Source organism: Mustela erminea, chromosome 11, assembly GCF_009829155.1.
Source record: "Mustela erminea isolate mMusErm1 chromosome 11, mMusErm1.Pri, whole genome shotgun sequence".
NCBI classification, from domain to species: Eukaryota; Metazoa; Chordata; class Mammalia; order Carnivora; family Mustelidae; genus Mustela; species Mustela erminea.
In genome coordinates, this window is record NC_045624.1 from 48,481,886 (window position 1) to 48,618,884 (window position 136,999).

Here is a 136,999-nt window from a genome sequence, read left to right on the forward strand (position 1 = left end):
ATCTACATATAGATAGACTATATATATGTGTGTGTGTTGGTGGAACCAGGAACCTTAGGACGCAGACATTTTGAGATGAGGTTAATTTTATCTTTATGTCAGAGGAAAGTAATTGTGAGTCAAAAAACCGCATTTAGCATTTTATGGGAAAAAATATCGGTTGGTTAGAAACCTGGCTGACGGAAACCTCCCCAACCTGAAGACTTAGAGCTTCTTTATAGGTGGAGAATTATAGAATCTCTAAAGCTGTCTCAGAATCAGCATGGTCTTGCAAACGTACATATGGAATGGGATTGTGAAGTGCAATCCAGGTTTGCTGTCCTGAAAGTGGATTTTCACTCTACTTGTGGAAACAAATGAAAATAATTCTTCAGATCAAGCTCCCCACATCGTGTGCCCCAGCACTCACTCCCTTTCTAAATGAGCTGCCATCGAGCCAAAGTAACCGCTTTCTCCCCCAAATGTTTAAAGTGGTGGAAAATCTCCCTGAAAACTGGATCATACTGTGTGTTTGCGGAACAGCTCCAAAGGGGACTCTTTTGTTGACGGGGGATATTTTTCTTTAGATGTAAGAAATATTCTGAGCCTCAGGCCTAGGAAGGAGGCCAGCAGCAGCTCTGCAGCCGGAATACCGCCCCTTCCACAATCCATCGCAGGAACTCTGGGTAAAGTAGTAGTTTTCTTTTTTCTTTCTTTTTTTTTTTTTTCTCTCTTCGGTTTTTGAACCTAATGACAGAAGATATGTCAGGGTTTGTGTTTTTGTCTTTCCCTGTTCTGAAAGGGTTGTTAATGATGTCCGTCTTACCTCACTCCCCTCTTCTTTAAAATTCCCATGGATGTACCCTATAACCTGAAGCAAACATGGATTATGGTGGCTCCCTAATGCCCAAATAGCAATTAGCCTAAACCTTTAGAAAAGAAGACATCCAGGAGGATTCCACATAAGAATAATGACATGGGACACCAGGATAGTGTTGTGGAATAGCTGATTCAAAATTTATTTTTTCCTAAAAGGGAAACCTTTTCTGAACGACACATTGTAAATATGGAAATAGCATTTTCATCTATTAAATTTGCAAAGATTTTTAATCCTGTAATGGCCTACCATTTGAAAAATTGTAAACGTGGAACTTAAAAAAAAAAAAACACCTTTCCCATATGCTCTTAATTCTGTCAAATTTATTAAGGTATTTGAAGTGGATGATTGTAAAATGTCACTTTGCATTTAACTACTATTTATACCTGATGCAGAACTGAAGCCATCCGTTTAAATTGTTTAAAAAAAAAAAAAACAGAGAAGCAGTAATTTTTTAAAGAATGGGGAAGGAAAATTATTCTTTTTTTTAAAAATTCAACCTAATTGAAGTGTTTTCTTAAAAATTCACGAGGCAGTGAAATTCAGCTGGGGTGATACGTATGTGTGCGGGTAATGAATGACACAGATTTCACCGTATAATGTGCGTGCAGATCACACCCTGCTGCGTGTGTTTGGAGGGTTCGGTGAAGATGGGGCGTCTCGCTCCCTCTCTACGAATTCCCGAGTTTTGAAGCGGACACGAACGCTGTCCCGGACTGCTAAAGCCCAGACCTGGTGGGTTCAGAGGCGCCCTTCCGGATTTGCGGACCTCTAAGCGAAAGACGCTAGGGGCTCCCTGATTTATGCGCATTCCTTTAAAGTTGATCGAATGCATGTCAGCAGCCCAAGACCTGGAGAATCAGAGAAATGTGCAGCGAGTAGCCCACATCCCATTTTTCATAAGCAGTGATGTAACTAGCGTTCTCCAAGCGGCCTGGGGAGATTTATGCCTAGGTTTTAGGACCCGCCGGCAATAATGAAGTTTTCAGCTGCTAGGCCGCCGGGCAAATAAGAGCCGGCCTCGTTCTTGATGAAAACACCCACTTTCTGAGGGGCTGCTGCAACCGTCGCACGTCCACCCCGCGCCGCCGAATGCCTGCGAGGTGTTCGCTCTTTTTAATCTGATTTTTGAAGGGAAGAGACAAGACGCTGGCACGGGAAAATCCCTCCACGGAAGCCGCTAAGGCCTTGTCACGGCCGATGTCCCTTCTCCCCGGCTCCGTTGCGCCGCGGAAGGCGCGACCCAGCCGGCAGAACGCATTCCGGCCGCCTCTCCCGGACGCTCGAGCCTTCGCGGGCGGCGGGGCGCGGCGCGGGGCTCGCGCGCGTGCGGGGCGGTGGAGCCGCCGGAGAGGCGCCGCCGCAAGTCGCGCCCCAGGGCAGAGGCGACGCTCAAAATCCTCCCGGCTTCTAAATGAACCCTCTCCTCAAAATGGAGGCTCAAACCCGAACAGAGCCGGCCTTGCGCCGCAGGCTCGTGTGTGCGAGGAGGCGCGCAGGGGCGCGTCCGGCCGAGGTCAAGGCGCCCGACCCGCAGGCCCGCGCCAGGCGGACCCCGGAGGGCCCGGCCGGGCACCCGCGCCGGGGAGTCGCCCCGCAGCTGCAGGCTGACGTCACGGGCGCCCGAGAGCGGGCCTTCGCGGGCCTCTCGAGGCGTTATTTGATGAGAACAAGCCGATTCAAGCGAGTGTTTTGTGCGGGTGCCCGCTTCTCCGCCCCGCCCCGCCCTCCCCGAGAGAATAATCGGGTATTTAATCTCTCCCGGTCTTAATTCTTGGCAGCGTGGAAGGTGGTTTGCACGGGAAATAAAACTTGACAGGAGCATTTTCTCTAAAAGGGGTTCTGAGACGGGCTGAAAAGAAACCGTGTTTTTCTCTACCAAATACTTCCGCTTCCTAAACCCCGGGCCGAGGGGTGGGGTGACATCCGAGGGAGCCGAGAGCGAGCTGGGCGCGCAGGACCACGCGGTGGACCCGAATCCGGGCGCTCCGGGCAGCCCCGAGTCTCCGCCTGGGCCTGGGCCGGGAAGCAGCCTCGGGCCTCGCTGCGCCCAGCGCCTCTGCGGCTCGGCCCTGCCGTAGGCCCGGCGCTGCCAGCAACCCGCCCCCAAGACCCCGCTCCCGGGAAGCTGGCACCGGCGGGGGCCCGGCTGGCACCCAAAGTAGTACCCTGGCATGGGTTAAGGGCGGCTGGGGTCAAAAGAGAGAAGGAGGCTCTAGGGAGGGCCTCGGACCGCTTGGCTTTAGCTCTGAGCCTTTTAGCCCAGGGGAGTTGGGAACCAGAGCTCGCAAAAGGAGGTGGTGAGCGCGCTGCTGGGGGCTTTGTCTCGGCTGCAGGTCTGCAGATACTGCACGAAATGGAGGGGGCCGGGGGGGTGAACGGCGCAGCATGCGTGGGTTGTTCGGGCTGCTATTGGGTGGGAGAAGCTGGAGACAGCAGAATCCCCCCTCCCGGCAGCTCAGAGAGGGCCCTCCCCTCGCACCACAAAGGTCAAGTCCTCGGCACCATGGCCGCCTCCACGGTCAGGGCCGCGGCAGACGCGGAAAGGCACAGGACCCACACTTGGCCGGCTGCAAGCAGGTTCTGACAGCCCGGGCTCTTGGACTGGAGGCTGGGTTCTTTTCCTGGCTTCCCACTCCGTCGCTCCCAGGCCGACTGAAAAGGAGTTCCCGAAGCCAGGGTTGGCCCAGGCTATGTCCCCATCGAGTCCTGGAAGAGCGAGTCCAGGAGACTTCGGAGCCGGTGGAGGTGTAACCCCAGCGAGAGGCAGCGCCAGCAAGCTCAGGAGAGCGGATGTGGCTGGATCCAAGTTCTGGGCTCCGGCAGAAACACGGGACCCGCAGGGCCTGTGGGCCAGCAGGGCCTGGAATAGGATAGCGGTGCAAGGACCCTGCTGGGAACCTCTCTTAAGGTCCTTGAGTCCAGGTCGCTCCTTCAAGTGCAGGCTGATGCTTTGTGCACTTTGATGCTCTTCTTCTCCTGCCTAAAATCTGGGCCAAGAAGTGAGGTGCATTCTGCTAAAGGTAAAAATCCCTGACTCCAGGGTCCCCTTAAACCCACTGGCTGTGTTCTGGCCGGGTGGGAGCCCCTGCCCTCTGCCCACAGCTTGCCTGTAGCAGGTCCCACATCAGGCCCAGTGATAAACAGATAGCTTATGCGGGATCTGCCCTGAGTTTATTGTTCCAGGTGAATCAAACCCTGCAAAGGATTTCATCTTTTTTTCACAGAAGACAGAAAAGCTGGGCTTTAACCCAGCCACACGGATGGAGCAGGGCCTTGAGGGGACACTAGCTGGAGGAATTGTGCATGGATATGTACCATCACAGAACTGTCTGGAAAGGCATGTAGGGGAGACCCCTAGGGCAGGGATGCACCCGGCTTGGGCTCACTCTTCAAGTCTGGAATGTGAGCCAGGGATTGCCTCCCTCCGGGTAGAAGCAGAGGAGCCTGGGGAGCTGCCCGAGGAGACAGCTGGAGCTTGGGGCATGGAGGCTTCTTGTGAGGCACAGCTGAGGGCCAGGGCTGCCTTCTGGTTGGGCCGCCCTCTTTTGTCCTCTTTATTACAGATACCCTTGGCTGCAGAAACCCGTTTGGGCCGAAATTTCAAGGAGAATGGAAAGCAGACACTGAGAGCCAGTGCTTTGTCCTTCAAAGTTTCCCCTACTTCGTTTGTTCCCATTTGATAAGGGAGGGGCGGTTTTTTTAAATATATATATATAATGAATCTACTAGAAATAAAAATAGCTCTTCTCAAAGGAAGTAACTCTCTCCCATCAGTTTGGGACCTACTAAACTAAATATAACCAGATCGCTTGCATGTCTGAAACCCTCAACTGAGCCCTATGCCCCACTCTTCCGTGGTCAGGGGGAGGACATGGACTTCTTCAGATGTTTAGGGGCCTTGGAGAATTGAATCTGTGAATCAGATGAGAACCAACCATAAGGTCAAGTTCAAGGCATTACCTGTTCCTGTGCTATAGGGAAGAATAAAGGAGCTGGTAGACAGGAGGGTGCTTCACCAAGCCAAGAGGACAATAAGTTAACCACTGCCTCCACCTAGTATTAAAGAGAGGGTCTTCTCATATCTCATCGTAGCCTCTGTGCCATCTCTGGACAGTGCCTGGAAATGTGATAGATCGGCCATGATCTGCTAGTAGACTGTTTCCTGAGAACAAATACTGGGAGATGTCTTGGACTTTCACGAGCAGCCCATTACCCAGAACCACCATGGAGGAAGACACACCTCCAGACACCGCCCATCTGGACGGAGACAGCTCCCAAACAGAAGCCTGGCCTCCATCCCTACAAAAGACTCAGTGGCTGTTTTACCCTGGGCCACCAGTTGCCTTTTGCACCTGTGTGCAATATGGTCACTGGGGTTGAAACAGTCTTCTGCGGCGCTTTCTAGAAATAGGTGTGACATTTAGGGACCAAGGTAGCTAGGGGCTCCAACAAGAAAAGGCAAAAGAAAAAAAAAATGGGGCCCTAAGTGATCCACAGATAAATGACTGTAGATCTTTCCAAGCGAGTTTTGGTTTGTCCAGTGAGCCTGATCCCTCCGAGGCTGGCTGCCATCCAGAAGCTAGGTCCCAAGAAGAGAAGGAGGGCGTACTGGAGAATGAGAAAAAGGACATGGTAGAGCCTTGGAATGTAGTGTTCAGAAGAGTGAGGTAAGAGATCTAGTTCAGATCCCTGGAGGAGGTCTAAACTGGCCGGTGGCAGGGGTGGGATGGAATGGGTGGGTCAGGACCCTAACAGTCCTCTTTGTCTGTGCTTGAGTACTGGGTGCCATCCAGTGTCACCTCCATTGTTGCTCAGCCTAGGAGGGGTATCAGAAAAGGCAGGATGCTGCAGAAGGGGGGACTCTGCTGGAAAGAGGAGGATGGGGAGACAGGTGAGCAGGAGCTGCCAGGAGACAGGATCAGCTAAGGAGGGAATGCGGTGAGCTGGCAACCCGGGGTTGGCCCTCACACTATTGACTACAAGCAGACCAGTCAAGGGGCTGCAAGGGCAGGTATTGGGGACCTCGGGTTCTCAGATTTGGGGGTTAACGGGCCAGTCCCAGCACCCAAGCTGGCACCTAGGAGAAAAGAGGGCAACCCAGCAGCAGTGCCACTTGGGGTTGGGAACCCCAGAGTCTGGAGTTGCTCCCTGCTCACTGCTCTGTTCCCTCTTGGAGTGAGCAGGTGTTAAGCTGCCTATCAAGTGACAGTCCTTTCAGCTCTGGCCCCTCGAATGACTGGGCTGGAAACGCCCCCAGCATGACAACCCCCCAGTGAAAAAGGCTCATGGTGCCCTGGTGTGCACTGACCACACCACGGCTACCCAGCCTGGGCTCTGCCAGCAGGCACCCTTCGGCTACAAAAACAAGTGGAGGCAGCAGTGCTGGGCAGAGGCACCTGGACACAATTTATTCCAGTATCTTGCCTGGGAAGGTGGGTGGAGCGCAGGACACAGGAATCATCCCCACCAGGGCGCACTCAGCCCCAGCAAGGAGAATCCAGGAGGTACTGCCGAACCTCTCAAACCCCCCCTCCTCCTATTTCGGGCCAAATCAAACGGAGCCTTGCAAAGGCTTGGTCTGCTTTGCTGAGCAAATCGCCTCGTTAGCTGTTTCCGCTTGACAAGGCTGGCGCGGGCGCGAGCCTTCTCCTCTCCGGGTGGCCATCTCCAAATGCTGCTTGGGGAGCGAAAGGGCCCGGCCCTGCGAGGGCTGCCTAGACCTTGAAGTTTGGAAAAACAACAAGAAGAGATTGAAAAGGCTCCCTCCCTTCTCCGCAGACACACACGCACCGTCAGGCCGCCGCCACTTCCTGCCTTTGTTTTTCTTCCTCCAAAACATTTTTGGCCTTTTGCATTAGCTGCCGTGGGGTTTTGGGTTGAGGATAAAAGGAAATACATGCTGAAGACTGTTTTCTGGAGATGGCCTCGCGCTGTGGAGCTCCTGAGAAAGAACAGTTCACGGACAACCAGCCGCCAGGGCCAATGTCATAGCCTTGCCCACCCGATCTCCTCAAGAAATGCAACTCGGACTTGGCTTTCCAGGGTGGGCTTAGCACCCGTCAGGTCTTCCCCTGAGCCGGGTGGGCTCCCTCCGGCTGTTGGGTCTCCTGCAAAGTGGAAGAGTCGGTTAGGCTCAGAGCAAAGTCAAAAGTGAGGAGCTGCACCTCTACGTCCCCGGCTTCCCCAGATTTGGTCTGATTCTCAGATCTGCGACACCACCCCCCCAACTACCCACCCACTACCCCATGCAAACATTCACTCTGCCAGGATGTTCCAGGCAAGAGGGGCAGGAGCGGGCAAAGCTGGGAACAGTGCAAAGACTTGGGGATCCGAGCCCCCACTCCTGTCTTTGCTGGGGAAGTAAAAGCATTCGACACTCCGGGCATTTCTCTTCTCCTGGCATCAAAAAAGCCTTTCTCTTCTTCCATCCTCACTGCAGCACCCCCACATGCCTTCTACCAGGCTGCGTGTCCCCCTGGCACCCCGCTTTGGTACAGCCTTCTGAACTGCCCGGCGGACCGCATTGAGAGAGCCTTCCTCCACCCTAGCCTTTTGTCGGAAATTTGCCTTTGTCTCCTGCAGACACCCATGGGATCCAGATCTGCTGGCACCCTCTCCACTTAGCTCTCAAGGACCTGGGAGGCATTGATCATGCAGAACAGCATATATCCCCATACTGACCTTTCTGCCAGGAACCCCTCTTCCTGGGACCAAGGGGGAAAACGATCTAATTAGGAGAGTGGCTGCGTGCCGCCGGGGGAGGCGGCCTGGCGTCCCCCGCTGGCGGGCCACCGCAGCCGGTCTGCTCAGCCACAAGCTGAAGTTGACTGCCAAAACTGCTATAAAACCCCAGGTCTGTCTAGAACTGTTTTCGGTTCTCCTAGACGCCCCCGGGTTCAATTATAGTCTTAAAAGCCCTAATACAAGTGCAAGAATTTGTTTGCCTTCACCCAGGGGCGGGGCAAGCCCCGAAATGGTGGCGCCTTTGTTATGGCAAAGTCACTGAAACCCCTCAAGCATTCCTTTTGTTCGAGGGTCGGGGTGGCGGGGACTGGGTGGGCTGCTGGGAGATAGTTTGGGAAAGCCAAAATCAAGCCAGGGAACAGCTCAGATAGTACTGTACACAAACCTCTCCTTCTCCCTTGTATATTCTGTCTCCAAGAAAGAGATGCTGTGGAGAAATAAATATTTTGCCTTGTTGGTCACTGCTGGAAATCGAAGTTTTTTCGCTGCAGGGCAATCCCGTAACTGTGATTCCCAGCTTTAGGAGGTCGCAGGCTGCCCTTCCCCAGCAACCTTCCTTCCCACCAGACCTTCTCACTCACACTGCTGCTGCCCTCTGTAGAAGCCACAGTGGACAAATATGTCCAGCTGAAGATGCACAAATAATTTCAAATTCAACTCTCGGGGATTCAAGGGGATGAAAGTTCTTGCAGCAAATCCTGAATAAAGAGTTCATTAAACCAATGTGCCCGAGTAGTTTGATTTGTGATAAGCAACCCTTGTAAAGGAAGGGGGTAGAAGCCACATAAACATTAATACTAATAAATTAGTTTACTCCACTGCAGAGTAATTACTTGATATTATTGATATTTACAGCGGGTATTCACATGCAACGGTGGGCCATCATTTGGAGAAAATACATAATGAGAATAGTTCTTTTCCAGTGCAATACATGATTAGATTTGTTATTGAGTCAGTTACAGTCAGCTCAGCAATAAATAAATAAATCAATGTTGACACTTAAATACCAAAGATCTTAGAGTTTATACTCTAAATCTCCCCAAGATATATAAATACCTTCGGCTATTTCCTGGATGGGGAAAGGGAAAAGGTTATCCTTTTTCATTTTTCGACTTTCCTTCAGTGACATCCAGCTCCTTCCAAGAAGATAGGTGTGGGAAGGCTTCTGGGCCCCTCCCAGTCCCCAGTCCTGCTTGGTTGCTCTATGCCCTCTTCTTTCACTTCTCCCAAACGACGATCATTCAATCCTGCAGGATGGCAAGCATTTTTCACCATCTTAATGTTTTTTTTCTTTCTTTTTCCCAAGAAAGCTAGACTCCTACTAGCAGTCATGACCCCTGTCTCTGTCTTTGGCTCAAACCTAGCCTTTTCAGGGTGTTCTTGTCACCCACCTTGCCGGGAGTTTGGGAAGCATGGTTCTTTTCTTTAGCATTGTGTTCCTTCTGTGGGATGAGAGGCAGAAAAGGCGCCGAGCCTTCTCAGTTTCTGCTTGCACATCTCTGGCTCTCATGCTTTGCAAGGAAGGAGAGGAGGCGTGTTACCCCTTTCTCAGCCACAGCTCCCTGGCCCTAGCCTCCTTCCTCCTCACTGCCCCCACTCTCCTTCAGCTCTGCAGCTCCGCCGGCAGCCTGGTGGGCCCCCGGAAGGTGCAGCATGCCCAGGAAAAATCTCCTCGGATATCAGCGCCTCTAAGCAGCCCAAGGCTCGCCTCCACTGCACGGTTTCCCGAGTCCTCAGCTCCAGAAGACCAGGCAGGCGGGCGGACCGTGCACAGTGGCGCAGCCCCCAGGCCTCTGGCTCCGCCGAGCGACTCCGAACCCACGGCAGGCAGCGAGGAGGAAGAGGTTTCTTCAAGGGCAAGGGGTGAAGTGAGGAGGTCGGCAGGGAGGATGAAGTGGAGGTGGATCCCGGGTAAGACGAAGGCCCTTCCGGGACCTGCAGATGCCTGACAAACCGCGGGGGGAAGTCGCCCTGGTGGTTGGCGGTTTAGGGACGGAAGGCACTAAAGCGCTTCGGAAGTGACCATGAATGCGAGCGTGTAATCAAGTCACCGTGCAAATCGGGCAAGCCACGAGGCAGGCACATCCACGGCTGCGAACCCTGGCCCCGGAGGGGTCCGGCCGGAGTCCGAGACAGAGGTGGTTCCCAGAGCGAGCTTGTGGGAGGGGGAGAGCGAAGGAGGTGCGCACGCGAGCCTCCAGGAGAATAGATTCCAGGACCGCGCACGGGCCACGCAGCGACGAGCTCCCACCCGGCCACCCCCAGCCTGGGGCATCCCTCACCCGGGGAGTGATGGGTGGCAGGAGTTGAGCTCTCTCACCGCCCTCGGCGCACTTGAGGGCCAGCGCCGTGCAGCTGAGCACAGGCGAGCGGCATGGGGCGCACCTCAGCCTCGCCGCGCGCCGGGAGGCCCCCCAGCCAACATGAGTTACACCGGCGATTACGTGCTTTCGGTGAGAACACCGAGTGACGATCTGTTGCTTCCCCTGAGGTGGCTACAAAGAAAGGAAGCCGGGGAGGGAGGGGGGTGGAAAAAGGAAAGGGGAAAAAAAAAAAAAAAAAAAAAAAAAAAGGCCCGGACCAGCTCTCAGCTTGTCAATTTCAACATCGGGTCACATGACCAGCACCTCCCTGCTAAGGATGGGGATAGATTTCCACGTCAGCTTACGTCTCCAAATTTCTACTTCACGGATCCGCTTCAAAGAGGCAGCTGCAGTGGAGAATCATGTTAAGCTCGGCTACTGCGGAGAGCCCAAGGTAGCCCAATGATGGATTTTGATGAGCGTGGTCCCTGCTCCTCTAACATGTATTTGCCAAGTTGTACTTACTACGTCTCGGGTCCAGATTTCTCCAGCCTCCCTTCTTTTCTGCCCCAGACCCCGTCTTCGCGCCCAATGACATACTCCTACTCTTCCAACCTGCCCCAGGTCCAACCCGTGCGCGAAGTGACCTTCAGAGAGTACGCCATTGAGCCCGCCACTAAATGGCACCCCCGCGGCAATCTGGCTCACTGCTACTCCGCGGAGGAGCTGGTGCACAGAGACTGCCTGCAGGCGCCCAGCGCGGCCGGCGTGCCTGGCGACGTGCTGGCCAAGAGCTCCGCCAACGTCTACCACCACCCCACCCCCGCCGTCTCGTCCAATTTCTATAGCACCGTGGGCAGGAACGGCGTCCTGCCGCAGGCTTTCGACCAGTTTTTCGAGACGGCCTACGGCACCCCGGAAAACCTCGCCTCCTCCGACTACCCCGGGGACAAGAACGCCGAGAAGGGACCCCCAGCGGCCGCAGCGACCTCCGCGGCGGCGGCGGCGGCGGCAGCGGCAGCGGCCACGGGCACGGGCACGCCGGCAACTTCAAGTTCGGACGGCGGCGGCGGCGGCGGCGGCGGCTGCCGGGAGGCGGCGGCGGCGGCGGCGGAGGAGAAGGAGCGGCGGCGGCGCCCCGAGAGCAGCAGCAGCCCCGAGTCGTCTTCCGGCCACACTGAGGACAAGGCCGGCGGCTCCAGTACGTATAAAGGCAGCGCCCCGCGCTTTATGAAAGGGGAGTTGGAAATCTAGCGCAGCACCGCTGTTAAATTTTTATATGCTGTTTTATAAGCATATAAGGTTTATGAAGGGCCTTTAGGTTTCCCCCAACAAAACTTTGTTATAAAAGGCGGGATCACGTGGCGAGTGCTGAAATTGGCCGTGAAATACCCACCGGCCAAGGCATGCCTGGAAAAAAAAAAATCCAAAAAAAAAAAAAAACCTCACACACACACACACACACAACTCCCTTTTTCCCTTTTTTCCCTTCTGGGTCCCAAGCCCAGCAGCTCGACCCCGCTCGGGGCCAGCTCGGGCTGGGGAGCCGGAGGTGGGCGCCTGTAAATTCCCCCTGCAAGGGCTCCGGGAGCCTTTGATAGCGAGGTAATCCGGAGATTTTTATAAAAGCCATGTGTTGCGCCGGGACGCCAGTCCCGGCCGGGATTCAAAGGCATCGCTGTTTAACGATGGCGCTAGGAGCGTGTTTAACAGATAAAATAGCCCGCTTAGCTCGAGCAATATATTAAAAGAAACAAATTAAGCCAAAGTTGGCCTTTTTATCCAAAGGAAGCCATTTTCCTCTGGCGCGGTGGCAATTACGTGCCGCCTTCTGTCCCACTGCATGTTACTCACAGTTGTTATTCAATCTGTCAAAAGCGGGGTTTTTTTTCCTCTCCGTCCTGTGATGTTTTATTGAAAAGGGGAGCAAGTCGAGCCTGCCCGCAGCTTTAGGAAACCCCTCTTCCCTCCACGGTATCTAAAACAGCACCCCTGCCCTGCCGGGGACCAGGATGGTTGTGTGGCCTTGGTGCTCAGGGAAGGCCCATGGTAGGGGGCTTCCGTTGCCACCTCCTCACCTCACGGAAGCCAGGAGGCTGGTCAAGGAGGCAGGAGCTGGTGGCCTGGACTCAGGCTGACAAAGACCCAGCAGCGGCCTAGGATGCTAGAGGAGGGCCGAGTCCCCGTCGCAGCCAGGAAAGACTTGGGCTGGGGTCGACTTTACTGCCTCGGTACCCGGCCGCCCAGGTGCTGGAAGGTGAAATGTCCGCTGGCGGCTGTTTGTTTAGTCTGGCCGGGCTGGAGGCAGCCGGCGACCCCCTCTGGGCCGCTTTGAAAGCGGCTTCTGGGGCACCAACCCGCCTGTTGCTGTAAGAAGCCTTCCTTTCTGCTCTGGGGGCAGCGTGAGCAGCTTCCCTGGGGGCCTATCTAGGGAGCTGGCTTTTATCTGGGGCTGAGTCTCCGCCTGCAGCCAGTCCCCAGCTGGCAGTAGGAACCTGAAGGCAGGGGACTGAGGAGAACTTGATGGGGCTAGAACAGGGCCTCCAGTCCCAGGGGCCAGCCCTTTCCCTCCACTCAGGGTTATAGGATGGATTGCAGCCCCCACACCTGGCTCACTCCCCACTTCTTTCTCCCTCCACAGGTGGCCAACGCACCAGGAAAAAGCGCTGCCCCTACACCAAGTACCAGATCCGGGAGCTGGAGCGGGAGTTCTTCTTCAGCGTCTACATCAACAAAGAGAAGCGCCTGCAGCTGTCCCGTATGCTCAACCTCACCGACCGTCAAGTCAAAATCTGGTTTCAGAACAGGAGAATGAAGGAAAAAAAAATTAACAGAGACCGTTTACAGTACTATTCGGCCAACCCGCTCCTCTAAGGCTCCAGCCAGCTGGAATTGGGTGGGGGGCTTCATACATGGGAGATTATATGCAGATTTTGCCCTTGACAAGGTCAAGGCACGTGGTGACTTTTGAAGAAGAGAGATGTGCAAAATAGGGGAGGCTGCATGGAGACAGCCTCTAAGAAGGCGGCCCCGGGACTCTCTTGGGCATCTGTGGTTAAGATTCCTAAAAGAAATTGGATTTGGAGAGTTGTTCATCAACTAGAATGAATGGTTTGGGACCCCTGGCGGTTCATTCTTGGAGACTGTGGAGCTTTGGACTGGGTGTGGTCTCCATCAGGACTGGGCCTCCTGCCAAGCGCCCTGGAGATCGACCTGGGCCCAGGACCCTCCACATGGAGCCTGCCCACCCCCAGGACTCCTGCGTCAAGAAGCTATTCAATCTTGAAACCCCGTTCAGCTTGGGGACAGGAGCAGGAGGAAGGGGGGAGGATTCCTAGATGTCTGGAGTGGGGCTGCTTTCCAAAGCCAGTGTGAAAGATGGCTGGACTGAGAGGTGGCTATGAGGTGGGAGAGGTCTGCTGATCCTGGAGGGGGGAAAAAAATCGATTCCAGGTGGTATTAGCAGTTCTCCACCCCTTGTAGCCACTCACCGCACTGTCTGAGGCCTGAGCTTCTAGAAGTTGCCTCCTGCAGCCCACCTAGTTTTTCCTACCACTGAGGGTCTTCTTCCTGGATTGCCACTCAGGCCTAAAGCCTGGCCGCAGAGCAGACCTTTCCCGAGGTGGAAGACATCAAAAAGCTAAGAGGTTGCACCCAGGCCGCTGGCCCCAAGATCTCTGCAGGAAATGCCTGTGGAGTGCGGCAGCCTGGGAAAGCCTCTGCGACACTTAACTGAAGCTTGGATTTGCTCAGCGGAACAGTGGGCATGGCCAGCGGTCCCCAGCTACGAGGGGTTTGAGTCCCCCAAACACCCAGTCTGGCACCGCACTCTGCCCTTCGCGCCCCAGAACTGAGCTTGGAAGCTTCCAGCAACCTTCCAAGAGCTCAAGAGCGTTTGGAATTATTTTAAAAAATAAATATTATATTATATTATATATATTTCCCTGCAGGAACCAAAGCGAATTTTAAAAGATGCAACGTAGAGAGGGAAAAAGATGATGAAGAGAATATTTAAAGGCTCTGTTTACAGTGTTCCACGGTTAAACTCACTCACTGCTAAAAAAAAAAAAAAATATTTGAATGTACGCTTCATACAGGGATGGTGTTCAAAAGACTTGTAAATAAAAGAACCATAACCTATTTTGTTTGAATACTTTTTAAATTTTGCCATTAGTTGATTTCCTTGGGGTATTGGAGGGGTGGGAAGGGTGTTAGGAATGATCTTTTTAATTTCTTGCAATGTTTGGAAAGCATTAGGAGGATGCTCTGAAGTAGTTTGGCCCTCCAGGGTCTGGGGACCTCAGCCGAGAAAGCCAGGCACCCTCCCATTCAATCTCCTCTGCCTCCCTGTTTTAAGAAGTGTCTGGTGGCTCTGTTTGTAACAGGACTGTTGGCCTGTCCTCCGTTCTCACCCACCACGTACGTCGCAGCATGTATCAGACAACAGGGCACAAGGAAAATAAAGACTGGAAACTTGAGTACTGGGTTCTGGTGTGACATTCCTCTTCCTGTTTGCCTTTTACTGCCAAATGTCGGCCCCCCCACCCCCTCCCACCCCGCAAAAGGGGCAACTTACCAGGCCTCTGAGGAGGTGGGGAGATAACTTAGGGTTTTAACTCCACTAGAAGCCAAGTTTGGGAAGACAAGATGACTGGCCAGGTCCTTTGGGGAAGTGGGGGTCCCATGAAGGGGGTATCTCAGGACCTGGAATTGCGGGTTTCATTTTTCAGGCTGGACAGAGGCCTGGGAGAAAGCCCTGGCTTGGGGTGGTCAATGAGCTTGATCCCAGGCTGGGCTTACTCACCTCAGGTTTAGGAGGTCTAAAGTGGAACCATTCTAGGGTGCCCTGGGGATCCCCGTAGGAAGACAGAGACCAGTCTGGGTACAAAGAGCAGACTCTCAGGAGCTTCTATGGACACTTTGTCCCAAGCTCCCAGCTGAGGCTGCCTTTTCCCTTTAGGGAAAGAAAGATGCCGGTTTACTCTTTGTTTCCTGCCTTTGAACTTCTGCCTTAAATTTGGACATCACCCATAACCTTGAGGGGCAGGGCGGAAAGGCCAGAGCCTTTTGTTGCTCACCCCCCACCTCCACTCCCACCCTCTCCCTAGCCACCCAGGCAGGGCCAGAGCTGCAGAGAAGATCGAATTTGGAGAGAGGCCCCAGACCCCAGACCTGCTTTGTTTATTTGTTTGTGTGTTTGTCTAACTGGCGCGACTGGGGAAATTGAGCTCAAAGGGGAATGGGACAGACCCCCTAGATGAATGTCTAGGTTGATGAACAGACACACCGAGGTGAACAACGACTCTCCTGGGGGGCAGGGAGGGGTGGGCAGGGAAACCCAGGATTTAAGCAAAAGACTTCCTTTGGGACGGTTAAAGATTAACAGAAGTCTTGCAAGTTGCTAGAGAGAGTCTAGCCAGGGGACTGTTCGCCGGCGGGCGGCGAGCGGGCGCGGGTTTGATTTCTGAGCCCTATAAAAGCCCATCCTCCGATGGCTGTGACAATGTGGTCGTAAACCCGTCCGGGGCCGGCCAATTTGCATATTTGGAATGCGCCGCTATAAACCCGGCTGGGGTTTTGCAGCAATTTCTTAGATGTAAAAATGAGATCTCTTTAGCAGCGGGCTGGGCACATTCTTTCCCTCCGTCTATGCCTAGAGCCTGCTTCCCTCTCCCGGCTCAGGGCCGAAGTTCGGGCCGGGCCTAGTCGCTCAGCCGCCACGAGATGGCGCACGTCCGATCAATGTCAAAGCCGCCAGGGAGCCGGGAACCCCTGCGCGATTCTTGGCCTTTGTTCGTTTCTGATACTAAGAGCAGCACGTTACATTATTTCACTTGTCCCGTTTCCCTTAGTATCAAAATAAGGGGGGGGGGAGGCTCACCTTCAAGAAGTAATTGGTGTTGTACTTTAAAGCAACGTGCCTTCTGTAGGCCTCACAGGCACCGCGCCGCCGAGAAGCCCGCTGTCCCTTGGCAGTGATTTCGGAAATGTGTCAAGGTAAGAGGCCACAAGTTTAGCAATTTCAGTCTGGCTGAGTCGGGAGTGGGGAGGTGGCCGATGTCAGAGCAGGACTGGGCAAAGTGGCTGGGCTTGTGTGCTCCGGGTGACGCTACAGGCACTCAGCCGACCCCCCTTCCTGCCGTAGCTCCCTAAGGTTGGAAAACAGGGGGAGGCCTAAGTGGAAAAGTTGAGGATTTTAGACCCATGCGCCAGCAATTCACCCAGAGCGATCTTTCAGTTTTGTAGAAATATTCAGAATGGGATGAGTCAGGCATGGGGGGCATTCAAGCGAAAGGGTTCTGGATGTGTTGGGATGGGGGTTGTGGTGGCAACAAAAAGAGAGAGAGAGAGAGAAGGGGAGACAGTGAGAGCGATGGCGGGACTGGGGAAAACAAAGTTTCTACTCTAAACAATGAGGTGGTCAGCAACCGTGGTCGCGGAGGCGGGCATATTCCCTGGGGCAGACATCCGGGAGGTCTCTAGTTTTCTACTAGGTGCGGTCTCTAGGTCTGCCCAGCAGCCTGGGAAAAACCTTTGTTCTGAAAAAGGCCAATTCAAGAAAGTCTCATATGATTTCTGAGGCTTCCAGGGAAAATCCACTTGCTTATTTGGAATTTATGGCTATAAACCTGGCTGGGGTTTTACAGCGATTTCTTAGATGTAAATATGAGATATTTTGCAAATATGCAAAAAATTGTATTGGTGTATACCTATACATTTTCAAAAGCTAGCACTGAGGATAAACTCTGATCATAATTTCTCCATCAGGGTTGTCACAAAACAAGTTTTAAATACTCATTTGACTTAACATTTCAGAGGCTAGATCCAAATTTCCTCTTTTCTTATATTTAACTTTTTATTCCAATGTTTTCATTAGCTTCTTGAAATTGCTGTTTTCATAAATGTATAGTGCGTGGGTGACTGGGGGGAGGGAATCGCAGAGAAAATAGGTGCTGCTTGAGTGTGTGTGTGTGTAAATCTTGCTATCAAAAGTCGCTAGTCTTTGTTGAGCATGGGCTCCCAAACTCTGCCAAAATAAGAGAACCACAGGAACCCCACCGAGTGCGCACCCGCACCGTGCTTTCTGCAGCCTGAGCCTTCCCTAAAATCCCAGAACCTCTTCTAGTTTCAAGGCCAGAGGCAGTTTATTATAGAGAAAATTAAGGATATTGTAATTTAGGGAGTGTGTGAAAAGGCCCCAACACTCCCCCATCAGGAGAAAAGGGCCAGTTTAGTGGTTGGATTTAGAGAAAAATTTAGAGCGGGTTGTTAGGGATAGATTGCACCTGATTAATTCAAAACAGACACATCAGATTTCCTTGGAAATATGGACATTCTTAAAGATGAATAAGAAAAGAATGTCATGGCTTTCAAAAAAATGTCTCGCCATACAGTAAATGTGAGAATCAGAGAAGTCCAGAATTCTTGTTAAAGGGGATATGTGAAAATAGCGTTTGTTTTTCTTCTGTGGGGCCACAGCCCAACTCTACACCCGGTGGGAAAATTCTGAGCCTGGAAAGTCCTGAGAACGACTTCCAAATACAAACCATTTACTGGCTATCCCCATCTCAGTACCTAGTATTTTTAAAAAGAGGTGGGGGTTTGGGGTAGTAACAGTTTGTTATTCTGGGTCGTTTGCAAGGGCCTACTCCGAAGGAGGAATCCACTATCGGGGAAATGCAACGGTGAGCCTCGTCAAAGGGCTCATTCCACTGGCCTGGTGTTTACTTCGGCTCATAGCCACAGGGAGGGGGAACCGTTATTAACCCAGGTAGAAATCGACATACTTACTCCTAAATAAAACGTGGGGGCTGCACATAATGGCTATACAGGCCTGGCTGAAGGAAGAAGGCACCGAGAGAGTTTTAGGTCAAAAGCATCCTGAGGAGGACAGAGAAATTCAGCAGCTGGGAGGCAGGGCGAAAGGGAGAGAGGGAAAGAAGGCAAATGGGCTGAAGGGAAGACAGTATCCAGGAGCAGATCCATGCTGCAACTGAATCGCTTTTCTTAATCTCTGGGGATGGGGAACCTCAGGAAAGCCCTGGCGATCGATAAACCGAATATTCTATTGAGGAAGTTAACACCTCGGTGTTACAGTCTGAGGAGTACGGAGCCTTGGGGAGCGGTCGGGGATGCTGGGAGCTCCAAGACTCGTTGAAAAGGCAGCGGAATCTAACTCGAGCTTCGGCTGCGCGGATATCTTCTCCACCCAACCAGCCGGCCAGTCTGCATCCCAGGCAGGACCGCAGGCGGAGGGTTCGCCAGCCCTGGTGGGGGTGGGGCGGCGGTCCTGGGCCAGAGACGAATTCTCACACGGGCCTACACACTCCTCATCATCTTCCTCTTTTTTTTTTTTTTAAATCAAGAAACAACACAAACTCAACATCCCATTTGGTTTATTACAAGGGGAAAAAAGAGGTTGGAGAAAAACATTCAGCTTTCCCAAAGGTCAGTGAAGACCCAAGTGCCAATGCCATGGTCTGAGAGGCAGCAGCGGACTTCCACCTCCTCTAAGTCCTCAGCCAACGGGGCCTTCTTAAAGCAGATGCAGTACCAAACTGGCTTTTGTCACCTTGGTTGGCACCTGCATGCTTTTGGATCCCATCCTGCCTAGAAGCCCATTTGGTCCCCCTACAGGGCCTTGACCCAGCTGAGCCTGAGCTGCCTACAGCCCGGCACCCGGCTTGTCTTACCAGTCAAACTGACAGGGTTGCTGAATTCCTGAGAGTCCTGGAACATTCTGGAGGGCCCAAGGAGAAGGCTGTGAGGGGTCTGTGAACTCCTTGAAAATGACGGGTCAAATTGGGGGAATGCCCAGATGTGCATTTTTCACAGGGTAAGAATCAGAGCTTGGCCTTAGCTTTTCCAAGTGGGGAAAAGTTAACTTTCAATAAGAAAGATAGGTTTAGATCACTGACTTTCATTTTATTTTCTTAGCCTCTGCCATCTCAAGCATTCTCTCCTATGGCCACTGTCCCTTCCTCTCCCAACCTACAGCCTTGGGAAGCCGTTTCTGTTTTTAGTGTGGAGAGAAACCAAATCCTGTCTCAAAGAGTCTGCCGGGACTCATTCTTCTCAAGGACCCCCCTCCCATGTTTGGGACTTACTTCACCCTCTGCAGAGCTTTCATGATTGACATGGACAAGTGCTTTGGGGCAAAGCCCCCCTTCTCAGGCAGCCCTCGGTTCTCTGGCATTTCCCAGTAGCACTGCTGAGTGCAACAGTCCCAATGCGTTTCACCCTCCGGGAGAGCTGGACAAGGACCAAGTCTATCCAGACAGGGGTCCGAGGTTTCCCTGCTCTGAAGCTTTTGCCTATTCAAGTTTCTTGGCCTCTGGGCCTAGCCAGGTTAGAATTTGCCTTGGCGTTGTTCACTAGAAGGAGGTGGGGATTGAAAAGTTCCCCACTTCTAGTGGGGATTCACTAGAAGGAGGTTCCGCATCTCTCCATCTCTCTGTACAGACTTGATTCGGCTGCCGCTGCTTCTGCAGCCTCAAGATCTTGTAGGATTGGAGAGAACTGGTTCTCAGAGTCTCTGCCCTTCTCTCCCCCCCTTTTTTCCCTCTCCCTCAGCCCTTCTCTCCTTCTGTCTCTCTCCATCTCCCTCCTCTCTACCTCCATGCCCCGTCCCGTCCCGTGGAGCCTGTCGCAGTGAGGCACAGACCAGCTGGGTGGAAGTGGGGGGAGTGCAGCGCAAGCCTTGCCGCGGGGCGCCGGGAGGAGCAGCCACAGCAGGCAGAAACCGCAACCGCTTGCATCTTCAGAAGCCAGGGTCAGGGCTCTTCCGCCAGCTCTCCCGAGTACTCTCTCTGGGTCTTCTCAGGCTTGGCTTCCTTCTCAGACTGGGTTCACCATGGGAGGAACAAGGCCAGGTGCCCGGCAAATCACCCGGGATGCGAGGGTCTTTCCCCGCTGTAGGCAGAGGCCTGAGCAGTCTGCTTCCTGGGATCCCGGGCATTCAGCAACCCCAGTCAAGGCCTCTGCAGGGGCTGGAGCTGGTGCAGCGGCAGGCAGGCCTGGGGCGTCCTGGAGAGCTGTGGTGCACAGCCCTGGGGCAAGGCAGCGACCTCCTGGGCTCCACTGGATCCGGCCGGAAAAGGTCGCATTTCCTGAGATAGGTCTGAGGCCCACACGGGGGCTAGCGCCCTGAGCCAGCAGTTTCCAGTTGACTAAGAGCATGTCCCTACGGCCAGGGTAGAAGGAGGCTCTGGTGTTTGCTGCGCAAAGGGTCTGGCCTCGGAACGCTGCTATAACTGGGCCACGAGCCCAGCCCGGCCTTGCCCGGAATGGATTTCCTCACCGCCGGCCTCGTTAAAATGCGCACACCGTGGGAGAGAGGGCTGCCCCAGACACGGGTTTGGAGGGGAGGGGGGAAGAGGGGAGGGGACCGAGAGGCAGGAGTGTGGTGACACTGGTTCTTGTCATAACCTCCTAGTGCATGCGAATGCCAAGGTTAAAGGGAGAGCTTGAGGCAGAGGTGTCCATCCATGGCCCCCTTCTCCAAGTTTCCCCCTCCAGGTCTTCAGGTCTCTGGTCAAACCAAAGACCCTGAAGAGCGATGTGTCCTTCACTTCCCTGAAACGGGGTATGAGCTGGGAAGCAACCTGGGGATGGGGCTGTGGGGTGCCTGGATCTGACTCTGACCTCTGAATAGGGTGGGGGGAGTCTTTAGCTAAGGTTACCGGTTGCTTCCACCACCACCCCCCAATCCCTTTCAGCTCACCAGGATCCACCGACAGGAGCTGCAGAAAAAGCAAGCCAGGTGAGCACACCAGAAGCCAAGATCCCAACTGGATCAATGACTGGCTGAGGAAGAGTAGAGGGCTGAGAAGCCAGGGCGTTACATTTGGGGGAAATTTCTATGTGGGGCGTAAGAAAGAAGTGGCAATAGCCAGTTTCCACTGCGCGCTGGATCTCAGACACTCTAAAAGGTCTTGGTGGCCTTAGGGCCTGGTCTGTCACTTTTGGGAGACAGTTCCAGGTCCCGAGCTGAAAGGGAAGAGCCTGAGGTCCCAGCAGGTCCTCTTAGTGGTTAGAGTGCCTGGGGGGCTAGTGGCTGATTCTGAAACAAGAATGGGGAGCACCCAAGGCAGACCGGGGTGCACACCATAAACACCGCACTTGTTAACTGCGCGGGGCCCTAGGGCCCTTCAAACAGACCCCGCAGGAGAGCTCACGTCCGAGCGTGGGCGGGGCTAGCCCAGGGGCCAGGCCCCCCACTAGCCACGTTGGGGCAGCCCCCACAGCTCCTGGCCTTTGGGCCGAGGTATCGGGTGTGCGTCTCCCGGCCCATCAATACAGATTACATATTTATATCAATCGTGGGCTCAGAGGGCGCCCTCGGAGAGCAGCCCCGCGACTACGAAACCAAACTGGGAGTGGTCGCGCGGAAACTCTGGCTCAGGATTGGCTGTGGGCACCCGCCGCGGTGCGGGGGGATTGCTAATCGTATTCAGCATGTTTTGCACAAGAAATGTCAGCCAGAAAGGGCTATCTGCTCCCTTCGCCAAATTATCCCACAACAATGTCATGCTCGGAGAGCCCCGCCGCGAACTCTTTTTTGGTCGACTCGCTCATCAGCTCGGGCAGAGGCGAGGCTGGCGGTGGTGGCAGCGGCGCGGGGGGCGGTGGCGGCGGCGGCTACTACGCCCACGGCGGGGTCTACCTGCCGCCAGCCACCGACCTGCCCTACGGGCTGCAGAGCTGCGGGCTCTTCCCGGCTCTGGGAGGCAAGCGCAATGAGGCGGCGTCGCCGGGCGGCGGCGGCGGTAGCGGGGGCCTGGGTCCCGGGGCGCACGGCTACGCGCCCGCGCCTATAGACCTGTGGCTGGATGCGCCCCGGTCCTGCCGGATGGAGCCACCCGAGGGGCCGCCGCCGCCGCCACCACCTCCCCAGCAGCAGCCACCGCCCCCGCCGCAACCACCCCAACCCCCGCCGCAGGCCACCTCGTGCTCTTTCGCGCAGAACATCAAAGAGGAGAGCTCCTACTGCCTCTACGACTCGGCGGACAAATGCCCCAAAGGCTCCACCGCCACGGCCGAGCTGGCCCCCTTCCCGCGGGGCCCGCCGCCCGACGGCTGCGTCCTGAGCACCTCCAGCGGGGTGCCAGTGCCCGGCTACTTCCGCCTCTCCCAGGCCTATGGCACGGCCAAGGGTTACGGCAGCAGCGGCGGCGCGCAACAGCTCGGCGCCGGCCCGTTCCCCGCTCAACCCCCCGGGCGCGGCTTCGACCCGCCACCCGCGCTCGCCTCCGGTTCAGCGGATGCAGCCCGGAAAGAGCGAGCCCTCGATTCGCCGCCGCCCCCTACGCTGACTTGCGGCGGCGGCGGGGGCTCACAGGGCGACGAGGAGGCGCACGCGTCGTCCTCGGCCGCAGAGGAGCTCTCCCCAGCCCCTTCCGAGAACAGCAAAGCCTCGCCCGAGAAGGACTCCCTGGGTAAGCAGGGCGCGCCGAAGGGCCGCAGTCAGGCGGGCAGACAGGCAGACCCACAGAAGGGAAAGAGCAGAGAGCCAGGAGTCCGCGCAGCGCCGGCCGGCCGGCCTTGGCCCAAGCTGCAGGCAGGCTGACCTTGTGAACTTGCTTTTTAATATTTGGGCGTGGGGACGCAGTAAAAATTCATGTCCGGCTTAGCGCCCCACACCAAGACGTCCGCCACTCTGGTCTCAGCTCACCCCATTGGGAGCGAGGGCATGGACGAGCAGCCCCTCTCTTGCGCTTGCCCTTCTCCGTGGCCCAGAGCACCCTAAGCCGTAGTCTGGGCCCAGCCTGCGAGGCGCGGCCCACGCGGGGGGAGGGGGAGGGAGGAAAGTGGCTCGCCCGCAGATAGCGCGGATGTTTGTAAGGCATCCAAAATAAGCAGCCGCCAGCACCAATAAATAAGCCCATTAACCGGCGAAGTTCGAGTTTACGATCCCCCATGCTTTTTTCAAAGTTGCTGGAGGGGCGGGAATCCTCCTTGAGGGGAGAAGAAAAGGCAAATCCGGCCCGGTCGCCGGGGCCCTGAAGCTTAGAGTCAGAGAGGGGCCATTTCGCTTCCCCTGGAACTCCGAATCGCCCAGACTGCACGTCTCTGACTCCTGGAAAGACGTGACGGACGGCCCTTGACCTCGAATCAGTTTTTCGTCCCTTCCCCATGTCCCAACTCTGTCCTTGTTCCTCTCTTCATTGGGCCTTCGGCAATCAGGGTACGGGAATGGGACAGCTCCACGCTGCCCGCCTCCCTTCCAAGTAAGCACCCATGCCCCCAGGCTGGGGGCTGCAGGAAATGCTTGTCTGCCTTGGGGCGAGAAGCACTGAAAGGCGTTAAGTTCAAGATATAAAGCCTGCTCTCCCAGGCCGTTCAGTCTGCGAGCACCGGATAGCTTTGTGCTAAAACAGGTGTTTGGGAAAAAGTGGAAGAAAATGTAAACTGGGAGGATAGGTGCAGATTGGAGGCCCTCTCCACTTTGCACACACCCTTTGGAGGCACTGCTCTTCCTGAGCAAGCTAAAAGAGGGGTGTGTGTGTGTGCATGTGTGTGTGCAAAACTCTCTCTGTGTGACTTAGGGCATCCCTCTTATCACAGAGAAGTCCCAGATTCACCCCTGCGCACAGCCTGGCGAGACCCCGATGTAACCTTCCCTTCGTTATTCTCTTAAACGCTAGGCAATTCCAAAGGCGAAAACGCAGCCAACTGGCTCACGGCAAAGAGCGGCAGGAAGAAGCGCTGCCCCTATACCAAGCACCAGACGCTGGAGCTGGAGAAGGAGTTTCTGTTCAACATGTACCTTACTCGAGAGCGGCGCCTAGAGATCAGCCGCAGCGTCCACCTCACGGACAGACAAGTTAAAATCTGGTTTCAGAATCGCAGGATGAAACTGAAGAAAATGAACCGAGAAAACCGGATCCGGGAGCTCACAGCCAATTTTAATTTTTCCTGATGAAGCTCCAGGCAACGCCGATTTTTCCCGCTGCCAGAGAGCCGTTTTCCTCCCTCTGTCTTCGGCCTCTGCCCAGGAACTCGCACCTGTGCCGGAGTCCCACTCCTCCCTCCCACACTCGCCATCTCGATGGCCGTCACATCTGTGCAGGGCTGGTTTGTTCTGACTTTTTGTTTCTTTGTCTGTTTGCTTGTGCTGGTTTACTTGTTTTCTGGGGGAAAAAGCCATATCGTGCTGCATTTCTATAGAGAGAAATATTATCCTCAAGTGTTGAGTGGTGACTGGGCTGGTTTGCTGTCTCGGGGTTCATCTGCTGGAAATGGCTCCTGTCCTCCCGGTGGAGCTGGTTTCCTGCGGGGGCGGGCAAACCTAGCCGGAAGGCCGAGGTCCCATTGTAGGCGCTGAGGTGTCTGGCCTGAGGTCAATGGTGCAAGGAGCCGCCACCGGGCTTGCCTGCCTGGAGTGCTGGGCTGTGTTTAATCAGGGGACATAGGCCCCTGGGTTTCTTTTTTCTTTCTTTCTCTCTTCCTTGGCAAAAAGAAGGGCTTGCAAGCATGGACATGCAGGCTGGCAAAAGGGCTTGGCTTTGGCTGATTAGAAAATTGAGAGTCATAAGGAGTAATCTTTCCTTCCTCTGTAAGATATCCCAGCTTTAAAAGGGAGGGGGAAAAAAAAAAAAAGAATAACCAAGAGAAGGAAACTTCTCTTCCAGTTTGTGCAAGGTCTTGCATTGTGGGACTAAATTATTTCACTTACCTCGGAATTTTCATATCCTTCTGGCTGTAGATAAATAATCTAATATAGTTTTGTTTATGCGTGCAGATTTAGTGGGGTTTTTTTTTTTTTGGTCATTAAATAATTGTTACCACTGGTAACACGACAAGCACACCACAATTCTCCCTATCTTGTGGAGAGTTTTCTTTCTCATTTTCTTTTTTCTTCTTCCTCTTTTATATTTTCCTTCCTAAAATTCACAGAATCCGAAGAGCGCTGGGCAAGCGGAATAGACTAGAGAAGGGAGACATTGTTTGGGTTTCCTTTATACTGTGAAGTTACATGCATAAAAGGGTCAAACCTGTAGGTGCAGAAAAAGAAAAATTATAAATACAAATCTGTATAAATGTCTATTATTATGAAAAATTGCCAATCTTGTTTTATGCAAATGCATTCTATCGTTATTATAAATGTTAGTTCTAGCTCTATTTACTTCTAATCTTAAATCAGAATAAATTAATATTGTAATGCTGCTGTGCGTGGAAAAAAGACGATGTTTATGTTCTTATAGAAGAATAAAAGCTGTGGAATGAAGCTTTTTAAATTTTACTTCTTTTTTTTTTACTTCTTATCTTCACCTTCCACTTTATCCCGTTCACCACTTTTACAACAGGAGGACTAGCCCGCGCCCCCTGCAATTACTTTAGGCATCTATTTAAATATTACCTAGACGGTCGTAATTTGTCTGGACCCTATAGCCCTGGTGCCGTAAGGTTTGTCGGCTTTTGTTCAGTTTTATGACTTGCTAGTATATCTGGATTGTGGCTGTCTTGGACCAGTGGTTTCAGTTGAGAGGGGAGCTGCATAGACAGAGGAAGCCAAACAGGATTTCTTTCGGGAGCCCCAGGGAGGCTCGCAGACGCCGGTTGTTTTGCGGGTCCCCTGGTCTTAGATGACCCCCAGCCTAGGAATCCGGGGAGCAGGCTGGGCCCAGAGCGCGTCACTAGCGTCCGCGGCAGCAGTTAGGTAGACTGCTGCGGGCTGCAAGACCCCCTCCCCCAGCACGGCCTCCCCCACCTGGTCACCCTCCGCGGGGCCACGCGTTTCCTGCTCGCGGGAGGTGGGGGGGAGGGCGACGGCAGGGGGAGGGGGCGCGGGAGCGCGCGCCCCGGCTGGCTGGCTGGCTGGGAGGGAGAGAGGGGGAGAGCGAGCCGCGGGGAGTGAGCGCCGGAGGCCGAGACCAGACTGGGAGCCGGGCTCGGGGCCGTCCCTGGCGCTTTCGAGTCGCTCAGGGTCGCCGCCGCTTGGCGCCGGCTCGCCGAGAAGCGGGATTTGGGAAACCAGCACGCACACTGCTTCCTCTCCTTTCTTCTCGCTTTTCCCTCTCCTTCCATTTTCCTCTCTCTCCTTTACCTTCTTTCCCCCCTCTCTCCCAGGTTTACCTTACCGGGGCCGGTGGCTTCTCCCGCCTCGATGCCTTAGCGGCAGCGGGGAACACACACTGGCAGCGCGGGCGCAGGTTGGCAAGGGGCCGGGCCGGGCGCGATCGCAGGGTTCTCCCTTGGCTGCGGCGGTGGCGGCGGCGGCGGCGGCGGCGGCGGCGGGCGAGGCAGCCCCGCGCTGGCAGCACCAGAACTGGTCGGTGATTTAGGTAGTTTCCTGTTGTTGGGATCCACCTTTCTCTCGACAGCACGACACTGCCTTCATTACTTCAGTTGAAATCGTCTCCAGGTACCTGTGCGCGCGGGGGCCGGGCCGGGCGGGGCATCCGGGCCCTGGTCGTGCCAGGCCTGCGGTGGCAACCTCGGCTTTTCCCGCGCAGGAGCCTCGTCCCTGCCTCCTTCTCAGCGCTTTGCCAAGCTGTTGGCCGCAATCCCCATCCCCACCTGGCCTCGAGCAGGTACGATCAGGTTAGCTGCTCCTCGGCGGACGCCAGGGGCGTGGTAGGAATTCTGGGCCCGGAGCCATTCAAGGTCAGGGGCACGCGTTCCCATTCTGGGCCTCCCCCGACTCCAGGCCATTCTCCTGCAAGGCTGGGACACAACCAGCCCTAATCCAGGGTAGAAGATCAGGGAAGATCCCCTTGAGAGACTCAGGCTAAACTAGGAGGGACAGGCTGGAAAGGGGCTGGGATCCTGGCCTTGTCACTTACCCTTCTCTCTGTAAGCCGCCCTCTGCTCTCAGGAGTCGCCTTTGACTCTGCTTCCTTCTTTTCTTCCCTCCGTTCTTCCTCTTTCTTCTTTTTCTTTATCCTTACCTTTACTTCTTCCTTCTTTCTTTCCTTCCGTTCATTTGTCTTTCATCTTGGGTCTCTCTGTGCCCAGTTTTCTATCTCCACTTCCTGTCCTCCTATCTCTTCCTCCGGGAGGGACCCAGGGCTGGCTTGGGAGAGCCTGGGACGGGGTTCTTATTTATTTATTTATTTTTTCTGCGTGCTCAAGTTGTGGTCGGAATCTGCCAAGGAAGGGCTCGCGTGGCACAGCTGTCGGGGGCTGTGGATCTGGGCCTGGTGTGCCGCTGCAGACAAGGCCTCGGTTATGATCACGACCGGATGGCGGCGGCCTTGCGTTCTTACTCCGCGGGTCGGCAACCAGAGCTTATGAGATCCGATTAGGGGGCCTTCGCGCCGTTTTTGTGTGCCCACACAGAGGGCAAGGAGGCCTTTGCTGGCCTCACTGGGCACCTGAGGCTGGGACCTGGGCTGAGGCCCAGCCAGGCTCTATATAGAGCCTGGCCACGCAGGGAATCCCGCCTAGAAGCTTCCTCCGCTTTCCTCCGGCCTGCTGGTCCCAACTCTGGCTTTAACCGCGGGGCAGGGGAGCAGCGCTAGGGCAAAGAACGGTTGCTTGTTTGCCCGTAGCCTCTATCAGGTTCAGAGTCTGTTAGAAATGGCATCCTTGTGCCAATGGGTACTGGAGAAAGGGACCCTTCCAGCTCCAGTCTGTTTCAAATATAATAGGGGGAAAGAATCTTAAATTCCACAACCATTGTATTACAAACTTGAGCCCTCATTCCAAGTTGTAGTCCGCTGTTGGAAGCCAGAAGAACCATTCTTGCTACCAAACTGAAAACAACTTTCATCCCTCCCTGCCTCCCAAACACACACACACACACACACACACACACAGACACACACACACGCAGAGCCTTCAGACTCATGCCCACCAAGCTGGGCTTCCCTTCCCAGCTCTGTCTCCAGCCCTGGAACTGTTTCCATCGCTCTGCCTGCGGTCCTGTTATCTGAAAGGCCAGCACACGGCTCTCCCCTCAACTCCTCTGAGCCATTTTCCAGACCAGAGAACTGGATTTATTTTGGAGGCCAAGGTTTTAGAACTCTCAGGCAAAAGGGGCAGTTTGTAATTACATCTATTTTTTTTAATATACACACACAGTCCCTTTCATTTCCAAAATAAAATCTGATTCAAAAGCTTGACTCCTTTCTCCCCAAATCTTTGGGCAGAAAAGGGGTCCAGTTAGGTTTTCCTGATTTTTCTCCGCTCTTAGGCACCAGTAAGGCCTGCTTAACATTCAGGGCCTGCTAATTATGTAGTGTCTGTCCTATTCTGGAGGGCTAAGGTTATTTAAACAGCCTTTTCATTCAAAAAGAAAAAAATACTAATACTAATTCAAGGCTTCTCTGAGCAAAAAAGTTGAATTGCAAATAGGCCAGTCCAGCCTGTTCTCAGACAATTACAATGAAGAGCCAGGTCTCCTCCTGAGTTAGTACTTCTTAATGAAAATCTCAGAGGCACCGCGAACTGCCCAATATTTGGGACACAGCCGGGATGCGATGGGGGTGGGGATAAGGCAGAGGAATTTACTGGGAAAGGAAAATATTATGGGGGAGGAGGCTAAGGCGACCAGGACCAGCCACGTCGGGAGTTCACTGTGTCGGCCACTTCCCTCTTCCGGCGAGAGCGGATAAAGGGGAACCCGGCTGGTCTCCGCCAGGCTTCGCAGCCTCGCTCTCGGGGAGAGCCCGGCACTTGAGGGTCCCCGTCAGGGATAGGGATGTATCAGGGTTTGGGGGTGGATTTCTGGAACTGTTGGCTAGGATGAAGCCAGAAAAAGAGATGGACGCTTCCTCGCCGCCCGCCCTCGCCGCCAGGGAAGTGGGCTAATGAGAAACACACTCTTGCAGGCACAGTGTTCACACGTGAATTTAATTACCCCGTTTTTAGGAGTCGCTGCTTTCCGTTCGGATTTGGGGTGGGTTTTTTTCTTCCAACAGTGGCCGCGAGGCCTTTTCATTTAACCCTGGAAGACTCGAAAAGGGGTAAGAAATACCTTCCTCCATGTGGCCAAGCCAAGGAATAGGATTAAAGTCAAAGCCCCGTGCCCTGTGCCCCTCCCGGTTTTAATTTCTAGCCCTGGACTTGAGCGGCGGTCGCGAGCTTTGGGCCTTGTAACCTTGTTGAGCTATCCGGCCTGGTGAAAACCGAGGCGGGGCCCAGGGCGGTGGCCGGAAAGAAAGGAAGGAAGGAGCCCTGAAGAACTCATACTGGGCCCCGAGGCCAGAGGCTCTTGGCGCGGGCCTCCCAGCCCCTGGAGCCGCGCGCGGTCTCTTCCGCGGGACTCCCTTCTGGCGAGCCGATCTCGCCTTCCACGGAGGCTGCCTCGTGTTTTTTTTTTTTTTTTCCGCAGCTCGGGTTTGGGGAGCGCGACAAAGCTCACCGAGCTCAGCGTGAGGGCCTCCGAGGTCGGGGCACGGCGCTGGGTGGCCTGCTGCATTCTCCTGGGTGTCGCGATTCCTGGCTGAGGACCGTAGGGCTGTAGGGCTGGGGCGGGGGGGCGCGTGTGCGGGGGGTCGGAACCGAACCTGCGGCACAACCAGGCCCTCAAGCCTCTCGACTCAGGGACAGCCGGCTGCTCCTCGGTGGGGCGCTCGCTGGAGGTGCAGCGGCAACGCTGGGAGCCAGCTTCCCGGACTCCCTGGGATCCAAAGCGGGCAGATCTCGGGGCCCCACAATAGGCGGTGCCCTCTGGGAAGCCTGTCCGTGCCCAGCGCGCTCGGACAGGGGCCGGTGGTGGCTCCCTTTGGGACGGATGCTGCGTTGAATTTGACTTTTTCCCGGCCGGCCCGGGGGTAAACTCGCATCTCCGGGGACGACAGGAATTATTTACAGGGAGCTCGCCAACCCAACCCAACGGTCTAATTTAACCTTTCCCAGTCCTCGTAAATTTTTACAGCCGGGAACCACGGCGAAGCAAACGAATCTGTTGGTCGTTCCCGACTTCCCACCAGCCTGTGTGGCTTCTGAAACAATCACTCCTTATGAAATATCATAAATATAGATTTAAATACAGTAGAGCGAGAATGCGATTTGGCTGCTTTTTTATGGCTTCAATTATTGTCTAATTTTATGTGAGGGGCTCCACCGGCCGCACTCGCACGCGGGACCCGCGCCTCGCTGATGGCGTGATTAATTGTGATATAAAATAGTCCGCTTAAGAAGTGTGTGTCTGGTGGCGGCGGTGGGAGGGGAGGGAGTCCAGAGGCAAGGCCAGATTTGATCTTTTAATCTTCGTTGGCCACAATTAAAGCAAACCCGATCGTGGAGCGCCGCGATCCCTTTGCATAAAAACATATGGCTTTTGCTATAAAAATTATGACTGCAAAACACCGGGCCATTAATAGCGTGCGGAGTGATTTACGCGTTATTGTTCTGCCGGGCGGGCACGTGACGCGCGCGGCCAATGGGGGCGCGGGCGCCGGCAACTTATTAGGTGACTGTACTTCCCCCCCTGGTGCCACCAAGTTGTTACATGAAATCTGCAGTTTCATAATTTCCGCGGGTCGGGCCGACCGGCCAGGCACCGGGCACAGCGATGGCCACCACCGGGGCCCTGGGCAACTACTACGTGGACTCGTTCCTGCTGGGCGCCGAGGCCGCGGACGAGCTGGGCGCGGGCCGCTACGCGCCGGGGGCCCTGGGTCAGCCTCCCCGGCAGGCCACCGCGCTGGCGGAACACCCCGACTTCAGCCCGTGCAGCTTCCAGTCCAAGGCGGCGGTGTTCGGCGCCTCGTGGAACCCGGTGCACGCGGCGGGCGCCAACGCGGTGCCCGCCGCGGTGTATCACCACCATCACCACCCTTACGTGCACCCCCAGGCGCCCGTGGCGGCGGCGGCCCCGGACGGCAGGTACATGCGCTCCTGGCTGGAGCCCACGCCCGGCGCGCTCTCCTTCGCGGGCTTGCCCTCCAGCCGGCCTTACGGCATTAAACCTGAACCACTGTCCGCCAGAAGGGGTGACTGTCCCACGCTTGACACTCACACTTTGTCCCTGACTGACTATGCTTGTGGTTCTCCTCCAGTTGATAGAGAAAAACAGCCCAGTGAAGGCGCCTTCTCCGAAAACAATGCTGAGAATGAGAGCGGCGGAGACAAGCCCCCCATCGATCCCAGTAAGTGTCTCCTCCCTTCAGACCGGCCGCCGCCTCCACGCCGGCCACCAGGATCTGCCAGCCCTTCAGCTTTCTCTTGAGCCTGCTTCGCCTGCGCTGCGAGCCTCTTGAGCAGGGGCCGGGAACCAGAAGTTGCTGTTTAGGATGCCTCGGATGGGGCCCCAATTCCAGAGAGCAGTGACAAGCTGGCTGCCGGGTTCAGGGGGAGGGGAGGCGGCTGCTGCCGAGAGAGAGGGGGCGGGGCAGGCGCTGCCGGCCAAGCCAAGACCAGCCGCCCCTCTCCCTGGCTGTCCGGTACCAGGACAGCAGTACTTTGGGCCGTTCTTCGAAAGCAGCTCGGCAGAGAGAATCTTTTGTGCGGCTAGACTGTCCTGGAGCCTGGAGCGGCGGCAGCAACTGCAGCCTAGACATTGAAGAAGACGGCCGATCCCCTCCACTTCTTGCCTTCAGCCAGTGGCGGCGTATATCCTGCCCAAGATGAGGCTGTAGGCGACCTGGCCACGGCGGTCCCCATGCCAGATTATTCACATAAACTGGAGAAGTGATCAACATCCTTGGGGTGCCTAGGGGCGCCATGCCGGCTACCCGGCTCTGATGGCCTTCCAGGGAGTCAAAGAAGGAAAGGGGAAAGTAGAAGGAAAGGTGGGGAAGGGAGGATACAGAGAGAGAGAGAGTGTGTGTGTTAGTGCGGGGGAGAAGAGAGTATTAACGTTACAGGAACACAGGGCAGCGTGCTGTCCCCCTGCCTGGCAAGAAGAGGATCTATTTCTAAATTTCCATCCTTGTACAGTGTACAGAGAGTGGAAAGAAAGAGAGGAAAAGGACAGGAGGACAGAGGAGAGAGGAGGGTCTCATAAAGGGAGGGGAAAGCCGAGGTTTTACTGCGTGCAATTGTAAGTGACCGTTCCGTTCCTCCGTCTGTCTGCCACGATTCCATTGTGTACGGGTTCTACAGCCTTTCCCTCACCGATTCAGCAGCGTCCTGCACTTTGGCCGAAGACCCTAGGAGGTTCCCCAGCCCCCAGTGGAGGGGGGACGTAGGTGCTTCTCCTCTTTCTAAATCCCCTGTCTGTCTCCTTCACAGGCAACCCGGCAGCCAACTGGCTCCACGCGCGCTCCACGAGGAAGAAGCGCTGCCCCTACACCAAGCATCAAACCCTGGAGCTGGAGAAGGAGTTTCTGTTCAACATGTACCTCACCAGGGACCGCAGGTACGAGGTGGCCCGGCTGCTCAACCTCACCGAGCGGCAGGTCAAGATCTGGTTCCAGAACCGCAGGATGAAAATGAAGAAAATCAACAAGGACCGGGCAAAAGATGAGTGATTCAACTGAGTTCATTTAGAAAAGAGAGAGCGAGCTAGGGAGAAAGAGAAAGGACTGCCTGATCCCTCTCCCGCCCCTATTCGACCCCAGCGTCCACCACCCCAACCATCCCGCACAAAGCGGCTCTAAACTCCAGGCCTCATCTCCCCCTGGCAAGCCGGGCTAAGGCTGGCTTCCCCCCGCCCCCCAGCCTGCCGCTTTGATGGAGGAGGTATTGTAAGCTTTCCATTTTCTGTAAGACGGAAACAAACAAAAAAATGGTGTGTGTGGGGGGGACATTTTCGCTGATGCCTGTGTGTGCTAGCTTGTATATATTTTTTAGAAAAAATCTACCTGTTCCTGACTTCAAAGAAACAAACAACAACAACAACAAAAAAAATACTACCTTTTTATAATGCACAACTGTTGATGGCGGGCTGTATAGTTTTTAGTCTGTGTAGTTAATTTAATTTGCTCTTTGTGCGGCAGAGCGATCTGCCCAGATACTTGAACACTGTGTTTTATTGTGGTAATTATGTTTTGTGACTCAAACTTCTGTGCTGGGTGATGCACCCGTTGTGATTGTGAGCGCTTAGAATTCAATTTCAACTCAGGTTGTTGCTAGGGGAGAAAAATAGTTGCGTAGAGTATAGCTCTGTATGAAACATGTCTTCTGTATGCCTAGGCTGTTCACCTTGGTTTGTAAACGAGCTGTAAGGATTTCCCAGTGAAATAAAATTTTAAAAGAAAGAAAGTGTTCTCCAGGATGCATAAATTCATGGTTTCCTCCTCTTTGGAAATGTGGGCATTTTCGTCTCTACCCGTTCTATAAACCTGTCTTGTTCATTGTATCTATAATCCATATATTAAAGAAAAAAGTAATCAGACAAGCTTGAATATTGTTTTTGCACCGGATGAACATTGAGGAAATTCGGAGCTATACATATGTGCAGAAGGTTACTACCTATGGTTTACATTTAATTTTAATCGGGGGAAAAATGAATGCTTATTGTAATGGAGGTAATTTTATTGATAATAAATTATACACTATGAAACCGCCACTGGGCTACTGTAGATTTGTATCCTTGATGAATCTGGGGTTTCCATCCGGCTGGACATACACTGTATATTTTGCAATAGTTACCTCAAGGCCTACTGACCAAATGTTGTGTTGAGATGATATTTAACTTTTTGGCAAATAAAATATATTGATTCTTTTCTATTTATTGCGGGTCAGCTCTTTGCACCTTTTTCTCTGGGATAGGGGAGCGTGGGTAGTGTCTCTGGGTGGGGGCCGGGCCTGGGGGGAGGAGGCAGAATCTTGATTTCTCCGTTTCACCGCCGGCGGGCTCTCGGATCGCGGACCAGCGGCAGCCAGCCGCGCTCCCACTCCCGCCGGCTGCCTGGCGGCGCAAGCAACGGAGCCAGGCTGGGCAACGAGGGGCGGCGAGGCCTCGCTCCCGGCTTTGACCTGTCCCATTTGCGGGGAGGCCGAGAGGCCTCCGAGGAGCCGCGCTGGGGTCTCAGGTCCCGCTGGCCAGTAGCAGCGAAAGGCCACCCTTTCATCTTGGCGCCCAGAGATATTTCCCGAAGCCGGGTCCATTGAGATCCTCGAGGCCTTCCCCTGGCATGGGGCGGGGAGTGTGAGGGCAGGAGCGACGGGGAGTCGAAGGACCAGCTTCCCGAGGAGTCTCCAAGGAGGGAAACGAGCCCTGCTGCCCCGACGCGGCCGCCAGGAAGGACATCTGGGGACTCTCACGGGACTGAAGTCTTGCGCCCCCGCACCTCAGCGTCCTGTCAGGACCCAGGAGATTCTGGGTTCTGTACCGCACTCCCCTCCTGAACACCCCTCCTGGCAGAGGCAGGGCCTAGGCAGCCGGCGAGCTGGAAGCGCCATAAAAGCAAATGAGGGCTGTTGCCGTTTATGGGGTGTAAAGGGCTGCGGGGGGAACGGCCACAACTTCGGAGGCCCAAGCGCCTTATAGATGTGGCCAGAGGGTTCAGCCTAATCTCCCCCCTTTTCTTTTCTCGCTCGCCACGCCCTCCCCCCACCACCCCGAGACTGCTGGAAAGTTACCTGAGTTCCGATGCCTAAAGGGGGAACCAGGACGCCCGGGGATGGGTCTTCCCCTTACCCCCACCCCCACCCCCATCCCGCCGCCAGGTTGGGACGCCCTCTGTTGTTGCAGACAGAAGGAACTTCAAAGAATGGGCAGTAAGGGTGTGCCATAAAGGCCGGGTCTGCGAACTGTCTGGAATTCGGCCCTTAATGAGTTTACAACTGTCCAGCCCCAATTAAGATTTTCCACCAAAGCCCTTTCATTTGTTTGCTCTGTCTGCACCGATAAAGCGGCTGCGGAAACAACTCTTTTATGGGCACTGCGCTCTCGGCAGCGTAGATTCCGGGCTCCACGCACACCCCCCAGGGACGCGACTCTGGCCCAGCTTTGGGAGCGGGGCGCGGGGCCAGCCCGGGCGGCTGACGAAGTTCAGGGAGCGGGGGGCTGCAGTGCAGAGATTCTGCCAGCAGATGGCAGTATGGCTCCACGCAAGTGGCGCCCAGGCCGCCATCTCCCGCCGCCGCAACCCTGGGAAGTTCCTAAGATGTCGACTTGACGCTAGCCTTTCTCGAATGGGAGCCCCAGATTTGAATGAACTGCGGTCGTATATTTTCTTTGCTGCTCAGGCCGGGCCGGAAACCTCGCTGGGAAACAAGCAAGCGGTGGTGCTCGCCCGACCTGCATCGCTCCCGCCCGCTTTCCTCTCCCCGGTTCCGGAGGCCTAGCGCTGCGTGGTTGCAGCCGTCCGGCGGCTGCGGGGCTGTAGCTCCAGGCGCGGGCGTGACTCTAGGGTCACCGTTCCCAGGCCGCGACAAGCCTTGGGGCAGCGCGACGCTCGGAGAACTCGGCTGACCAGCGGACAAACAAGGACTAAGGCCTACAGCCCCGGGACTTGGTGACCCCCCGGAGGGGGTGCAGAGGGCGCCTACGTTGGTCAAGGGTCCTGCGGCAGACGGGGGAGGGGGTGCTCCCTAACGCTGCGCCCCGGTACGGGGCCGGTAAGCCAGCACCCGCAGGGGAGCCAGGACCCCGGGACCCGGCCGCCTCGAATAAGCGGCAATAAAACAAGGTGGTGGAAAATCGGGGGCAAAGGCATTCTTGGTGACTTTCTAGTGTGGGTTTGGCGGCTGAATTGCCCGGGATGGGGAAATCCCTGGGGGCTCACCAGGGGCTGCTTTGATTGTTCTAAAAGAAATACAACGTTTAAAATAATTATGATAACATCCTAGCTCCAGGACAGGAATTCACGTCGTGAACGCTTTCCTTGCTTTCTCTCGCCACCGAATTTCCTTGGCAGTGGAGCTGCTCAGGCTGCTCTGGTTTCCCGTGTTCAGGAGGAGGGAGGGGACCCCAATCTAGGCCCAGCCTATCCTGGACCCTGGGCGGGGAACACGCCCCGGAACCTTCTAGGAGGCGGCCACGAGTGTGGGTGCGAGGATCAACCCCTGGTGCAGAATGGTTTCACAGGGAAAACGCAAAACAAACAGAACCCATCGAAGCACCCCGGAGCCCTGTGAACACGCCATGCGGTGTATTTATTTGGGTTGTAATAGTCTCTGCCAAGCCCACAAAATGTTTACAACCTGCGTCTCCGCGCTGTACACGCTGTAAAACTGGGGACTGGATTTTGGTTGACAGATCTCCTGAGTGTTTTCCCTTCTTACCCTCTCTCTCTCTTCCTCCCTCCCTCCCTTTCCTTTCCTTTCCTCCCTCTTTCTCCGTTTATATACACAGGTTGGTGTTGCAGACACACGTCTTCATTATATATCCCTATATAACACAATATTTCACAGCGTCTGATTGTAAGAAAGGTTTTAGAGCTTCCCCTAGAGCCGCCCTGGTCATGCATCCAAGCTGCAGATAGAAAGCTCAATTTATGTAACTATGAGTAAATGGCGAAGGAGCGGATCGGTGGCAGCCGCTTCTCTCCACCGATTTCGGAGGCTTCAGGTAGGTGCCGGCTGGCTGGGATCTCAGGCCTCACGGACTGCCACACCGGGCCTCCCTTGCCCTTGGCCGGTCGATGGCTGGGGAGGTGGTTCTCCTGACTCGGCTGCCTGGGAAGCGCTTCTCCGTTAGCTGCGCAGACAACCCCCGCCCCGCCTCAGCCCTAGCTCCTTTGCACTCGTCAGGCACGGATGTGTCCCTGCGTCGCGACCGGGGACCGCTCAGTGACTGAAGAACCGAGCGCAGCCCGTGCGAGGGGCGCGGCTAGAAACGTTTAGAGAAGCTAATCGCCAGCGGCCAGACTGGAAACAGGCTCCCTTCGCTTTCCCAGGGCTGGGCTTGTCTTCTTATCTGGGTTTAAATATTGAACCCTATTTGGTAACAAGAAGCAAGGGAAACACATTGTGCTTGGTAGGTAGGAATCCCGCTCCGGGAGAGCGGTGAGAAAAATGTCTTTATGTAAAGACAGCTCGGCTGGTTAGAAACCCTCCTGCACATGCCTGCTCCAGGCTGATCATCAATGAGCATTTCTATGAATATTATCACATATAACCCAGTGCATTTGTGTCTTTTCAGCCAAACAGGTAGGAAACCAATGGCTTGAGAACACACGATTAAGGAGGCCTTACTGAAAGCCTGGCTCTGTCTGGCCTTTTCGTTTTAAAACCCCGCCACCGAAGGCAGGAGGAAACACAGAAGCCCAGAAACGAACGAAAGGATTCGGCACCCGCGGGACTCAGCCCAGTTGTCTGTCTTGGGCCTAGAAAGGCTGAGGCCTTGCCGGCAGTATCCGGACTCTCTCTGGCCCAAGCGAAGGGGCAGCGCGCCCCGCTAGAACCGTTTGGACCTGCGCCGGACAAAACCCAAGCAGGGATGAGCCTGTGGCTTGGGGTCCCAGCCTCAGTGTTCCTTCCCGCGCTCCCGGAACCCTGTCTCCCACTTGGTCTGGGTCATCTCACTTCAGGGCAGGTTTTACTTAAAACGCCATCGCCGTCGGCCGCTCCAGCCGCCGGAGTCTAGACAGACGGCGGCGGCGGCGGCGGGGCCGGGTCTTTCTCTTTGCATCTTGCTCTGTGTCACCCGGGGAACAATTTATTGGTCTAAAGCTGTCTAATTCCGCCTCTTTGATCTCCTGGCTTTCTTGCTTGCTTCGTCTTCCTTTAACTTTTTTAGGTTTTTATATCCTGCCCGAAAGCGATGCTATTTGGAATATTTAATTTTTCTTCCCTACCCGTGTTACAGCCTCCATTCCCCAACTGAGACACGCTATCATCTTGATCCTGCATAAAGAGCATCCCAGGTTATTGCCCCCCCACACAGCCCCTGTGTCCCCAGGGGAAACCAGCAGGCGCCCACCTGCCGGGACAGCCCCCCATCTCTCCACCCACACCCATGGGCAGTCCACTTGGCAGGAACTGGGGCTCCGTTGCATCCGGGTCTGAACCTTCTTGCTGCCTTTTGTGCTCCTGGGACCCCCTGAGAGGGTGCAGTGAGCAGGGGGCGGCCTGGACTTTCTGAAAGTGATGGGAAGTGCTTTGTACACAGGGAACCAAACTCTATAATTTACAGGAGAATTTCCGGGGCAATTCCATTGTGAGGTCGGGTTTATGGTGTGCAATCGAGCTGAGCAGTAAAAGGCATACTGACCTGGCGGATGGGCTTCCAGGGAGGCCTGAGCAGTTTATGAGGCCTTTAGGGGAAGGGTTTGCCCCACCACACTCCAACAAGCAGTGGGCAGCATGGGCTCCGGCTGGTCCAACCCTGCGTAGGGGTTGGAGGCTTGGAAAGGTAAGGTCCAGGCGCTGGGGGCCTAAATGGGAAGGAGGGAAATTATTGTGTTCTGCTGTGAGCCAGCCTTGGATATGTGAAGCCGCTAGAACTGGGTGGTCTTACTAGAGGGGGTCCCCCTATTTGTTTTGGGGGTCTCCAAAAAGAAATGGAGATTCATAGTGGGCTGAAGCCGCCAGGCACCTGGGGTTTCTCTCCTCTCAAACTGGCTCTACCATATGTATTGCTTGCTCCCAAGCACTCAAGACCATGAGGAGCTGGCAGAGGCCCATGGGTGGCCCCGGTAAAGGCTTCCAGAAAAGTCCCAGCACTAGGGGTACCTGGAAGGGTGTAGGGCCTGAGGTTCCTCCAGCCTTGGAGGAAAGAGACTTGGTTCCCCTTGAGCGAGGGGAAACCAGAGGTTGCCAGGAGGAACAAAAGAGTGTCCAGCTATTTCTTAGGCTGCCAGAGGCCAGCCAGGTGCCCAGGAGCGAATGCATAGAGCCTGCCAGGACAGCGGTGTCCAGGAGGCAGGAGGGGAACCCCACGTTAATAAATCTGTTGGCAAATGAGGCTCATTAATAGATAAATATTTCACTGCTTCCTTTAAGGCGGATAAACAGTGTGCCTCCGATTAAGGAAAGGAAGCTGGGAGACGTTGACTTTATTCGAACCACATGGTTCCAGTTTGCGGTGGCGTTCTCGCTGCAGCTGGAAGTGACGCTGCGCCGGCCCCATCTGGATCATAGTCCAACTGGGCCTATTGCCCAGTGGACGTGGCGGAGGGTGGGGCGTGCGGGGGGTACAAGCGGGCAAAGAACCGATTTGCCCGAAGCTGAGACTTGCCCATGGACTGCCGTGGGTCGGGCGGGTGCGCAGAGTGTAGAGACCCTCCCTAGGCTGGGTCAGTAGACAGGACAGGGTTCGGGAGGCCTGCAGGCTTGCTCCAGAGTTCGGTAATAGGCTAAAGGAGGCTGTGCCCGGCCGCCCCGCGCAGCCTCTGCAGGCCAGGCGTCCACGCTGCGGTGAGCTGAGCGCTCGCGCGGAGCCTCGGGGTCCTTTTCCCGCGGGACGCGTCAGGCCAGCCCGGCGCGGGCAGATTCGTTGGCCACATATTTGAGCCTCTTCCCCTTCCATTCTAGGCTGCCGCGGGCCCCGCGGAGCAAGACCACCTGTGAGGGCTGCTGAGATTGGCGGAGGCGGTCATGTGGGCGGTCACGTGCTGCGGCGAGCTCCGTCCAAAAGAAAATGGGGTTTGGTGTAAATCTGGGGGTGTAATGTTATCATATATCACGCTACCTCGTAAAACCGACACTGAAAGCTGCCGGACAACAAATCACAGGTCAAAATTATGAGTTCTTCGTATTATGTGAATGCGCTTTTTAGCAAATATACGGCGGGGGCTTCTCTGTTCCAAAATGCCGAGCCGACTTCTTGCTCCTTTGCGCCCAACTCGCAGAGAAGCGGCTACGGGGCGGGCGCCGGCGCCTTCGCTTCCACCGTACCGGGCTTGTACAATGTCAACAGCCCCCTCTATCAGAGCCCCTTCGCGTCCGGGTACGGCCTGGGTGCCGACGCCTACGGCAACCTGCCCTGCGCCTCCTACGACCAAAACATCCCCGGGCTCTGCGGTGACCTCGCCAAAGGCGCTTGCGACAAGGCGGACGAAGGCGCGCTGCACGGCCCGGCGGAGGCCAATTTCCGCATCTACCCCTGGATGCGGTCTTCAGGTAGGCGAGGCAGCTAGGCTGGCGGGGTGGGTAGGCGAGCGGGCGGACGGGCAGCGGGGAGCGCCCGGCTGGGGAGCGCGGAGCGCGGAGAGAGGCGACTGCGAGCCGACGGCCCCGTGACTCCTGGCGGCGCTGCCTTTCTGGTTTTAATTAGAGTCAAGGCGCCATAGCGTGGAGAGCCCGTAGCATTGTATGTAAATGAGGCTCATAAAACTTTTTATGACCCAATTAATGGGTTAGATCCTCGTAAATTTATTTAACTCCATTTGCCTTGGAATTTTAACATTTTGTTCGCTATTCTGACTTTCTCCCTCTTTCTCTCTCCCTTTCTTCTCTCGCTCCCTCCTCCTTTTCCTTTCGGCCTGGCTTTTCTTTTTCAAAAGCAGGGAGAGCCAAACCCTTCATCAGGGCCCCTCTTACGCCCCTGTGCCAGGGGCCAGTTAAAGGAGGGGTGGGGAACGAGAGCGGGGGCAGGGGGTCGGAGTGCCCCTGGAAGGTCCGGCTATGGGGGCGCGGTCTGCTAGGAAGGAAAGGCGCCCCTGGAGTGCGGACCGCCCGAGGGTCACCCACTTGCCTAGCAAGGGGCGGGGGAAGCGGCCCAGCTCGCCTTTGAATGGCAAAAGCGCAGCGTCTCCCACTTGCCCACACTCTATATTTACAATTTCCCTTTGTCAGGGGGAAGCAGGACATTGTGGAAGCCTAGCCGGCTGGAAAGGACGGTTGTAAAGTTGGGATTCTGCGCCTTTCCTCCTCACAGAGCTGCCTGCGCTCTGGCACCGCAGTTGGGGTCTTCCGCTAACACTCCTGCTCCTCCCCCAGCCCCTTTCGGGGGGCGCGGGTGGAGGGGGGACGCGCGCCCGGGTCAGCGCTGGGAGAAAGGTGCGGGCTCTGGGACGGCGGCCTGGCTAATGCGCTGTCCTGTGTCTCTGTTGGTTTATCTGTCCATGTGTCCATGTGTCCTGTCTGCTCCCAGGGCCCGACAGGAAGCGGGGCCGCCAGACCTATACGCGCTACCAGACGCTGGAGCTGGAGAAGGAGTTCCACTTCAACCGCTACCTGACGCGGCGCCGCCGCATCGAGATCGCCCACGCGCTCTGCCTCACCGAGCGCCAGATCAAGATCTGGTTCCAGAACCGCCGCATGAAATGGAAGAAAGAGCATAAAGATGAGGGTCCGGCCACCGCAGCCCCTGAGGGCGCCGTGCCCGCCGCCGCCGCCGCCACCGCCGCCGCCGCCGCCGCCACCGACAAGGCCGACGATGAGGACGAAGACGAAGAAGATGACGACGAAGAGGAGGAGGAATGAGGGGCCAAGTCGGGGCCCTGGCTGCACCAGACAGTCGAGAAAAGCGTCTTTAGAGACTCATTGATTTTATTTACAAAAGTGGAAAAAATAAAAAGAAAACGTAAAAAAAAAAAAAAAAAAAAACAGTCCCCAACCTGCACCCATCTGCCCCACGACCCACTCCAGCTCCCATCTTTTCTGGACCGAGCAGCCGCCTAGACTGGGTCCCCTTGGGGCTCTCTCTGCCCCCAAGGATCCCCAGCAGACACCCTCCCTAACCCCAGTCCGACCAGCTCTGCGCTGGCACGGCTAAAATACTACCTAGCACAGGCCTCGGCCAGAGGCACCCCAAACTACCTATGGGCCCATCCCCAGTAGGCCTCCACTCCCAGGAAGCCCAGACATGTCCCAACACTGGCAGACACCCAGCACCTCCCCCATACCGCAAAGGACCTGATTCTCTCAGTACTACCTACTCTCCCAAACTACCTATTTTGTGCTCACTGGCTTGCCTGCTACCTAGTCCCGGCCCCTTCCTCCGCCAGGCCCCTCCTGCTTCTGCCTGGCAGCCTTTGGGGTCCCTGAGGCTGCGTGGAGAAGGGCTGGGGTCCGGGGACCAGGGTATTGGCTTCTATTTAAATTGAAAAATAATATATTTATTCCAAAGCATTCTAAGTGCTGCAACCTAGAATCCCTCCTTCTCTGGCCTGGGCACCCCAAGTTCAGGCCCATTACCCCTACTTCTGGAGGGGAGCATTCCCAAGCTAGCTGCAGATCTCTGGGTTAGCTTCTGCTTAGTAGGACTACAGAGATGCTCCCAGCCTTCCTGCACCTTCCCTGGTCCCTGTGTCCTACTGTCTAGCCATGTTGAATATGTACACCCTGACTTTTCCTACAATAGCAAATATTGTATATTTGAACAAGATTTTTTTTTTTTGTCATTTATATAGTCTTGGAGCTCATTTGTAAGGCAATGTCTTGACTTGGGAAGGATGTGTTGATGGGGTGACTTTGTAGCATGGTGTGTTGTCTTGAGCTAACTTTATAGCTGGTGGAGAGGGCTGATGCCCCTCCCAATGCCCTTCATCTCTTGTGTTGTCCTACGTCCCCCTTGTCCCTGTAGGTTCTAGCTTGGGGTTCCAGGAATGGGAAGGCACACTTCCTGTCTTGCCCAGCTAACCGTGTTTTATGTAACAGAAAAATAAAGATGCTTGGTGACAAAAAAATGTGGACTGCTTTATACAGGGTGCGAAGGGGTGCGAGGGGGAGCTGGGAAAGAGAGGTAAGCCTGGCTGGGGTTAGCCTAGCCAGGGTTTGCTATGTCTGGAAGCCCACAGAGGTTTGGGGGAAGCAAAACTGGAAGGACAAATAGGGTCCAAGTGTCGAGTGTCCATATATTGGTCTAAATGTGTGTCAAGTCCCTTTTTGTGTGGATTCTAAGGTGTGGATTTTTATAGGTATGTGTATACCTCTTTTTTTAATATGTGTATTTTATGTATGTGTGTATTACTGCACAAGTCAGTGATTTTATGTAATTCTGTGTCCAAAATTGAGAGCATGTGTTTCTGGTGTAAATAGATGCACTCATTTGTGCCCATAACTGGGTGTGTGCATTTCTGTGTGTCCATGATTGCATATGTGCAGTTCTCAGGATATTTTCATCTTGGTTTTGTGTGTGTGTGTGTGTGTGTGTGTGTGTGTGCAAAACATCTTCCACATCTCTTGAAAACGGAATCTTCGATGGATACATTATATTCCAAGAATCTCCCTTAAAAAGCAAAAAACAAAACAAAACAAAACACCTCTACAAATTCCATGAGCGAACCCAAAATCCACCCTTCCCTCTAAGGCTGTGGGGTGGGCTTGGAAAGGGGTATTACCCTTGCCAGTGATCCCGAATTTTCCATGAGTCCTGAAAACGGCCCCATGCTAGGAGGGGGGATTCAGGGCCTCTGACGCAGCCCCCCTCCCACCCGCATTCAGGCAAAGCGAGGGCCTCTGGGCGCAGCACTGCAACTGAGGAGTATGGGAAGGGCAGGGGTCCGCACACGCGGGCTGCAGAGCCTTGGCGGGGGTGTCCGGGTGCGGGGAAGGTGGAGGGTCTGGGTAGGGGAGAGGGACAATAGGGACAGCGCAGAGTAGTCTGAGCTCTGCAGGCGAAGACCTGGACTCCCGTCTCCTGCCTAGGTTGGGCCCGCTTCTTATTGCTCTTTTAATAAAACCTGGCCCAACTGGGTTTGTAAAACCTGCGGCCCCAAGTCCGGGCGGCCTCGGTGGTAAGATGGCGCCGGTGTAAGAGCTGCCTCCTCTTAGTGATGGGGAAAGGGTCATAAATCCGTTGTTGTTTATGAAAATTTACAACTTTGCAATACAACTTTATGAGTTGTTCGGCCCTTCCATTGGCCGCTGTCGGTCATGTGGATGGGAACCGTGAACATGAACTTTTTTATAATTTCCCTTGCGAGAATAGAGCCGCATTCTTTTGCTCCGCTCCGTCCTGCCTGCTTCGGAGCTCTGCCTTCCAGACGGGCTTGGCTGCGCTTTGTCCGGCGATGGCGAGCGAGACGAGGCCCTGGCCCGGCCCGGCCCGGCCGCTCCCGCTGGACGTGGGGCGCGTCCAGTTCCAGGCGCCGCCGCCGCCGCTTTGCAACTCGCAACCTGGCTAATTTCCGCGTCCTCTGGCACCAGGAAGGAGGACGATTCGTCTCCCGCGCTGCCCAAGCGACAGCTGTCAGAGGGGTAGGAGCTTCTGGGAGCCGCCATCTGAAGGTGAGACATGTGGGGAGACATGAGCAAAGGTGGTGAGATGGCAGGCGGCGCCGGCGGCGGTGGGAGAGGGCACCCAGGGCGGCTTTGAAGACCCTCGCCCACACTCACCGTTCACACTTGCCCCCTCCATCACGCGCATGCACACACACACACACGAACACGCGCGCGCGCGCACACACACACACACACACACACACTCCCTTTCTCTCTCCTCTCCCTGGTTCACCATGGCAGTAAATGCCAGCCTTCCTTCCGTGGCACAGCGTCCTGGCATGGGGTGGGAGCACTATGGTCTCTCTCTCCTCTTCCCCAGCGACCTTGCCTGGCCCCCAAAAGAAGTGGCCCTGCACTCGGCGTTCCCTACCAGCCTCTCTGGTTTGGATTTTCTTTTTTTTTTTTCTTTTCTTTTCTTTTTTTTTTTTTTAAATTCATGACCCAGTTGGCTCGACTGAATTCCCCAACAACTGGAGACAGCTCCCGATCTGGGGAGGTGGGAAGAGGTGAGGGCAAAGTGAATTAATTAACTGACATGCGTTTTACTGGTATCAACACAACACCTTCTGTTCCAAGGGAATCGGTTTCTGGAGAGAAAGAATGAGGGAAAAAAGCAAACAAAAACTTACTAATTCAGCCAGGTTCCTCTGCTGATTGTCTGCTTGCCTTCACGCGGTTTTCCGATGACAGGGGTGTCTGAAGCGCGGGGAGAGGGACTAGGTGCGTGGGTGGAACTCTGTGTTGGAGGAGAGGATGGGGTTAATTGGCTGGGTGTTGCTTGGCGGGAAGTTTCGGTTCAGAGAACGTAGTGGTGTTATTGAGTGTGGCAGGGGCCGCAGCTAAGGTTGAAGGAAGGACGCAAACCGAGTCTGGGCGATAGGGGGACCCCCCACCCACCTCGGCGCAGCCGGCTGGCGACCGCAAGCCCCACTTTCCGCGAGCCGGAAGAGGGACAGTGGAGCCGCCGCGTTGAAGGCACGGAGGGTGCCGTGGGCGTTGGCTTTCTGTGGTGCGGTGGCACAGATCGCGGGTTGGCCTGGGTGCCCCTCGGCCAGATTTGCCCCAGGAGCTTCCCGGGACTGCGACCAGAAACAATCCAGAGGCTCTGGGCTCGAGTTCTTTTTGTTTGTTTTGTGGCTTCGGTTGCTGTTTTCTCACCTTAAGAGAGTACCTTGCTATGCATTAGAAAATTCGGAAGGGGCTGTGGACGTTTGGGACGGCCGCGCGCGCTGTGGGTGCGCTCGGGGCGGATAAAGCGGCGCATTTGCGTCTCAGGGCCGCGGGCTGCCTGACTGCGGCTGCCGCGGGCAGATTATTTATTGCGACCGCGCCGGGCGCTCGCTGCTGCCACGCTGTGGCCGTCGCCGGGACCGACGCCAGCCGCAGCCCCGCGTCGTGCAGCCTGGCGCGACTGCTGCGCGGGCCCCTCGGAGATTCCCAAGCAGGCCGAGGAGAGGGGGGCAAGGGAGGACTCGAGGGGCGGCCTCCCACGGCCTGTCGGGAACCTCCCCCGCCTTGGCCACCTCTGACAAGAGCTGGACGCCCGACTAGACTCGGGTCCTCCCCCACCCCCAGCGCCATGGAGACTGGTTGCACAGGCGGCCTGGCACGTCATGGCTGCTTCTGTCCAAACTGCGCGTCCCAAGGCGCCCCCCGGGGCGCACGCTGGTGCGGGGAAGGCGCCCGCTTCGGGATTTTGAAATCGGAGAGACCACTCCTGGTCCTGAGGCCTGCAGGCCTGGCTGGCCCTGAGGAGGACTGACTATGGCAAGAAAGGCGGGCTTTGGCGTCAGGCGAGGGCCTGTGACAGGCAGAGGCCGCACCTGTGCGCTGTGGGCTCTGTCCTGGGCTACAGATCCAGAGGCCCTCAAGGTCCCCCCCACACACCGGCAGGCCGCCCCCCAGGCTGGCGGAGGTCGAGTGGGCAGCCCAGGGAAAGGGCAGACTGTGGGGCCCTGCACGCCATCCAGTCCCCTTTGAAGAGCAGCTGAAAGGTAAGTGGACTTTCTCTGTGGCTTTGACCTAGAAGAGAGTCCTAGTAGCCATTCTCACTATCCCAGGAGAGGCTCCCTCCAATGTCTGGGGCTCCTATTCTTGCCTGAGTGTGTCTATGTCTCTCGCTCGCTGTCTCTCTCTCTCTCTCTCTCTCTCTCTCTATATATATATATATATAGGCACCTAATGCTGGTTGGAGAAATAAATTGGGTCATCGCCAACATAAGATGTACCAGCCTTGGCTAACACATAGAGATTTCTATTTATTTATTTTTTTAAATCTCAGAGCCTGTAGAAGCTAGAAATATAATGTTTTTTGGCTCTTAGCTGAGAAATCAAATTCTGTCATTGTCTGGGTTAATTATTAGATAAAAAATCCAAGTCAAACCATAACAAATAATAACCGTGGTATATGGAATAAACTGCCATCAGTCCCAGTACTGTGTGAAACCTGGAGGTATAACACAGAAATTATAAATGTAAGCATTTATCAACATCTCCGAACAGTTATTTTTGTCTTGAACAACAATCATTTGTTTGAAATCACTGTCATCTAATGGTCTTGTTTAAGAAACAATAACTCAAACATGATTTTCTTTGGACATAGCTTTCAAAAAATAGTTCCCTTTAGAATTTTTAACTGAGTTTTCATTTTCAGCTATCCTGTCCATTCTCTGAGGAAATTCCAGGGGAATGTTACATTCTATCCTCTCCTGCCAGGCCCTTCTTTATATATATATGCAAAGGGGAAACTTCCCTAGCTTGGATTGGTTGGGGCACAGGCAGAAGGCTTCTGGGTCCAGCCCCCATCGGGTGGGCAGAAGCCATTTTCAGGGGTGCTTGCTAGGTTCTGTGGAAGCCACCAGTAACCCAGTCCTTTCCCAGTTTTCTCCTTTTGAGGGAAGTGAGGGCAGGGGAAAAAATCAAAAAGCAGGGAAGAGATTAAGGAAGTTGTCGGCAGATTCCTAGGAGGGCATTTCTACCCCCCCCCCAAGTCCTGAACCCCATGAGCCTGCATTGACCAGAGTTTTACAGATCTTACAAACATCCTCTGGAAATTCAACCAAATTGTATAAATAGTCTTTTTTCAGCCTCCACAGAATTGAGGATTTTAAACCTAATTCAAGGATTTTACAAGCCCAACAAATACAGTTGTAAAAATGCCATTGGAAAGATATCACATTTTACAAAATGAGATTGATCAATGTGCTGTAAAAGTCAACTATCTCGAAGGCACACCTTTCAAGCAAGGAAAAGCAACCCAGGACAAGCTTTTCTCGTCCTGTCTGGGGAAGGCCAGGCCTGGGACCACGGTAAAAAGCAATGCAAGCGGTTCCTGGAGCCCTTGAAACAGCTATTCCTGGTATTAAAGCAACTGCAGGCGGCAGGCCCCCAACAGTCCCAGGAAAGGCATGGAAAAGGGTACACTCCAGCAAAGAGCGCGCTGTGGGGAGGCCCCCCAACCAAGCACATCAGTGATCTCACAGCCTTGGGACATCCCAGGTGCCCTCTATGCCTGGCAGGGCAGGGACCTTGGGTCGCTGTGCCTCTGAAATGAGGACAGAGATTCCGCATCTGGATCTGTCTCAGCTCTGAGCAGTCCGGGTGTCGGGAGGGAGAGTCCCAAGTGCTGGGAGAGGGGAGCAGGTCCCATGGCTGGCTTTGGAGCTTAGTCTCAAGGTCACTCCTCTGTAGGTCCCTTTCTTGTTGAAACCAGTGGTTTCTGGCCTCTCAGTTCCTGGGTTCAAAGATGGGACCCGGACGCACAGCTTGTGGGGTGCTTTGAGGCCACGCAATCGCTGGCCATTGGAGGGGAGCCCGTGGGAACTTAAAGGAGACGTGTTGTCTGTGGGAGGATGGGGCCAGTGGGGGAAGACGTTAGGCCCATCCTGGTCAGCTGGAGGTGAGCCTTCCGCACCCAGCGGCAGCGAGGCCCAGGCCCTTGGTGGGTGTGGGGAAGGAGAGCAAGAAGGGATGCACCGATTCCTAAGGTGCAGGAGTGAGGAGCAGGGCGTGAAGGCCTGGTTTCTCAGACCCCCTTATTCAACTCCGGAACGCACACCCACCGGTAGGGGGGTGCAGAGGGAGGGGCAAACTCAGGGCCCCGGCGCAAGGGCAGGCCGACGGGGAGCAAAGCCTTCGTTGTCACCGCCCCTCCGGGCGCGGGGCTGTCAGGTTTCCTGTTTGGAAAGAAAAACCGGCAAAATCGAACTAGGCAAGAAGGGGAGGAGGAAGGAGCGGGTCTGGCGGGGGCCTTTGGTGCGGCCCGGACTCTCGTGCCCCTACCCCGGCCTGATTCGCACGTCCCTATCCGGGCTGTGCCCGCCGCTGGCGTTCGGGAGGAGAGCCGGGCCGGCTGGCTGTGCGCGCCCATTAATCTGCCGGGCGGGCGGCGGGCGGCGGGTGGCGGGCGGCGGGCGGGCGGGCTGGGGGCTGTTTGTAACTTTGCTGCCTCGGTCGCCGCGGTCCCCGGGGAGCGGGCTCCAGCGCTCGCTCCCATTGGCCGCCGCCGCGTCAGCTGGTGCGATTTGCTGCTGTCGCTTTTGGCGTTCGGCCATCCAGAAACAAACCAGTTCGATGACTACTAATAGTTATAGCCAGATGTACTAATACACAACAAATCACAGTCCTGCAGAGGGGCGCGCAAATGAGTTCCTATTTTGTGAATCCCACTTTCCCCGGGAGCCTGCCCAGCGGCCAGGACTCCTTCTTGGGCCAGCTGCCCCTCTACCCGGCCGGCTATGACGCGCTGAGGCCCTTCCCGGCCTCGTACGGGGCGTCGAGCCTCCCGGACAAGACGTACACCTCACCTTGTTTCTACCAACAGTCCAACTCGGTCCTGGCCTGCAACCGGGCGTCCTACGAGTACGGGGCCTCGTGCTTCTATTCTGATAAGGACCTCAGTGGCGCCTCGCCCTCGGGCAGTGGCAAGCAGAGGGGCCCCGGGGACTACCTGCACTTTTCTCCCGAGCAGCAGTACAAACCCGACAGCAGCAGCGTGCCGGGCAAAGCCCTCCATGACGAAGGCACCGACCGGAAGTACACGAGTCCTGTTTACCCCTGGATGCAGCGGATGAACTCCTGCGTGGGTAAGGCATTTCCCTGCAGCCCCCCCAAGAGCGTGGAGGGAGAGGGGGAAAAGGGCAGGGAAAGGAGGAAGGAAGGAGGAGACAGGGAAAGCAGAAAAAGGAAATAGAAAGAAAGGAGGAAAGAATGAACAAAGTTTCCTGGCTTTATAAAAAAGAGATTAAAACAACAACAACAACAACAAAACCCAACCCATTCCCAGTGAGGCAATCAAGCTGTGGCAGAGTGAGGGCACCGCACTAGTAGCCATGTAAGGTGACACCTTAGGGGATGGAGAGGGGTCACTGCCACTCTAGGTGAGACTCTGTGACAGGGGCAACCTGAACAGAGAGCTAGGCTGGATGGGAGGGAGTGCCTGCCCACACTTCCCCCTGGTAACACCCTGCTCAGATCCCCAAGCAGAGATGGCCTTCTGCACCCAGCACTAATAACTCCCCTTCACCCCCCAACCCTTCTCCTTTCTGCTTTTCAGAAACCCATATAGATAGAGGCTCTCACTTGGCTTCTTCTAGTGTCTCCCTAAAGCCTTGGAGGGCCACATCTCCAGCCTCAGGATTTTTTCTTTCTCCTCCCTCCCCTCCTCCCCCTTCCACTCAACTGCTCACTCTTAGCCAACTTCTGCCTCCTTTTGAGGACCTGCCTGAGTCTCATACACCCAGCTTGGGGGAGCCCCCCCACCCATGGGCTCCTTTGGCTTCAGAACAGATAGCCCATCACAGTCCTACATTTCCAGAAACCCCAGATGGCCCATAGCTCCATCCCTTTGCCTCTGTTTTCCAAAAATTCGACAGAGAATCCTTGGAGCAGGGCAGAACCTAATGCAGAATTTTTAACTGATAGTGTTTTGCTTTAAGATCCACTTGTTTGTTGTTGTTGTTGTTGTTTTTCCAAGGGAGCTCTGCATTTTTCAGAAGGGCCATATAATTTGGGGGGAGTTTGCAAAGATTTGAGAGGGCTGACCATTTTTCATCATTAAAAAAAAAAAAAAAAAACCCACCAAAACCCATGTCGAGTCCTGACACGTCTGGCCACAGTAACACCTTCACAGGGATCGGTGTGTGAATTCCAAGTGTCCATCCTATTCACAGGGTTCCACACCCATCACTTCAAGACACACACCCTACACTCCCACAAAAACACAACTCAGGTACCCTGAATTAAGAATGCTCATTCTTTCTTCTGCTTGTAATGATTTTCTTACAGAGCAGATTTTCCCAAAAACAATAACTTCTCACTCCAGACTGTTTTAGGTGGAAAACATCTCGCTTGGTATGAAATAATCTTCTCCCATCCTACCGGCTTTTGGCCTTAGACATAGCGAAAAGAGGCTGGAGTGGAGGCGGGTGGTTTCCAGTTTAGAGGCCGGGGGCGCGGGGCGCGGGTCTGCCTGGTTCGGCTGCTGGGATCCTGGCTCACCCGCGCCCGGCCTTTTCTGCCCGCAGGTGCTGTGTATGGGAGTCACGGGCGCCGAGGCCGCCAGACCTATACACGCTACCAGACGCTGGAGCTGGAGAAGGAGTTCCACTTCAACCGCTACCTGACGCGGCGCCGCCGCATCGAGATCGCCAACGCGCTCTGCCTCACCGAGCGCCAGATCAAGATCTGGTTCCAGAACCGCCGCATGAAGTGGAAAAAGGAAAATAAACTCATCAATTCCACACAGCCCAGCGGGGAGGACGCTGAGGCAAAGGCGGGCGAGTAAACGCCTGGGCAGGGACCAGGCCAGCGCCGCAACCTCCCTCGGCTTTGCCCCTTTGCCTTCGCCTGCTCCCCAACTTTTCTCCCCCGCCTGCTCCCATCCGGGGGGCTTCTGCAGCTTCAGGGGAGCAGGAGCTTTTCAAACGCCTGAGCATTTATTTCTTACCAAAAAAAAAAAAAAAAAATCTACACACAGCCAATCCCAGCAGTGGAGCGAGGCGCACTGCACATACAGTCCCGCTCTCCAAGGCTGCCCTAGTCGGCTCCGGATCCCAGGGCGCTCCCCGATTTCGTCCCCGGCTCTTGTGCCAGCGCCTTTGCGTGCCCCTGAGCTCGGGACGCGGGGTTGCTGGAGAGGAAAGAACCTGGGTCGAGCCCTTTTTGGTGTCTGGGCGTTTCCGCCTCGGTCCCTCGCCACCAAGTCGCGGAGGTCACCACAGAATCGACTCAGGCCACTGGAAAGAGGGGGCCTAAAGGCTGGGGCCCCAGCACTACCGTGGCATCCCAGGCCGCTCCTAGACAGGAAGAAGCGTGAGGAACAAAGGGGACCCTGAGACAGCCTCCTCTCTCGGCCCCGCGCGCAACCGTCCGTGGAAGAGAAGCCGCCTCAGCCGAGCCGACCTAACCTGGGCGCGAGCGGAACTTTACAGCCCCCGGAGAGACTGGGCTCCCGAAGGCTCCAGCTCCGGATCCCGGATCCCCGCCTCCGATAGTGCCTGCGCTTCTACCACAGTGGCTTTCAGGACCTAAGGAGGCGGCTCAGGACCCTGGGAACGGCAAAAGTCCTGGTTTCCAAATGTGCCAGGGGTGCCTGCGACGCTCAGCCTCCAGCGGGAAGTACTCCCCAGGCCTTTCGGCTGTGTTTGTGATTTACTTTCGTCTTTCAGGACCCGGGAAAATATCTACGAAGATACTAGGCACTGCCACGAAATGTTTCCATTAGCACCCTCATCTTACTCCTGGAGGTGTAAGCCAGACCCTAATAATTCGGCCCAAGGATCCCCAGCCTCCCAGCAGCTCCTGTGGCTGCGGGGAGTCTGGGCCCACTCGGTGGGTTCAGCGAGAACCCTCCGACTTGGGGCCCGGCTGCCTCGAGGAAAGGGACCTGGTGGGGAAGATTCTCCAGATTGGATACTTAAAGCAAATCAAATAGCGAACTAATGACACGAAAACCATATTTACACGAAAGAAAAATCGACTCCGGTTATAAAAGTGTATGGAATCTGACCTCGCCTCGGAGAAACACTACACAAAAGCTATCTTTAATAGACGCCTGTCATTTAAGAGCGGCAGGGACGCTGTCCCTCATGCACTCACAGAAAAACAGAGCCGTAATTGTAGCTGCTGCTGCGGGCAGGATTTATTTCTCCAATTGGCTAAATGGCCTCCCCCCTTCCCCGAAGGTGATATCTGTATTTTCAAATTTCAGAGCTGCCGGCACGACGGGCAGAACCGACCCCAACCTCGACACAAAAATAAGAGGGGCTGCACAGCGGGGAAATAAAGTTGTTGTAAATAAAATCCAAGTCACCATCTCCCCCCCAATCCTCTGCATCCTCGCCGGGCGCGCGATCGGCAGCTGACGGCCTCACAATTGGTACATCCTAATGGAACTGCGAGGGAAATGCAATAATTTTGCCATAATGGGCTGTAACCTCAATTCGACCCCGGCCTTTGCAGCCCTGGGTCGGAAGCGGAGCGATGCGCCCTGCCTCCAGCGGGTGGCGCTCGAGTCCGACTGAACGGCGGCGGCGGGTGGCGGGCACGCGCCGGGGGCGCGCGCGCCACCCCTCTCGCCTCCACCCAACTCCCCCATTAGTGCACGAGTTTACCTCTAGAGGTCATCAGGCAGGATTTACGACTGGACAACAAAAGCACGTGATTCGAAGTCGTACCCCATATTTGGGTGCCTACGTAGGAGGGAACCAAGTACATGTCCCAGTCATTTCCATAATTCATCATAAATTGTGCAAGGGTGCTATAGACGCACAAACGACCGCGAGCCACAAATCAAGCACACATATCAAAAAACAAATGAGCTCTTATTTTGTAAACTCATTTTGCGGTCGCTATCCAAATGGCCCGGACTACCAGTTGCATAATTATGGAGATCATAGTTCCGTGAGCGAGCAATTCAGGGACTCGGCGAGCATGCACTCCGGCAGGTACGGCTACGGCTACAATGGCATGGATCTCAGCGTCGGCCGCTCAGGCTCCGGCCACTTTGGCTCCGGGGAGCGCGCCCGCAGCTACGCGGCCGGCGCCAGCGCGGCGCCTGCCGAGCCCAGGTACAGCCAGCCGGCCACGTCCACGCACTCGCCTCCGCCCGACCCGCTGCCCTGCTCCGCCGTGGCCCCCTCGCCCGGCAGCGACAGCCACCACGGCGGGAAAAACTCCCTGGGCAACTCCAGCGGCGCCTCGGCCAACGCCGGCAGCACCCACATCAGCAGCAGAGAGGGGGTTGGCACGGCGTCCGGAGCCGAGGAGGACGCCCCCGCCAGCAGCGAGCAGGCGGGCGCGCAGAGCGAACCGAGCCCGGCGCCGCCCGCCCAACCCCAGATCTACCCCTGGATGCGCAAGCTGCACATAAGTCATGGTAAAGCCAGCCTTTTTCTAAATCCACGCGGCCGCGGGGGCGCGGCTCTCGGTCCCCCTTCTCTCCTTTACCGCCTTCTCTCCCCATCTCTCCCCTGGTCTTGGCTCTCCCAGCCCTGTGGAGTCTCTCCCCGCCGTTCTCCTTCCCCTGCCTTTCTCCTTCCACCTTCTCTTCTCTGCAGTGCCCAACGCTCGCAAGTGGGGGCGGGGGGGTGGTGGGGAGGAGAAGGGCCGTTGGCCAGGCAAATCTAGATGTTGGAACGGGGGGAAAGGAAAAATCCCATATCGAACCCCAGCGCCTTGGAACGCGCTCCCGGGTCAGGCCAGCCGAGCAGGGCGCAGAGAGGTAGAGGATGGCAGTAGGGGCCGTGAATCGGGCTTGTCAGGGTGGATAATTTATGAGGAGGGCTACGCTGGGGAAACAGCGTTACTAATTAGAGTCCCCGAAAAGGGGCTTGGGGGGGGTGAATAATCGAGGCGAGAACCGGCGGGATTCTGAAGTTTGGGAGCAGAAGGGACAGCAGGAAAGGGGAAGAAAAAGAAAGAGGCGCCCCAAGCGTGCAGGCTGGAACAGAAGGCGGCTCGCGGGGCTGGAACTTTAAGGGAGGATGACCTGGAGGCCACTTGGGCGCTTAGGGAAGGGCCTTGCTTCTGTGGGTTTCTGAGAGGTGGGCTGCCTGGGAGGGCTGTGCCCCGCCTCGGGACTCCAGGGGCAGGGCCAGAGGGCAGGAGAGGGGTGAAGGAAAGCCGGGCGATCCTCCGGGACGCGGCTCCAGCCTCAGATGGGCCGATTGTTCCCAGAGTCCAAATTGTATTGTTTTCTCTCTAGAAAGGAAGAGGGAAGGAAATTCGGGAGGGGTGGGCGTGCTAGGAGAGAGGACTTGTTGAGCTTTCCCCCCTGTTCCTGCTCAGGACCCTGGCTCGACTTGGGTAACCGGGGGCTGAGGAGTTCGTGGCTAAATCGCTGACTTTTCTGTTGCAGACAACATAGGCGGCCCGGAAGGCAAAAGGGCCCGGACGGCCTACACGCGCTACCAGACCCTGGAGCTGGAGAAGGAGTTCCACTTCAACCGCTACCTGACCCGCCGAAGAAGGATTGAAATAGCACATGCTCTTTGCCTCTCTGAGAGACAAATTAAAATCTGGTTCCAAAACCGGAGAATGAAGTGGAAAAAAGATAATAAGCTGAAAAGCATGAGCATGGCGGCGGCGGGAGGGGCCTTCCGCCCCTGAGTATTTGAGCGTTTAAAGTACTGAGCAGTATTAGCGGATCCCGCGTAGTGTCAGTACTAAGGTGACTTTCTGAAACTCCCTTGTGTTCCTTCTGTGAAGAAGCCCTGTTCTCGTTGCCCTAATTCATCTTTTAATCATGAGCCTGTTTATTGCCATTATAGCGCTTGTATAAGTAGATCTGCTTTCTGTTCATCTCTTTGTCCTGAATGGCTTTGTCTTGAAAAAAAAAATAGATGTTTTAACTTATTTATATGAAGCAAGCTGTGTTACTTGAAGTAACTATAACAAAAAAGAGAAAAAAAACACACAAAAAAGTCCCCCTTCAACCTCGTTTAGTGCCAATGTTGTGTGTTGCACTCCAGTTGTTTAACTGTGCATGTGAGTGGAAGTGTTCCTGTCTCAACAGCTCCAAGCTGTTAAAGATATTTTTATTCAAACTACCTATATTCCTTGTGTAATTAATGCTGTTGTAGAGGTGACTTGATGAGACACAACTTAACTTGTTTGACGTGTAGTGACTAGTGGCTCTGTGACGAAAACTGTGACTCCGAGCGGTGTGTCCCTGCGTGCCTTTGTAGGACCCTTTGCACGAACTCTGGAAGTGGCTCTCATAAGCGCAGCTTCAGTGATGTATGTTTTTGTGAACAAAGTTACAAATATTGTCCGAGTCTGGCTGTTTAAGCAAACTGTGATCAGCTTTTTTTTTTTTTTTTTTTTTTTGTATTTGTTTTTAAGGAAAAAATACTGACTGGAAACAAAAACAAAAAAATAAACTTTCTATTGTAAGTTCTCTTGGTCTGGTTTGTGCCAAAACAGCAAGCGGCTCTTTCTGCTCTTGTGTCTGTCTAGTGCTGGAAGGCAGTGAGTCTGAGGCTACCTGAGCAGCCTGCCTGTGCAAGGAGGCCTCAGACCAACACCCTGACCCGCGACCTTACTAACTCTGACCCATCAGAGTTCAGGGCAGAAGGTGGAAAAGCTGTAGGTGGTTCCAAAGCCTGAGTCCAACCTACCCATCTCTGAGGAAACCAAGCTAACTTGCTGGGTACCAGGAAAGAAAAAAAAAAAGAAAGAAAGAAAAGAGAAAAAAAAGAAAAAGGAAAGAAAAGAGGAAGACAGAGAAAGGAGCACAAGCACAGGGCTTTGTTAGCTGCCCTCAGGGCCCACACAGAGGATGACTCTTTCCTAAGGTCATCCTAGGCCTCCACTTGCTGAAGAGGCTGCTGCGCCGGGCTGTGGCTCCCAGACCCTCTGCCCCTAACCCACCCAGGCACCCCTTCCCCTTCCTCACCCTGAGCTCAGTTGGCTTCTTTTGCTACAATTAATTTGCTACAAATGGAAGGTACTTACCCCATCCTAGCTCGAATGGGAAACTCCTCAGAGCAGCTAAAGTGCAACTAGAGATTTGCACATTTACCGACTGCTTACACTGATGCCGTCTTTCCTTTTAAAAGTTATAAAACAGTAAACTTTATAAGCCCCAGTTCCGGCTATATGACATTTGGGTGCCAAATGAATAGGGTTTTGTCTATGAATTAGATCGTAAAATCATCCATAGCACAGACAGATCGGCTCACTGGCTATAAAACGTCACGTGGGGCCATTAAAGTAAGTTTTATGGTTTTGGGGAGTTGACATCCAACATTATATACCACATAACATATAATCTCACTGACGCTGGACTCCATTTGACTCTTTTGCAGGCTACGTGTGCCGCCTGGTCATTCAAATTGTCAATTTTAGGTCCAGAAGTGTCCAAACCACAAGTTCTCAAAACTCTCTGAAAAATGGCTCCCTCCGAGTTAAGGTAAGCTCGCCTCCTGAGCGCTTTCAAGTTTATTTGTACTCTGGAAACTTTCTTCCTCCATCTCTCTCTCTCTCTCTCTCTCTCTCTCTCTCTCTCTGGTTCAATAACTCTGAGGTTGCCTCTGAATTCAAAAGGGCAGAGCCCACTTCTCCTCTGCCCACATTAGCAGCGCCGGGAGCCAGCTCTGCGGAGGCACCCCGGTGAAAAGCGCCTGTGGCCGCCGCGTCCCCAGGCCTAACTTTAATTGCTGCACAACCGCGAATGTTAATGACTTCCGCTGCTCTCGCCGGCGTGCAAAAGATGATTTTTGTGTGCGAATGGGCCTGTGTGCGGAGCCTTGGCAAGGCCAAGACCCCCATTCCGGGGGCTGGCGGGGCTGGCTCGTCGGGGGGCAGAGGGGCCCTAGGGTGGGGGCTGGGAGACAGTGGGGCGCCGGCCACGGGCGCCGAGGGCCGCGCTGCGCTGAGGAGTGCTCGGAGTTTGAAAGAAAGGCCCAGGCAGGGCCGAGGCGGACTCTGGCGGGATTCCTTACGGGGCTGTGGCAATATGTCTTCGCGGGCCGAGGTCATTTGGCAGCCCTGAATTGAGGCGGCTGCCTTCGGGGCCGAGTTTCAGGCCGGCTCTCAGAGAGCCGGAGGGTGGCAGAGGCCGGCGAGGCGCGGGCCGCACCTTCAGGCTGGGCCCCTGGGTGGCCAGGCCGAGCCCAGGACTGTGGGGACTGCGGGTCCCCACCTGGGGGGGAGGGGAAGAGCTCGACCCCCTCCCCGCCCCCGCCCCCCCCCCAACCCGGGACCAGGCCCTGAACCTTGTTTGCCTGCACGTTCTTTTTATTTCGGTGGGACTGTTCTCACCCGCCTGTGAGTCTGAAGCAATAAACTTTATGGCCGGATTTAACTTTAGTCTTTGAATCCCCAGGCTAAATGAAAGGAGTTAAAGGCTTTCTTTTCTTCCGCCTTCCCTTTCTTCTCCCTCTCTTCTTTCCTTTTCCTCTCCTCCTTTGTAGAATTAAGACCTGCAGGCACAGGGCGCTCAAAAGGCAACTTAGGGGTCCCCCTAGGTAACACTAAAGATTAGAGAAATTCACTTCCCCTCAACATACAGACAAATTCTGTCTTCCAAACTGCGCCCTAAAGTTTTGGGGGAAGTCTAGGTGTCTTCAATGCCCAACTTAAAAGTCCCCAGAGCCATTAGGTTGTTTTTCCTGACACCTCATAAAGGATAGTTTAGGGAAGAAATTGGTCGTTTGTCAGTAGGAGATTTCCGCCTTTCTTTTGTTAGCTGCTCTTTCTGTTTGATCCCAGGAAATTTACATAATCTATGATTTCCAAAACAGTTCCCAATATTGCACCAACAGTGAAGTAAGGTGAAATAATTTTTTTCCTGGGTCCAGTTCCAACTTGGCCTCAGCCACCACCCCCTCTGGCCCAAAGCCTCATATTCTTCAGTGGCAAAGTGACTGGGGATGCTGTGGCCTGTGCAGGGGTCTTTCTCTGGATGGGTACCCACCAGAGACTTAGCAGATTCCCCAACTCAGCCTGAAGAATTAAGCCAAATTCTCCAGCTCAGAAGTGAAATTTAAAAATAGAAACTTCTGTCTCCAAATGCTTTTCTCCTTAGGAGCCGGATAGTTTTCTGCAAGTGCTAATTGGTAATGATATTTGCTAATGGCTTAAAGTGAAAAAAAAATTAAGGTATAGTTTGGGAATTTCAACAAACTTTATTGTGCAGAGGCCACTTAAACTCAGCGTAAGTCCCACAGTTGGTCCCCAAAGTCAGAGGTCCAAAAAACAAAACTGGGAAGTTTTTTTAAAAAATCAAAACCCTCCCACAAGTCCCAGTTCTCTGACATAGTGGCAAGGCAAATCCCTGAAGTCACCCTGCGTGACCTGTTAAAGTACTGGTATTTCAGCACTCAGGAAGATATGTCCGCATCTTAGTGGGAACCAGAATATAAACTCTCTTTGGGTTCTCTTTTGTCATTTTGGTGTCTGTGAGAATTCTGGAGTTTTTGTTTTGCTGCTCTGACTTTTGAGTTCTTTACTGGAAAATATTGGGTTAAGTTTTTATTTTAGTTACTCATTTGGTGATCTTGCTTGAGTGATTTCTTGGTGACTAAAATTAGTAGCAGAAAAAAAGAGCCATAGGGCTCTGGCAGGTTCATTTGAGTAACTTGCCCAAAAGGAAGCGTCCACATCACCTCCACCTCCGTGGCCACATCCCACCCTGGGTGGGGAATGGGCAGAAAAGCTGTTAGACCGATATCCAGTATTACCTACTGTAGGGAATCTTTCCTGTGAATTGAAAAAAAAAATGCAGGCTATATATACTGTCAACTTGCTTATTTCTGTCTGTTGTAATCTTCATAAAAGTTCAGAGTTCTTAAGAGGGCAGATTAAGTCACAAGGAGTTAAATGACTTTTTAAAAATACAGCATTCAGTCAGACCTATGTGAGCGTTATTGGAGAAATTTTTTTCTTCTTATTTTCATAGGAAGCATAATAGGGAGGATGGCTGGTTTTCTGCTTATTTTGTAGATAAGTTATTTCTTCTTGTGCCTTCTTTGGTGTTGTTTTGCAGAGGAACTTACTTAGGAAAAAAATCTCTGTCATTAAGGGCTTTATGAAGACATCCAGCCTCAGCCGGTGGCAGAAGTGTCTGTCTGTGCTCCTCATCTTGTAAAAGGAGAAGGTGTCCTGTATGTGCAGGGCCTTGTTTGTTTCTACAAGCCGCAGAGGCAATATTTCCTGAACTATAAATATAATAGGAAGCTTCTGGTCACACTTACTTAGGGGTTTGTTAGGGTTTCCATGGTCTAATTTCACAACATTATGCCGAGATTCCTTTTCTCCAGCTCTTTCGCCTGCTTCATTGTTGGCGGCTTTGGGAGAGCGGGACAGAATTTTCTACCAGAAATAGAGTCATGTTTATTTGTTGAGATGTGAAGAGTATTATATCCAAACAATTAGTGAGGGGGAGAGCAAATTACATCCTGAAAGATGGGATGTTAAAGAGGAAAACAATCCTTTTAGCTTAAAAGATGCCCTTCAAAGCCTCTCCCCTGCCTTAGCTCGGAGTCTGAGGTTTGCCCACCATGGAGAGTGCAGAACGTTGTGGGCTCCATCCCCTTGGCTTCTAAGGCAGAATTTCTTTCTAGTCAATGACAAAACTATAAACGGGGCTTCCAGACAAGGCTGAGGGGGTCAGCCGAGGTTCCCACCCACAGAGGAGAGGGGAACCACAGTCCTGGCCATTCTAAACCCCAGAACTCCTAGATCTGCCTAGGTCTGTTTTGTTTGGTGTTTTTCACAAAGAAAGCTGTCCTTCTTCCACCAGGTCCCCTCCCCACAAACCGGTCTTTTCAATAATAATATTTGTTATGAAGGTTATTGGGTAATTATTGCGATTTTGTGAAGCAGCCCTTGCTGGAGGTGAAGTCTGTCATCGCCTAACAAATGACGCCCGTGCAGTTCACTGCCGGGTTAAGTAAATGCAGAGAAGATAAATCTGCACACCCTAGGAATCGCCAGCAGAGCACGCTTTAGTACAAGTTCACAGTCAACTCGCCTGCCTGGGCCAGCTCTCCCAACAATTAAGGCTGCATCTTTATTTTTAAATAAAGAAAAAAAAATGTCTCCAACTCCTACTGCCTGCTTTCTCCCTGTTTTCTTTTTTCTTTCACTTTTTTTTTTTGAGGTTTCACCCTCCTATTCCAAATTCTCCTTGTAAATGTGATGATGAGTGATTTTGAAAATAATCTCCCTCATATTTAAGTGCTGACAAAAAGAGGTAGGAGGCTGATTTGACAGGAAACCCAGTCACAAACACCCCAAAATATCCAATTCACCCCCTTACTCCCAAGGACAGTGACAGAAGCAGGGTGTCCCTGAGATCCTGGGGGGCCCCTTCCTCCTGAAGGAAGAGGCACAGCTTTGTGTATCTTTGCGGCTAGTGCGTTGCAACTGCGGGTCAAAAAGTTGAGGGTCAAAAGTTTATGTTGTGCAGCACTCTTAGTCATCTGCCCAGACAGAGTTTGATGTCAATGTTAGAGCTGCGATCTTGACTATCAGCACAAAAGATAAAATGGCTCGGAGTGACGCGTGTATCATGGTATGGACTCCAGGTGAACCCTAGTGGTTGAATGACCTCAATTACGGAGGAAAGGATAGAAAATTCCTCTTTTCAAGAGTAATACATGCTGTATTTCATCTTGAATTATCGCTCCCATTCTGAGGGAATAGCAGCAGGTAAATAGGCATGGATTACTGAAACACCAACACCTTAGATGCTGGAGAACCAGAAGTCTGTGAGTTTGCCACAAAATTAAAAAGCTCAAAACAAAACTCATCAGTGGACCTTTAAAAACTAATATAGCAAGTTTTCAGGGTCTCAACATATCTTCAGAGGCAAGAGAACTAGGCAGGACACTTCCTTTATTTGAAAATTGCTATTTTGATTGGACAGTTTCTTTTTCTTTTTCATACATATAATGATCCCTCAAGTGCGTGAGAACAAGGGCAGGCACAGGCACTTCTCGCAAAATGTCTTCTTTGCAATTTTCAAACACAGAATGGTTTTTCTGAAACCTCCACCCACTAAATGCAAGAGTTCTCAGAGCTGGGAAGGGAAGGAAGGAAGTGGAAATGCTCCCGAAAGGGCAGGATTGTTCCCCCCTCCACCAGGGAGAAAATGCATATTGGTATGATGAAAATGTTCCTGTTGTTGGAAATTTTTCATTATGTTTCTTGTTACCCCTATACCGTATATAAGAGAAACGCTACAATCTATAAGGGATAACTAAAATGAAAAGAATATGCTATTTGAACAGGAAAATGGAATCCACAAATGCCAGGCCACTTTCTTAAGACCACCGTGAGGGACTTCTCTTCTTCTGAAAATACTCTTTAAAAATACATTTGGAATAAAAACTAAGGAGAGGGGAAGCAAGTTCAGGAGGAAGGGTGGGAGTGTAGAAAAGAAAGGGGTAGTGTGTTAAGGAAGCCAACTGGAACCATGCCTCATGTGTGAATTGCAACTGGAGAACTAAACAATATTTTATTTTTCATGCACCTATATTAGCTGTAAATGTTGGTGCCTTTAGAATCTGTTTTCTGGAGGGACATATTGTCCTTTTCTATGCATTGATCTTCAAGTAATCAGAGTAGGAAAACAGGAGAGAAAAATGAAATTTTTTTCTACGTTTTCCCTTTTAACTTTAGAGATGAGTTAATTCAGCTACTCAGAATGTGGACTCTTGCAGGGATATTTAAGATCATCCCAGTATATTCTGGTTGATTGGATTTGCTGGTGCCAGGTACGTTTAATGGTAATGTAAATATTTCCTAAGCACCGCCTTCAAGGAAGCCATCAGATTGCTTCCACTGTGCAATGTGTAAAGTTTTCACTCTGGCCAAGAGCTTGAAGCCAGATGGGGGTGTGCCAGATGAAAACAAAAAAAAGGAAACAACCGTGGTGGTTACTGTTATAGCAATGAACACTTCACCACATCTGGGCTAGCGAAATGAAGAAAACTGAAACCCCCTCTATTACTCACCAAGACAATTATGTGTCTCTTCAAGAAGACCTTGTTATTGTGGTATTGGTTAAAAGCGTGCCACACCTTAGAAACATGTCAACTTCAATAAGCATAGACACCCCTTCACCAGCTTTAAAGTTGTTTTGTTTTGTTTTAAAGTACCTGCAGAAGTTATTGCTTTTGGAGTACCCACCTTTTTTATTTGGAGGAGTTTTATCTTTAGGCCCCTCACACAATTCAGTTTAAAATTCATGTTTAATCCAGATACATATTTCAATCCTTATGTGTGGGTTGAGTGCACTATTGTAAACTACTACAAGGAAAGTGCCCCTTGGTGGAATGGCTGATAGAGTGTTGCTTCTCTAAAATCATATGCCTACTGTAGATCTCAGGAAGTCCTCAAATGCCACCATCAGGCATTTTGAAATAGAGCTATTACCGTGTGCGCTCCAAAGACTTGCTTCAGACAGAGAACAGTCTGGAGAACACTCGCTCTAAAGAACAAAGGACAAATACAGTCAATACATTCCATAACGTTTACATTTCCTTTGCTTTTCCCCTTGGTTTTCCCTGAGAAGGAGTGACCTGGGCAAAGCACTCTGCTCTCTAAAAGACACTGTATAGACCTTTTAGAAGCGCAAAGTCCAAGGCCGAGGTGAACTTCAGGTCAGCGCGTCTAACAAATATGAAAATGTCGGCTAGTGAAGGGCGCGCCTTGTGATTTAACAAAGACTGTCAATGTGTAAGATTAATAAGAAACAAAATGCGCACGGTGTCACTGTTCGGTCACTTTGAAACTTGGGACAGGGTTGCATTCAAGAGGGAAGGCTGTTCCAAATATATTCAAAATGATTCAAATCAGATTCAAACGAGGCTGCAGACACTGCCTCCCTCTTGCCCTCCCTCTCCCTTAGACTCCCTTCGCTCTCCTTTTCCATCTGGGATTCGAGGACATGATGAAAAGTTATTTCACTTAATGGGATTTTAAGAAAGCTTTTGTTGGGAATATATGTTATCTCTGCACGTGGAAATGAGCAAATGCGCTCACCAGTTTCCCAAGAAAAGGATAACGCTTTCACCCTGCTAGGGACTGGAGCCAGTTGGTGTGCGAAGATTAGCACGCTCCCTCTCTGCTCGATTTCAGGGCATCCCATCTTTTCTCCGGCGAGACGCTGCTGGTAAACTTCAGTTTATTTATTAATCAAGTTAGTCTCTTCCTGGCTTTGCTTTGGTGTGTTGGATCTTATGTAAAGGCAAGAGGTTTGGTTTTTTTAAAGCGTTTTTCAGAAGATTATTTGATTCCATGGAATGATGCTATGGCTTGCAAAGAGAGATTGTGGAAGGATCAGAAAAGGTACTGAGATTGTTTATTACAGCCATAAATCTTGCAGTAAAATGTCAAAATGTCGGTGTGTGAGATAACACTTGGTGGTCCTGGCTCCGTTTGTGTTTATGATAGGAACCACAAAGACAAGTTACAGGCCTTGGGGGATTCTGTGTAAGCCCATCTTCCAAAAGTAATAGAACCACATGAAACACAGGCACAGTTAACTCGTTTAGGTTAACCATATACAAAACAGTGCCTGTGTCTCGTTAATACTTTAAAAATAGAAACGCAGTAGAAGGTTCTGAGGCTAAACAACATGAATTTTGTGTTTTAGTGTCTGTAAATAATATTAAACAGATGTAGTTAAGACCCTAGTACTCAAGGCTGATGACATGAGGATGGCAAAATTTCCTTGTCATGTTTTTTTTTCTTTCCCTGAAGCTTAGGAAGCCACGTTTTGTAAATTACATTATGTATGTATATATTGTTCATATAAAATAATATATAAAATATGATGCACATATTTTTTTCTTGTTGTAGAGAAATAACTGATTTAGTTAGCTATATCACAGGCTAGATTTCCCCCCAACTCTAGAGAGGATGTCTAAAGATTACGCTCAGTGTTGATTTCTGTCTGTGGCTCAGATTTCATTTTTTAAAAAATTTCAGGGTGCCCCTTGTCGATGCACAGCACTTTTCAGAGACACACATCCAATGTGGAAAACCTCTTTGTACCACTTCAGGGTGATTCCAGTTGGAAAGCTAACATGATCCCTTTTTTAACCTCTTTTCCTGAATTAGTTTAAAGATTAGTCCCATATAATAGGCTTTATGTGGCTAAGCATTAAATGGCTATCCATCAAATGGATATATTCCAGCATTTAGTAACTTATATGAGTAAGCGATATAAATGAAGATAGAATTGACATTCCTTTTGAAGTGTCTCCAGGCTTAGGCTATAACTTTCCTTGTCTGCAGTCCAGACTCAGTTGTGAGAAAGCTGTTTATACTGCTCTTTGAAAATTCAACTAAGGTGCACCAGCTGAAAAATTCTTGCTTTGCATGCCAATATGAAATTATTTTTAGCATGGTGACTATGCTAGTTTGCACTGCTTTCATCTAGGCTGACAAGTAGAGGATCCAGGTGTGTCTGTTACTCAGAAAATGAAAGGGAAAGTACACCCTACGAGTAAGGTATCAGTATTTACTTCAAAGATCAACATTAGGTGGAATTAATATGTAATTTATTTGTTAATAATGGCGTAATTAGTTTACCCATCAAATTTCAATTACCAAATGGCAGGCAACAGTCCTCCTCCCTTTCCAGAGCTGCTGCTATCGTTAATATGCTAATTTTCAGCAATTCAGAAATTATAGATTATCCTGTAAATATAACTTTAGCCTCAAATACAGCCCGAGAAAGCAGCATCCTGAAGACAAAACATAGAATTCTTAGCGGGAAAAGAGACCGTCAGCGATCAGACTGGGCACAGTGCCTATTCCGTCCTTAGCTTTTTTGTTTGGGGATTGTTCTGAAATAGGAAGTTGTTGGTTTCAAAACTCGATTTTTGTGGAGGCGTCGCTGCTACCTATCCCCCCCTTGGGCTATGTTTTCTCTCACAGTCGCGCCTAGTAAATGCAAGTGTGTTTAACTCTCAAATCGACACCTCAATAAAATGAGATGCTATTAGAAAAGTTTTGATTTTTCTTAGAAAAAAATAAAATAGATTCTGTCTCTAAAAGGAAGAAAAAATGAAAAGTGCCCATCTGGTTATATTGGAACGGCCTTGCTTTACAACCTCGGTCCCACTTCTCTCAGCTATTCACCCACCCACCCTTGCGGCTCCTGCCGGGCTTCTCGAAGCAGGGGATCTCTGGCGCACGATGTGAGGAAGAGGATCAGCTGGTGAAAAAAATGGGTCTGTTGGCCTTATTCGTTTTATTCAGGGGAGGATTAAAACCAGGACACCTCCAAGGTCTCGACGCCATTTCCTCCCCACACCGGCCTCGAACCCTGGAAGACGCCAGGCCAGTCTAGGCTGGGCCCGAGGTCAGCGCTGGGCCGCTGTCACCCGGCTGCCCCGAGGCCTATGCTAGAAGTACGGCACGAAAAGGGCCCGGCCTGGGCGTCCAAAGGACCAGAAGCACTGGCGGGCCCCGAATTCCCAGCAGTACTCGAAGTTGGGGGATTGGGGGGGACCAAAGCTCCAGCTCCCTCCCTCCGCCAGAGGCCGGACAGCCGCATCCATCACCCGCCCGCGCGCTTCCTGATCCGGGTCCGCGCGCGCGGCGCGCCTATTGGCGGGGGCTAGTCACGTGGTGGGTACAGGGCGGGGGCGCGCGCGGGACCGAGACGAGCGCGCGCGCGAGGGGGGTGGGGGGAGGAGCGGCGCGAACTTTGGTGGCGCTGGCTGCCGCGGGAGGGGGAGGGGGAGGGGTGGGCGCTTGACAGCGGGGGAGGGGAAGGGAGCAGAGGAAAGGGGGGATGGGAAGCGAGGCAGGAGGGGGAGGGGCCTCGGCGAGCCCAGAAAAACGACAACGCGAGAAAAATTAGTATTTTTGCACTTCACAAATTAATGACCATGAGCTCGTTTTTGATAAACTCCAACTACATCGAGCCCAAGTTCCCTCCCTTTGAGGAGTACGCGCAGCACAGCGGCCCGGGCGGCGGAGACGGCGGCCCAGGCGGGGGCCCCAGCTACCAGCAGCCCCCAGCGCCCGCGGCCCAGCACCTGCCGGCGCAACAGCCCCAGCTCCCCCACGCGGGCAACAGCCGCGAGCCCCCCGCCTCCTACTACGCGCCACGGGCCGCCCGCGAGCCCTCCTACCCTGCGGCCGCGCTCTACCCCGCGCATGGTGCCGCCGACGCCGCCTACCCCTATGGCTATCGCGGTGGCGCCAGCCCGGGGCGGCAGCCACAGCCCGAGCAGCCCCCGGCGCGAGCCAAGGGTCCTGCGCACGGCCTGCACGCGAGCCACGTCCTGCCGCCGGGGCGGCAGCCCCCGCCGCCGCCTCCCCCGCAGCATCGCGCGGCGCCCCCTGCACCCCCGCGGCGTTGCGAGGCGGCTCCAGCCACCCCGGGCGTCCCGGCAGGGGGCAGCGCCCCCGCGTGCCCGCTGCTCCTGGCCGACAAGAACCCGCCCGGCCTGAAGGGCAAAGAGCCTGTGGTGTACCCCTGGATGAAGAAGATCCATGTCAGCGCCGGTACGTGGCGCCGCTGGGGAGGCGCGGGAGGGTGGGCTGGGGCCGGGCCGGGGTTCGGGGGTCGGGGCGAGGGTCAGAAGAGGAGACTGAGGGGAAGGGGGCCTCTGGAGGGGAGCCCCCATCTGGCCCGAGCTACAGTGGGATGTGGGTGTGTGCGCGCCAGCCAGCCGCCTGATCCTAACGTGAGAACCCTTTTGTACCCGGGGTCCCTTTATCGAGAGATTTACGAGACGCCAAACTGTTAGGGCAGTAATTATAGCCCCCATAAATTTAATTGCCCTGGCAGAGGCTTCAGGCCATGTGTCTTTGAAGCTTTTCTTCAGCCCCAATGCCCAGCACCATTCTTTATGGCTCTCGGGTGTTTCCCGTTGTCAATAGCCTGTGAAACATTTTCTTTGCCGTTTTATGTATCTTGCGTGAACTTGGTGTCAGGTTATTATATAATGATGATGTCCAATTGCTCTTCCCCACCCCACCTTCTCTCTCCTCCTCCTTTCCCTCTCTTCCACTCCCTCCTCCTTGGCCTTCTCCTTCGGGGTTATGGGCGTTCAGTCAACCCCAGTTATAACGGAGGGGAGCCCAAGCGCTCTCGAACCGCATACACCCGACAGCAGGTCTTGGAGCTGGAGAAGGAGTTCCACTTTAACCGCTACCTGACCCGGCGGCGCCGCATCGAGATCGCCCACACGCTCTGCTTGTCCGAGCGCCAGGTCAAGATCTGGTTTCAGAACCGGAGGATGAAGTGGAAGAAAGATCACAAATTGCCCAACACTAAGATGCGGTCCTCCAACTCGGCCTCGGCCTCAGCAGGCCCGCCAGGGAAAGCACAAACTCAGAGCCCGCACCTGCCTCCCCACTCCCACCAGGGTGCCTCCACACCCATTCCCTCCTCCATATAATCTTCTAGAGATCTAGACCAGTTTCATTCCCCCACCTGCTTTTCCCCCCCTCTTCTGCCCTTTTCCCCATACTCCTACCTGTCTGGACCATAACAGACCCCCAAACAAAACCCAACTTGGTGAAAAGGATAATAGAAGACATTATGTCGGTAAGAGTATGTGCTGGTTGCCACCTAAGAGAAGACAATAGCCAGGATGCTGGCTGATGTCAGCATCAACCTGCTGGCCTGAATAAGGCTGCAGGTTTGGGTACCTGAGAAGGACCACTTGGCAACAGATACTTTTGAGATGGCTAAACCCAGCTGGACAGCCCATACTGACTAGGCACACATATATGTATATTTGTTGCAAGCAGAAGAAAACAGACCCTTTTCCCACCTTCCCTACCTCCCCCTTCCACATTAAGGCAGCTCATACAAGCTTGTATTGAACTGAATAAATGAGTAGACATTGTGGACCTCACAAGATTATTTAATTCTCAAAATGTATAGACCTTGATGGTAGATGTGACACATGTTAGTTTTCCTTCCTTGCATTTATTTAAAATATTGTTGTAGAGTTGTTGTTGTCTTACTCTGAGGCACAATCTTGGGGGTTCGGGGAGTGCATTTAGACCCATGTGCAACTGTACAAATTGTGGTGTGGCTATATAGAAAAGCCATGTGCTAAGAATAAACTCTGTTTAAAAAAAACCATTAAAGTTCTAAGACACATTTGTGTGTTTCCTACTTTTAATTAAAAAAAAAAAAGTTCTCTGGATTGAGATGTTTGACCTTGCATGTAAAAATCCTATAGATAGTTCGAGTTATGTTCACTTGAATTCTGACTGCTCACATAATTTGTGTGAGTGTGTTCAACTCGAGCTGAACTCTTGTCAAGTTTGACCCACTGTGGGAAAAGTTCCAAAGAGCAGGGAGGCTCTTGAGCTCTGAGAGGGCTCCTCTTCTTCCCAAACTTGGCCAGGCTTTCAGGCTTCAAGTCTGTGTAAGGCATAGAAACGTGTCCTTCCCTGCAATGAAAGGTGAAACCGCGCAATGCTGAGGGCCCAGGGGTTTCTGCAGCTGTTCTACACGCTGAACTCTGAGCACACTTGGAAAGAAGTGGTCCCTTTGGTATTTATTGCACCTTCACACTTAATCTGCCTGTTTCCCTGGAGATTAAAAAAAAAAATAGTTTGCGCAGAGAGTTGAGATTGCTTTTTGTTTCTTGGATATTTTTAAGGTTCTCTTTGCTAACTACAGCTTGGGGGTTTTTGTTTTTCTTTTCTTTCTTTCTTTCTTTCTTTCTTTCTTTCAGAAGCAAGAGCTTTCAAAATAAACTGAATTTTTCAGGTAAACCCTCCAAAGTTTTTGAGGAAAGAAAAAGCATAATGACACTCCCAAAATGCACCCCAAGCAAGGTAGACCTAGGAATATTCAGTGCTGGAAAAAAGCCAAACTTTGAGCTAGGGTAACTTTCCTCAATGCTCCTGGATCTTTCTGCCCAAACTAAAGAGCTAGATTCAAAGGTTAAAAATCAAAACCTACGTCTCAATCTCTAACTCTAGTATTTATTTACTCATTTACAAATCAGTAAAGAGGATTCAGACTTGGTTGTCACTAAAGGGAGGATTCTGCAACATGATTCAGAAAACCAACACATGGGCAGTCCCAGACTGTAACTGTCACCTGGCCAAGTGAATGGGTGCAATATTTAATTCATGTTATAATTTTAGCAGAGATGGGAGGGGGCGCTCACCTGCCTTTGCTATACCAGAGGAATTTTAAACACGTTTTCCCATGAGTGTCAAACCCTTAGCCAGCGGTCAGTGCTATTCCTCCTCTTGCCGCTGTTGCCCTGTGTGTGATACAGGCAAGGGTGATCAGTTCCCTACCTATGAACGAATCATATCTAGGAGGAGGGTGGTGGACACCAGTCTCTGAGGGGCCTCCAGCTCTCCCCAAGAAAATTCAGGGGCAAACGTACACGCCTTCCCAAGTCAGGCCAAAACTGGCATAAAGTGCATTTTATCCGGTGTGAACGGGTGCCAGGGATTTCTGGAGGGACTGCGACTGCTGCTGAAACTTATTAACCCTCCCCCTACAACACGCACTTGTAAAACGAAATTAAATCACGCTGAAAATAGCAATTTTCCCAGGAATCATTAATCACCTCATACAATAAATACTTCTTTGTAATTCAACAGCAATTCTGAAAGGCATTCTCTGGGAAAAGTCTGTGGAGAAGCGAGGGATCTTCTTGCAAATAATATGGTCTCGGGCAAAGACGCAGCATCTTGGCTGTCTGCTCAAAAATGCCTAGACTCTTGGTGGAAATTGAGTGTCAAGCTGCAAAACCTCAAATGGCAGATTATCATCATTTAAGGTAAATTCTTATATTTCTCCTTTGTAGGGAAGGAGGGGTATAAGGGCATTCATTAGCTTCATACTGGAGGCAGTTGTATGGGGATGAAAGGGATAACTTTCTTTCACTTGCTCTTATAGCCTATCCAAGAAAGGAAGAGAAGGATCGAAAGATTGTTTTTCTAATATACCAGGACAAAATGGCATTTTTGTCCAAACTGTCTTGATTATTAAGGTATTGGTAAGTTTTGCAAAGCCAAAATTATCCAAGATGACCCAAGCAATTGTGTCCTTTCTTTACAGTGTTTTGCCTGTTTTAGATTCCCTCTTTAAGGGAGCTTGTTATAACAGCTTAGAAAATCCCACTTTGGGCTTTAAAATCATGCATTGTCTTCCCTTTGCTAGGGCAACCATAAGAGTTCACCCAGAGGACAAATTTTCTATCTCATTAATTGTTTTTTTTTTTTTTTAAAGCGAACCCTAGTGGCCCCTCAAACCCTTGACCTTTAAAGACAGTATTTTGTGTAAGCTCTATAATTCTCCTACCAAAATGACCCTTACACATGCGCTTCTCTTCTTTTTCTCTTTCTCCCTCCTTCCCTTTAACACATACTCCTTTGCTTTAGTCACAGAGCCAAGCAAGCTGTGCATGACTCTGGAGATAAAAGTTTTGTCAACATCTGAAATCAACCTAAATCGGATAGGAGACACTTTAATGGTCACAGTTTGAATTAAGTACTTAACACTCTCCCCCCTGAAGAAAAATGGCACTTTGCAGGCTCTCTTTCCTAGTTTTGCTGAAATCTACGATATACCCGGTGTTTTATTACAGCAGGAGTTCAACTGTGACAGGCATAGTAGAGTACTTAATACCCAGGATGGAGCTCATGGGAAGATTACCTAGATATATGGGGAGTGGGCCCTCTGCACAGCATCTCTGACTCTATACCCAGCTAACCCAGGGTGCCCACATTCCCCCCACCTCTCAGCTTCCTCGCCATGGGTTGGGGATCACCATCTCTACTCTGTCTCCCTGTTCTCCTAAGCATCCAAACTGTGCTGCTCTTCTCACTGCTGGGTTCCCTCCAGCAGTTTCAACATAGAAACTAATCAGGTTCTCTTTAGAATGAAAGGAAAGAAAGACCCCAAAGAATCGATGTAGCAAACAGAAACCTGGGGCTTCCCATCTGAATGGGTGGGGCTTCTGTGCAAGCAGTGGGACTGTTCTTTGCACTCCCTTGGTCTTCATCCCTAGCCTGGGTCCTGTATTGAAGAGCATAGGCTCACCGTTCCCAAGGGTTGCTCCAGTTGCCCCTTCTCTATATTGTACGGCATGGGGCCAAGAACAACTCTGCTTCCTCTCTCAAAAGACTATGGGCTGGGAAAAATAGGAGGAGGAAAGGATGTGGGTTCTAACTTCTTGATAGCATCAGGGAGGCTGCTCGGGCTGTTATGGAACATTCTAGTCTGATCCTTCTGTCTTGGAATTTTGGCATCTCTTCTTCTCAAGGCCCCAAACTCATGGAGTAACTCCCCTCACCCCTTCAGGACAGCTCCCCTCTCTCTGGACTTGATTGCTGGGGCTAAAAGAGATCCCTCTTTGAAAGAATGTCTGATATGAAAGAGACTTGGAGACAATTTTGGTTCAGTCTTCTAAGTTTACCCATGAGGAAGCTAAGGCAGCTGAAAGTCCCCCTATGTGCATGTCAGTGAATGTGTAGGTTAGATAGAGACTGGGTCTCACCTTGGAGAGGGGTAAGTGCACAGCCATCTTTGCTCCGTTGGAAGCCTATTCTGCCTGGAATGGACGTGGGCATCTGGGCTTACACTTGACATGGGTGACCACAGGTGTGCTGCAGCCGGGGAAGAAGGCTGGGTTCTTGCCTGATCCGCGGTCAAAGCACCCCAGGAGGTTATGTAACCAAAACGCCTTAGCCAAGACACTGAAACAAGTGGGCTCTTCTCTGGGCTCAGGAGGGAATAGACGCCAGAGTGCCTGGGAGAGGGATGGGCACCGCACAGTCCACAAGGCTTATAGTTCCAGATTGACTAATTCTACTCTGCTGGCCCTGGGATTTTCATGGCAGTCGCTGGTCCCGGAGCGGAGCAAGGAGCAAGGGTGTCAGCTTCCGGAGGCCTGGAAACTAAAAGAGCCAAACAAGGACGGCGGTTGCTGCAGATAAAGGTGTAGCACCAGTTCGAGGGAGATATTGAAATTGTAATCTTTTGAGGTCACGTGACTCATTAAATAATTAATGCGGATCGTCAGGAATGGATCGGAGTCGTCAGGGCCTCACTAGGAATGAATCTCTCAGAAGTGAGACCCCCAACTTCCTATTTGATTTTTAAGAAAACACACATCCTCAGATTTATCTCCAAAGGCTTTTAACTCCTTCAGGAGGGCTGAAGAGAGCCCTTCGGCGGGGAGGACCGGAGCTGGCGGGCCCACGCTGGGTCTTGGGGCTTTTTCTTCAGGGTGTCTGCAAGTCCAGGGAGCGCGCCGTGTTCTGGGAAACGTGAGTTTGGGCTGGGTTTTCTGCGGTCACAGCCTGGCTTTAGTGATGGAGTGGGACGGATGCGCAGACAGTTGGTAATGTTCTGATTCACACTGGGGAAGGCTGCAGAGATACCACAGGACCGGCGCGCGGCTTTGTTCAATTTTCCCGGTGTTCATAAATCACCCGCGCTGCGCCCGGCGAGCGAGGGAGCAAGCGAGCGCCAAAAACGCGGAGAGAGAGGCCACGCGGCAGCGGCGGCGGCGGTGGCCATTGCAGAGGGAGAGACCTGGGCAGCATCTCTTTGTGACTCATTAGTCTGAACGATTTATGGGGAACAGCAGCCATGAATATTTGACTTGGGGATAAGGAAATAGCAACAACAATAATAACCATAATAATTACAATACTCCTAAGCGTCGTTGGGTGGGGGAGGGGTGCTGGATGGTGGCAGAGCAGATCTTTCTGGAGCAAAGTTGAATGGCACCGAGAAGAGTAGCTAAGCCCCACCTTGCTCGGAGTCACTCCAGGAGCTCCAAGGCCCGGGCACTCCCTTTGGGGATACAGAGGGCTAGTTTGAACAAGAGAAAGGGGGGCCCAGGGTGGCCTCAGAGTCCTAAGTGCCTGATGGAGGGTGGGAGCTGCAGGTCGAGGTGGTGGCAGAGGGCAACTAGTTGCTCATTTGTGGCCACTTGTTCAATGTGCTGGGGGGTCCTGAAGCCTGAGGGTGGTGGGGGGTGGCTTGCCAGCTCTTTGGTAGCCTCTCAGGCTCTCAGCAAGATTGCAGGGGCTGGAGATAGGCATCGAGGGGTGGTTTGGGGCAGGCTGGAGTGTGGGGAGGCTACCCCTGCCTGGGTAAAATGGTAGTGGAGGATGTGATTGTGGAAGCAACCCACCCAACAGAGTCCCAGCCAGCGGAAAACTTCTCCAAACCCAGGTTTAGCAAGGAGGAGGATTCTTTCCTCCCTGGCTCAGCGTCTTCTCCATCCCGGGAAAGTTGACTGACTGCTAGTGAGCAAGAGAGAGTTGCAGATAGCTTGAGGGATGAGTTGGCAGCAGATATAGGGCATCAGTTGGCTTGTTGCTGCTGTGTAAGGCCGGGCTGGATAGGGCCCCCGGACCTGGTATTGTACGAAGTCTCTGTCCTTGCCATTTACCCCTATTTCCAACAGCCATGGTTGCCCTGCTCTGAGGGAATGGGCGCTGCCGTAGTCCCGCCAGCCCACTGGGACCGAGAAGTGACGCACCCAGGGCTTGAATGAACCAGAAGACAAAACCTCTCAAAACTGCACCCGGCCCAAGGACTGAGCTGGGGTCTAATTTCGCGCCAAACAGAAATGAACACTATTAGTGAGGTTTCAAGAGAGTCCGTGATTGAATGCTCCCAGACAGGGCTTCCCTTTGTTAGCGAAAGAAAATAAAGCGTGCATTCACATTCCCCCAAGTTGAGGTGCGTGAGGAGTTCTCGGAGCAGAGCTGGCACCAACGCAAAGCTTCTTCCACCTTCCCATCTTCCTCCGCCTGTCCATTTCCTTCCCCTACCCCCTTCCCTCACCGCCCCCTCCCAAGAAAGAACGGGGAGAATGTGGGTGCGGAGATGGAGTATGTATTTATTTTACAAAAATAAATCACCATCTTCAGGCCATTCTTAGACTAGACCCTTACAAGCAACGAGTGCGCCTCATGGACGAGTGCCCTGGCGACTCCTCCGTGTCCGCGTCACCCGGGGGGCCACCCTGGCGCCCGCGCCGGCAGCACTTCCAACTCCGGTTCTCCAACTCCCTTCCTTCGCAGCCACGGTTTACCCTCTGCTGTTTATCTGTCCGCAGAGCGCCCGGACACCGGAAAAGGCGATTCCCCGAGTGCCCGGGGTTGGAGACAATCACTGCCTCAGTCTTAAACATCTTTCGAGGTAAGCGCTGCGCTAACTCTTCACTCCGCGGGGCTTCGCACGGGCCTTTGGAAGGGGTTTACCCTTCCAGGGAGAGCAGCAGCCTCTGAAAGAGCTTCTGGTCAATATTTAACTTCGGAGGCATTTTGGAGCTGGGTCCCCTTCAGCTGCACTCCCCGCGAATGCGGGGCTTCAGGCAGACAAAGAGTCTGCTCCGAAAGCCGGCCCGCGTTGTGCAGAAGGGGCAGTTGCCGGGACCTAAGATGTGTGTGCGTGGGGGTAGGGGGTGTCAACGGGGTTTGTTTCTTTCTTCGGGTAAGCTCCAAACCAACCGCTGCACGGAGCAGCGGGGCAAAAGCAAGTAGAGGCCACGGGCGCGACGGCCCCTGCGTGGGCGTCCTCCTCGTACACTGTTTGCGGCGCCTGCGGAGACTGTGAGTTCGAGAATGGCCGTCAGGCACAGATCTGCGCGGAGGAAACTTGTCTCGCCGCTATGCAGTTTGTCTTACTCTTCTGCCTTTCCTTGGCGAGAGGAAACTTACTACCTTTCCAATGCAGACAACGGGGTCTTCTCTGTTCCTTTGGCCGGGCTGATCCTCTGTTCTTCCAACGGGAAAAGCACGGGTCTTCCAGGTCTCTGCGTTTTCTTTTCCTACTGGAAACAAGAGAAAACTCTTTAAAATTCTTTTCAAGTTCTGGCTTAATTTGTTCTCTTAGTTTGGGAATGCAGGGAGGTAATTACTGTGGTTTATTACCTTGTAAAAGATCCATAAATTTCGTGCCTATTTGGGGGAGGGGCTGCCGGAATAGCTTTCAGAAGCTTGGTATGAAGGAATGGGTTTGCTTTGTTCTTTCAGGAATTATTTATTTTAAGAAGTTTTCTGAGTTCCTGTTTTCTATTCCCCTAGGCCTCTGTCTTCCCTAAAATTTGCTCCCCAATAGACAGCAGGCTGTTCATTAATTGCAACATGCTATTCAGCAATACTGAAGGCTTATCTGGTGTTCTGGATACAATTATTATTTTATCAGATGGAAAGTAAACAGGGTAATAGTAAAGCTGGGTTACTGTCTCAGCTACTGTATGACCATTTATATCAAGTGTAGGTAGGTGGAGTGTTTCAGGAATTTGCAACTCAGGGTGTGCCTATGATTTGCATCTCTGTGCACAACAGAACCATGGCACGGATACACAGTTGCAGGAGTTTTAGACCATGTGTATAAAATGATATACAGATCCGTATGTATCCAGAGAATTTGGAGCCCATTTGTACTGCACCTGAACCCACAGAAAATATCTCACGTTAAATAATGATCTCTAACCTCCACCAAAAAGTGGGGGTGCTAAGCAGGCCTTACCTGATGCTAAGTAACAAAACCACTACAGTTAACTAAAGGGGAAAAAATGTGAAGTGTATTTTTGACAGAGAAATCAGATTGCAGTGTTTGAATACAGATATATCTAATCTGCCAACAGCCTTGCAAATATTGACCAAAGCTCTGTATCCTTGCTCACCTGCTCCTTCCAAGGCAACTTTCCACCTATTTTGGTTCTTGTGAAATGGATTCAGGACATGTGTCCCCAGCACTGGTCAGATTGGGGCCTGGAAGAGTAAGTGGAAAGAAGGGGACTGGCAGCTAGGTTTCCCAGCCTGGGCCTACATGCTTGGCATCCCGATTCTTGTTTTCTGGAAGGGAACTTTAAAAGGCCCATAGCCTCACTCAAGGAGAGTGGATTTCAGAGTGGTGAGGGAGGACTCTCAGCTGCCTGTTCCCTGGTGGCCTGCCCAGACCCAGGTCTCTCTTAGGGAAGCTATTTTCACCTCAAAAGTTACATTTCCTGTGACTCCCTCAGATTTTTCCCTTCACATCCCACCAAATCACCCCATTCCAACCCAAGTCGTTAATGTTAATTGTTAAGCAGCAGTTGGAGCATTAACTGGGCTGTTAATAGCGGCATGGAGGCTCCTGGCTAGAACTGAGATGCCGCTGCTGGGGCCTTGCTGGCGTTAAGGCATTTCTCTGAAGCAGTACCAAATACTTCTCCCATTGATTTATGGCCTCGGAGTTTCGATTTGCTCCAGACTGTTCGGAGAGTTCTGAAGGGGGCCCCTTCTCATCTTTGAGTCAAAGTCTCTGCAGAAACTTTGGTTGGGGCAGAGGGTAGTTTGGCAGCGGTTTGGCAAAACTTCCAGGTCCTTTCTAGGTTATCAGGAGGGTTCAGTGTGAAATACTTGGCACTGCTGGGATGGGAAAGGGTGCATAAGGGGAGCAGAAGACAATGTATTAGCGGTCTGAATTCTTGGGGAAATGGAGAGTGCTTTTTGGGTACCAGCCTTTGGTCCTATCCCCCACCCACATACCCAAGAGAAGCAGGTTTTTTCACTTTGGGTTCTCACTTTCCAGCTTGTGGCTTAGGTCAGAGTTGGGACAGTTGACAGAGAGGTTCTTTCCCAGCTCTACCACAAACAGAACTTTGTTGGAATACTGCCCCTAGCATAGGCCACGGCTCACTTCCAAGGGATTAGGTCTCCTCCTCTTTTATTGCCCTTCTGATTTGGACACCCCCAATGAGCAGGCCCCCTAACTGAGGGCCTTACGTTCTCACCAGGTCCCTGCAGGGGAGGAGGGGAGGGGCGGGATCATGCACAGCCTTCTGCGGCTACTATAAGCGAGTCCTCACACTTAGAAGGCCCAGGCAGCTGAAGATCCACTCTAGGGAAAGAAAAGAATAAGGCATGATGATCTCACTACTTCTGAGAGCACTCCCGAAGTTTGGAAACTCAGACGGGAAAAGAGGAACTTTCTAGAGGGTGAAGTGTTAAAATCAGTGGACAATGTCACCAAGCAGAAGTCAAGAGTAGAACAGGGGGGTTGTTTGTTGGAGCAGAGTTGATCCAGTTAGCTTTCTGCTGGTGGACAGAATTGTCTTAGGGGAGGGTGGACAGACCCATGTGCAAAGAAGGTCCCAGGTTATCTTGTAGGTAATTCCAAGGGATGCCAATAAAGGGTGTGTGTGTGTATGTATTTATCTTACAGAGTCAATTAGATAATCCCCCCTTACATTTTCCATTGTTAGAAGCCTACAATTTCCTGTATCACTCCTGCTATGCACTGAGGACATGTCTAAGGGTAGGTATAACCAGGGCACTGAGTCCTTCTGTATTTTGCAAAACCCTGACCCACCACTTTCCAGCTAAGCACCTCTTTCCTAGAGGGCTCCCACTGAACAAAATCAACTGGACTTGGAGGAGGTGCTTTAGCCCTTTGTCAGGTAATTTGGGGCCTTTTGGGTTTCTCCAGTGGTGTGGTGTACAGCGTGGGTGTTAGCAAACTCTATACAATGGCAGGCCATGAGGGAGTCCACCAACTAAGCCAGTCATTACTGGGTTTTCTTCTGGAAACAAGGCCTGGGCTTTGCCTTTTGATGCACTGGCTGGAGGGCCAGAGGAGACTCGAGTGCCTGGACATGCAGGCTTCAGCTTGTCCGTGAGTGGAAGACTACAGTTACATGGACTCTAAGAATGAGGACAGCATTGCTGTTCTGTTCCCTTCTGTTTGGATCATTTGTAAAGAACTGTAAGTGGAGATAAGTGGCCTAGTGTGGCACATGTTGAGGGGGTTATGCCCCCATTGTCCCACTGCCCTAGACAAAACTCTTCCCCACTACTGGCCAAGCTTCTCCACTTCCCCTCCCCCAAAGCTGAATGTTCTGCTTGGAAACCTAGTCCCTTCAGTGATTCCCTATTTCAAATAAAAGGATTTAAGTTGACGTATGACCACGTGAGCACATAATACAGCGCATTATTGTGGCATTTGGAGCGGAGACCCGGGCGGGCTTCGCCTGTGATTACGTTTTCTAGATTCTCTACCCAGCGAGAGCTTTTTCCCCCACCCCCACGCACCCACCTCCTCCTTCTTTCCCTTCTCCGGAGAGCACTCTCCTAGCGGGTTGCAGTTTTCAGCGCTCATGGAGCGGCTCTGGGCGACCTAGCCGATGGGACTCGAGGCCACACCAGGAGGATGGAATTTATTTTAAGGTATTTCCGCTGATTGTTCATATCTAGAGTGAGTTATGGCTGTGAGAGACAAAGGTCAGGCGAGGAGACCCTGGTTCACCAACAGGACCCTCAGCCCCTCTTCCTTTGTTTCTCTCGTAGAACCGAAACCGCTTGAAAGATCCCCAGTAGCGCCTCAGACTGAGTTTAATTCCCTGGGAAGTGTTGGGGGTATAAAGGAAAGGGCATTTGGCGGCTACTAGGTAAGCCCGGTGGCTTCCAGCGCTTAGGCGGCTTTGTCCACTGCAGCGGGCTGGAGTCCCAGGAGCTGAGCCCCAGGCGGAGGGAGGGTCCCGAAGCGCCGATCACGCCGAGGTGGCCCGCGCCGCGCTAGCGGGGCTAGACTGCCAGGAGGGGGTGGGGGCTGCATGGATGGGTAGGGGAATTGCTCCGGGTCCGAGACGTTTGTGGGGCGGCCGGGGTTGAAGAGGTAAGGCTGATTTGGGCAGCCGGAGCAGTTGGAAGAGGGAAATCAATGAGTGTGCAGATGCACTGCCATTTTATTGATGATGCTTTGGGCCACTTTGTTCAGTGCTGGGTTGTAGGACGCGCTTTCCCACACGCGGGACCAAAGGTGCCAGACCCCAGAGGATGCACCATTGTTTCCCCAGCACCCTCTCTACCTGGGTAGGCTTGAGGAAGGACAGCTCAGACCGAGGAGACGCTTAGCTTAGGGTGGCGGGTAAGTCTGAGGAACGCCTGGAAGCTCTATTAGGCTGAATTTTGGAGAGGAGGGAGCTAGACCTGGGTTTGGGCTTCATATTGTGCATGGCCTGGACACCCCATTGTAACACACCCAGCTGGCTTGCAGAGTTTTAAGGACTGGTTATTGCAACCTGGGCTAAGGAGAATTCCAGAGGCAGAGTCCACAGAAAGCAGAGGCAGACATGTCTCGGGCTTCAGACCCCAGGAACAGTGTTACAGCCAGGACAGATGCAGATGAGAGTTAAACTGTGCTTCCAAATTACTGGGAAAGCCTGTGGTAATTGCACTTTGGAGACCCAGTGCTCCTGGGAAGGATAAAAACTCCCTGAAAAGGTGAAGGAAACTTCACTTTCCTCTGCACTTGGAGAGCTTGGAGTAGAGGAAAGGGGTGTCTACAAGGAGTCAGGAATCAGATCTGCCCATGACTTTAAAAAAAAAAATCTTATTTCTTTCTGTACTTGGGAAAAAAAAAAATCAAATCAAGCTTCCCCTACTTGAGTGGGATTTACATCCCCAGAACGGAAGGGCCGCTTCTACCCTCCCCCGCTGCCGGCCTCCGCGCTAACCGTGTTTAACTGAGGCCGTTTCAAGTGCTCTAAAACACCCCTTGGAAATAAAATGTAAGCTTTAATTGCTGTTCAATTACTTGTCAGCATTTCGTATGATTTATGACCCAGTTCTGGCGCATTTTTGACCCAGTTAAAGACTCATAAATAATATAGTTTCGCTAGAAAGAACGAGAGAGGGAATAGAGGTTTGTTAAAAGGATCTTTTTATTGTCACTTCAGTGCCAGCAAGCGGAATAAATATCTAGGGATGGACTCTCACACTGGTTCTGCATAAAAGTGTGCACAGTGAGAAGAAACCAACAGGCCAGTTTACAGAGCACCCGTTGGTTTTTCATTCATGGAAAGAGCTAAAGGCACTCCGTTATAGCTGAACTGTAGCGATAAAAAACAGGCTAGTCCCCTGTTACCCTTAAAATGCCAGCCGCACCCTCACAGGCAAGTGTATTTCCTCATTAATTTTCCTCCCCATTCCTGGATTCCGATGCCTCTTTTTGCCTCACCTTTCTCCCGGGGCTGCACAGACAGCCTTGAATCGGCCCCAGGCCCTCCCAGACATGTTCTCAAGGAGGCCCCTAGAAAGGGTAGAGAGGCACAAACACACCTTCGCTATTCCAGATATTTTTGTAGTGCTGAGAAAATGTTTTCTTCTAGTCCCCACGGGTAAGACATCAGGGAGCACAGGGACTGGAGCGGGTGGTTTGGAGGAGCCAAGGGGTCCTCTCCACAAAGAAAACCTCAGCGGTTTTGGCCGAGCAGGGTGAATGGCTGCGCGATATGCCTAGAAAGGCACCGCAGAGGCAGCGGTGGGTTAATTTCTGACAGTGGATATCGACAGGCGGTATTTTTCTCTTAAAAAACAATAACAAATAAAAAAACCTTCAGCAATCATAAATTGTTATTTTTAATCACCTCGCCTGCCATGCCCCCAAAAGTTAGTCCTGTGGATTTCAGCAGAGAGGCCCAAACCCCTGAGGTCTCCGTGCCAGGACGGCAGACCCTAGACTTGAGGTCAGAGACCCATTTCTGCCTGCGGCAGCGAGCCACCCAAAAGCCACCTAGTCTGGGACTGGTGGGGACCCTGTCCCGACCTCCCGCCCCAGCTTTCCCTATAGTCCCGTGGCTCCTCCAGTCCAGTCCCAGCATTTTGCCTGGCACGGTCTTGGCGCCTTTGAAAAGGTATGCTCCCCAGCTGCCCCAGCCCTCACCTCGGAGCCCTCGGCCCTCTTGGCCCAGGAGTTCCCCTCCCCTGGCAGGTTCTCACGGAAAGCTGGCCTTCCCTGCAGCTGGCTTAGCTGAGAAGGCGGTGAGAGTCGTGTCAGCAGTTTGGAGGAGAAAGTGCGGGTTGATTATTGACCCACGCCTTCTTTCTTCAAATGCCACATCCGACCCGGCCGGTTTGAAGAGAAAATGCAGCCGAGCGGATTTTTGCGGCGGCTCTCACCTCCTACGCTGCCCGGCTCCCCCTTTCAAGTTACGCCGCAATATGCCATGAGGAGCAAGTGTTTGCTGTTTTGTGCTCTGTTTACAGCTTTGGGGCGCCGAGTCATAAATCTTGCCCAGCCATAAATGACAAAAACCATTGGTATGCATGAGGCCACCCTGGCCAGGAGTGCTTTTTGATTTCTCCCTTTTCCCTTGGCTTTGTTTTTGCTCTAAGGTGACACTTTGGCTCCCCGACAGTTTAAACATACTACTTATATTTTTAACACCTTCCTTTGAGAAGGATTGGCCGTTGACACCTTGGAATTGCACGAAAGCTCCATTTCTCTTTTTGCCACACACATCGGACTTGCAGAGTTCACTTCGGACTCTGAAGAGTTGAGGGGGGCATTAGAAGGCAGGAAGCCCATCCTCCTTAAAGTTGTGGCAATATTGCCAGGCACACTCTGGCCCTTCCTCTGCTTAGGGTCCCTGTATACCACTAATTGAGGGGGAAACATCATAGACACCGTTGGCGTTGGGGTGAGAGTTTTATGTCTTTCCCTGCCATTGAGCTGCCTGTCTGTACTGGGGAAATGGGCACCTAAAAGCTGGAGACCCAGTTTTCTAGGTATTCTAGTGTGTACCTGAGCCCAGAGCATCCCCTTTCACTGCCTGGGCTTATGGACATCTCCCCCAAGCTACTTCCCTCCTGGCTGCCAGAATTTTAAGGGTTTTTGCCTAAAAATATAACCAAAGACAGCCCAGTTGGCTCTTGGGGAGGTCTCTTGAGAAAGGAAGCCCTACCTCTGCCCCCCAAAGAGTGCCTTTGAGGTTCTCAGATTGGGGGTGACAGATGTGGTAAAGTGCCCAAAGTCTGGGGAACTCGCCTCCTGGTTCTCTTTCTCCTTGCACCCCAACTGGAAGTGTTCAGGGCAGGCGTTATGTGGTTTCTCAAATGGATTCCTAAGAAATAGAGCCCGGCTAGAGAGCCCCTTTGTGAGAGCCCTTTGTCCTCATTAGCATAATTTTCCTGGACTTTAGTGACGCCTAGAAGCGAGGAGAGGGAGGGCGTTGGGGGTTGGGGGGGAGGCTGCCCTCCTCCCGCCGCCGCCGCAGCCGCCGAGTTCCCCCTCTCGCTCCTGTCCCTCCCCTCGCCTTAGCCCCATCCCCCACGCCGCCCCGCGCTTCCCCAGCCGCCTCGGCCTCCCCTCCCGCCCGCCCCCAGCACCCCCCACCGCACCCCCCCCCCCGACCAGACGCTGCTCCGCGTGTAATATTCATAAGAAACATACCCAAGTCGGTGCCACTAGCCCAGGCAGAGCCCTGCGCCGCGCTAGCGCTTATCTCCGGGCCGCGGCTGCTGCCCTCGGGAAGGGCAGGGGGCGGGGGTGTGGGGGAGGGGTGGGTGGGTGGGGTGGGTGGGAGGGGGGGGGTCCAAGCCGCCCCAGTCCGCCCTGGGCGAGCCTTGCCGGAGCAGCGAAGCCGCCACGCTCTGCGCCTCGGCGTCCGGGCCTTGGGGTCTCCCTCCCGCCTGCCGTCTCGGCTGATGCTGAGGGTCGGTGCCCATCCCGCGCCTAGGGGACCCGGCCGGGCGGCCGAGCCGGGCCGGGGGCCGGAGCCCGAGCCCGAGCCCGATCCTGCGCTCGCGGCGCTCCTCAGAAGTTAAGGTAAGCAGGGCCACAACCGGCCGCTCTCAGCGCTGAATGGCGGAGTTTACGTCTCGGTGATTTATGGCTGCAGACTTAAATCTCGGTTCAAGAAGAGTTCACAAGCCGGAGCTTCCTTCCCGGCAGTGACTGATACCCTTACACTTCGAGTTCAGGCCGCTTTCCCATCCCCGCCCCCACCTCTTCCCTCTCCCCTAGCCCTGCCCCAACTTTTCTGGGTTGGGGAGGGAGGGAGGGTGGAAAGGGGACAGGGGGGCTCTTACCCGATATTCCCGCTTAAACTCGGGGTGAGGGCAGGCTGAGGAAGGGGCAGGAGTGGAAACAGGGAGCGGTCTCTGAAGGAAGGAGGTTGAATTTGGGCAGATCTTCCAGAAAGACAATAGGGTTTGCTTTCTGCACTCAATTTAGCCTTCTCAACTCTCAGTTCTTGCACCTGGGGGTTATTGTCCAGAAACAGATCTTTTCGGAGGAATCTCCTCCCATCCCAGCCCTTGCTTGGGCGGGGGGGTGCGGGTGCAAAGCAAGTTTCCAGACTGGCAGATATCCAACTTCTTTACTAGGTTGCAAACTTTGGGGGCTGGGGTGAGGGCAGGAGGGGGGAAATGTGTGGGCCCCACGGTAGGTGTCTGCTGACCTCAAACAATAGGGAGGACTTTGGTGGGATCTCTGAGGTGAATTCATATTATAGGGACTGTTGTATGCTCTTTGGTTTTTCATGGTGTTATTTACAAGACAATGCACAACCTGATGAAAAGACTTAAGTAAGCAGCAGGCCAATATAGCTTGTGATAATGGATTAGCAAGTCACTTGAAATGTTACACGTTCAAAATCACCTTCATTTTGTTTTATCTAATATCTTGCTGCTCAAGTGTCTGGAGTAATTTTCTTAACCTGACATTTTATTTTACACAGACATAGTATCTTAAGAATTTATAATGGCAGACATTAACACTGCCAAATATAATAAGAACTGTTTTCAGTGAAAGAACAGGAAACTGAGACATTGGATTGCTATTCAGTTTTAAATTTTATTTTATTCTTTATTATTTTCGATCATGGTATCTGTAGCTTCCTATCTATTCCAAAATAGAAACAATACTCCAGGGTTCAAGATCACACACAGTAAGTTCAGATAAGGGAAGCTGTAATTTTTAATTGAGCTTTTGGAAAATTAATTGTGCTTGTTTTCCAGATGTTGGTCAGATTGTTGGTTTAATAATAAAATCCAGAGAAGCCCATTATTAAAAACAGAATTGTAATCATCTCTTGGTGGATGGTGTTTTCTAGTTAACAAAGTGTCTGCAATTTCTAGAGAACTTGAATGACTCCAGGACTGAAATATACATAGTTAGGGTGTGAACTAAGTCATTTTCTTTATGAATTTGTCATTATGTTTTTTTCTTAAATAGTTAGAGAAACTATCATCCTATGTGTGTGTATGTGTGTGTATATGAACTCACATGGAACTTCTCTCAGCTGAGAACCAGAGACTGACCATGCAACGGCTGAAAACAAAAATAAAACATAGATTTCACTTCTGCAAACTGCTTTCTAAATAGTAAATTTTTAAAAAGGGTTGAGGAGGCTTTCAGTTGCTTTTAAGTTTTTCAGGGTTGACCTTTGCTTGGTGTTTCTGAAGCAGGTAAATCGGCTAAGTAACAAATATCAACAACAACAGCACACAAAGATCAGGGAACTCTGGCAGGATTTTATGGCTTGCGCTTCCATCCCTCGTCCGGAGCCAAATGACCCCCATACATCAAATTACATAGCAGTTTCTAAGACAGAACCTATTATCGTTAAGTTGGAGGGAGAGTTCAAGCCGTGGTCATGGAGATGAACGCTGGTTTTTCAGGTTCCTGGTGGGTTGGTTTTTTCTCTAATCCATCATGTTTTAACAGGTAGAATTTGATAGTTGCCCTGAATAACAGCACCTCAGAAAGCCCAAGGCAGGAGGGTCTGGGGACCTTCTGTAACAGGGGGAAAGAAGTGGGAGTGGCTTGCTGGGTCCTGCCTGAGAAAATAAGGAGAGGAAAGGAGTAAAGAACTGTCCAGGATTTGAGTTTAACTTGCTGAAGCCAGTGTTGTTATTGGTCCCTCCCATACAGGATGTTCTTTCTAAAGTTTTTTCTCCCCCCTCTTGGCCACAAGGGGCTCATTTGGAAGAGGTAGGTCATATCCCCGCACAGGGGTAGATTAACTGCCTAACAAGCTCAGCTTCTGAAATCCATCGGGGGTAGAGTAGGGCAATTGCTTCAGAGTTTTTTGTGCATACCTCTGTTGGGTGCTGGAAGATCCAAGAAGGGGCTGGATGGGAAGTCCCCCCGCGTCAGGGCTCTTTTTGACAAATATTAGTCCTAAAGCGACTGGAGAACAAATTGGCAACCTACTCTCCCCTTTGCCCCCTTGCCCCTTCCCCAAGATCCTGAGAGGCAAGGAGCCCCGGTCTCACTGGACGAGGCCAAGGAGCGGAGATGAAGGGACACCCCAAGTTTCTCCTTCCCTGGAAAGGAAGGATCTCAGCCCTGCTCCTTTCTAGCCCATCAGCCTTTCTTCTTTTGGACTCCAGCTCTGGAGACCGGGCTTCGAGCCCTCGGTTACTCTCCTCCTCTCTCCCCGGAAAACCCCCCAACTCCAGACGCAAGTTAAGCAAATATTTGTAGCTGCCAGTAAATTCCAGCGGCTTTTTATAGCGCGGCTCTCTGCGCCCGGGGCCAAGTCGTGCTGCTAAATATTGCTGACCACTTTTTCTTTTATGGCTTTCATGTCACTTAGCTATTGAGAGTAAGATGGATTTGCGCGGAGCCCTCACCGCGCTGCGATTCTCGCCCCCCCAGGTCTGCGCGGGGCGGCCATTGGCGGCGGAGCGTCACGTGACCGCGGGGGCGTGCCAATGTGCGCCCTCACGGGTGTCAAGCCCCTGTCAGAGTGTGCGATCAAGATTGTGAAACAACGCGATGCAAAAAGCGACCTACTACGACAGCTCCGCGATCTACGGTGGCTACCCCTACCAGGCAGCCAACGGGTTCGCTTATAATGCCAGTCAGCAGCCGTACCCGGCGTCCGCGGCACTGGGCGCTGATGGCGAGTACCACCGACCCGCCTGTTCCCTCCAGTCGCCCACCAGCGGCGGGGGCCACCCCAAGGCGCACGAGCTGAGCGAGGCGTGTCTGCGCACCCTGAGCGGCCCGCCCAGTCAGCCCCCAGGCCTGGGCGAGCCACCTCTGGCCCCGCCGCCGCCCCAGGCCGCGCCCCCAGCTCCACAGCAGCCGCAACCCCCGCCGCAGCCCCCAGCACCGGCTCCTGCTGCGCCTCCTCCCCCCTCTTCAGTTTCCCCACCTCAGAATGCCAGCAGCAACCCCACCCCTGCCAGCGCAGCCAAGAGCCCCCTACTCAACTCACCCACCGTGGCCAAACAAATCTTCCCCTGGATGAAAGAGTCTCGGCAAAACACAAAGCAGAAAACAAGCGGCTCCAGCTCAGGTAAACGGGTGCCTTCTGGAGGAGGGTCCTCTGGCCAGGCTCCCGCTTCCCATCCCCTCCGTCCCCCCCAGCCATCTCCAGCCACAGCCAGTACAGTCTGGGAGCACTGGAACACATTCAAGAGTAAACTGCTCCTTCTCCTTCAACTAGGGGGGTGACAGGACTCTGACCAGGAAACCCCAGAGAAAGACCCTATGAGAGTCTCTCTTGACTTATGCAAGAGCAAGTGGGGCCTACGGAGCTTGGAATCCCTTCTTATTCCACTTTTGGAGTTAGGACCTTTAGGCACAACAAACCTGAGCTCCACTCTCTCTTTTTAGCACAAGTCCTCATTTCTTTCTTTCTTTCTTCTTCTTCTTCTTTTTTTTTTTTAAGGTTTTGTTTATTTATTTGACAGAGAGAGACATCACAAGTAGGCAGAGAAGCAGGCAGAGGGAGAGGGGGAAGTGGGCTCCCTGCTGAGCAGAGAGCCGGATGAGGGGCTCAGTCCCAGGACCTTGAGACCATGACCTGAGCAGAAGGCAGAGGCTTAACCCACTGAGCCACCCAGGTGCTCCACAAGTCCTCATTTCTAGTGAAACAGTGACATCTACTCTACACTGAAATGTGGCAGGATAAAAGCACACCTAGTCACCATCCAAGTGAGAATTCAAGCTTTGGTTATAAACAGAGCCTATTTTTAAATTTTTGCTCCAGTAGATGGAGTGGCTGCCTTACCTCTGGGAAGGCCCTACTCAGACTTAGTACTATGAAGGCAGCCAAAGATCTCCTGGGGGAGGGGATTTGGACTTGTCATGCTAATAGGAACCACATGGGCCTCCAGGAACTAGACTGAAGGACAGGTCCTGGGTCTTGGGCTTCCCAGCATCTTGGTTACCTTTTCCCTTGCCTTCTCCAGTTGCCAGTACTCTGCTCTAGGCCTCAGCATCTGGGGCCACCCCCCCCACCCCAGAGTCTGAGATTTGGGAGTGAGGGGGAAGATAGGAGGGCACAAGATTAGTGTGTGAAAATGGGGAGGCTGCTTGATGACACCAAGAGCCCTAATTTATAAGACCCAGAGTCAGGGGCTGGGTCACCCCACCAGAAATTGGTACTTCCAGTGGGATCTCTTCCTTTGCACACAGAAAGCCTTTCAGAATAGGGCTTCCACTCCACCCATCTCCAGTGGATAGACTAAATAAGTGGCCAGTTGAGGCAACTGTCCAATCCTTCAGTCAGACAGTGAATTAGGGAAAGGTTTATTCAGTGTATTAGGTGCCCCACATTCCTGTTACTGTGAAGGGAATGAACATGGGAGACCCGCCCACAGGGAGCCTAAAGTCTGATAGGCCTGAAGGATCAGTAAATGATTCACAAAGTGAATAGCTCCAGGAAGGCAAACTGGGGGTTCTGCTTTTCTTTCCTTACCTCTCCTCCCTTAGGGAAGCTTGTGACTTGCAACTTGACCGAAGGAGGGGCTAGCTACCCAGCTACTGGCACTGTTTCCCCACCAGGACAGAGGAGGGGACCTAGTTCTTCATCCCCTTTTCTGGGCCCTGACAGAGGGATCTTGGAGCCTGGACCAACTGAGGGGCCTGGAGGAGTCAGGGGCTAGGCGGGGCTTGAGGCAGCCCCTGATGGCTCTCTTCCATTCTCCTTTGCTGTCTCCTCTGTCCTCGCAGGGGAGAGCTGCTCTGGCGACAAGAGCCCGCCTGGGCAGGCGTCGTCCAAACGGGCGCGCACCGCCTACACGAGCGCGCAGCTGGTAGAGCTGGAGAAGGAGTTCCACTTCAACCGCTACCTGTGCCGGCCGCGCCGGGTGGAGATGGCCAACCTGCTGAACCTCACTGAGCGCCAGATCAAGATCTGGTTCCAGAATCGGCGCATGAAGTACAAGAAGGATCAGAAGGGCAAGGGCATGCTGACGTCATCAGGGGGCCAGTCCCCAAGTCGCAGCCCCGTCCCCCCTGGCGCGGGCGGCTATCTGAACTCTATGCATTCACTGGTCAACAGCGTCCCGTATGAGCCCCAGTCGCCCCCGCCTTTCTCCAAGCCTCCCCAGGGCGCCTATGGGCTGCCCCCCGCCTCCTACCCCGCATCCCTGCCAAGCTGCGCGCCCCCACCGCCCCCACAGAAGCGCTACACCGCGGCGGGGGCGGGAGCGGGGGGTACACCCGACTATGACCCACACGCGCATGGCCTGCAGGGCAACGGCAGCTATGGGACCCCACACTTACAGGGAAGCCCCGTCTTCGTCGGGGGCAGCTATGTGGAGCCCATGAGCAACTCTGGGCCTGCCCTTTTTGGCCTAACTCACCTCCCCCACGCCGCCTCTGCAGCCATAGACTACGGGGGTGCTGGGCCGCTGGGCAGCGGCCACCATCACGGGCCCGGGCCAGGGGAGCCGCACCCCACCTACACGGACCTTACCGCCCACCATCCTTCTCAGGGAAGAATTCAGGAAGCCCCCAAGCTCACCCACCTGTGATGGTGGGCTCGGGGCTGCGCGCCAGGAGAGTCCCTCTGCCCCCACCTTTCTTCTACGTTTACTTTTTTTTGGTTTGGTTTTAAAGTTCTTCTTGCCCTCCCTTTTTTCTCCTCCGCCCCGTCTACCCCCCACCCCCACCCCGTTTTGTTTTCTTTGGTAACGCGTTTTTATAGTTTATGTGACGTAGCAATCTTGGTTGCTGGAATGGCTGTCAGTATCAGTAGCGATGTTTATCTCCTCCCACCCCTCGCTCGGCCGCGAGCCCTGCACCCTTTACCTTCTCTATTCTTTGAACAGAAACAGGGTATATGAACAAATTTTCTAGCCGAGTTCTTCAATGTGAATTTGTTCGTACATTATGGCTCCCGAGGGGAAGCAGATACTTTTTTTTTTTTTTTAATTTTTAGGTGTTTTTTTTTTTTTTTAATTGCACTTCTTGTAAAGAGCGAGAAAAAAATCAAAGGCGCTTTGAAACAGGGGCTCCCTGTGCAAGGATGACTAAGTGTACGTCTTTCCGTGTGTGTATGCTGGTGAACAGTCAGATTTATTTATATTTTTTTTGCAAGCATTGAATAATCTAAGTTTTAAATATTATTTATCCCCATCCGTTCGTATTTATATTAAAGAAATTCTGTACCCTGATTGTTCAGAAGGTTTCTTGGGCCTTTTGTTCAATAGTGTATTGGCGTACATAGAAAAAAATTTTTTATTTGAAAGGGAAATATAATTCCTTTATAAAAACGGTAATGATGCAATAATACCAGAGAGGATCCAGCTTTTGAAAACAGTGATTTAGGATTGTAACATCCGGCGAAACTGAAAAAAAAAAAATCTGTAAACGTGAAAAATGCTAGATTTGTTTTGAGAGTTCTACATTCCTTGCTGCTCACATTCTGAGAAACTAAACAAAAAATAAATAAATAAAGTTTTTATTCTGAATAATATCCGTGTTCAGAAGGGGTTCTTTGGCCGAAGATGGGGGTCTGCGTGGAATTAAGACAGAGGCGAAGTGGCTGAACAGGCCGCGGCAAGCCTTCCAGCTCCGGGAGTGCGGCCTGGCCAGGCAGCTCGCCTGGGAGCATGGCGAATTCTTGGGAAGGCTGCAGGAGCTCCCGGAGGCGGGCAGTTCTGGAAAGGCCGAGCGCCAGCCCGCTGGGCTGCCTGATTCCCAGCTGCCGCGGAGGGGCCTGCGCGGCCCCGCAGGGGCTGCGAGCTGCTGACTGCGGGACAAACAAAAGGCAGCCGGCCTGAAGCGGGGCGGGGACGCACAGGTGCCTGAGCGGCCCCGCTGGGGAGTAAGGCAGGGATGTGTTCTCCAAGATCTTCCTCCAGGTCAAAGCGGACCAGCCAATGCTTTAACCCTGGGAATCATGAGCCATGCGGAGGATGCAGAGCATTTTCTGGAGCAAACGGACTCTCTGTGGATCCTCTTCAGTCTCTTATCGCTCCAAGAGGAGAGAATGACTCTTAAAATCGCCACTGGAGCTAGGAGGCTCGAAGGAGACAGAGCTTCACCCAGGTATCCAGCAGAAGAAAGGCTGAACTCCCAGGAGCCTCCCCAAGCCCTTCCTGGACTGCTGGCGTCCCAGCTTCTTCTTCATCCCGGAATTTAGGATTTGGCATCCCCTGGATTTATTTCCTCTCCTTCATCCCTCCTCACTCTCCTTTTATGGCCCCGGGGGAGGAGGAGAAAGAAAGGAGATTGGTATCTTTCTAATAAAAATGCAATTTTATAAGTACTTCTTTCATTTGATGCTGCAGGAGCTAAACATTACATTTCTACTCCTGGATTGGAGATAGGCTGCAGCTCACTGGCTGGCAGACCAAAAGCAGGCACAGGAAAGGGAAATATTTTTATTTTTATATTAAAGAATTGCTTGGAGAAGGAACCAAATTCAGAAAGTGAAAACCTCAGGACTGTATCCCCATCAACATTCCCTTTCTAAATTGGAAGTGAGAAACCACCTGCGTCTCGGATCAGAAGCATCTGATGTGAGAAATAAATCCTCCTTCTCCCTGGATTGTATCTTTCAGAGACGGAGATGAAAAATGTCGCCATTTTGTTTGCAATCCAAAATATCCATCATAATGGCCTCTATCTTTCCCCTGAGAAGCTCCCTCAGATGATCTTTAGAAATAGGCCCTGGAGCCATTTTGGGGTATCTCCTGGGTCCACAGAAGCTGCTTTTAGGGGACCTTCTCACATTTTAAGAAAAAGAAAAATGCTCGGAAGATGCAAAGCCAGGGAGCTGTAGAGATCTGGGTGTTTCTCTCACAGCCAGAGATGCTTCTCCCACATCTGTCTGGAGCTCTTGAGACACATATATGTTTTTCTGGATTTTTAAAGAGCTTGGGTTATGGAAGGAATAGATTTGCTCCCCACCCCACCCCAACCTCCCTGCCAAAATATGGCGCACCTCAGAAATGCAGAGGCTGGAAATCCAGTCTTTGTGAGGATTGGAGCTTCCGCTGTTTTGGTTGTTCAGATCTGAACTGAACAGGCTAAGCAACCACAGAAGTCTTTCTATGAGTAATAATTTTACAGACATATATAAAATTACCTGGCAAAATAAGGAACAGCGGAGATAGAGTGTGAGGGAGAGAGAGAGAGAGAGAGAACGAGCTAGCCAGCGCTATCTGTTCACAGAGGAAAATCTTTCGGAAACACCACTGTTTGAACCCATTTCTAAAATCTACCGTTTAGCTGAGAGGCGACTGGTTTGGAGGCATCCTCCTTCCCTCAGGGCACGGATTTTTAAATGAGATTCCAGTATGATTTCCCATATCTTAGCAGTCAAAACATTCATTTTAGGTTTCAAAGAAAAAAATATTGATCTCACCTTCAGCTTCTAAGATATTAAAAATAAGTCCTTATTGAAATATTCCTGAGTTAAAGTAATAGATTTGGGGAAGATTTCAGTGTTGAATGGTCAAAAAAGGGTTTGCTTCCAGATGGTATTTGAATTAAGGCCGCTGAGGCGAACAGAAAGCTCTCACCCACGCAGCCCCTGACAAAGCCTCAGCGATATGGGGGCAGCGCTGTTCCCTCTCCTTAACTCCCCCTCCCCTTAACCCCTCAATATTATTTCTGTAACAACAAATGCCAAAGCCACTATCCCAGAATGTGCAAAAGCACCTTTCCTAAAAGCCGCCTTATAACTCTTCCTGCTGCCAAAAAGATCTTTAAAAAGACTAGTTTTCCTTGTTTACTTGCGTTTCCTGCTCTCCTCTTTGCTCGGCCACATTTGATCTTGGAAAGAGCTCGAAGCTGAAATGTGTTCTTAAGGGCCAGAAGCTGTCAAGGCTTTTGGTGAGCAAGATTGATCGCACCCAGACTTCCTTCAGAGCTTTGTTTGGAATAAAAGCAAGAAAACTGAAAAACCTCACATTTTCCAAAATAGCATCTCTATCTGTAAGGCGATGCTCTGGGCTAGTCAATGATGGAGGCCACTTTATATCTAATTTCTACCCAAGCCCCCTTTGATGCCGGCCTCAGAAATGGAGTCCTAGCCTTGTGCCGCGGTTGGCCTTTCTTGTTTTCCGCGTAGATTTCTTTCCCCCACCAACCTCTCTCTCCCTGGCCATCAGAATGATTTATTTTCCTGCCACGGATGCCTGCCGGCCTGGGGGAGTCTGATCACTTGGTCCATTTCAAAGGAAGCAAAAGCGAATCTTCATCCTCAGGGTCTGAGGGAAAAGAGATACCTTCAGATTTCTCTCTCAGCCTCTTCCCCTCTTTCTGGCTCGGTGGATTTTTAAAAAGTTATTGTTTGGTACCTAAAGGTGTTATCTTTTGAAACCTCCAGCACAATCCAAGATGCCCTCAGTCTCAAGTCTCCGAATTGGAAAAAAAGAAAGCGTGAACAGAGAATAGAGAACCTTTATAATTCCTCCTGAGGTTGCCCTCTCTCACCTGCGGTACTGTTTGCCGCAGCAGAACCTGAGTGCAAACATCCCAGGTGGCCAAGGAGCAGAAAGGTGCAGGAGACAATCTGGGATGCCAGGGAGCACGTTTTGCATCTGAACCCAGAAGCCCACAATCAGAGCTACAAGGACCAGGAGAAGAAGGAGAGAAAAAGAAAAAGAAAAAAGAGAGAGAGAGAGAGAGAGAGAGAGAGAGAGAGAAAGGAACAAGCGCCTTCTCCCTCCCTGCTGCTAACTTCCAACAGACTTCCTGGAAATCAGAAATACTCACCGCACCCGAGCCCTACGGGTATGAAACCCAGAATGCCAGGAGCCGCAGGAGCCTGCTCCAGGTGGCACTGCTTTGGGTGGCCGCCGCCCTGGCTACAGGGATTTGGACACATGGACCTGGGGTTGTTGTCTTGCTTGGCACATGCATCTATCTTTCTCGAGCCACTCTTGAAAAGTTGATGGCACAGGAAGGCTGGGAAGCTTCGAGAGCCGCCTCCCGTCTTCCGCTTCCCTCTGGAGCCAGATGCATAGCTGCCGTGGAAAAGCCGGCTAACAATGGGCCAGGGTCCGGGTCCGAGGGCGCGGACTCCGAGCTGGGCTTTGGGGGGGGGGTGAGGGCATGCGGGAGGGGTTTGGGGAAGGAGAGATGGATAGAAGTGAGAGGGAAGAGGAGAGGGGAGAAGAGGGAAAAAGAAGAAAAGAGGGAAAGACGGAGAGGAAGGAAAACAGATCACTTCCGAGATCCAGAAACTGGTTTTAGAAAAGGCGGAGGAGGAAAAGGAAATAAAAGAGGGGAGACCCCCAAAATGAACCCTCTCTTTTCTGTGTCTCCTCTCTCTTCTCTCTCTCTCTCTCTTCCCTCTCCTTCTCTCCCTCCCTTCCTCCCTCCCTCCTTCCCTCTTCCCTCTCTCTTTCTTCTCCCGGTCTCATCTCCCCTCTCCCTCTGCTCCTTCCTCCTGCCTTAGCAGAACTTATGTGGCTGGGATGCGGGGCTCTCGGGTGTCAAAACTTTGAAGATTAATGGATTACTTTGTTAATGACTGCAGGCGTCAGACTGAGGTGCTTAAATGATTTGTGAGGTGCGAGGCGTCTTCCCGACAGTCCCAAACAATGCGCGGAGTGTGCGGGGGAGGCAGAGGGCGGCCGCCGGCGGGCCCGGCAGCAGGGCTCACACTCGCACACACTCACACTCCACACACTCCCAGGCGCACACACCAGATCTGTGCTAATCAGGAGGCAGGAAGGCACCCTCGCCCCCACGCACTCCCGGGCATCCCCACCCACACCCACATATATGTATTTTTGCCCTGAAAAAAGTGTAAATAAAGCCTCGCTGGCCCCCAATGAGGCGTTCCTTCCCGACTTTTTTGGATCAATCAAACAGACAGTGGCTTCTTTTGATTAAAGCCCAAATTGTCATTGGGCAGAAGCAATCATGTGACAGCCAATTCGGTCCAATTTCAACCTTGTCTCCATGAATTCAATAGTTTAATAGTAGCGCGGTCCCCATACGGCTGTAATCAGTGAATTAGAAAAAAAACACCCCAGCAGCGATCTTCTATGATAGATTTTTTTTTCCCTCTGCTCTCGCCTTTTTCCTGGGCCTTGCCCCCCCAAAGCCCCTCCAGAAGAGGGAACTTTTTCTCCGAGGGGGCTCCAAGGAGAAGGCCATGAATTACGAATTTGAGCGAGAGATTGGTTTTATCAATAGCCAGCCGTCGCTCGCTGAGTGCCTGACATCTTTTCCCCCTGTCGCTGATACATTTCAAAGTTCATCAATCAAGACCTCGACGCTTTCACACTCGACACTGATTCCTCCTCCTTTTGAGCAGACCATTCCCAGCCTGAACCCGGGCAGTCACCCTCGCCACGGCGCTGGCGGCCGCCCCAAGCCGAGCCCCGCGGGCAGCCGCGGCAGCCCAGTGCCCGCCGGCGCCCTGCAGCCGCCCGAGTACCCCTGGATGAAGGAGAAGAAGGCGGCCAAGAAAACCACGCTGCCGCCCGCCTCTGCCGCCGCCGCCGCCGCCGCCGCCACCGGCCCTGCCTGCCTCAGCCACAAAGGTCAGTCCAGAGACTTGGCCCCAGGTCCCGGGACCCTTCTCCCCTTCTGGGCTGCCCGGGGAGCGGTTATGGGGGAGGGGAGCGTGGGCTGGGAGAGAAGGGGGAGAGAGAGGGAGAGATGCTTGGCTGCCTTCCCTTCCCCTGTGGGCTCAGGAGTGGGTTTGATGTAGAGAAAAGGGATCCTGCGCTGCACAATGAGACATATATATATTTTTAAGAAGGGGGGGGGAAACTTTCCCTAACTTGTGTAACGTGGGATGATTTATTTGAGTTGGAACTGACCTCCTCTTGTCTAGTTGTCCTAGAGTTTGGCTTTTTGACAGTAATGAAGAGTGATAGATCGCTCTTGCTCAGCTAAGCAGCTGATGCATTAATTATAAATTGTGGTGTGGCTAATATAAAGTTTGCTCCCGGATGGAGAGGTTGGGGGGAGCCACAGGCAGGAATCTGATGGAGGTGGAAGAGATGGGGTCTCCCCCGGTTGGGCTCCCAGGAAAGGCAGCACAATAGCTCTATTGCATCCAGGGGCGGCCATTTTGTTGCAGTTGATCTTTTCTGCTATATTTATTCTCCAGTGGAATAACCCCGCTCGGACCCCTCCACCTCCAACTGTGCGTGTGTCTCTTGTTGGTTTCCCTTTCCGCAGAATCCCTGGAAATCGCCGATGGCAGCGGCGGGGGCTCGAGGCGCCTGAGAACTGCTTACACCAACACACAGCTTTTAGAGCTGGAAAAAGAATTTCATTTCAACAAGTACCTTTGCAGACCCCGAAGGGTGGAAATTGCAGCACTGCTGGATTTGACTGAGAGACAAGTGAAAGTGTGGTTTCAGAACCGGAGGATGAAGCACAAGAGGCAGACCCAGTGCAAGGAGAACCAAAACAGCGAAGGGAAATTTAAAAGCCTGGAAGACTCTGAGAAAGTGGAGGAGGACGAGGAGGAGAAGTCGCTCTTTGAGCAAGCCCTCAGCGTCTCCGGGGCCCTTCTGGAGAGGGAAGGTTACACTTTTCAGCAAAATGCCCTCTCTCAGCAGCAGGCTCCCAATGGACACAATGGCGACTCCCAAAGTTTCCCAGTTTCGCCTCTAACCAGCAATGAGAAAAATCTGAAACATTTTCAGCACCAGTCACCCACTGTTTCTAACTGCTTGTCAACAATGGGCCAGAACTGTGGCTCTGGCCTAAACAATGACAGTCCCGAGGCCCTCGAGGTCCCCTCTTTGCAGGACTTTAACGTTTTTTCCACAGATTCCTGCCTGCAGCTTTCAGATGCTGTCTCGCCCAGTTTGCCAGGTTCCCTGGACAGTCCCGTAGATATTTCAGCTGACAGCTTTGACTTTTTTACAGACACACTCACCACAATCGACTTGCAGCATCTGAATTACTAAAAACATTAAAGCAAAACAAAGCATCACAAAACAAAAACCCCTTTGACCAGGTGGTTTGGCCTTCTTTTATTCCGAGAGAGTTGATTTTTATTTTCTTTTCTTCTTGACCTACCCTCTCTGTCCTCTAAATGTGCAAGATTTTCTGTTTAGTGAGTCTCCTGGTCCAGTTTCAGAGCCATCTTTTACAGATTATTTTGGAGTTTTAGTTGTTCTAAATTGAATCCAACTACCCTCTGTGATTTTCTGAAAGCAATATATGAGGCCTGCAAGAAAGTGATCATATAATTGTATCTTCACTTTCTTTTTATTTTTGTATTACCTTAGGATGCATTGTCATGAGTATTTTTGGTAGAATAAATTCTCCTTTGCTATAAGTAGCTTTCTTATTTTTTTTTTCTTCCCCCCCTCTTTCTCAAGGCTTATAACGGTTTCTTTTTCCTCCTTTAGTCTAACTTGGTAAATAAAATTCTGGTCACAATTCATCTTCTTTTTTCAATTTTAATATATTTATTAAGGGGGCATGTTCAAAGTCTTCAGTAGACACCAACGAAAAGAAAGCCAGAAAATGGTTAGGACTTCCAAGAAGTATTTTTCTTTTTCTTTTTTTTCCTTTCTTTTTAAAGGGAATGGATTTGGTTTTTTAGTGTAGAGGTTCAAGCCATAGATTTAAATTGGTAATAGAAGCGGGATTGGGCAGCCTCAGAGTTGGGCCAAGCCCAAGCCTTTGAAAGTGGAGAAATAAAGTGCCTACAGAAACCCCAACTCCAGGAAGGAGAAACATGGAGTTTCTTTAACAAGCTACCAGTCTTCAGGTCAATAACTAAGTTATCAACAATTCATTTATTTATACACATTTGTTTCAAACATCTACATTCCAACCCCTCCCCCACAATCCCGTAAACATTTTCAGTGTGGTTGATTAGTCTCCCAGCTGTTGATGGGTCCAGGCAAACAGACCTAAAAGGTAGAGAAAAACAAAAACAAAACAAAACAATGGTTACTGGCTGGAAAATGCACTTCAGAAAGGGTTCTCTCCAACCCTCTGGTTCAGTCATTCTAGGATTTCTTTTTTCAGGGATAGAAAAATCAATATTTCATTCTTAAATCTGTTTACATGACAAATAATGGATCATTAAAGCTGTGAAGTCAGGTTACCAAGTTGAGATTTAAAATGGAGAGTTTCTGCGCCCCAGGTTATAAATTAACCCAGTTTCTAGAGAGAGAAGGAGAAAAAGCACTTTAAATGAAATATCAATAAAATGTGATCTAGGGCACGTTACTGGGTTGTTCTGTTTTTTTCCCCCTTCTTACATATCCCCATGCTGTTTTTTTTCCCTCCCTGAGCTCTGCTGTGATCGCTACTAACTTACCGTGAGAAAACGCAGCCTGTAAGCAACATGTGCAGGGGGGCGGGCTGATTTAGGAACCCGGCTCTTAATAGCTAAGGCTTGGAAGTTACGCTGAAATCGCGGTCTTTCTCCATGGGTTTGCACCCTACCTTTCTCCAGCCCCTTGCCCCCTAAATCCTGGCAGCGGCGGAGGCTTGTGAGGACCCGGCGGGTCTCCAGCCCCAGGCGCGGAGTTGAGCAGAGCGGCCCGGCCGCAGCCAGGGCTGCGCCGCTGCTGTTTGCGATTCGTCCTACGCTCATAAATCAAACGCTTTCTATGAATGAGAATGTCATCAAAGAGATCAATTGCAGGAACACATGCACAAATAAAAATCCTCTTACGTATTTGCCGGGGATCCCCGTCCGAAAGCATTAAGTTAGAAGGCGTTTAGTCATAATTCATTTTTATTGCTCTTTTAAAACAACAGCTTGGCTGAGCTGCGGATGCCATGAACAGCTCCGGGCCTCGGCGGCGTTTTGTCTCCTCCTTGCTCCTTCCCTTTCTAGTAGAAGAGCCCTGAAAGAGGCACTTTGAGGCTAGCAAGCCGCTCGCGGGCCATCATTTAAATAGTAACCGAGCTCTCCTTTCGCCCACTCTCCCAGGGCATTTATAGAGATTTTTGCACGAGTCGTGGGGCGCTGGCCTACACGCTCAGAAAACCAGGGTCTTGTACAAGGCGGTATGAACCCCGGGGTTTCGTGAGGGTGGGGAAAGCACGGAGCTACGGAAGCCTCACGGGCTCGAGGCCAGACTAGACTGCCTTTGTAAGCAACACCGGGAGAGCAGCGCTCTGGGCGGCCAGCCGGGGCGGAGCAGGCTCGGCTTCAGGAGTCTGGCCTGCCGGGAGCCGGGAGCAGTGCGCGGAGGTGGGTCGGTCGCCGGCCCGAGTCCTTGCGGGCTTACGTGCAAGCGCATGCATGTGGTCCCAAGAAACACACTCCCTCCCGTGCTGGCGCGGGAATGAGGCCGGGAGGGAGGAAGAGAAGTGGAAGGAGTGGAGCGCCGAGGCCGAGAACTAGCAGAGGAAGGAGAGCGGTTGAGGCCCCTGGCGGCTTTGTGGCTCAAGTCCTGCGGCGAAGGGGGTTGCGCGAACCCAGGCTGAAGAAGCCAACAAAGGGACAAGAATGAGGCCAGAAGAAAGAACGTCCTTTGGTTCGGAAAGCTGATCGTCCGCAATGCCTACACCGACCCTCTCACGTCCTACCTCCTCCTCTACAGGAGCCCCTTCTCTCCCATCGTTGGAAGTCTGGAGTTCCCAAGGAAGCCGCCTCCAGGAAGGCCGCCTTTCCTTTTCCCTTCCTGAAGATGAACATCCCCAGGTGCTGAAATTGGGGCAGGAATTCCTTTCCTATCCCTGCTCTCTCTTAACCGTGGTTGGGGATGGGTCAAAGGTCACAGAAAAATACCGTTTCGAAAGAAAATGTTTGGGGGTAAATGCTTCTTTGCTACTGAGGGACTCCGTAGTCAAATGTCTGCAAGAGTTCCCCTTATGGGTGGGGGCAGGTTGGGGGGAGGGAGACTTCTGTTTGTGGAAAACAGAATGCAGAAAGGTTGACTAACACATTTGAAATGTGCATGCCTCAAGCAAAACTTCCTTCTTCTAACTGGGGAGGGAAAGCTAGAGGGGAGTGGGAACCCCATCCTCAGATAAATTTTATCTGTCCGATTCTGATGTGGTAAACATGGTCAGGGAAAAATCTATACTGCATCGCCTGCAAAGCTTCTTGTATGATCTCTGGATTTCTTTTACCTAAGAATGCATCAATTCTCGGTCTCAGTTCGGCATTTTCTCTCTACAAGCCAAGGGTTGACACGAAACCCAATAGTAAACAGCAATTAACGACCCCGTCAGCATCAGGGTAGGATGAAGGTGATGGAGAACAGGACCCCTGGCCTGGGATGACGCTCAGATTTGCACGCGTCTCTCTAGGGAAAGACTTGAAGGTTCGCACAAGGAACTACACAGTCAGTTACAAAGGGGAGGAGGTGTTGTTGGGGAAGAAGAAAATATCCCGTCCACCATCAGCCATCTGTCCACCGCCCCTCCCACCTGCCAGCCCCTACCCACTTCAGACGTGGAGTAGAATGGGGGGGGGCGGCGGCTAGTGGATAAAGGAAACCCTACCACTCCTAACATTCCCCCTCCAGAAAGCGAGCACCATTGCTGGGGGGGGGGGGGTGTCCAGCGTATTTTGTTGGGCTGTGGTCTCGCCCTTTGAGGCCCTAGCCGGAGCGCGCAGGCTCCTGGATCCCAGGGAGCCGGCAGATGGCCTGCAGCGCGCCGCCCGGCCCCCACGCTGGCCACGTCCGCTAGCGTCATCTTTCTCCCCCGCCTCCTACCCTTCAAAATCCAGCCGCCGAGCAGCTCCGGATCCCGTAGGGCTGGCTCCCCGAGCAAAGCTGAGTGGGGAGGAGAAAGGGGCGGAGAGCGAGGAGAGAGGGAGGGCGAAGAGCACGGCCACCCCCGGCCTTTTCCGGCAAGCTTAACTACTACCAATCCCCCGCTCCCGAGCGTCGAATTACAGAACCTCCACATTGCCTTGCTAATAATCGGTTGGGGTGGAGGGAGTAGGCTTCGGAGACCCTCCTTGGAGAAGGGAAGTTTTTGTTTTGTTTTGTTTTGTTTTGTTTTCCCTTGTCCCCCGCACGCCCACCCGGGATTCTCCAGGCCAATCCTCTGCGCACTTCCCTCTCCCTGCGGAGCTTGGAGAGCTGGTGGCCTGGCCTCGTCCTACTCCACTGTCCTCTGCGCGCCTTACTGCCCCGGCACCACAGCAGGGACTGTGTAGTGAAAGCGCCCGGGGAGCTACCCTTCCTGCTCCGCGCACTGCGGGCTCGGAACCTGAGCTAGTGGCAGACCAGCGAGCTCTGGCCCACTGATTCCCGACCCAAGAGAGACGGAGCCCTCTTCCCTTCTCACCTCTTGCCAGTTCATCTCTCAGTGCGCGGTGGGGAGGGGGCGGAGACGAGGATGGCTCCCAGCCCCCACCTCCCGGAGGCGGGGAGAGCGGAGTCGGCGCGCGCAGAGGGTGTCTTCTGCTCCCCTTCGGCCCAGAGCTCCGAAATCTGCCCTTGCAGCCGCCGCAGATGCTGCCGCCGCCTGGGCTGCCTGGGGGGGCGACTGCGCGTCACCTAGACTGAGGAGCGCCGGGGATTTAAATGCCACTGAAACGGTGATCCATCACCGCGGGAGCCAGCAAACTTTCGCAGGAGGCTCCGCCATTGGCTGACTTAGTCACGTGCCCCTCCCCTTGCGCCCTCCGCCCTCGCGCCCCCCCTCTTGCGCACTGTACATTCATATCATTTTTCTTCTCCGGCCCCATGGAGGAAGTGAGAAAGTTGGCACGGTCACCCAGGGCTTCGCAGGACCCCGTCCCTCAGTGACAGATGGACAATGCAAGAATGAGCTCCTTCCTGGAATACCCTATCCTCAGCGGTGGCGACTCAGGGACCTGCTCAGCTCGAGCCTACCCTTCCGACCATGGAATTACAACTTTCCAGTCGTGCGCGGTCAGTGCTAACAGCTGTGGCGGCGACGACCGCTTCCTAGTGGGCAGGGGGGTGCAGATCAGCCCGCCCCACCACCACCACCACCACCATCACCACCCCCAACCGGCTACCTACCAGACTCCCGGGAACCTGGGGGTGTCCTACTCTCATTCGAGTTGTGGTCCAAGCTACAGCGCGCAGAACTTCGGCGCGCCTTACAGCTCTTACGCGTTAAATCAGGAAGCAGAAGTAAGTGGTGGGTACCCCTCGTGCGCTCCCGCAGTTTACTCTGGAAATCTCTCATCTCCCATGGTCCAGCATCACCACCACCACCAGGGTTATGCCGGGGGCGCGGTGGGCTCGCCTCAGTACATTCACCACTCATATGGACAAGAGCACCAGAGCCTGGCCCTGGCCACGTATAATAACTCCTTGTCCCCTCTCCACGCCAGCCACCAAGAAGCCTGTCGCTCCCCTACATCAGAGACCTCTTCTCCAGCGCAGACCTTTGACTGGATGAAAGTCAAAAGAAACCCTCCCAAAACAGGTCAGTCTTGCCATTCCTTGCATGTTCCTTGATGGTTCTGGAAGGACCCTGTTTGCTTAGTTGCCCAGGAAAATTAATACTTAAAACAACAACAACAGCAACAAACAAAACTTCTTGCTTCCCACCGGTGTTGTTCTGTGTGGAGAGATTGCCCAGGTGTGTGGGGCAGAGGAGCATCTGGGATTGTTGTGTTTCTCAAAGGGCTGACTTTTTAGAGGTTCTGGAGTAGGAAGTGGGTAGGGGTGTGTGGGTGGTGGTGGTGTGTGGTTCCGTTAATATCTCCAGCCTCCATTAATCACGGTCTGACCATGCTGATGGTTGACTTTGGATTAACACTTTACACCTCATCATTCACCCAGCCCAGTTTCTGTGGTGAAATTCTCTTTACCTCTTTACCCTCTTTACCTGAATGTTGCTCTGGAGCGTGTAGGGAATCTTCTATGCATTGTAAAAATGTTTACCCTTCTCTCTCATCGCTCCCCACCATGCCCGCAGGGAAAGTTGGAGAGTATGGCTACGTGGGTCAACCCAATGCAGTGCGCACCAACTTCACCACCAAGCAGCTCACTGAGCTGGAAAAGGAGTTCCACTTCAATAAGTACCTGACGCGGGCCCGTAGGGTGGAGATTGCTGCATCCCTGCAGCTCAATGAGACCCAGGTGAAGATCTGGTTCCAGAACCGCCGGATGAAGCAGAAGAAACGAGAGAAGGAGGGCCTCTTGCCCATCTCTCCTGCCACCCCGCCAGGAAGTGAGGAGAAGGCTGAGGAATCCTCAGAGAAGTCCAGCTCTTCGCCCTGCATTCCTTCCCCAGGATCTTCTACCTCAGACACTCTGACTACCTCCCACTGAGGCCCACCCAGCCCCAGACTCCGCAGCCTAGGCTACTCTGAGAGCTGGAGACTTCTTACCCAAAGCACATTCTTAGCTTATCTTCCTTTCCATTTACAGTCTCTTTCTTCCTTTCTGATCCTATCTGGGAAGCTCCTGGCCAGGATAATGTGTTTCCAGAGAATTCTAGATTAGAGGCTTGATTGGGTGTGTGTGCTAACTCCTTGATGAAGAGTAGGTGCCATAATTAATTTTTTGACAGCCCCAACACCCTTCCCTACTTTTAGGAGATTTCCACAGAATCCATTCCTTTCAGATGTCCTTTGGAGTATAGTCTCCTTTGCCAGCAGAAACATGTCAGAAGAAGGCCTTTTACCTGCCTGTATATTTACAGTTCTCCCCTACTTTGCCGTTAAAGTAGGAGAGAAAGGAGAGTCCAGGAGCTCATAAAGAAGAGCTGCACTATGAGCGTGTTTACACAATTAATTCATCCTTTTATTTAATTCAATTTCATGTGTGTGTTTGCTGGTTGTAAATACTTTGTCCTGAGAGATTTATCTTTATACAGATTTTCTAGAAATGTTTAGATTAAGTGACTAAAACAGGGTGGGTAACTCAAAGCTGGTACAATTTTATATGTGATTATGGGTTAAAGAATAAAATTGCTCACTTAAACTCAGTCAGATGCCTCAGAGGGTAGCCTGCATTTGTTCTTTCAGTGAGTTAAGAAGGCCTACAGAACACAAGGTTCAAAAACCTTGCTTCCTGTGCTAAGTCTCTCCCCATCCCCACCCCTTGATTGTTTCTCTGCCCACACTCTATTTAAAATTTGTGCTGGATTATTCAGAACCTAGAGGTATTATTCAAAGCAGCTTCTCCCTTCCACAGTTATCTTAGCTGGATATGATGTATTTTCAGCTCAACTGTTAATGTGATGGATGGCACAATGAATGTATATTTTGTGTGATTCGTGAATAGTCTTTTGCATGTCGCACAATGTTTTGATGTCCCTAAAGCCCCACACTGAGTTATATCAGTTATTCTTTGTGAGCCTATGATATTCCCCCTTTCCTGTACAATCATGAACAGCTCTGAGATCCTGGAGTAATATGATCCAGAGCAGAGTTTACGGGTCTTAAGATGTCTGTAATAAATATATTCAAGTTTCACATATGCTTAAGCATCCCTGTATTTGGCTTGGCTACAATTTGTTGGTTCCAACAATGTTGGTTCATTTCACATGGGTGGTGGGGGGAGGCTGGCGTGTACTTTCAGAGGTGAGCCTTTTCTTGAAAAAACATAAATGCTTTCCATTGTGAAGCTGAAATTTCCCCTATACGTGTCATAGCACCTAGCTAATGCCTATTTAATAGGTTGATTTTCTTTAAAATAACAATAGTTCCTTTATTAAATAATCCAAGTTCATAATGGAAAAAAATGAATGGTGAAGAAATTTATGAAGCGCATCTATTTTTGAAACAAACATGGATACTTCCTGGGTCAAGTGCTAACCTTTTCACCTCCAACTGAATGGTGACATATATATAAACAGAACTCCCTTCAAAAGCCCAAACTCTTCAGTCCGTCTTTCCTCACATCAGTGAACCAAGAGCTAAGAGATTCACATTTAATGAGCTCCAGTATAAAGCTGTTTGAGGATGAGGCCTCCACCTCACCCCTTTTCTTTTTCGGCTTGTCAGGCAGTGTTCCAGTATATTCCACCCTTTAAACTGAGCATGGTCTGTTTTCAGAAGCCTGCTGCATCTCTCCTCCCATCCCTCCTGTCAATGTCCATCCCTTCCTGCCACTCTCTACATGTCCTGCCTCCTGCCCACCCACTCTGGGTTACACATCTCACTCCCATCAGATTCAGCTTTGATGTTATAGCCAGCATGGCCATAATGGGTCTGCTCTAACCCATAACCCAGTTCTAATCCCCTAACCCAGGAAAAAAGTTTTTATTTTTTTCTCCAGGCTCAAAAGATTCTTCCAGGTGAACTTCTGAAAGCTGCCCTGAAGTCTTTCGATGTTCAAGTAGCTTCCAACTGAGGCAAGTGTCTGCTCTTTAACAGAGGAAGCCAGCAAATTAAAGTTCAAAATGGCTCTTCTCCCAGACCTCTTACCACTTTTCCTTTACCATCACACATTTTCAGAGGCTTTAATTTAGCTCCAAGGGTAGAGGAGAAATACAACATCACAAATACAGGCGTACGACTTCCTTCCTCTCTAAAGCGGGTTTTACAAAGGATGGGCTGGCAGAGGGAGGAGAAAGCCTACAAAAACTTGGAATTTGCAGGCCTCCTAGAGCACCCAGGAGATTTCCTGTACTTCTGTCAAAGGGGGCAAGCCTGGACTTTGCAAGCGCAGTTGCTGCGGCCATATCAAGGGCACCCGCTGCCCTCCCCTTGGCTCTGGGATCCTGGGCTCTGGGGTTGCCTCTGAAAGACTCAAGTGGATGGAGGAGAACTTCAAAGTCGGCCAACTCTTTCTTTCATTTCCCACCCTGGCCTTATACAGTATCTTTTGTTTATTAGTGTAAGGCCACACAGCAAAACAGATGGCTGGTTTCCAAATTCTTTAATGTGTTAAAGTGTCATTTGCATGCCATTGCCGTGATTTCAATATCTAAAAGCAGGGTCGGACCCGCTGGAATCCTGGAGATTCTAGTCTTCAAGGTACTGGTTTTAATGTAGCTGAGAAAGCGGAGAACAATAAATTATGGCTTAACATCCAAAGCCTTCTCTAGGTCGTGGAATAAATCAGTTAACAAGCAATGCATTTAAGAAACATTAATATACCTTTCAACAAGGAAAACATTTGTATCTTTTTAGTTGTCCCAATCGATTAAATCAGAGGCCCTTATCACACCCTATTTCTAGATCTTTCTTTTTCTGTTTTGGTCTCTGGGGAACATGGTTAGCTCCCTAAAAAATGACAGCAATGGTGACCGAAACAACAAATGATGGAAAACAGAAAATAACATTTTATTGATAAATTTAAAAAGGACAAGAGTGTCAATTAGAGACTTGGAATAATTACAATACAAAATTCCAGTTTTCAAACATTTTCTCCTCACTTCCTTCACACTCAAAGTACTCCCGAAATTCAGGGTGTCCCCAACCTAAGGCTGAGTTGAGTTCTTGCTCTGAAGTCTGCTCTTGGCTTCACCTTTGAAAGTTTACTTTTGGAGGCTATTCAGATGCCATGGTGTTTTCCTCTGGGGCAATCAGATTCAAACCGATCAATATTTACTCAGTCTGAAAGGGTTGTTGAAAAGGCTGCTAACAACAAACTGCTTAGCTGCTCACCCCTGTTTAATCTCAGGTTCACTGAAAGTTCAAGAAGAGATGAATGCAGTGATGGGTCACTTTAGAATGAGTCCCAGCGGTTTATCTGAGCTCTCTGCTAAAGGCAACAATTATAGTTCCATCCCTCTTTGGGAAAGGGGCAACTTTCCTATTATTCTTTTGCTAAACAGTGTTTACTAGAAACTTAAAACACTTTCCTCTCCCTTCCTGGCTTTTTTTTTTTTTTTTGGTGGTGGTGGGGAGAGAAGCTTCCAGCTGCCCTTCCCCTCCCTCCTCTAGCTTTCTGCCAATCCACTAGGTTTCATTTGACTTAAAATAAATTACATTGAATATTTTTAAAATGTTAAATTAGCCTGACAGAAGAGATCCGATTTATTTCAGATGCCAAGAGCTATGAAATGAGGCTCTTTGGGCCGTTAGAGCTTATCTTCCTTGCGAGAGTGCAGGGCAGGATTGAATTGAAATCCATTTGCATTTGAGTAATATCGACAATCAGAGCCCCAATATCTGTCTGAGATGACTTTTTAGACAGGAGGTGAGAGGAGGAAGGGGTGATTCATTTGTGCAAAAGCAAGTACCTCAGGTAGAAAGTCAACTTTAAAATTTTTTACTCTCCTGGACTATTGAGATGAGAAAGGAAGACCCAAGGAAGCCAGTTGGGAATGGTGAGAGAAGATGTTGGCCACTGAAGCTAATTGCTACAGCTCTTCAGAGGTCAAAGTTCATGTAATCACTGAATAAATGCATACTAAATAGGGATTTATTAAGCTTTTCTGATGGCTGAGCACGTCTGTGGAAAAAAAAAAAAAACACCCAGAAACGGTCACTGCTGTTTGTGCTTCTTCTCAAAGAATAATCATTCTAGTAGTAGAAGCTCTAGGAGTCTGGGTCTTTAATTTACTGTTTTGAATGACAGGATACCCTTCTGTTCTAAAACTTTGAAAGCAGTGCATGGACAACATCTTTATTTTGGGTGAGACTATAAAATTCTCTCCCTCCTAGAAGTGCTATGATTTTTTTTTCGGTACAAACAAGAATACAAGTTAGCTCGTCCTTATCAGAGAAGCTACTCACTAGATAGCTAACTTTGGTGACCTTCTGCTGTGTAATTTGTGTAATTTTGTGTGTAACACAAAATTTCTGCCTTAGGACTTCTTGTGCCTAGATGATCACAACTGAAAGGGGCTCATTTATCCAACCTCTCATTTTCTGAATTAGAAAGACAAGGCACAAGAGGTGGTTTGATTTGACTTCGTATTACCACCCTTACTTCCTAAATAAAAACCAACTTAGAATCTGAGGCCAGTGCACTTCTTGATTCGAAATTTCTGATTTGGTTTTGCCCCTTCCCCTTTATTCTGTGTGATTTGTTTCAGGCTGGTTATGGTCTACAGTTTTCCACTTCTGGATTACTAGCCATCCACTAAGTCCTTGATTTGGAAGCCACCAAGATTACTTGAATCTTTGAAACAACTTTCCAGTTGAATGTTTCTGCCAACTTGTTTGAGGAATAAAATATTGGGCTACTTGCTGTTAAAGACACATGTTCTTAAAATATAAAAATAGAACAGATGAAATTCAACACACACATGTATTTGTTGTCGTTTTTGAATCTAGCCTAGGGAAGGATAAAGGACAGAAGAGTTGCCTGTGCCCAAGTTCAAGCTCCATTAAATTGTCAGCATCAGCTAGAAAGGGCTTAGAGATGCAAGGAACATTCCAGGAGGTGTCTTACCCTAATCTTTTCCTGTGTTTGTTTCTGTTTGGTTTATGAGATAGTATAGACTTCGGAGCTGTTCTGGTCCATATTTCTTAGTTTTCTTCACGACTCACTCATGTACCAAATACACATACAGTTTAACATAAAATTTCCTTGCAACACAACTTTCCACATTTTCCCTTTTTTGGGGGGGGTCCTAGTATCTCAGCAGAACCTGCTGCCCAAAAGGATACTTCTGGCTGTCAGTGCAATCCCCAGTGTTTTAGAGCCTTCAAATACAGCTAAACTTTGATTGCAGAACAGCAAAAAGCAAGTATCAATCAATTCTGCTGGTAGAGCCTAGCCTATGAACCTCCCCCCACCCAATCTCAAACCCCAATTACGTCCTGTAAAATAGTCTGGAAAGATTGCATTTGGGGTTTATTGGAAACAAATGAAAAGACCGACGTTTCTTTTTCTCAACATTTCCAGACACGACTAAAACATGTGTCTCCATTTTCTCAAACAGCCCATTAAATTTTTTTCCTACTAAAAAATGTGGAGGAAAACGTCAAGTCACAAACCTAATTTATAGAAATCAGATCGTTCTGCGTTTTCATTTTAGGCTTGGGCCTTCAGGGAAAAAATACGCGACGGCTCGCACCCGAAAATAAAACAAAAATTTATTGAAAAAAATTTTTTTTTTGCTTCTAAACTGGGATACTTTTCAGCCGCACTGGACATTTTAGCCCGCTTCCTTTTAGAAGAAAAATCGCTACAGAATCACAGCGAGAATGCAGAAAGCCAGGACTTAAACGTGTAGGGACCCTCCTCTCTCCCCGCCAGATATCAGCAATGCGGTTCCGGGAATCTGCCCATTCTGAGGAACAAACGAGGTCCTCCCTTCGGGACGCGCCGGGTCAGCTGCCGGAGGCTCGGCTCGGCCGATAGCTCGCGGGGCAGCGCTGCGTCGTCCGGACAGCCCGCGGAGGCTCCTGCCGCGGGGAGAGGCCTCCGGGTCCTCGGAGCCCCGCAGCAGTGGAGTGGAGCCCCGCCACCAAGGTGAAGACGGCTTGCCTTCCTTAGCTTCCCCGCCTTCCGTCTCTGAATTCTTCCGCGAACGCCGCCGCTCCTTTCCCGTCCCGCGCGGGCCCCACGCAGAGCGGGGCGGAAGCAGCATCCGGGCGCTTCGCGGGTGTGCGCGCGGCGCGGCCGGACCGGCCTGGGCCCTGGGCGCTTCCCCGCCGCGGCCGGGGGCGGGCTGACTGCGAGCCGAACGTGGAGGGGGGCACCTCCCCGGAGGCTGCGGAGAGCCCCGTTTTGTCTCAGGGGGCCACTAGGCCTTGGGTTCCCTCATTCTTTCCCCGCCCGCGCTGCCTTGCTTCCAGGTGCTCCGGGACGCGGCGGGAGCAGCGAGGTGCGGCCTCAGCTGCCTCAGGCGGCGTCTTGACTCCTCCTGGTGGGGGGCTCGGGGCTTCCATTCCCAGAACCCCGGATGAGGGGCAGAACACATCTTCCCCGGGGAGGAGAGACTCAGGTCGGAAGCCTAGTTCCCTAGTTCATCTTTTAAGGTGTGAAAGGGGGAGGGAGATTTTACGGTCTGCTCGCTTCCTCCTCCCAGCTATTACCAAAATCTGTTTAGTTGAGTAACATACTGATTCTCCTTCTAGTTCAACGTAGATGTTTTGAAGGGTCGAGGTGGGGATTGCAGGGGTGATGAGAAGTTTCTGAACACTGGGTGTTCCTAGAGAGACGAGTGCTTCTCTCGTCAGGGGAACTCCTTGCTTCTCAAAGGTCGTCTCAATTTAGTTGCAGTCCAACGGCGCTTGCCTCAAGTCTCACTTCTTTCTAGAAGGTTTCCCTACTGCTTCCCATCCTTTCAGCTGATCCCCTCTACAAAACCCCACCTTTTACACAGGATGCTTTGTTACACAGCACCTGAGATTGTAAGCTAGACTATCCATTTCTGTTCCTCTCGGCTCCCCAAATGGATCTTAAGTGTCCTGAGGGCAAGGCCCTCGACTTCCAGCAACCTGAAGAGAGGATCCCTTTAGAAAGAGCTATTGACCATGATTCAGGACACCTGTAGTCAGTCTTTTGTCATTCACTATATGGGCTTCAGCACAACTCTTAACCTTTCTCTATTTTCAGATTCTTACTGATTTTTAAGTAATTCTCTAAAATTTATATTTTTCAACATCCTAAAAATCTGTTATTTATTCAGGATTACTCTGTGTCAAATACTATACATACACTAACTCATTTAATTCTTACTCAGCCCCAAGAAGGAGATATTTTTATTATTTTGATTTTATAGCTAAGAAAATGGAGGGGTCCAAGATGTGAGGTAACTTGTCCACTGAATCCAGAGCCCAGACTCCTATCCTCTCAACTGTACTGCTTCTCCACGGGACCAGCCACATAAATCCTTTACGGAGTAGAGTTATCAGGGTTTCTCTGTTTGACACAGGCACTATTGTGGGTAATTGCTCATTGGTAAAGAATTAGAGAGCTGGAGAATCTGACTTTAATATCAGACATGTATGCAAACTGTAGCTAGACATTCTTGGGAAAATAAACAAATGAAAAATACTTGAATGAAAACAAAGCTAAAGAGAGAGATCAAATTTAAAAATAAAGTCAATGAGAGGACTAATTTAATAATAAGAGACTTTTTTTCCTATCTGACACTAATTGATTAAGAGAATAATTTGCAGGGAGAAGAAAGATACCCTTTATATTCAAAAGTTATGTCTGTGATATGCCTAACATGTGGACAAAAGAGGAGATATTCAATATGAAATACAGATGTTTTGTCTCTATGAAAACTAGCATCCACAGGATTGGAAACATTTGAATACATGGTATTCGATCTCTCAGTTTTCATGAAGTCATTTTATATACTGTAAATCCAATCCTAATTCACATTTGAAGAAAAAGAGAACAATTTACTTGCACTCAAAAGCACTAGTCTTCATAGTTTACAACTTAGCACCTCTTGGGGCACCTGGCTGGCTCTGTTGGAGAAGCATGTGACTCTTGATCTTGGGGTGGTGAGTTCAAGCCCCATGTTGGGTGTAGAGATTATTTAAATAAATAAAACTTAAAAAAAAACCCCAACAACTTAGCATTTCTTGACTGAAAATAACTAGGGGAACCAGGTTCAACAAGAACTTGAAGGAATATATTATGAGGACTAAAGAGAGCCAGTTTTTAAAAGCCAATTATTTCCAGTACTCAATTACAGGAAGTCAAATTTAGTTGTATGGAGAAGAACATAATTTGCTCTTTCCTACTTTTCTAACTTTCGTAAGTGAACAAGGACTTGGCATTATTACAAACAGTATAATGTTACTGATATATTTAGTTATAGAATCACAGATCATCTAATTTGGTCTTTCCATTTTATAGGTGAAGAAACTGAGGCCCAGAGGTGCTAGCAGCAGTGGTGGTAAGAAAAAATATTTGCTTATATCTTTAATATGTACTTAAGTGGATATTAAAAATGATAGGCAAAATTAATCTCAGGATTGATATATTAATAGCATCAATATTTAATTACTATATTAAATATAGTAATTATAGTAGTTAATTACACTAATAATTAAATACTGAAGATCTAAGTGTTATTAAGAATAAGCAGATTTGAATAACTAGATATATGGCCAGAGGGTTTCTTCCTTCTTACTTACCTACATGAATCCTACAGAAAGGGGGACTGCACATCCCTCTTATCCTGTGGATAAAGAGAAACCGAATGGTCCATTCTATTTCTTCCATTTCAGAAATTCTTGGTATGCTTTGACAGATGAGACAGAGACAAAATCAAGAAGAAAATCAGGCTTCTTAATTGTCCTGCCTAAGCCACTCAGATAGCATGTCAGCTCCCTGGTGGCTGCCTAATTCAGGCACCCTGAAACGTGAGGGCATTGTAGCTACACTGATATGTTCCCTATGGACCATAAGGACTTAATTTGCAATTCATTAGATATATTAAAAAATAATACCTCTATTAAAGAGATCCAGATTTTAGTAAGTTGTGACAACTTCTTTTTTATGTTAACATTTTTTGATGGCTTTCTTTGTATCAGATATTGAGCTAGGGGTCTTAGTGTATTATCTCAGTGTTTTTTCATGGTAGTCCTATGATGTGGGTTTTATTATCCCCATTTACACTATGGAGATGGAGAAACTGAGGCTTAGGGAAGTTCTCTAAGTTTCCCACCATTACATAATGAGTGGTTAGTAAAGTTAAATTTGCAGCCTGTTACAGTTAATCCTCACGTGTTGAAGCCGTGTATGTTAAAACTGTGAGATAAAATATTTTTCCATCTCAAGCTAAAAAATAAAACGTGAGAGTAATGAAATTCAGACTAACCTTAAATTTAACTTCAGTGTTAAAATGTTTGTATTGAGGGGCTGGGTTGCTCAGCCATTAAACGTCTGCCTTCTGCTCAGGTCATGATCACAGGGTCCTGGAATAGAGCCCCACATTGAGTTCCCAGCTCAGTGGGAGGCCTGCTTCTCCCTCTTCTTTTGCTGCTCCCCTGATTGTGTTCCCTCTCTCGCTGTGTCTCTCTCTGTCAAATAAATAAATAAAATCTTTAATAAAAATAAAAAAATAAAAAAACAAAGATGGCCCTATACGCAATAAGAAAATGCAAATTTATCTAATCGAGTTGTAGAACGTTATTTTCTGTTTTATTTTTATTTTTTTTTCAATTTATTTATTTGACAGAGATCACAAGTAGGCAGAGAGGCAGGTAGAGAGAGAAGGGGAAGCAGGCTCCCTGCTGAGCAGAGAGCCCGATGTGGGGCTCGATCCCAGAACCCTGGGATCATGACCTGAGACGAAGGCAGAGGCTTTAACCCACTGAGCCACCCGGTGCCCCTATTTTCTGTTTTATTTTTACAGCTTTCTTATCTTATCATCTTGAGTAGTTATTCTGAAGCTGACCCTTTATATATCACAGCGGCTGACAATTGTTGGTAACGTATATCGTGCAAGGCACTATGCTAAGTACTTTATACAGTTTGGCTCCTTTCAATCCTCTACACTGTGAAGTGTAGGTAGGTACTATTATAACCCCTATTTTATAAAGAAGAGGAAACTAAGAGAGGTCACACAGGTAGAAAAGCTGTGGCAAAGCTCACTCTTAAACCTAGTAGTCTGGCTTCTCAGCACTCATTCTTCAAAACATTGTATATACTCTTCCTCTGAAGTCGTTTGATCCAACTTTTCTTTTTTAAAATTTTATTTATTTATTTGACACAGAGAGTGAGAGGGAGGGATTGAGAAAGCAGACAAACAAAGGGAGTGGCAAGTAGAGGGAGAGGGAGAGGGACTCAGCAGGGAGCCCAGCGCAGGGCTCTATTCCAGGACCTTCAGGTCATGACGGGAGCCTAAGGCAGACACTTAACTGACTGAGCCACCCAGGAGCCCTTAACTTTTCTTTCTCTTACCTTTTGTCTTTCTCATTCTCTTTCTCTCCCTGGTTTTTTCTTTCTTAATTGAGAATGACTTGAAAGCATCCAGTCTAGTCCCTAACTGAGCATCTTTAACTCTGCAAGGTGACTGGTTCCCTATCTATCAGCAGCAGGTGCAGTTGAGAGACATCTATAGGTTTACTCCTCTGGCCCTACGAATTCCTTCTGGCTTCACCTTTTCCTGACCTCCACTATCCCTCCCTGCCACGTGGAACTTCTGTTCTGATCTCCTATTGCAGTTTTTCTTGGTGTCTTATTATTTGAATCCTGTCTCATGACTTTTCTCCTTCGTTAATTAAGACATTTATTCAGGGATGATGTAAAATTTTACAAAGAGAAGGTACTACCCCCTTTCAAGCAGTTTATAAAGCATTATGAAGCAAATGACCTATTACCTAATTTATGTTATACTTCATTATGTATTAATATTTTTATTAGAATTTAGTTAGGCATTTATAAGCTTTTAAGATTTTATTATGAAAATCCTATAGAATGGGGGCACCTAGCTAGCTCAGTCAGAAAAGCATGTAACTCTGGATCTCGGGGTAATGAGTTTGAGATCTGCATTGGGTGGAGATATTACTTAAAATAAATAGATAAAAAATTTTAAAAAGTCCTATAGAACAATTGGAGGGGACATTCCTTTCTCTCCAAAATGTGTAACTTGAGAATAAGCCTTTAGTTCTGGTTGGGGCAGTGATCAATATGTGATTTGGGTCCAATGCTAAGGTTTTATGATGACATTTGTGGGAGAAGACAAGATGTCTGGTAAATGTTAACATAAATTACATGCTCCCAGCTTGAGTGTGAAAGGCAAGGGAATGGAAAGAGAAGAGAATAAGAATTATAGAAACTTGGGACTTTTCAAGTATTTGTGTCAGAAAGGCTGAAAAAGAAGGATAAGGTAGATGGAAATGACCCTGGGGAGATTGTATGTTTAGGACAAAGTTTTGTTTAGTCTAGTTTTGGGTAAATTCTGTAGATGGAATCTAAGGATGCTACCAAGTCAGAAAGAGTTCTTATGGTTTCAAGTGATCAGTTTTTCTAGATCTAGTGCTGGAACATGTGAGAGGTGAAGAAATTAAAACAAAAAAACAAACAAACAGACAAACAAACTTTGGCTTAGTTTTAGAAAGGAAAACAGTTAGGAACTACTGTAAAAGAAAAGATAACTTGCTCATAATTTAATATGTCTGTGCAATTTTACATGCACATGCATATATGTCTCTTTAGGAAGAGCCTTTCCTCCTGATGCCACACTGCTCACATTGTTCACCCGCCTTCTTGAAGTTCCTTCAAAGAACCATACTCTTTTTCCCCAGGGAGTTTGCAACCCCACACGAATCCCTCCTCTCTGTTTTTTCCCTAAGCCCTTGAGGCCTTAGCTACATGATGCTTCCTCCAGACAGGCCTTAACTTAGTACCTTCTTTGTTTCCTTTACACACTTACCACAGTTTGTAAATGTAGTTTTTTATTTTTTGTCTCTCCTTCTCAACCTATATCCTGAGAGCTTTTCTGTCTATTCAAGACTTTTTGCCCACCCCCTCATACAGTTATGTTGGTAATTGTTAAATAGACATCGAATGTTTATATTAGTGAGGTTCTGGCTAGGCTGCTATAACAAAGAAATCTAAAAATACAGTTGCTTAGGGGTGCCTGGGTGGCTTAGTCACTTAAGCATCCAGCTCTTGATTTCGGTTCAGGTCATGATCTCAGGGTAGTGAGATCTCCCTGGGGCTCCACACTATGCACAGAACCTGCTTAAGAGTCTCTCCCTCCCTCTCCCTGTTCCCTTCACCCTCTCTCTCTCTATCTTTCTAAAATTAAAATAAATAACGTAAAATAAATACAATGATTTAAATATGGCTGAAGTTTAATTCTCTTGTATGTAAAATTTCAGATGAAGGTGCGAGCCCAGACTGGTGGGGTGTCTTAGCACCATGACGTCATTCACAATCTGAGTTTCTTCTACTGTGCTGCTCTAATATTCCTTAGGTCTTGTCTGCATGGGCAAATCTGGGCCACCTCTACATTCCCATTCTGTTCATAGGAAGAATATAGAATGAAAGTGGAAAGCAAGCAATTTCCTATAAAGCAAGTGACACGTAAATAACACACCTCAATTCCATTCCCATTTTGTTGTGACAGACTTAGTCATATGGACACACCTACCTGTAATGAATAGTAGCAAATGTAGTCTCTGTGTGGGTGGTCATGAGCCATCCAAAGTGGAAAAAGGAGACAATGGAAACTGGGGATTAACTAACCATCTGCCCTATTGTTGGGTCCATGCTTGTTGAAAGAATGAATATTCATTCTTGTATTATCAGGGATTGGAATAATATAGGGGTTTGAGGGTTCTATTCCAGAACTTCAGAAAATAGGGATGTGATAAAAAATATTAGACACCGACTAAGATAGCATCAAATATGCTCAATGATACAACCTGTTCACCTGCAAATTTGGGGCAAGGAAGGGTTAAGGATCAAGAAATTGAGCAAAGCAGGTACAGGGCAGCTCTGGGTACTGTGACTACACACCTGGCTTTGTTAGAATTTGGGTATAAAATCTCTGCCTTCAGCAAGCTTCCAGAAATAAGCCCTTAGCTAATAAGGCTATCTTCCCTCCAATCCTTCAGTGTCAGGGAGGAAGCTCTTTTGAGACAAAGATATTACTTGACTACTGCCCTTTTTTCTTTATTATCCCAAATTTGACACTAACAAAGACTTTGAAATTTTAGGCCAAAACCAGAGCCAAACCACATAGTAGCTATTTTAAAGGTTGTGGATAAGATTTATTTTCTGCTGGTATACCCTGTGCAAAAATACCATTTTAATGAGTGTAGGCTGAGTATAGAGTTCTATGACAATGCTGGCACCTGCCCTCCCCTTTGAGGGGCTGTGGACATCTTGGCAAGGCTTATCTGTCATCAGCTGGCCTGACCACATCAGTGAAGCTGAGAGGAGGGGGCCCAGCTGCTGCCACAGCCGAAGTTGTCCTCATGTCTGTGGCTGCAAGAGACACTGAGCTGGGCATTAGCTCCACCTTCCTTAAATTCCGTCAGCACGAAAAAGCTAACCATTCCCCTCCCATCTCCTCTTATATTTGGCCAAAAGATGAGGAAACTCATTTTGTCCCTCTTTCTGGCTTTTGCCCTCTTAAACTCCGTGAGCTGAGCCATGGGTCTGTCCTCTGTGAAACCTGCTACAAGAAAAGTGAATCCCAGCTCTGCTGTTCTCCCATAGCATTTTCTGCTTGTCAGAGTACTTCTGCTTTTGGAGCTGAAATTCTTCTGTTGGTACCTCTTTGTAAACTTCTACAGGATAGACACCACATCTTATTAATCATTGATTCCCTCTGCCTTGTACAATACCTGGCACATGATAGGCAGTTGATAAATGTTTGTCGAATGCATGAGTGAGTGAGTGAGGGAGCAATTCTTTGGGTTCTTTCTGTAGCTTCTCAGCTATTCTGATGTGCTCATGATTCCCAAGGCTTAGGAACACAAAGTGTGATTCCAAGTTCTTCCAAAATGTTGTGGGTTTTTTGTTTTTTTGTTCTACTTGCTTGCTGATGTTAAAGTTCAAAATTCTTTAACGGAGAATTGACCTTTCATTATGTAATGAGGAATAAAATGGTTTAAATGTAAATGTTGTTTGAATTATCATACTGACTAAAGCTCAGTGAAACTTAAAGGGTAACCAAGCAGTCAATCAAAAAGTGTAAATAACAGATACTTAGAGTCCTTTTTGTTTTGACAGGGGGGGTGGAGGTCAGAGAAAAGTTGGCACTTGGGTCTTAGTGGGGGTAGTAGAGGATGGGAGTTCAAAGGGTCATGGAGGTAGAAAAAGAGAATAGAAAGGGGAACTAGGGGCCACTGATGTAGCACTTCTTCGATGTCTCCATTTTAAGGAGAAGTATGGCACAATGTGCTCAAATTTGCAATTTTGTGAGGAGTGTTGAGAACTATATGGTTCACAAGCACTGCTATAGAGGATTCATTATGATTTGGTGTTATGCATGTATGCACTTAAAAATCCTTGACTTTGTTGCAGAGGAACTACATTTTCAGAGGAGTTAATTAAGGGTTATATAACCTAGATTGTACCCTAAGATATCTCTGCTGGTAGTTGAACAGTTTGGGTACATTGCATGACTGACTAGGTGATAGTGGAGATGGGCCTGGACAGGAAAGGTTAGAAGTTATGCCAAGATTTAATTTTGAGTTGGAGCCTGGAATGGGGACTGCCGGAATCTATGTTTCATGTTATCACAGGATCTCTGATACCTCAGATTTTACAGATAGAGTTGCTTAAATAGCTCAAGGCACTTTGCAAACTCCCAGTTAGTTCTCTCAGAACCTTTGGAAGCAGAGAGCAAATACGTGCTAACAGAGGTCTAGTGCTACACAATTGGTTTAAAATTTGGTGTTGATGCAATGCTAGATTATTAGTCTGACTCCTCCTCCTCCTCCTCCCCTTCTCCATCTCTTTTCCTTCTCCTTCTCCTCCTTCTCCTTCTTCTTCTTTTCTTCCTTCTCCTTTTTAAATCTTCCATGATCTGGAAATGAACTAGAGTGCTAGAGTATTAGTTTGTGAGTCCTAGGTTTGTTTCTGGCTCCACCCTGAGTAGCTATGTAACATATCACAGATCACTTCTTTCTGGGTGGAGGTGAGACTCTCTGAACCTTAGAATTCATTCCAGACCTAAGGCATTCTCCCTTAGTATGGCATTACAACAATTAGAGCATTTGGCATAGCAAACCAGTAGCAGAGTTTGGATTGGAACACATGTCTTAAAACCCATTTAACTTCTACTTTTGTTTTATTTTACTTTTTAAACTTCTTTATCGAAATATAGCATACACATGGTGAGTGTATAAAGTACACTGATCTTAAGCATACAGATTGCTGAGTAGTTTAAAAGTAGGTATTAAGTTGTAATTGAGCTATCATAAGATTCAACCTTTTTATTTTTTATTTTTTTTTAAGATTTTATTTGACAGAGAAAAACATAGCAAGAGAGGGAACACAAGCAGGACAAGTGGGAGATGGAGAAGCTGAGCAGGGAGCCCAATGTGGGGCTCGATCCCAGGCCTCTGGGATCATGACCTGAGCCGAAGGCAGACGCCCAACGACTAAGCTACCCAGGAGCCCCCATATATAGTTTTATATGTCTGAATTTTTCCCCATAGTCTTCTAAGATTCTTCACATACCCATATACTTGCCACCTAGATCAAGATGTAGTACTTTTCTGGCACCTAAAATACTCTTTACTGTCCTTTTCTAGTCAATAAGCTCCTCCCACCCTTCTGACTTCTACGATTGCATTAGTCTTATCTATTTTGTGTTTCAGATAAATAGAATCATAGGTTCTATATGGCTCTTTTCCCCTTCATGTAATATCTAGAATATCACCTAAGATTCCTTCATGTAATAGCTAGGAATAAAAGTTTGTTCTTTTAAAAAATCACTATGAGACATTCTATTGTATGGATACACCACATTTCATTTATCCATTCTACTGATAGAATTTGGGTTGTTCCTAATATTTGACTCTTTTGAGTAAAGCTGTTATGAACATTCTTGTTGATATATTTAGATAATATGCTTTTTTTTTTCCCTAAAGATTTTATTTATTTATTTGATAGAGATAGAGATCACAAGTAGACAGAGAGGCCAGCAGACAGAGAGGAGGAAGCAGGCTCCCCACTGAGCAGAGAGCCCGATGCGGGGCTTGATTCCAGAACCCTGAGATCATGACCTGAGCTGAAGGTAGAGGCTCTAACCCACTGAACCACCCAGGCGCCCTGACAGTATGCTTTTAAGAATATGCGTTTATATCTCTTGGATATATTACCAAGAGTGGAATTGCTGGACCATAGGCAGTATGTACCAAACATATACTTTAATACCAAAGTATATGTTTAGCTTTAGTCGCCAAATGGTTTTTTGAAGTGGTTGTATCAGTTTGTCCTCTCACCACCAATGCATGAGAGTCCTAGTTACCCTACAGCCTTGTCAATACTTGGTATTGCCAGTCATATTTTATCCTTTATGGATAGTTGTTGAATTACCACTATTTTTTCCACTTTTTTATTGTGGTAAAATACACACACATGAAATTTATTATCATAACCACTTATAAGTATACAGTTCAGTGGTATTAAATACATTCATAATGTTGTGCAGACATCCATCTCTAAAATTTTTCATCTTTTAAACTGAAACTCTATATTCATTAAACAAGTAAGTCCCCTTTCCCCTTTTTTCCAGCCCCTGGCAACCATCATTCTACTTTCTGTCTTTATGGATTTGACTACCGTAAGTACCTCATGTAAGTGGAATCATATGGTAGTTGTCTTTTTGTGATTGGCTTATTTCACTTAGCATAATATTCTCAAGGTTCATCCATGTTGTAGCATGGTTGCATATTTTACTTCCTTTTTAAGGCTAAATAATATTCACATCTTGCTTATCCACTCATTCAGTAGCAGACACTTGGGTTCCTTTTGTGTTTTAACTACTATGAATAATGTTGTTATGAACATGGATATACAACTATCTCTTTGAGACCCTATTTTCACTTCTTTTGGGTATATACTCAGAAATGGATTCGCTGGATCATATGGTATTTCTATTTTTAATTTTTTGAGGAACCACCTTACTGTTTTCAATGATTGTTGTACCATTTTATATTCCTGCCAGTAACACACAAAAGTTCCAGTTTCTCCATATCCTGCGAAAGTTTGTTATTTTTGCTTTGCTTTTTGTTTTTGTTTTCGATAGTAGCCATCCTAATGGGTATGAGGTGGTATCCCATTGTAGTTTTGATACGCATTTGCCTGATGATTAACGATATTGAGCATCTTTTCATGTGTTTATTGGCCATTTATTTATCTTTTTAGAGAAATGTCTATTGAAGTCCTTTGCCTATTTTTAAACTGGGCTCTTTGGTTTTGCTGTTGTTTTTGAGTGTTAAGAGTTCTCTTTATATTCTGGATATTAATAAACACTACTTTTAACTGGAGTAAAATTGCATATGCAACACCAACAGTGCAATTCAGAGGTGTGGGGAATCAGAAGTGATTATTGATAAGACAACCAATGGGGCAAGCAGTGATAGAGCCACCTTTTGTTACCCAAAAGACCCAAGTTTAAAAAAGATATATCATACCTTTATCATTAAGAGTAGTGGTGATGGTGGTGGGGAGACTCCTCCCCCGATTCAATCACCCCACATCCCCTTTAACATTAATGTAATTCCAGTTTCCCTGGAAGGAAATATGTAGGGAGATGGTTGGTGAGGAACCCCCACTTTGGCCTTATCAAAAGAAACAGGTGAGTTTTTCCTTTTTGTTAGAGATGGCCTTTGGAAGCCAGTATCAAACCTCCACTGAAATCTGGGTAATATATATTCTAGAACGGCAAGTTACTTGCAGAGCATCCGTGAATAGGGTGTGGGTCTGTGTTTGTGTGTCTGGAACAAGAATATGCTTCATATTTGCAAAGATATTTTCCGGGAAACACAGTGTGGCTAACGGGTTCATTTAGGATTCAGCTGTTATTCTTGATATTGATAACATCAGGCAGATTTGAGTTGGTGGGCTATGGGTGGGCCTAGCAATGGGGTTGTTCATCTGATAAACCTATGAAAGTATAGCTAAAACTGTCAGTTTTTTTTGTATTCTTATAATGTAGACTGTATAATGGAGTTTTATATGTACCTAAGAATCACTGTGCATTTTAGAATATTTCTGGCCACTCTACAAATACATGAATCAGATTAAAGAATAGTCAGTCAGACCTGAATTAAATATATATTCCCATAATGGTGATTATCTTTTTTTCTTGGCTTGACATTATTATAGCAAGCTAAAATAATAGGAGATAAGTAGCTATTATAAATGAACCATTAAAAGCAACAGTGAGCCAAAGTTATCATTGATCTCTCCCTGTCTCTTACTTTATAAAAACTAATGTAGTGAATTGCCTTGGAGTTACCTACTTTAATAATAAATCTGTTGTGTCAGGGCAGTGACCTGATGTTTTCTTTTACTCATAATTTATAGTCTATTGATTTAATCTTCTGAATATCTCACCCTATTTGTATAGCATAAAACCATTTCTTAATTGAAAGACAAAGGAAGCTTGGATGAAACCACATGTCAGAATATTTTTATTGAAGATTTTTACTTGATCAATAGCTAAATAGATATGAACTTATTTCAGTGACAGTTTCAAGTTTAAAAGACAAAAAAATGAGATGCTTTGATTCATCATCTATGTGGGTAATCGATTTATAGATGTATTTAGAAATCTAGATTTTTTTCCATGGAGAGGAGAGGGAGGCTTCTGGAAACCTTTAAAGGAACTACTAGCTTCTTTTTTTAGTGAATCATAAACAAGAATGTAGAAAATGAACTCAAGTAGCAGAGAGTTTAATGTGACTACATAAAGCATTGATGTTGTGCTGCTCAAGTTCTCCCCTCAACTTCTGGAAAAGAAAGCCAATACTTGTGGTCATCTAGCCAATAACTGGCACCTTTCCATTTGGTTCCACATGCGGGGACACTGGGTACACATTACCACTCTTTCACTTGAATGGAACTAGCTGCCGACTTCCTCTTACTGCCAGTTTTAGATTTCTGGCAAAGAATATTACCATAGCCCTGCCATACCCCCTGTCCATCCGTACAGATCTTGAGCTTACTCTTCTGTTCCTGAGCTTTTTTTTTCACTTATCTCAAGCAAAAGTGTAATGAGTACCATCAAATGTCACTGAGAAAGGGTGAAGAAATAGCAAATGTAGTAAGAGATGAAACACATTAATTTGGCAGAGGGTTTTTCTCTGTTTTTGTCCACTTGCCTAGTTATTTATTTGTTTGTTTTTCTTTAGATGTCATAGATCTTACCCAGGTAAGCTTTAAAAAAAAAATGACCACGCATCATTGTCATGTCACCAGCATAACTCAGCTTAGAAGGAAGGGATTTGAGGATGGCTCTCCTATTACCATGCTTTATTTTTTCTTCACCTAATGCAGATAGCTATAGGAAATATGGAAGGGTACCTTAACTCTCACCACTTAAAGAGAAAGCAGTGATTTTTTATGGTGCTCGTAATTCATGCCATCAATTTTATCTGTGGTAGGTCCATGTCAAAATCAGAGTAATTAAATGGAATGGCAGTCCTGTTAAATGTGTTCATGCCATTGCATTGGCAATAAACCATGTGCAAATTTACAATTAAGGCTTGTCTTTCTCCTTAGCCACAAAGAATTGTGACAAACATTAAGTTGCACAGGCATAGGGATCCAAAAGGGTATTCATTAAAATAAAAACACCAGGTGGATAGTTTCAGGATTATATTATCTTCTTAAGCAATTACTCTTTTTCACTGCATATTTTTTGACTGAATAATAATCACTTTTGCACTGAGAAAAGGCAGGATCCGCTAGTTTCAACTTGTTTTATTACAACCCCCTTTTTAAAATTTGCAAGGCAACATAGAGCCATAACTGTTTATCCAGATAAAAGTATATTTGTTCCAGTTCTTAGCTTTCAAAGGGTGACAGACTCTTTCAAATACAACACACTGAGCTTTTAATACAGTCACTTTGGTGCTACACAACACACCATTAAGATGCATATTGATGGTGTGGTTAATTTCCTAACCTATCACTAGGAATCATCAATATAACAGAGATAAAGGAGTTTTGAAACCTAGACCAAGCAGTGAATTGACAGCCATCTTTAACCACCATGACCTAAGAATGACCCTGAGCTCTGCTGGGTGCAGGAGTTAGATATGTTGCAGAGCACAGGAATCAGATATCTAACAGGCCTAGAGGCCCCCACTGTGTGGCAACTGCAGAATCACTTGCAAGGTCTGATACACAGATAGGTGACAAACTGATGCCAACTCTATGCTCTTTCTTCAAAATACACAGAATTATGCATGTTTAATGTTTGTTACAGCTGCTTCCAACTTTGTTGACTTTTAAGATTCATAAAAGAACAATTATCGGGTTTTTATATTATTTAAAATATTCTAATTAGACCATGTATGCCTGCACATAATGGTACTGTGTGTATATACATTTCGTATATACATTCATCAAGAACCAATTTTATAGCAATGGAACAAAATATCCTAAAGTGCTTAAAATCACCCATGGCATTTTATGATAAAATATACCCTTTGTTTTGCTTACATTTTCAATTTCTTGCTTAAATCTTTATAACTTGGTCAGAAATGATAGTTTTTGGGGAAACACACATAGAGATCTGCAGAATATGGATTTAGGCTCAATTGCCATGTTACAGAAATGCTACATGAAACAGTTATTGTAATAAAGCCAAATTGTTAATAAGGGGATAGACATTTGGAGGAGCTAAGGAGTAGGAACGCAGACTACTTCATTAGCTTTCAGTGACTACAGTGGAGAGTTTCTCTTCCATAACACTTCTTTTCCTAGAATTCTCATGAATGAAAGTAGATACACTTACCTTAAAAAAAAAAGAAAGAAATTAAATTATTTGTGTTATTAGCATATACATGATGACTAAAATGTTTACCTATCAATCAGGGAAAATGCATCTGGGATGATAGATATATATTTTCCTCCACCAGTAAAATGAATTTGAAAAATTATTCACAAACAATAAACAGTCATCATAATCCTCTGTTTCCTTAACTTTTTCCAATTTTCAGTTTTTCAAAGACCACTGCAGCTTATAAGTAGATCCTGCATTTGGAATTTGCCAGAATCACTTTGGAAGTTCCTCAGGCAGCACGGCAGCAGCTTCACTCTCAGGTCTTTGCGGGTCCATGACCCTGAGGCAGTGCCAAACACAAGAGCAGAGCTGGAGCTCCCATCCTGACTCTATTGCCTGGGAGCAGGGTTGAGGTGCGGACCCTCAGCCTCCTAATTGCAGTGCTGAAAGATAGAATTTTTGAATCAGATCTTCACAAGTACAGCTAAATCTATACTTGTACACAATCATCAGCTAAATTTTAGCTGAATCCCCTCCCCTCCAGGGTCATTACAGGATGCCAAATTCAACTGCTGCATTTACTCTCAAACCCTTGCCTTTTCCCAGGATAACATTTCATGGTTATTAGTCCTTGCCGTGCTTTCAATGAGAGAAACAGGTAGTGATATGCATACTCTAAATGGTAATGCTTGCTTGCTTGCTTGCTTCCTTCCTTCCTTCCTTCCTTTCTTTCTTTTTAAGATTTTATTTATTTATTTGACAGAGAGAGATACAGGGAGAGAGGGAACACAAGCAGGGGGAGCAGGAGAGGGAGAAGCAGGCTTCCTGCTGAGGAGGAAGCCTGATGCAGGGCTCCATCCCAGGACCCTGGGATCATGACCTGAGCTGAAGGCAGACACTTAACGATTCAGCCACCCAGGCATCTCTGGTAATGCTTTCTAATAATATTGTAATCTGGGTTTATATAATAGTTCTGTGAAAAGTATGGAGGAATCTGCAGCTCAGGGAGGAGTATTATTTCCTGGCTCTGTGATAAATGAGGATTTTAATCTGATTCTTAACCTTTTACAAACAGCTCCATCTTGACCAGAACACTGTACTTGGTGACCTATTCAATTTATAAATGTTTCACATTGGGCCTAAGTGCCTACAATGGGGAAATGACAACAAGTGAGTACTGGTGACCTCATTAACTTGGCTAATACTGCTAAACGGATGGCTTGGCATTAAAGAGGTTTGCCCCATGGAAACCCTTCTACCTGAGGACAAATATGGTCAGACACCATCTTGCTATTGGCTGCTGCAGAGATTTATATGTTTCAGCAGCTCTGCTCATTTGTATACACCCCGTGCTGTTTATTTTGTAACGACTACCTTTTGTGTCCAGATGACACTTCTCTGTGAATGGGATTCATCTTTGGCTTGATTTGTTTATCGTCACAAATCTTTAATGCTTTAGGAAGTAGAATGTTTCATGGTTCAGTTTTAGGAAGCAGAGACCATTCTAGCTCTTTTAAGAAGAGATTTAAATATAGAGAATTTTGTCCTTGTGCAGTCGGAGTTGTGAGCTCAATGTTGGGTCTACAGAAAGGATTCCCAGAACTGTACTGCTGAACTAGTCTGAAATTTTAGCTGTTACTTAGTCAGGAAGGTGGGTAATCAGGACGCTGCCATGGAACAGTGGAATTGAAAAGCTTACCGCAATAGCCTCACAAAACTAGAGACTGGATGCTGGAACTTCACTGCAGAAAAATCTGATATGTCCCCTTCCCAGCCCTACTTGCCAGCAGCAAGAGAAAGAACAGCAGGGCAATTGCTCCTCCTACCCTCCTACCTCCTTTCTACCTCCCAGATCTCATGTGATAGCATCTACTTAGTGGGTCCTGATTCCAAAACACTTGCTGCCAGGGAATGAAGGGAATTTTTTTTTTTTGGCTTTCTAGACTCTGCAGTACTGGAAGACACACTCAGGAAGGTGCATGACTATTGATTGTTGAACCATTACCATCTCGTAGCCTAAACAAGCAAAAATGTGTAACAGGATGGAAAATTCATGGGTTCTTTTTCTCTTCCTGATAACCTTTGATTTTCATTTAGACAAGTGAATTTTTTCCACAAAAAATAATGAGAATAATGATGGTTCTACTGTACTTTTTTACAATTTGTCTAAAATAGCTTTGTAACTTCATAACCCTTTCCCAGGTATTGATTGAATATGTAGTAATCTGGGTCTCAGAGATTCTGTCTTCTTCTACTTGTGTTCCAGCCAGTTGCTCATGATCTCCGTGTTGGCACCCACTTGTTTTTGTCTCACTTTGCCCATTTCCCTCACATTATTGCTTTAGTGGGATGAGTTTTTTGGCCTCAACTTTCTTTCTGGAAGCTGTTATTAGGCTCTTCCTTGTTCTAGGCTCAGGGGCCAGAGGAAGCCTTAAGCAAGTACCCATTTCTGTTCTTCTAACCCCAGTTTGGATGTGTCATTTGGACCCCCAATCATCCCGGAGGGAGTTGGGCCAGTAATAGTTTTGTACTGAAATGCTCTTAATTTTTTTTGTTATAAAAATCTCAAACAGAACTAAATATGTCGTTGAGTAAATAGAAACATTTAGGGACTGCACTTATTTCCTATTCCCGAGCTGCCCTGATCCTGCTGGAATTGACTCCTAGCATAGTGATAGACTATGCAATGTTGGTTGAATTAATCATAGAATTTGATGGCCATGATGTCATATTTTTCGAACTCGTTTCTGTATTTTGGTAAGTAAGAATTATGCTTTAAGTTTATGCATCTTCCTTTGGAGTATAGAGTTTACAAGGTCCTATGCTGTCAAGTCATCTGATTATACAGTGTGGTTTAATTACAAAAGAGAGTGATTATGCTATGTGTTAGTCAGAGCTCTTCAGGTAACTTCTTGACTCACAATTGAAAGGCCAGGGACACCTGGTCAGAGCTCACGTGATGTCATTAGAACTGTCTTCCTTTCTTTTTTTTTTTTTTAAGTCTTAAACATTTTTTTAGAATTTAATTCGTTTATTTGAGAGGGAGAGAGCAAGCATACACGTGCAAGCAGTGTCAGTGGTAGGCACAGGGAGAGGGAAAGGCAAACTCCTCGCTGAGCAGGGAGCCAGATGTGGGGCTCAATCTCAGGACCCTCGGATCATGACCTGGGCCAAAGGTGGACGATAAGCAACTGAGCTGCTCAGGTGCCCTGAATCTGTCTTCCTTTCACCTCCAATGGATATATGGCTACATTCTGCTATATTCAATTCATTGTCAAGCTGTGTAAGATGGGTTTAAGCAACTGCAAGAACACATCAATCCAATTACAAATTCAGTGGCAAAAAGAGTTCACTTTTCCAAAGCACAAACAGAAATCTAAGACCTGAACCTTCTTAGCAGGATTGGCCTGATTTAGGTCATGTGCCTTTTAGGAACCAATCAGTGGCTGGGGGAATTGGATAATCTGATTGATTTAGTTTTGGGCTTAAACTCTATTCTCAAATCCAGAGTTAGAGTCTCCTTCTTCAAAATGGGGCTGTAACAGATCCCTCAATGAAAATGGAAGTGTTGTTATTACAGGAAGCAGGGTAGATGTCAGACAGCAGAAAGCAACACATGTCTACCATAAGCAGAAAGCAAGTTGCCTGTACCAGGAAGATACTATGTTTCTAGAAGCTTAAGAGATATGAAATCAAGAACCATCCTGAAATTTCTGGCTTTTTGTCAATTTTCTGGGCCATAGGTCCATTTGATAATCTTAAAGCATTTCCCCCCCTTCCATAAAACAAATGAAATAAAAATTGAGAACTAGCTTGAAGGACGTGAGTCTAGAGTAGAACTGAGAAGGGTGGACTATGAGGCACCCTGCAATTCTCAAGAATGATTTAGGACTCTGGGAACTATTTGTCTGGATTTCTGTTTTTAATTTGAAATTGTTTTTGCAATAATGTAACACTTAGAAAAACAAACCCCTCAAGCGTGCACAAATACAGACAGATGGTCCCCCATCTACTCGCTACCCAAATTAAATTGCTAGATTTTGTCATCTTCTTCATCTATCATCTTTTCCCTACTTTGCTGAAATATTCTAAAGTGTATCTCAGATATCATTCCATGTTACCCTTACATTTCCCAGTATGAAATGTAAAATGTAAAATGAAATGTAAAAAATAGCCTTTATTTACTATATTTACTATGTTTACTATAACTGGGAATGATTCAGCCAGAAACCCAAATATTCTGAGGGCATTTGGGAGCTTAAACTCAAAAACCATAGATGCTAAATATACCACTGACTCAGTACGAGACCTACCGACTATTCACAATACTGAAAAGATTGCAGCATTTCAGACAATATGAAAGCAATTAAAAAGATAGGTGTGTTCTGTACCTATGTGGACAGAACTTTGGCTGGTTCTCTGTTGAAGCAGTTCAGATATTTGTAAGGTCCATGGCTGCCAAGTGGGTGGATCTGATCATTTTTAAGAGTTGTCCTTTTATTAGGGAGTTAATATTTTCTTCTTCAAGATTTCAACATGATTGTTTTCTTTTCTGGAAATTGATCTCTCTAGAAAATTACTTAAAAAACGAGTGTGAAGCTCAATGTTTATTTTAAGGTTATTAACACTATCTTGGGTTTCAATGCAAGCACCCCAATCTGGTTAGCTTGAGATATTTTCTTTTTCTTTCTTTCTTTTTTTAAGATTTTATTTATTCATTTGAGAGAGAGAGAGAGAGAGTGACTGAGAAGTAGAGGAAAAGAGAATCTGAAGCAGATTTTGAGTGCAGAGCCCAACATGATGCTCAACCCACAACCACAAAACCATGACCTAAACTGAAACCAAGAGTGGGTGCTTAAATGACTGAACTGTTTGGGTGTCCCTTGGGACATTTTTTTTTTTTTTAAGATTTTTATTTATTTATTTGATAGACAGAGATTACAAGTAGTCAGAGAGGCAGGCAGGGAGAGAGAGGAGGAAGCATGTTCCCTGCTGAGATGTGGGGCTCGATTCTAGGACCCTGGGATCATGACCTGAGCCGAAGGCAGAGGCTTTAACCCACTGAGCCACCCAGGCGCTCCGGGACATTTTTTTTTTTCCCCAAGATTTTATTTACTTGTCTGACAGAAAGAGCACAAGCAGGGGGAATGGCAGGCAGAGACAGAGGGAGAAGCAGGTTCCCCACTGAGCAGAGAGTCTGATATGGGGTTTGATTCCAGGACCCTGGGATTATGACCTGACCCGAAGCAGAGGCTTACCCGACTGAGCCAGCCAGGCACTTATATAAGAGAATAGACTTTGATATGCAGGGATAACTGAGTTCTAAAAGAAACTCGTGGTTAAGATTTTTACGTTAAAAAATTCGATTGGATTGTTGCCAGGGAGATTATAAATCAAAGTTTAGGTATGTGGTTTAGCAGTATCTATTTAAGTAAAATACTTGGTATTGTTTTTACAAAGTTTCCAGTGAACCTTGTTTTTTGAACCTATAAACTAGAAGGTCTCCTGAGCCTTTGATCTCTGGCAGCTTTGCCATTCTTATTGATCTAGGTGAAACAAGGCAGGAGTGGAAAGAGTAGCTGGAAATAGAGGTTTATTTATTTATTTGACACATATTTATGGAGTTTCTGTTATGTGCTGGGCACTGTTTTAGGTACTGTAGATAAATTTAAACATACAATTTTTTTTTTAAGATTTTATTTATTTATTTGACAGAGATCACAAGTAGGCAGAGAGGCAGGCAGAGAGAAAGGAAGGGAAGCAGGCCCCCTGCTGAGCAGAGAGCCCGATGCGGGACTCGATACCAGGACCCTGAGATCATGACCTGAGTTGAAGGCAGCGGCTTAACCCACTGAGCCACCCAGGTGCCCAGGTACTGTAGATAAATTAAAGAAGAAATGACAAGGACCTTGGTTACAAGGCTTTTATAGTCTCCTGGAGGTAAGACCTTTACACAAAGTAGAACGTGAAGTATCATAAGATGAGTATGGGGCTTCTGAAGAGGAAAAGATTTGTTCCTTTTAAATTCTGGGATCTGAGACAGCTGCATGGAGAGATGGTAGATGAAATGAGCTGGAGATTATAATTTGAATCTGGACATGTAGACATGGTCAGTAAAGAAAATAAAGGCTCTCAGACTATTCCAAATCATTGTATCTTGTACAGAAGAGCCTTAGAGGCTACTGCTATCGTCCTTGATGCATGCAGACAAATAGTATTGCTGTTTGTCACTATATGTCTTATGTATTACTTTCGTATCGTGTACAAGTTATTTATTACTAATTGTAAAAGGGACAAAAGAAAGTACTTGTCAAATATTCTAATGCTTCACCTTATCTGTATTCTGTGAATGTGTTGTCGCTTTGCTTCCATAACCCCTCTAGGATTTGGGGATGAATAGGGAGCAAGCTGTTGCTTCCAGCAGTGTTTAATATGAAATAGCTTTAATTCATAAACCTTGAGTCCCATCCTCATATGTAAAATGCACAAAAAGTGTAAATAAGATATATAAATAGCAACGAGTATGTTCTGTTTTATCTCCTTAAGTCTCTCTTGAATCTGTTTTTCTTCATGTTCACTATCCAGTTCCACACTGATAGTTCTCACTTAGGACTCCCTGCCTTTAGCTCTCTTCTCCTCCATTCCAGTCTTCATCCTGCAGAGTGAAATTTCCACAGCTCCAATATGATAACATTTCTTCTTGCTTAGGTACTTTTCAATGACACTGCATTGCTCCTAGGATAAAATGTGAATTCCAGTGCATAGACCAGCCAGGTACTTATATGGAGTGCCCTCCATAATCATTTTAACAGGATTGAGGTGTGTGATCCAAGAGTATCTAAATGTAATAAGCAGCTGAAAAAAAATAGTTGAATCTTATGTTATAGGGTAGTAAACAGTAATAGATATCACGTGATAATACATTTGCTCTTAAATGTATCTTGTTTGATATTTTTCTTATTCTGTTTCTTATATGAGCCATTTAGCTGAACCTTACTTTATGGAATAGATAGATTCTTTTCTCTATAAAATTTATTTCTGAATTTTAAGTATTTTCCACACTAAAGTTCTTTACCTAATTAGAAATGGAACCTTCCATAAGGTATACTGACTTTAAAATTAAAAAAAATTTAAACTTTCAAGCATCTTATGTTGAAAGGAAATGAAATTAACAAAGTTTTAATATATAAGGTTTTGTATACTTAATATATTACATAATAAATATGTTATATATTATATATAAATTATAAAATTATAAATATATGGTTATATATAATATATAGCATATATTTAATACATAAATTTATGGCAGTTAAGGTTTTTTCTAGTCTTAAGACAATGAAATGAAAGTCATTCTAGAAAAGTGCCAATGCCATGATTGAATATAATACAACAGAATGAATAATCATAATTTATCAATCCCAAATCTCAATAAGCTACAGTAAGATAGTGTGTGATTTTCACATTCCGTTTTTTGGTACATTCAAAAACTGCTGGCATTAGGAAACACAGTTGATCTGGACAAAAGCAGGAGCAAGTTACAGAAAAAAGCCAGTGCAATGATTTAAAATCAACAGTGGGATGACTGGGTGACTCAGCTGGTTAAGCGCTTGCCTTAGGCTCAGGTCATAGTCCCGGTGTCCTTGGATCGAGCCCCGCATGGCACTGAGCCTGCTTCTCCCTCTCCCTCTGCCCTTGCTGTCTCTTGATCTCTTTCTCTCTCTCTAATTAAGAAAATCTTAAAAAAAAAACAAAACAAAATAAAACCAGTGCCTTCAAAAATGGGACAGTGCATGGGGTGCCTGGGTGGCTCAGTGGGTTAAGCCTCTGCCTTCGGCTCAGGTCATGGTCTCAGGGTCCTGGGATCGAGCCCCGCATCGGGCTCTCTGCTCAGCAGGGAGCCTGCTTCCCTTCCTCTCTCTCCCTGCCTGCCTCTCTGCCTACTTGTGATCTCTCTCTGTCAAATAAATAAATAAAATCTTAAAAAAAAAAGGGACAGTGAAGGGGTGCCTAGGTGGGCCCAGTTTGTTGAGTATCTGCCTCTTGGTTTTGGCTTGGGTTGTAATCTTGGGGTCATGAGATCTAGTCCCACATCAGGCTCCAGGTTCACTTGGAATGGAGTATGCTTGGGATTCTCTCTCCCTTTCCCTTTGTCCCTTCCAACCACTCTCTCTCTCTAAAAAATAAAGAAATTTTTAAAAAAATGGGACAGTGAGGGCACCTGGGTGGCTCAGTGGGTTAAAGCCTCTGCCATCAGCTCAGGTCATGATCCCAGGGTCCTGGGATTGAACCCCGCACCAGGCTCTCTGCTTGGCGGTGAGCCTGCTTCCCCCTCTCTCTGCCTGCCTCTCTGCCTGCTTGTGATCTCTGTCTGTCAAATAAATAAATAAAAATCTTGAAAAAAAATGGGACAGTGCATTTAATTGACACTCAAAGGGAAATTAAGTGATAAGAAAGAAACACCAAAAAGATAAAATATAGGCCAAGGGGTCTTAAAATTTTTAACAGTCTGCTGGGGTGATGCATTCATTCATTCATTCATTCATCCATTTATTCAAGTGCTTATTTTATATTCATTAAAAAATATGAGGCACACTAAATAAGCCCTGAAAATGGCAAAGAAGCCAAAGTTTTGACTCCCTTAGAATTTTCAATCTCAGGGTGCCTGGGTGGCTCAGTGGGTTAAAGCCTCTGCCTTCGGCTCAGGTCATGATCCCAGGGTCCTGGGATTGAGCCCCGCGTCGGGCTCTCTGCTCAGCAGGGAGCCTGCTTCCCCCTCCCTCTCTCTCTGCCTGCCTCTCTGCCTACTTGTGATCTCTGTGTCAGATAAATAAAATCTTAAAAAAAAAAAAATCAATCTCGTGTGAAGGTATGGGGAATGGTTGGGTGGAAACAGACAATAAATAAGTACATAATAAACAAGAAAGTTAACTTTTGGGGTACCTGGGTGGCTCAGTTGGTTGAGCTTCTGACTCTTGATTTCAGTTCAGGTCATGATCTCAGGGTTGTGGGAATGAGCTCAAGTTGGGCTCTGTGCTCAGCATGGAATCTGCTTGTCTCTCTCCCTCTGCTTCTCTCTCTACTCACACACACGTACTCTCTCTCTCTCTCAAGTAAATAAATAAACAAATAAAACATTTAAAATATAAAAATAAATTAAGAAAATTAACGTTTGATAGAGGAAAATTCCATAAAGGAAATAAGACAATGGGAGGTGATAGAAATTGTCGAGGGAGTGGTTACTTTATATAGTAGGTCAGGAAAGAATTTCTAAGAACAGAGAATAGAGGGGCACCTGGGTAACTCAGTCAGTTAAGCATCTGCCTTCAACTCAGGTCATGATCCTGGGTTCCTGGGATCAAGCCCTGTGTAGGGATCCCTGCTTGGTGGGGAGCCTGCTTCTCCCTCCCCCTCTGCCCTTACCACCCCCCCACCCCATGTTCTCTCATGCTCTCTCTCTCAAATAAATAAATAAAATCTTGAAAAAAAAAAAAAAGAACACAGAGTAGATTTCTATGATGAGAAAGAACCAGAGAAATAAAGGACTGGTAGAAGAGTGTATCTAGTAGAAGGCACAGTTAATGTAAAGCCCTGTAGATAGTAATAAATCTGGCATGTTTGCAAGGAATTTAGCAGGAGAAATGTTGACAGGCAGGGAAAAGATCATACCAGGTCACTGAAGCCAGGGTAAGGAGTTTGGGTTTTCATTTTAAATGAAATTTTTGAAAAGCTGGTTTGCAAAATGCTGTCTTCAAGGAGGTCACAGTCTAGTCATGGAGACAAACATATTAAAAGATAGTGACAAGTCAATGAGAAATAGTTGATTTCCATCTCCTATGAGTGGTTCTCAGATCTGATTGCGAAGTGGAGAAAATTAGGAACTATATATGCCTGGGTGCCATCCTCCAAATTTCTGATTTTAATTGAACTGAGCTGAGATTGGGCCTCTATATGTTTAAGAAGCTGATTAAGTAGGTGATTCTAATGCCATCGAGGTTCTGTACAACAGTGAGAACAAAGGCTTAATTCCAAAGGACAGGTGTTGGTAGTTTCCAGGCAGGTTCATTCAAGAAACCACAAGTATAGAACTGGAAAGTTTCCTTGAAGATCAAGGCTGGAATCACATAGCTTATATCACATCCAGAAGTTCATATTGTAAAGAAATGTGTTCAAGGGATAATCACAAAGCCCAGAGCAGGTAGCTTGATGAGTCTTGTATAAAGAACAAAATTAAAATAGCAGCTTTTCAGTAGAAAAATGATACAAGAGGAAAGTCAGAGGTAACATACATATTTTAGAGGAGAAATAAAAATGAAGCTATCAATTTGACACTCAAATTACTGAGTCCTGATGGTTAGCCACTATTTGATGTTCTAAACCGTGTGAGACATCTGCCCTACAGCAAGGGAGGAACAAAGGGAGCTATAGAAATGCTGGCTTTTAAAAATGCTTGGCAGATGCTGTCTTCTGCAATCCAGTGACTCGTTCCATGCTTTGTAGAACTGTTCTTGGTACACACACACGAAATATATTACAGGGTTTATTCTTCTTTACTTTTTCTCTTATTGTATACTCTGAGAAAGCCAGGGTAGTGACAAATTGTATTTGGGTCAGTGTCACAATCCAGAATTTAAACTGGGGTACTACTAACTCTGTTTACAAATATGTTAAATAAATAATAATACATCCTAATGTCTTGGAAAAAGTAGAGGCAACACTTCAAAACTTACTCTTCTTCCTTAAGTTGTGAAAAATAGAGTTGAACAGGATGTGCATAATGTGTTGTTGATCCTGATATCTCAGTCTGGTGCACATACACTAACTTCATTGTTGCTGAGTTGTAGGGGTGTGTGTGTGTGTGTGTGTGTGTGTGTGTGTGTGTGTGTTTGGAGATAGTTTGGACCATTTTAACATATATCCTTCTCGTTCTATTTGTATTTATAGTTTCTGATGAAATTACTCTGTGTAATAGTTTCTCCTTTTTATGTACTTTGAATTTTTTACATTTTACTAAATTACTTTTGCTAAAATCTATCAAGGAGATGTCAACTCTTACCATTCTATTACTTAGAGACCATATAATTGCCTATGGAATTAAACATACACTTTTGGCTAGATGACTTCTAGGACAGTGATTTCTAGACTTTTGGATCTCATGTACTGGTAAAATTTTAAAATAAAACAGGGAAATTCATATGTGGTTGCAAATGTTTTATTTTCCCAAGTAAGGTCATTAAGGAAAATATAGTCTAACAGAATTAACAGTTCATAAAAATGTTAAATCCAAAAAAATAAGAAATGACTGCTGTAATATCCTTTCTAATTTTTAAGTTCTATTTTAAATGCTGATTGTTGAAAGGTGATAATTACTTCTCATATTCCTTTATAATAATTGTCACCATACTTAGCATAGTGCTAAATATGTGAGTGATGTCCAGGAAATATATACATATTTTTCTAGGAAATATTTTATTTTTTGAAAGATTTTATTTTTAAGTAACCTCTATACCCAATGTGGGGCTCAGACTTACATCCCCAAGATCAAGAGTCACAGGCTCCATCTACTAAGCCAGCCAGGCAACTCCATGAATTATTTTAAAACTGATATTATGGGGGCACCTGAGTGGCTCAGTGGGTTAAAGCCTCTGCCTTCAGCTCAGGTAATGATTCCAGGGTCCTGGGGTCGAGCCCCACATCGAGCTCTCTGCTTAGCGGGGAGCCTGCTTCCTCCTCTCTCTCTCTCTCTACCTGCCTCTCTGCCTACTTGTGATGTTTATCTTTCAAATAAATAAATAAATAAAATATTTTATTTATTAAAAAAGACCCCAAATCTGATATTTTGGTTGTTTCATGTATTTATTTATTTTTATAATTTTTAAAAAGGATTTTATTTCTAGGTAGTCCCTATACCCTATGTTGGGCTTGAATTCACAATCTCGAGATCAAGAGTCTCATATTCTACCAATTCAGCCAGCCAGCTGGCTGTCCCCATTCTGGTTGTTGTAGACTCCCATGTTATTTGGCACAGCAATAGCTGCTCAGTAAAGGTTTGTTGAAGAGATGCTTGAATAAATAAATGAATGTTTTTTGTTGGTATTTCCAGAGTACAGACAGTGATTCTCATCATTTTGAGCAAGTAAGTATGACCACCAAGCCTGATGCATGGATTCTTCTCTACATCTAAGTGTTGCTATGAGTAATACAGTCATACTCAGTGGAAATATACATTTTGGTTACAAATGGTTATATTTCTGCTATTGATTAATTAGTTCATTTTAGGTAGGTAATTTTAATAAGTACTTAAGATGTTTCCAATTTAGTTTTTATTCTTTTTAAAAAAGATTTACTTATTTATTTTAGAGAGAGAATGGAGGGAGGGGCAGGAGAGAATCTTCAAGCCCACTCCCTACTGACTACAGAGCCTGACCCAGGACTCTCAGGACCCATGAAATCATGACCTGAGATGAAACCAAGAGTTGGGTGCTCAACTGACTGAGCTACCAAGGCACCCCTATTTTTTTTTTTTTAAGATTTTATTTATTTGACACAGAGAGAGATCACAAGCAGGCAGAGAGGCAGGCAGAGAGAGGGGGAAGCAGGCTCCCTGCCGAACGGAGAGCCCAATGCAGGGCTCAATCCCGGAGATCATGACTTGAGTCGAAGGCAGAGGCTTAACCTACTGAGCCACTCAGGCGCCCCTAATTTTTTTTCTTGAAAGCAGTTTTGATATCTTTTGTTTACTCCATTCTATCTTCTAAGTACAATAATCTTTTCTTTAACTGCCTAACATATTGACATTGAAAAGTTGATGTGAAAGTTCAGGTAACTTCTTAGGGAAATGATACATGTGTTTAAATGTTTTTCAATTCTGCTTTGATCGGCAGCCTGCATGCTTCTATTGACTGTTGAATTGGATACAAGTGACTTGGCTCATTACTCTTTCATTGAAAGTTATAGCAGTTAGGTTCAGGAAACCACAAATGGTCTAGGTCCCACCACAAAAAAGAAAAAAAAAAGGATATAAAAGTAATATTAGCTCGCTGAAGATATTCAAATTATACAGAAGTATTTAAAGTAAAAAAAGTTCCCAAGGCACCTGGGTGGCTCTGTCGTTAAGTGTCTGACTTCAGCTCAGGTCATGATCCCATGGTCCTGGGATCCAGCCCCACATGGGGTTTCCTACTTAGCAGGAAGCCTGCTTCTTCCCTCTCCCACCCCCTCTGCTTGTGTTCCCTCTCTTGCTGTGTCTCTCCCTGTCAAATAAATAAATAAAAATATTAAAAAAGAATTTAGAAAAGTTCCTTCCTGACCATCCTCATTCCCTACTTCTAAGAAAACTCTTGATAACAACGTATTTTATTCTGATACACACCCACATACATACAAATTTTTACATAATTATATATTTTTAAAAATTATGGTAAAAAACATAAAACTTACTACATAAATACTATAGTTCAGTAGTATTAAGTATATTCACCTTGTTATGCTGCAAATTCCCAGACCTTTCACCTTGCAAAACAGAAACTCTATATACTTATTAAACAACAATTCATTTGTCCCTCCACTCTACCCCTAGTAACTACCATTCTACTTTCTGTATCTTTGATTTGACTACTTCATATACTTAAAAAAAAATAGAATCAATTTACATCTACTTTTTAAGTAATATGCTTTAAAGACATTTTTTTCTGAGTGACCAGCCCTTTATTTACAGTGTTACTTATTTTATCAAAATTGATGAACATAAAATTGAAACAGGACAAGAAAATATACAGTAAAATATAACTTCCTCTCCCGCCTATCTTTGTTCCCCTCCTTAGAAGCAAACATTGTTTCTTTTATGTTAGGTCTAGAATTTTTTAAATCCGGGAGCAGCCATGCCTGGGCACGCCCTTCAAATAACAAAAGATGGTTGCATCTCATACATTTCATAGTGTTCCTTGCTTTTTGCATGTAACAATATATCTTTTTAAAAATTAATTATTTTTATTAACATGTAATGTATCATTTGCCTCAGGGGTATAGGTCTTTAAATCGTCAGTCTTACACACTTCATAACACTCACCATATCACATACCCTCCCCAATGTCCATAACCCAACCACCCTCTCTATAC

General features: G+C 49.3%; 10 protein-coding genes and 5 long non-coding RNA genes across 21 annotated transcripts; 11 read left to right on the forward strand and 4 right to left on the reverse strand.

The window, feature by feature from the left end:
* Positions 1–6,247: 6,247 nt before the first annotated feature.
* Positions 6,248–10,171, reverse strand: LOC116569471. Its single transcript, XR_004277048.1, has 3 exons — positions 8,995–10,171; positions 8,660–8,850; positions 6,248–6,966 (listed from the first exon to the last, which is right to left on the reverse strand). It is a non-coding gene; the product is annotated as an uncharacterized LOC116569471 (long non-coding RNA).
* Positions 10,172–10,349: 178 nt separating this feature from the next.
* On the forward strand, positions 10,350–14,372 carry HOXA11 (homeobox A11). The gene is made up of 2 exons (XM_032305775.1): positions 10,350–11,107; positions 12,548–14,372. The coding sequence occupies exons 1-2, from the start codon at positions 10,369–10,371 to the stop codon at positions 12,778–12,780; spliced, it is 972 nt and encodes a 323-aa protein (XP_032161666.1). The 5' UTR covers positions 10,350–10,368; the 3' UTR covers positions 12,781–14,372.
* Positions 14,373–21,293: 6,921 nt separating this feature from the next.
* On the forward strand, positions 21,294–25,135 carry HOXA10 (homeobox A10). Its single transcript, XM_032305441.1, has 2 exons — positions 21,294–22,343; positions 23,553–25,135. The coding sequence occupies exons 1-2, from the start codon at positions 21,380–21,382 to the stop codon at positions 23,825–23,827; spliced, it is 1,239 nt and encodes a 412-aa protein (XP_032161332.1). The 5' UTR covers positions 21,294–21,379; the 3' UTR covers positions 23,828–25,135.
* On the reverse strand, positions 24,827–27,411 carry LOC116569298. The gene is made up of 3 exons (XR_004276965.1): positions 25,989–27,411; positions 25,268–25,401; positions 24,827–24,902 (listed from the first exon to the last, which is right to left on the reverse strand). It is a non-coding gene; the product is annotated as an uncharacterized LOC116569298 (long non-coding RNA).
* Positions 27,412–28,824: 1,413 nt separating this feature from the next.
* HOXA9 (homeobox A9) lies at positions 28,825–33,446 on the forward strand. Its single transcript, XM_032305443.1, has 2 exons — positions 28,825–30,947; positions 32,032–33,446. The coding sequence occupies exons 1-2, from the start codon at positions 30,371–30,373 to the stop codon at positions 32,268–32,270; spliced, it is 816 nt and encodes a 271-aa protein (XP_032161334.1). The 5' UTR covers positions 28,825–30,370; the 3' UTR covers positions 32,271–33,446.
* Positions 33,447–38,873: 5,427 nt separating this feature from the next.
* Positions 38,874–42,263, forward strand: HOXA7 (homeobox A7). Of its 3 annotated transcripts, XM_032303948.1 has the most exons (3): positions 38,883–39,048; positions 39,166–39,753; positions 40,727–42,263. In XM_032303948.1, the coding sequence occupies exons 2-3, from the start codon at positions 39,375–39,377 to the stop codon at positions 41,056–41,058; spliced, it is 711 nt and encodes a 236-aa protein (XP_032159839.1). In that variant the 5' UTR covers positions 38,883–39,048; positions 39,166–39,374; the 3' UTR covers positions 41,059–42,263. The 3 variants fall into 3 exon arrangements, with proteins under 3 accessions (XP_032159840.1, XP_032159841.1, XP_032159839.1); XM_032303949.1 differs by lacking the exon at positions 40,727–42,263 and adding an exon at positions 40,137–40,720 and having other exon boundaries at positions 38,874–39,753; XM_032303950.1 differs by lacking the exon at positions 40,727–42,263 and adding an exon at positions 40,140–40,720 and having other exon boundaries at positions 38,874–39,753.
* A 1,096-nt stretch (positions 42,264–43,359) lies between these two features.
* HOXA6 (homeobox A6) lies at positions 43,360–51,898 on the forward strand. 3 transcript variants are annotated; one of them, XM_032303944.1, is made up of 3 exons: positions 43,360–43,806; positions 48,623–48,884; positions 50,325–51,898. In XM_032303944.1, the coding sequence occupies exons 1-3, from the start codon at positions 43,453–43,455 to the stop codon at positions 50,582–50,584; spliced, it is 876 nt and encodes a 291-aa protein (XP_032159835.1). In that variant the 5' UTR covers positions 43,360–43,452; the 3' UTR covers positions 50,585–51,898. The 3 variants fall into 3 exon arrangements, with proteins under 3 accessions (XP_032159835.1, XP_032159836.1, XP_032159838.1); XM_032303945.1 differs by having other exon boundaries at positions 43,442–43,806; positions 48,770–48,884; XM_032303947.1 differs by lacking the exon at positions 43,360–43,806 and having other exon boundaries at positions 45,801–48,884.
* On the forward strand, positions 50,625–63,726 carry HOXA5 (homeobox A5). 2 transcript variants are annotated; one of them, XR_004276656.1, is made up of 3 exons: positions 50,625–53,176; positions 54,158–54,469; positions 56,109–63,726. XR_004276656.1 is itself a non-coding variant. In XM_032303939.1 (2 exons), exons 1-2 carry the CDS (start codon positions 52,282–52,284, stop codon positions 54,406–54,408), a joined length of 1,146 nt encoding a protein of 381 aa, XP_032159830.1. In that variant the 5' UTR covers positions 50,625–52,281; the 3' UTR covers positions 54,409–54,713. The 2 variants fall into 2 exon arrangements, 1 of the variants encoding a protein (XP_032159830.1); XM_032303939.1 differs by lacking the exon at positions 56,109–63,726 and having other exon boundaries at positions 54,158–54,713.
* An 88-nt stretch (positions 63,727–63,814) lies between these two features.
* On the forward strand, positions 63,815–67,859 carry HOXA4 (homeobox A4). Its single transcript, XM_032303943.1, has 2 exons — positions 63,815–66,276; positions 66,829–67,859. The coding sequence occupies exons 1-2, from the start codon at positions 65,649–65,651 to the stop codon at positions 67,173–67,175; spliced, it is 975 nt and encodes a 324-aa protein (XP_032159834.1). The 5' UTR covers positions 63,815–65,648; the 3' UTR covers positions 67,176–67,859.
* A 6,476-nt stretch (positions 67,860–74,335) lies between these two features.
* On the reverse strand, positions 74,336–82,049 carry LOC116568526. The gene is made up of 3 exons (XR_004276658.1): positions 81,947–82,049; positions 74,659–76,615; positions 74,336–74,558 (listed from the first exon to the last, which is right to left on the reverse strand). It is a non-coding gene; the product is annotated as an uncharacterized LOC116568526 (long non-coding RNA).
* A 3,208-nt stretch (positions 82,050–85,257) lies between these two features.
* HOXA3 (homeobox A3) lies at positions 85,258–89,211 on the forward strand. Its single transcript, XM_032303937.1, has 2 exons — positions 85,258–85,805; positions 87,467–89,211. The coding sequence occupies exons 1-2, from the start codon at positions 85,280–85,282 to the stop codon at positions 88,270–88,272; spliced, it is 1,332 nt and encodes a 443-aa protein (XP_032159828.1). The 5' UTR covers positions 85,258–85,279; the 3' UTR covers positions 88,273–89,211.
* A 3,872-nt stretch (positions 89,212–93,083) lies between these two features.
* Positions 93,084–96,650, forward strand: HOXA2 (homeobox A2). The gene is made up of 2 exons (XM_032303940.1): positions 93,084–94,248; positions 94,895–96,650. Exons 1-2 carry the CDS (start codon positions 93,858–93,860, stop codon positions 95,632–95,634), a joined length of 1,131 nt encoding a protein of 376 aa, XP_032159831.1. The 5' UTR covers positions 93,084–93,857; the 3' UTR covers positions 95,635–96,650.
* On the reverse strand, positions 96,271–100,032 carry LOC116568525. The gene is made up of 2 exons (XR_004276657.1): positions 99,944–100,032; positions 96,271–96,591 (listed from the first exon to the last, which is right to left on the reverse strand). It is a non-coding gene; the product is annotated as an uncharacterized LOC116568525 (long non-coding RNA).
* HOXA1 (homeobox A1) lies at positions 97,406–103,298 on the forward strand. Of its 2 annotated transcripts, none has more exons than XM_032303941.1 (3): positions 97,406–98,342; positions 100,351–101,059; positions 101,555–103,298. In XM_032303941.1, the coding sequence occupies exons 2-3, from the start codon at positions 100,411–100,413 to the stop codon at positions 101,908–101,910; spliced, it is 1,005 nt and encodes a 334-aa protein (XP_032159832.1). In that variant the 5' UTR covers positions 97,406–98,342; positions 100,351–100,410; the 3' UTR covers positions 101,911–103,298. The 2 variants fall into 2 exon arrangements, with proteins under 2 accessions (XP_032159832.1, XP_032159833.1); XM_032303942.1 differs by lacking the exon at positions 97,406–98,342 and having other exon boundaries at positions 100,275–100,761; positions 100,965–101,059; positions 101,555–101,721.
* A 4,384-nt stretch (positions 103,299–107,682) lies between these two features.
* LOC116569158 lies at positions 107,683–114,472 on the forward strand. The gene is made up of 4 exons (XR_004276887.1): positions 107,683–107,958; positions 110,308–110,347; positions 111,812–111,885; positions 114,380–114,472. It is a non-coding gene; the product is annotated as an uncharacterized LOC116569158 (long non-coding RNA).
* The last annotated feature ends 22,527 nt before the right edge of the window (positions 114,473–136,999 follow it).

Excerpts from the sequence above, each read along its gene's own strand:
- HOXA10 (XM_032305441.1), top strand. The coding sequence starts at position 21,380 with ATGTCAGCCAGAAAGGGCTATCTGCTCCCTTCGCCAAATTATCCCACA. Across the intron at positions 22,344-23,552 it reads GCCCGAGAAGGACTCCCTGG|GCAATTCCAAAGGCGAAAAC; the intron begins GTAAGCAGGGCG and ends CTTAAACGCTAG.
- HOXA4 (XM_032303943.1), top strand. The coding sequence starts at position 65,649 with ATGACCATGAGCTCGTTTTTGATAAACTCCAACTACATCGAGCCCAAG. Across the intron at positions 66,277-66,828 it reads GAAGATCCATGTCAGCGCCG|TCAACCCCAGTTATAACGGA; the intron begins GTACGTGGCGCC and ends ATGGGCGTTCAG.
- HOXA6 (XM_032303944.1), top strand. The coding sequence starts at position 43,453 with ATGTGGATGGGAACCGTGAACATGAACTTTTTTATAATTTCCCTTGCG. Across the intron at positions 43,807-48,622 it reads CTGGGAGCCGCCATCTGAAG|TCCAACTCGGTCCTGGCCTG; the intron begins GTGAGACATGTG and ends TTCTACCAACAG. Across the intron at positions 48,885-50,324 it reads GCGGATGAACTCCTGCGTGG|GTGCTGTGTATGGGAGTCAC; the intron begins GTAAGGCATTTC and ends TTCTGCCCGCAG.
- HOXA5 (XM_032303939.1), top strand. The coding sequence starts at position 52,282 with ATGCGCCCTGCCTCCAGCGGGTGGCGCTCGAGTCCGACTGAACGGCGG. Across the intron at positions 53,177-54,157 it reads CAAGCTGCACATAAGTCATG|ACAACATAGGCGGCCCGGAA; the intron begins GTAAAGCCAGCC and ends TTTCTGTTGCAG.
- HOXA3 (XM_032303937.1), top strand. The coding sequence starts at position 85,280 with ATGCAAAAAGCGACCTACTACGACAGCTCCGCGATCTACGGTGGCTAC. Across the intron at positions 85,806-87,466 it reads AACAAGCGGCTCCAGCTCAG|GGGAGAGCTGCTCTGGCGAC; the intron begins GTAAACGGGTGC and ends CTGTCCTCGCAG.
- HOXA2 (XM_032303940.1), top strand. The coding sequence starts at position 93,858 with ATGAATTACGAATTTGAGCGAGAGATTGGTTTTATCAATAGCCAGCCG. Across the intron at positions 94,249-94,894 it reads TGCCTGCCTCAGCCACAAAG|AATCCCTGGAAATCGCCGAT; the intron begins GTCAGTCCAGAG and ends CCCTTTCCGCAG.
- HOXA7 (XM_032303948.1), top strand. The coding sequence starts at position 39,375 with ATGAGTTCTTCGTATTATGTGAATGCGCTTTTTAGCAAATATACGGCG. Across the intron at positions 39,754-40,726 it reads CCCCTGGATGCGGTCTTCAG|GGCCCGACAGGAAGCGGGGC; the intron begins GTAGGCGAGGCA and ends GTCTGCTCCCAG.
- HOXA11 (XM_032305775.1), top strand. The coding sequence starts at position 10,369 with ATGATGGATTTTGATGAGCGTGGTCCCTGCTCCTCTAACATGTATTTG. Across the intron at positions 11,108-12,547 it reads GGACAAGGCCGGCGGCTCCA|GTGGCCAACGCACCAGGAAA; the intron begins GTACGTATAAAG and ends CTCCCTCCACAG.
- HOXA9 (XM_032305443.1), top strand. The coding sequence starts at position 30,371 with ATGGCCACCACCGGGGCCCTGGGCAACTACTACGTGGACTCGTTCCTG. Across the intron at positions 30,948-32,031 it reads CAAGCCCCCCATCGATCCCA|GCAACCCGGCAGCCAACTGG; the intron begins GTAAGTGTCTCC and ends TCTCCTTCACAG.
- HOXA1 (XM_032303941.1), top strand. The coding sequence starts at position 100,411 with ATGGACAATGCAAGAATGAGCTCCTTCCTGGAATACCCTATCCTCAGC. Across the intron at positions 101,060-101,554 it reads AAGAAACCCTCCCAAAACAG|GGAAAGTTGGAGAGTATGGC; the intron begins GTCAGTCTTGCC and ends CCATGCCCGCAG.